Source organism: Onychostoma macrolepis, chromosome 14 (assembly GCF_012432095.1).
Source record: "Onychostoma macrolepis isolate SWU-2019 chromosome 14, ASM1243209v1, whole genome shotgun sequence".
NCBI classification, from domain to species: Eukaryota; Metazoa; Chordata; class Actinopteri; order Cypriniformes; family Cyprinidae; genus Onychostoma; species Onychostoma macrolepis.
Genome location: NC_081168.1, coordinates 31,345,597 through 31,489,775, shown reverse-complemented (window position 1 = coordinate 31,489,775; position 144,179 = coordinate 31,345,597). Strand labels below are relative to the sequence as shown.

Here is a 144,179-nt window from a genome sequence, read left to right as displayed (position 1 = left end):
GCTGTTGTTTCCTCAAAATGTATGCCTACATGACTTAAGACCCGTTCACACCAAGAGCGTTAAATATAACTATATTATCATCCACACTGATGTATGATATCGTTCTGTTACTGCAGTTTTGTCGTCTGCTCTGTTCTCATAAAATTTAAACAGTTATTTAAATATATATACTGTACATATATATATATACTGTATATGGGTTGTTGATGTGACATGGCATTTTCACTCTCCCTCCACTGTAAAAAGTGATAAGTTGACTTAACTTAAAAAAAATTGAGGAAACCCGTTGCCTTAAAATTAAGTAAATAATATATATATATATATTTTTTTTTTAAGTTAAGTGAACTTGACAATTCACTTAACTTATTTTTTTAATTACCATTTACTTAAAAATTTTAAGGCAACGGGTTTCCTCAATTTTTTTTAAGTTAAGTCAACTTATCACTTTTTACAGTATCAAGATAAAAATTTATATAATTAATATTGTCGTTATTTAAAATGCAGTAAAAGGTTAAATATTTATTTGTCCTACGTGGACCTTTTGTTACAAAAGCTCCAGTGTTATTCGATTTTTTTAATTTTTGAACCAAATGTCAAAATTGTCCTATGGTGTGACTGTCTCAAGCATGGTTCAATAAATTACGACTTTTATAAATGAAAAAGGAAAGCATAACAATGTTTAATAAACACCTGCGGCATAATTGTACAAGCGTCTATTTTAGTAAATGGCAATCTTTTTTTTTTTATCCATATATTTCTGAAAGTGTAGGAACTCGATACATTTTGTCTCTGAAAACCATGTCCTCTGGTGTGACACCATATCCTGATTTTAAATGGTTTCCTGATTTCCAGAGAAAACTGTATTTAGTTTAAGGACCCCATTCACGGTCGTGTTACTAAAGCCCCTGTGAAGCCCATGACATGAGCAGATGGTACATTTTTGACTCAGAATTGTTCAAATATTTAACTTAACTATTATTTAAGCGTGACACTCCTAAATTATATTTTTAATTAAAAACTGCATGTTAAATGTATAATATTACTTGAGTAAAAGTCTTAAAGTATGTGATATAAATTGTACTTAAGTATGAAAAGTATTTTTTAAAAATTAAACTTACTTAAAGGGATAGTTCACCCAAAAATGAAAATTCTGTCATCGTTTACTCAGCCTCAAGCAGCTCCAAACCTGTATGAATGTCTTTGTTCTGCTGAACACAAAGGAAGATATTCTGAAGATTGTGGGAAACAGAGCAGTTCTGGGGCACCATTGACTTCCATAGTATTTTTTTTTTCCTACTATGGAAGTCAATGGTGCCCCAGAACAGCCTGGTTACAAACTTTCTTCAAAATATCTTCCTTTGTGTTCGGCAGAACAAACATGTTCATACAGGTTTGGAGCTGCTTGAGGCTGAGTAAACGATGACAGAATTTTCATTTTTGGGTGAACTATCCCTTTAAGTATTGAAAGTAAAAGTACAAGTAAATGCAAAATGGAAAAGAAGCAAGTAAATACTTAAGAAAATGTTTATACACAGTTTGAGTAGCAAGATTGCGTTCAGTTTTAACTCTTTCTTCCGTTTTGTGTGTTTGGGTAAGAATAAGCTCTTCATCTGGTTCTTGGTGTCTTTCATTCCAGTGTAAGAAACCATTTCTAGAATCAGCATCTAAAATAGCACTTAGACATATTTACACAGTTTAATGCATCTCAGAGGGAACATGGATGCATTTAAACTGCAGTTACAAATGCATAAATAATGCTTTGTTTTAAACATAAAACGTTGAATACTGATATTTGAAATGATTTAAAATATGAAAAAAGTCGAAATGTAAAATTAAAACCGCCAGTAGGTGGCATCAGGTGACTGTTAATGAGTGAGTCATTGAGATTCAACCGATTCATTCAGAAACAAAGGATTTGACTGTGTTAATGAGTGAATCACTGAATCATTTATTCAACCGATTCGTTCAAAAAGCTGATTCATTCAATTAGTAAACACCGTCCATTGCTCAGAGACGCAAAACAGTGCTGTGATCTTTGTTTGGAACTGCTAAGTCTGCTAACTTTATTAAACTTGTATAAAATGATTATTACATGTTATCATGCTGATATATGGATTAAAAACGGCATTCTATGTGTGATATAGATTAACTTCTATATTAAATTCTATAAACATAAAAACATACGCATTTTTGCCATCTACAATTTAGAATGCCTTGAATTTTAATAGACTAATAAATCACGTGCACGAGCTCTCTGTGTGTGATTTTGAGTGGGAAATGAATCATCCGCGGTTGAGCGCGCACTTGTTTGCACACCAGCAAAGGTGTTTTCAGGAGTCTAACTTGCAAACGCTATACCACTGATTCATCAAACCTGCTTTCCTGCAGTCTGTGTTCTGACTTTATTTTGTAGTAAGTAACGAATATGCTTCGGGGAAATGTATCAGAGTAAAAGTATTCACTTTATTAGGAAATGTAGTGGAGTAAAAGTGAAAGTTGACAGAAATATAAATATAAAGACTCGAGTAAAGTACAGATACTCCCAAAAAATACTCAAGTACTGTAACGAAGTATTATTACTTCGTTACATTACACCACTGTCTATATGATAACAAGCATAACAGAAACAAGGAAAACAGGGGAAACAGGGCTAATTATCCAGGCATGATCTGAATGACTCTCTTTAATGATAGCTGCAGAGGTTACTATCTCACCATATAAATGTCTGGCTGGATAAATTGAGAGGTCATTGTGCTAAAAACAGTGGAAGTTTCAGAGCTCAACTTGGACTATTAGTCCAAAAACAGCTTTTATTGAAACCAAGCTGGCAAAAGGACTTGTTATCTACCTCTAGGTTTTTATTACATAATAGAGATGAAACATCAAGAGTATCTGCAGACGCAGATCAACAGCTCTTCATCTCTCTGACCCTTTAGTGAGAGCAGATAGTGCAACATAACGTGATTGAGATGCCTGCTGAGATTTCCAAGCGTTGTGCAGTTCTTATAGTTGTGGAAGAACGTCATCTCTGTATATCTTCAGATGGATCCTAACATTTTGGAAGTGTCTGTTAATTTTCAGCAAAAAGTGCATAATTGTGTCAGTAGGACTGTCATGGCAATAATTAGGAGGAAGCAGAGATGCAAGTGAAACTCAGAATTTAATATATATGTAGTCAGAAACAGTCATAAAGCCGGTAGACGAAGATGATGCTGATGATGATGAAGATGATGACACGACACGGGTGACACAGGGACTTCGATGGTCGTGAAGGGCTCGGTGAAGTGCTCGGTGAGATCCAGTGAGGTGACGTAATCCATACAAAGTGAAGACAAGACGATCAGGAACTCGAAGACAGGAACAAACTTGTATGGGACATCACAGGGAACCGGAGATACTCACAACAAACACCAAACAACGCTCTGACAAAGGAAAGGACAAAACAGTGAGTATTTATGGGAGTGAGAATGAGCTGCAGCTGGTGTCAGTGAGTGTGATCAGCTGAGCGCTAATTAGTGATGATACCTCGGTCACGCCCTACACACACACATGTAAACAACAGAGCCACGAGACCCGAAGGAAACAGTGAATTCATGAACCGTGACAGTACCCCCTCTCCTAGGAACGCCTCCTGGCGTTCCCAGACTCCCCTACCTGTCGATTGTAATCATCGATAAGGGAGTGATCCAGGATGTTTCTCGCAGGTACCCAACTTCTCTCCTCCGGACCGTAACCTTCCCAGTCCACCAAGTACTGAACTCCGCGTCCCCTCCGTCTTGAATCCAGAATACGGTTGACCGAATAGGATGGTTCCCCATCTACGAGACGCGGCGGTGGGGGAACCGGAGCTGGCGGATTAATACGAGAGTAAAACACGGGCTTAATTTTGGAGACATGGAACACGGGATAAATTCTCCTGTACGCAGGAGGGAGGTTAAGGCGGACTGCCACCGGACTAACAATCTTGGTGACAGCGAACGGGCCAATGAATTTGGGAGCAAGTTTATTCGAGACGGACCGGAGAGGAATGTTCTTAGTTGAAAGCCACACTTTGGAGCCGACGACGTATACGGGAGGCCTAGACCGGTGGCGATCGGCTTTGGCCTTGGTGCGCGCCCCCACCTGGAGTAGAGTCTCACGGGCTCTAGTCCAAGTGCGGTGACACCTCTGGACAAATGCGTGAGCGGAGGGACCGCGACTTCGGACTCCAGACTGGGAAAAATTGGTGGCTGGTACCCTACACTACACTCAAACGGAGATAGGCCCGTGGATGACACTGGTAACGTGTTGTGGGCGTACTCCACCATAGAGAGTTGTTGACTCCAAGAGGAAGGATTCTTGGAGACTAAACATCGCAGCGTTCTTTCCAGATCTTGGTTGGCTCTTTCAGTTTGGCCATTGCTCTGGGGGTGAAACCCAGAAGATAGACTGACAGTCGCCCCCAGTAATTTACAAAACTCTTTCCAAAATCTGGATATAAACTGGGGTCCTCTGTCGGAAACCACGTCTATCGGGAGGCCATGTAACCGAAAGACGTGGTTAACGACAGCCAGCGCTGTCTCCTTGGCTGAGGGTAATTTGGGCAAGGGAATGAAATGAGCTGACTTCGAGAACCGGTCCACCACGGTTAAAACTACCGTGTTGCCCTGGGAGGCGGGAGGCGGTAACAAAATCTAGAGCGATATGGGACCAGGGTCTCGAAGGAACTGGCAGTGGCTGAAGTAACCCAGCAGGAGGTCGATTGGAAGTCTTACCAGTGGCACAAACTGAACAAGCCAAAACAAAACTGTGAACGTCACGAGCCATAAGTGGCCACCAGAATCGTTGCTTGACCAAAAACTTGGTACGACTGACTCCCGGATGACAAGCCACATTGGAGCAATGTCCCCATCGAATAACGTCTGACCGTAGTCCCTCCGGTACAAATAAGCGGTTAGGTGGACACCGAGTCGGAGGCGTTACCCCTTCTAAGGCCGTCTTGACCTTCGATTCGAGCTCCCATGTGAGTGTAGAGACAAATAGGGTCTCGGGTAAAATGCACTCGGGAGTAGACGGACGTACGGAGCGATCAAAAATACGCGATAAAGAGTCGGGTTTGATGTTTTTGGAACCCGGGCGGTACGAGAGAGAAAAGTCAAAACGACCGAAAAAAAGTGCCCACCGAGCCTGCCTGGAGTTCAATCTTTTGGCAGTTCTAATGTATTCAAGGTTCTTATGATCGGTCCAGACTATAAAAGGTACCCCCGACCCTTCTAACCAATGACGCCATTCCTCCAATGCTAATTTGACTGCCAACAATTCTCGGTTACCAATGTCATAATTACGCTCAGCAGGAGATAAACGATGGGACAAAAACGCGCACGGATGCATTCTGTCGTCTGTGGGAGAACGTTGTGATAACACTGCGCCTACCCCCACCTCTGACGCGTCGACCTCCACCACGAACTGCCGTGAAGGATCAGGGGTAATAAGGATTGGGGCTGAAACAAAACGGCCCTTGAGTTTGGCAAACGCAGCCTCGGCTGCGTCTGACCACCTGAACGGAGTTCTGGGGGAGGTCAAGGCAGTCAGAGGAGCGGCTAGTTGACTGAAATTGCGAATAAAACGCCGGTAGAAATTGGCGAAACCCAGAAACCTCTGTAGGGCCTTACGGGAATCTGGGTTTGGCCACTCCACCACAGCCTTAACCTTGACAGGATCCATGCGAAGACCCTCAGACGACACAATGTATCCCAAAAAAGGAACCGACTGTGCATGAAAAGCGCATTTCTCCGCCTTGACAAAAAGCCCATTCTCCAACAGCCTCTGAAGCACTCGCCGGACGTGCTGCACATGTTCCTGGAGAGAAGAAGAAAAAATCAATATGTCATCCAGGTAGACATATATGAACTGATCGACCATATCTCGCAGCACGCCGTTGACGAGTGCCTGGAAAACCGCCGGGAGTTCGATAACCCAAACGGCATTACCGAATATTCAAAGTGACCCCTGGGGGTATTGAAGGCGGTCTTCCACTCATCCCCCTTCCTGATGCGGACCAAATGATAAGCATTACGTAAGTCCAGTTTTGTGAAAATAGATGCTCCCTGCAACCTCTCGAAAGCTGAAGACATCAACGGCAAAGGATAGGTATTCTTTACCGTGATGTTGTTCAACCCTCGGTAATCAATACAAGGTCGCAGGGATCCATCCTTTTCCCCACAAAAGAACCCCGCCCCGCTGGAGAAGAGGAAGGCGGATGAACCCGCTGCTAAAGAATCAGAAATGTATTTCTCCATAGCCTCTCTCTCAGGAGTAGAGAGCGAATATAACTTGCCCTTAGGCGGAGACTTACCTGGCAATAACTCTATAGCACAGTCATAGGGACGATGCGGAGGGAGAGAAGCAGCTCGAGACTTACTGAACACTTCCTTCAGGTCCCGGTACTCAGCGGGCACGTTTGATAAATCCACTGTCTCCTCCTGAAACAAAGGAACAGAGACAGACTGACAAGCAGACACAAGACAGGACTCATGACAATGATTGCTCCATGAAACTACAGCACAACTCTGCCAGTCCACACAGGGGTTGTGCTGAAGGAGCCAGGGGTGACCGAGGACGACAGGGGCAAGGGGGGAGTCCATGATGAGAAATGACAGTCTCTCGCTGTGGTTGCCGGATGTAATGAGGGTGATAGTCTCTGTGGTGGAATTGATGGTGGGAAGATTCTGGCCATTGAGTGCGTGCACTGAAATCCTCTGGGTGAGAGGTTTGATGGGGATGTTAAATTTGTGTGCAAATGTTCTGTCCATAAAATTACCTTCGGCCCCGGAGTCCAACAGTGCACGGCAGTCGTGGTTGAGTGTTGACCATCTCAGTCTTACCGGGAGGAAAGTTGATGTAGGTGAGGTCTTCTCAACGGAGATCCCGCCCGATAGTAGCCTCAACGTTACTATCGGGCTCTGTCTTTTACTGGGCAATTAAATGCTTGGTGTCCAGTCCCACCACAGTACAAACATAGTCCTTGGGATCTCCGCCTCCTTCTCCTCCCGGAAAGCCGAGCTCGCCCTACCTGCATGGGTTCGGGATCGTGGGAGGGCTGACCGCATCCGCTCCGCCGAATCGCTGGATACCAGTCTCTCCGGAAGCACGAGTGGGTAATACCCACCGCTCGACACGACTCAGTCTGGCATCGACTCTCAGAGCCAACTCGATCAATCCGTTAAGAGATACGGGAAGGTCCATCGCGTAAATCTCTCTCTGGATGCGGTCAGCCAGCCCATGCAGGAACATATCCCACTGCGCCTCCTCGTTCCACTGGCACTCCGCCGCCAGAGTCCGAAACTCAATGGAGAAGTCAGAAACAGAACGATCTCCCTGACGAAGGTCAGCCAATAGTCGGGCAGCTTCTCTTCCGCCACGGCGCGATCGAACACTCTCCTGAGTTCGCGGCGAGTGCCTGGAACGAGGCGCAGCAGGGATCTTGATTCTCCCACACCGCCGTACCCCAGAGTGCCGCCTTCCGGACAGAAGGGTTAACACGAACGCCACTTTGGATCGTTCCGTACTGAAAGTTCTGGGTTGAAGAGCAAAATGCATCGAGCAACGTGTTATGAAGGCTCTACAATAACTGGGCTCACCTGAGTACGCTTCCGGTACTGGTAATCTGGGCTCGATTGGGCAGCACTCGCTGGTGGTGGAATGGGCACGGCTGGTGTGGGTGGCGCAGTGGGAGCTCGCAAGAGTTGAATCTGCTGGGTGAGCTCGGACACCTGTGTCACGAGGGCTTGAACAGCCCTGCCCGTGTCGCTGATGTTTCTCTCACAACTGTCCATACGTTGAATGCTGCTGGTGACGAATGCTTGAAGAGTAGCCGGTGATTCACTCGCTGCTTCCATGCTCAGGTGGTCAGAGCGTTCTGTCATGGCAATAATTAGGAGGAAGCAGAGATGCAAGTGAAACTCAGAATTTAATATATATGTAGTCAGAAACAGTCATAAAGCCGGTAGACGAAGATGATGCTGATGATGATGAAGATGATGACACGACACGGGTGACACAGGGACTTCGATGGTCGTGAAGGGCTCGGTGAAGTGCTCGGTGAGATCCAGTGAGGTGACGTAATCCATACAAAGTGAAGACAAGACGATCAGGAACTCGAAGACAGGAACAAACTTGTATGGGACATCACAGGGAACCGGAGATACTCACAACAAACACCAAACAACGCTCTGACAAAGGAAAGGACAAAACAGTGAGTATTTATGGGAGTGAGAATGAGCTGCAGCTGGTGTCAGTGAGTGTGATCAGCTGAGCGCTAATTAGTGATGATACCTCGGTCACGCCCTACACACACACATGTAAACAACAGAGCCACGAGACCCGAAGGAAACAGTGAATTCATGAACCGTGACAAGGACATAATTGTCATAATTGGACTTCAGGTGTGCAAAAACCTTTTTAGTAAAAGACTGACATGATCACAATGATTCCTTTTAGTAGAATAAAAAAAAAAAACCCTGATATTTAAAGAGGGGATTAAATTATTTACAGAAAGCAATCAATGTTTCTCACCAAAACCACCTACAATGAAAAATGAATCTCAAACTTGCATTAGCTACACTTTGCTGGCTATGATAAGAGAAATTGAGAGAAGACTCTGAATAAAACTCTGTCCATTGCATTCATGTGTTCACCGCTGGCTTCAATGCTCAGTGCTGCAAAAAAAAAAAAAAAAAGCATGCTGTTAAAAGAAACCTTTGATGGAGCACTGTAAGCATAATACTGCAATCCACACTTTCCACAACTAATAACTGCACTTCAACGGTTGCTTGTGTATAATACATTCATTCATAAGATACTACCCAGTCATAGCATTGTGCATTTACACTAAAAAAATCTTACGCACCGCTTTAAATGTGTACAGCAATACACGATAAAGCGCTATATAAATGCATCATTCATTCATTCATTCATTTAAATGAGTTTTAAACCAGAGGGTCAAAAACAGGGGAGAAAATGGTCAAATATGTCCAAATTATGACTCATTTTGATGTAAAAAATCATACGTATAATGCGCTGCAGCAAGAGAAGGCAGGCAGAGGAGAGGATGTAACTGCAGGACTTTTAGTGGAAGTTACAAAATAAACAAACAACCAGGAACACGAGAGCAAGGAAACCGAAACATCAGCAAACAGGCGACCATTACATACGACACCTGACAAACAAGGGAAACACATGGGCTTGTAACAAATGAGTCAATAGGGCAAGTAGTCTGGACCCATGCGCAGCTTTATTAATCAAACATAAACACAAAATAAAGACGTGACAATAAACCGTGAAACAAAGACTCACCAACAGCAGGTTACATCTAACAACGGCAGACACGAGACACGAGTAATTAGAAAGCAATCCTGCCCCTCGTCAGTGGAAATTAATATTAGCTGCTTCAGTCCCAACAGCTACAGAACCAGGATGATGAAGATGAAACGGGTGACAATGATCCCAAACACAGTATTTAATACTTAGTACTTTTCAGCAATTCAATACTTTTTCCCTGTGTCATTCTATTTTATTACACATAACATAATTTCTGAACTTATTTGTTTTGTTTTCTTTGCATGTATGGATTACTTGGGTTGTTATTGACATCTGGTGAAAATATCATGTCACCAGCACCTTTAGAAATATATTTACTCAGAATAATGGTGACGTGTTCAATACTTATTTTACTCGCTGTACACACATGGACTAATGACTAACAAGAAACACCTGAAAGCAATGGAACAATAAACCAATCAGAACGTGTGCAACAAAGAACCAATGAAAACAAGACACAAGGCGTGTTCTACTTCATGCAGCACTGCACAGACCAATCAGAGAGAGTCGGGGGCGGGACTGAAAGTGAACATGTCGAGTCAGACACGTTCTGCTCCCGGTGGATGATCGAAACAAGACTGCAAAATAGCACAGGGGACAGGAAGTAATATAAAAGTCCCAACAAGACAAGAGGAACATGTAACACCAGCATTATATGTGGACCTCAAAGAACGTTATAAAATAACACAAAAATGCAGTTCATGACCCCTTTAAGGCACGTTTTGCCGTATGGCAACCACCATAGAAGCTACAGAAGAAGAATACGATTCCTTGCTTGCAGTGGCGCTGTGACTGAACTACACTGTGAATACTCTGGTTATTTATGTGCTTCATTACATTTTTTTAATGAACAGTAACGTCTCCAAGTATTGGCCAACAGAGCAAAGACCAACTGTATCATAGAAAATATTATATGATGCATTCTTAAATGACTTGATTTGAATTTCTTTACAAAATTAACTATTTTCATTCAAAATATTGTACGGCACTACATATGTATTTCAGTGGTATGCCCAAACAGTGATTGATTGTGGTAAACCTGTGTTCCCAAGCTTACATTATACGTAAATGATAAAGTAGGAGACACATCATTCCCTCCCCAAAACCAAACAATTAATGCTGAGATCTTCAGTTTGACTGATATTTTGGCAATATTTCGTTAAATTGCCAGTAGAGACACTGCGTCTGTGTAGAATAATATGTGTAGCTCCTTAAATCATACATAATTCTGACAAACTTTGGCTTTGTATTCATGAAACTATTTGTGTCTGTTTGAATTTCAGATGTGACCTTTGTTGTGTAAATGTCAGGATGGGTGGAATCGAGCCGTATGGGAATCAGTGTCAGCGTTATGTAACTGTCTGTTCTGCATCACAAGAGAAAAGCTCTTTCAATACATTATACTTCAGACATTTCATAAGAATAATCTCAAGACACAAAAAAATGTTTGCCTTCTGCTATACTGTGAGAAAAAAAAAAATGTGAACATTCAAGTAGTCGACATTTATTGTTTTGTGTAAAGACGTACTGTGGCTACTGTACTGTAGATGTGTGAATAGTTTATTAACCCCCAGCATTAAAAAGAGGAAGGGCTTGGAATCTGTTGTGCATCTTGATTGTTACTTGGATATAGACAATTACATGCATTTGAAGTTCTAGAAAATGTATTACTCAAACTCAGCTGTGTGCCATGGAAGGGATCATTTTCTGCGCATTAAGTTATTTTCATGATGTCAAAGCGTATATTTAACCGATGGCAAATTAATATGATTTTTCTGTCTTTAATTTAAGCCTTGTACTATGCAAAGGACATTTGTTTAAGTACGAGTTGATTTGGACTCAAAACATGGTCTGTGCAGAGCCTAATGTGTGTAAATGTCAAACACGAACTTTCCCGCAGTGAGTGAAAGCAGATTTAAATTCATCAGCATGATCACATCACACACTGAATGTAAACGAGTTTGCATTTTAGCGCTTCCAGCTCCATCGTCGCAAAGTCAGTGGGTTTTTTGACTGGATTTTTGGTCAAATGCCTGAAATAAGGTCTGTGGTGAAGACAAGCTTAAGATATTTTCATGAAAGATTCTACATTAAAAATAGTTATATATACCACGTAACCAGAGTTGTCCGCACACTGAAAAAAAAATCAAAAATAGACCATTAATTTCCTTTTTGCATGTGAAAAACATGCATGTTTTTTACATCATAAATGTACTTCAGTAAATCCGCTGTGTGATGTTTCAAAGCTGGAGGGAATAACCCTGGTGAAAAAAACAATAGACACCATCCTAACATTTGTAATAGTTTCACAGGTTATAATGGGACTTGTATTGGTTGTAATGGAGACTGTATTGGTCCCGGTGGGCCTCTACTGGTAATTTGTCACCTTTTATTGGTGGCTTTTGTTAAAAGCACTAAATCCTAATGAAATATGTCCCAAAACACACTACAGGAAATATTTTTTTAATGGTTTCAATGGTTAAAAGTTGATGGTTTGTAATGTTTGTAATGGTATTTGTAGTGGAACCCATTATAATTTATGTGATGGTTTCTATTGTTTTTTCATCAGGGCAGGATGATGCGAACTTCCAGGTTGTCCTACAAAAATAGGTATATTATACCATTCCCAATTGAGTGGATTACTAGGCCTACTGAATTTCACCTGCAAAAATTCACCCAACAATGTGATCGCACCTTCATTCTGGTGACCATGCATACAATAAGTCATAAATACAATAATATTATGAGATACTAAGTTAAGCAGTTTTATGATAAAACGCTGTATCTTGATTATGAGATACTAAGTACAGGAAATTAACTGAAATAAAATAAAATAAAAACTTGTAAAACTTGCCAGATTTCTGGCCTGGCCTCATGCTGTTGAGTTCATATGTTTATCTTCTTGTTAAGCTGTTTTGCACCTGGATGATTTTGAGCGGCTTGGCTTTATCGTTCATCGGTGTAAAGATGATCGAAATATGAATGACAGGGCATTACTGTAAAGATGACACAGTTCATGCACATTGACTAACGGTGTGTCGTTGGCTCTTATATAACAGTGTGAATGGTTGTTAATGTTAATGACAGTGTTTCCATGGTGAGGGATGAACATCTCGCAGGCCGGCTCTGATTGGCGGAGCGCAGCTGCGCGTCATTGCGCTGTAGAACAAGCGCTCTGAATAGCGATTGTCCTCGCGCTCTTCTGATGAAGATGATGGTGATGGTGAGGATGAGGCATATTTATGCGTGTCTTGTCTTACAAGTCTCGGAGCTGTATCTCAAAACCCAGCGCGCTGCCTAGCAACACAGCCTCACCGGGCATCACAGGTGCGCGCGGCGGCTCAGCGCTAGGTAGGCAGCTCGCTAGGGTTTGAGACGCAGCACGGTGACGTGTTTTTTATACATATCTGCGCGGCTGGTTGCATTCATAACTGTGCCGATCGCAGGTTTGACAGCAGCACCGCGCAGCTCGCAGCACTGCAGCATGACCTTGGACGTACAAACGGTGGCGGTGTTCACTGTTATAGCCATTCTGCTGCTGGTCAACGTGATCCTCATCTTCTTCATGGGCTCCAGCTGAAGGGTCCTCAGCATGACTGACACACAGGCGAACACGCGCAAACATCTGTGATTGTTGCTCGTCCCGGAAACATCTGAGGCTGTTCGTATCTGTGATTCTGCTCTTTACTGCGGCCAATATGGTAAAATATATCCTACGCTTACATTCATAAGTGTTTGTGTGCGCGTGTCATCTTTCAGTCCAGCTGCATTATATAAGCTGATTTGTAGAATTATTCCAAGGCATTCTGAATGCATATCATGACATGTTTGTGTGTATTGTGCGGATGATTTATGAACGTCCATTTAAAAATGCTGCTGAATTAATATGCATGACCAATGCTCTGAAACCATAAAATATCAAATGTCATGTAATAAGGCTTGTGCTAGAATCACAATAATTGCAATCAAAACAATCTGTTAAGATATTTATGAACAGTTTATGAATGTAAAATGATAAAATACCATACAGTTTTGCATCTTGTGTGTCTATGCAATGCTTATTTAGATCTGAGTCCTTCCAGAATGTAAGATTAGAATTGAAAGGTTATGCATCTATGGTCAGATGTCATTCTGTGTTTAGAGAAAGGCAAATTCACAGCATCTGTTCATATCATGTGTTGGATCACATGCCGGCACACGTGGCGTGGCAAGTTGAGAATTGTCAAATTCCACATCGTTACTGTGAAAATCTTGACATCACAGTCATAGGAGCTGATTTCCAAACTGTGCTCGGGTTTATTTAGAGTCTGGATGTTTGATTCTCAGCCTTATGCTTCTGAAGGCACATCATATGTTTCAGATGTTGAGGAGGATGTGTTTGTATGTGTAAACCTGTCTTTGATTGGCCCCCGCTCTCAGGACTCGAGTCTGTTATGTAATATCTTTCTTCAGTGAGGATGCTGGTATTCGGGCTAATTTAATTCTCAAAGCAAATTTCTACCCGTTACATGTTGCCCCTACAGATATAATACGTTCCTTATTTTCATTCTAATTTGATGTTAAAGCAGTGTTTCCCTTTAGAAGTCCACTTTAGTCAGCTTTAGTATTATTAACAAGGCATATCTCTTCTGAAAAGATAAGAAAGTCCCATGAATCTGACAGTAAGAAGAGCACATTGATGTGAAATGACAAATAGAGGACATGTGTTTCTCGTTCTTCTTTTGAGTTTTGACATCTTTGTGTTTTCATACGCACTTGCTGCCAAGTCGAATGCATTCATCTCAAGGCATGCGGTATGCAGAAACATGAGGGGAACAGCGGTCGATTACGTAACGATAATTCCATTACATTCACAGAACCCTGGGACTCCGTAATGAGACACGACTTCAAGGTGTCTTAATATTATGATCTGTGCACAGAGTTGTTATGCGTTTTTAACGATTTACATTAACAGAAGAGTGCTCGAGAGGATATTTCTTGGCACTAATCATCCAGAAAATGATGGTAGGCTTCTCAAAATATGAAGCAAAGGAATCGTGGAAATGAAGTGTGTGTGTTTCTGATCTTATTGTAGTTATGCATGAATTTAATATAATTTTACACATCAGATTTTCTCCAACCATTAACTAAACATTCATGTAAGACATAACAGATTATGTTTGTGTGAATCTCGCCAAGACTTTATTGGGAGATCATGCACTTTTGGAGAGGCGTGTCTTATGCACACGCTTTGCAAATGTCAGTCAGCAACCCTCGACAAGCGCACTGCCAGCTCTCATTAACGCATGCTGAAGACGACGCTCTCAGAGGAGCATACACTGCACAAACAGCCAATCAGGATGCCTCTTGCTTAGTGTTTCGCTGTTTGTATCACACGAGTGCCTCGATTTAGGAAAGAAATCCGAGCAATCTGTGTTAAAGAGATCTTGACAGACTCAAGATGGAGGTCTAGTTCCCATGCCAGTTTTTTTTTCTGATGCCACGGATATCTTTCATTTTCTGAAAAACAGAAGCACTACGATATATCAGTTGGATATAACTGAACACACTTGGGAATGGTTTGACGAGGTAGTGAAAATAGTAAGTGAGTCTTAAGGGCTGGTCACACTACATTTCATTCAGAGACAGGACCTCAAGCTCAGGTGAAGTTCCAGGAATCAAATGTGGTAAACTCTGACCTGCACATTCGTATAATGTGAAGACTTTATAGAAGATTGCCGTGGCCTCTTAGCTGAATTAAAGGAGCACAAACATTAAATCTGCAGGACTGCATCGTTGCAGTAAAGTGAGGTAGATTACATCCAATCCTGTCAGTCATTTAATAGGAGTTCATAAACACATCAGGCACATACTCTATTCTGTGACAAACTCCTCCAGCATCCTCCTCCTCCTCCAACCGTAATCCAGTTTCTGTTTCTCTAATCCCCGCCAAGACGACCAAAGACAGCAGTTCTCAGTTCACCTTCTGGATCCCACAATGCAACAGCATGACTTTAGCTGTATTTTTATTTTCTTCTTTTGTATATAGCCCTATTTATTGCAGCAGCATTGCTCGCCCTTATCTGAGGCTGATTTCACGCTCGTCATTAACATGCGACTTACACTCAAAGCTGCAAAAACATGTTGTAAATAGAAACCTCTGACACAGCAGAAGTGGATGGAAATATAATGCTGTGGAATCAACACCTTTATAAGGGAGACAGTGCTGTGGATCCTCACAAAGTCTATCTTTAGCTTTTCGCGTTTCTGTGCTGTGTTGTTGTGTCTCCATACAAAGACTATTTGCTAATGTTGCTGCTGTTTCTTCATATAAGCAAAAAAGGCCATTTATGTATAAACACAATATAAAAAAAAAAGATTTGCTTTCTCCACATCACTCATCTTCCAGCAGGTAGTTCGCTCTTGAGTTGCTGTCTCATGTGATGCTTTGCTGTTTGTGTTCTGACATCTAATATCGGGTCATGACCAGGGGGCGCGGCTTCTGGCAGTGTTGAGCCCGCCCACAAGGAGGGGCTAATTTTGACCTCTGTGTTAAAAACAGCAACTGAAAATCCTGCATTTTAAGGTAATGTGGGACTATAAGAGTCTCTGTAGGGTAGATAAGGCACAGAGGTGTACCTTGAGGGTGAAAAACTTGTAGCCCTAGAGTACTGAATTCTTTTCTTTCAGTGCAAGGCCAGAATTGAGATTAAAGGGCTTATTAAAGGTGTTCAACGGTATAGGAAATTCTTTCTCATATTACAGCTTTATGTGCAGACTGCAGATACATTTACAGATGAACACTGACTCTCTTTCAAAGACTGAGCTGTGTGAGCATCTTGAACAGTGCCTGTGTTGAGCCAGTATATGCCAGTCATTTGTGAGCCGTGCTGGCAAAATGAGTGTGAATGCGCACGGTCTAATTTTGAGCTACAGGAAAAAGAAGTGAAAAATGTCAGTTTTGTTTGAATTTGAGATTTTCACAAGAATGAGTTCATTAATCCCTCTTCTAGCGATCCCAATGCTCCAAATAGTAATTACACATCTAAAATTATCTTTATTTGTGTGTTTTCCGAGAGGAGTATCTCTTTCTCTGCTGCTGCTTCTGCTTCTCAAGTTGTAGGTTTATTGTTGCAGCATTCCAGCTTTGTGAATATTCATATCAAATTCTCGATGACATGAATCCAAACCAGTGAAATATGATTTTCAAACCCATGCTGATGAAAACAAAACGATCGTGCTCACCGACATTTGCAAAGCGTTTGTATAAAACGCAGGATCTACCTATAAAGTACATTATTACGAAATATGTCTTGGCAAGATTCACACAAACATAATTTGTTATGTCTTACATGAACATTTAGTTAATGGTTGGGGGGAAATCTGATGTGCAACGTTATATTTGATCCATGCATTTGTCAGTCCTCTGTCATGTGTCGTGTGTTTCCCGCCCTCTTGTGTCCTTATTTGTTGTTTCCTGTCCTCGTCTAGCGTGATTATCAGTTAATTATGTCCCAGCTGTGTTCGATTATGTTAGTATTATCCTGCGTATTTAAGTCCTGTCTGTTTAGTTAGTGTCGTCTGGTCTACTCGTTACTCCCGGTGTTCCTGTGTGTCTGCCCTGCCTTGTCTTGCCCTGTTTGAGTTTATTAAAGACTGTTAATTTGAAGTTACTCCTCGTTCCTCGTTCCTCGTTCCTGTGTGCACCGTGACAGAAGACCAGACCAGAAACCGAAAGTAAGCGGCGCCCCTTTTCATGGGTTTTGTTTTTCGTTTTTTGAAAATATTTTGTTTTGTTCCTGTTTGTTTTCCCCCACATGGAAGTCGCCGCTCGTCCTTCCGCCATAGTCCGCGGATAATGCATGGGAGTTCGGCGGGATCACCGCGAGTGCTGCGAGTCCTCCGGCCTCTCGTCGGTCAAGTTCGCCGGCCGCGGCTCACTCAAGCCTGCCGGTTGATCATCAGTCAAGTTTTCCGGCCATTCATCTGTCAAGTCCGCCAGCTGTGGCTACCCCAAGCCCGCCGACCGCTCATCATCAGTAAAGTTTGCCGGCCGCTTCGAAGTCAAGTACATCGGCTGTGGCTACCTCAAGCCCACCAGCCGTTCCGTAGTGACGGCCAGGAGTGCCCTTCCCAGTGTCCTGACCAGAGTCCAGTGCAGACTCCACCCCTGACCAGAGTCATTTTAAAGTTATGTTGTGTCCACAGGAGCAGTTTTAATCCAGTCTTGTCGGTCATGTCCATGGAGACTCGTCGGGGGCAGGTGGCTCCTCTAGTCATTCCCAGCCGCCTGCCTCTCCTGTCGCGGAAGTGGAAGCGGTGCCTGAGGCAACCCTGTGAGGGCCCCTGACTCCACGGCATGCCCAGAATGGACCTCAGCTTCCGAGCCTAGCCCACGGAGGACTTCCTGCTCCAGTGGATTGTCATGTTCCTGTGTGTTTGGCCCCGGAGGGCTTCTGATACCCCGCAGCTGCCCCATGGATTTTTTTTGGGGGGGTAGAAGTGTTGACGACCTGCCATGGCCTCCTGAGCTCCCCTGATCCGCCATGGTGCCCCGTCCTGTCGTCTTGTCCGTGTCTGTCCTGAAGGGCCTCCAGAGCACCCACCCCTCCTCCCCGGTGGTACTGTTACGGCACGGGAGTCATGTCAGTCCTCTGTCGTTTGTCGTGTGTTTCCCGCCCTCTTATGTCCTTATTTGTTGTTTCCTGTCCTCGTCTAGTGTGATTATCAGTTAATAATGTCCCAGCTGTGTTCGATTATGTTAGTATTATTCTGCGTATAAGTCCTGTCTGTTCAGTTCGTTTTCGTCTGGTCTACTCGTTACTCCCGGTGTTCCTGTGTGTCTGCCCTGCCTTGTCTTGCCCTGTTTGTGTTTATTAAAGACTGTTATTAAAGACTGTTTCTCGTTCCTCCCCGCTGTGTGCACCGTGACAGCATTACAGCTGGTCTCAATATAGATCTGTCTCAATGTTAATCAAACATTAAAAGAGAAGACAGAATCACTCGCTGCTCTTGATTAAACTGCTGTTTATTTGCATCTTTGTTCTTATTTTTAATAACAGAGATTAAATAAAAAATAGCTATATTGTGATTAATAATATAGTAATTATTAGGCTATTAAGAAAAGAATTGGAGGAAAATATGCATATTTGCTAGGTAGGGATGTAATGATTTACTCAACTCACGAATCGATTCATGATTTTGATTTCACGATTCGATTTTCTCACGTTTATTTTAACAAAATGAGATTGAAGACATTATACAGTAAATGAGAAGGTCTCATTTTTATTAGGCTATTGCTGCACGTTTCTTTGTGAAATTGAAATAAAACTAAACTAAATTGAAATTTTAAAACAAACTCCAAATCAAATAAGCAAGTTGCACAAATAAAATAATTTTCTTCATATAAACAAACTAAGGCTTTGCCTGTGCTCTTTCCATTTAAAATGAGAGGCAACCGCTGCATTTTAATCACAATCCAAACACTGATGCAGCATGAACAGTTTTTAATATAAATTACACTGAATAATTTCGAAATTTGAAGCAAAAACAGATTTGTCTGACTTTAGTTTTGTGAAACTATACTACATAAAACACATCTGAAGGAAGCAGCAGACGAGTTGAATGAGACGCAGATTCACTCTCTGCCAGCAGGTGGCACTTATGAACAGCAATAATACAGTGTTTCCTGGGTTACCGCTGTAAACAAAGCAGCTGTGCTGATAAACACTACTTTAATATGCATCCTTCAGAGGCAAGATGAAAAGAAAATACCACGTAAACTTTTCTAACAACAGTCGGTTCCCCTCAGAGATGCATTCATATAAACTCCTACTTTTTGATTTGTTTGGCATCTCAACTGATTTGAATCATCACACGTTTCTTCAGAAAACTTTAACTCGATTTTTCTCTTTAACTCTGTCACTTTCAAACGTCTGTAGCTCAGTCATTTTTGTCCGATTCCAACAAGTCATGCGATATAATAATAAAAAGAACTCATTTTTGAAAATTTGCTCATTCTGACTCATTTTGCCAGCATGAGTCACAAATGTTTTCTGACCAATAGCAGACGGGGTAAGTGTGTGTGAAAGAATGATGTTTCTCCATCAGACTCACTGTATTGTTCTGCAGTTGATCAGCGGCGGTTCAGTGGTCAGCGCCGAGGCGGTATGGGATCATGTGACGATGGCCGAGAGGGAGCTGGCCTTCAAGGCTGGAGACGTCATCAAGGTCTTGGACGCCTCCAATAAAGACTGGTGGTGGGGTCAAATGGATGACGAGGAGGGCTGGTTCCCCGCCAGCTTCGTGAGGGTACGTCTTTGATCATCTCTCTCATCTCATTGGATAAGCTCCTAGATCAGTGGTCTCAAACTCAATTCCTGGAGGGCCACAGCTCTGCAAGAGTTTAGCTCCAACCAGCTCCAAATCACACCTGCTTGGAAGTTTCTAGTGATACTGAAGACCTTGATTAGCTGGATCAGGTGTGTTTGATTAGGGTTGGAGCTAAACTGTGCATGAGTTTGAGACCAGTGTTCTAGATTATTATTAAATTGTGATGCGGCTCAAGGTCTGAAGTGAAGAAATGGACTCCGTGTTAGATGCGTCCGTCTGGAAAAGAGCGCAGTCAGTGTTGAATCAGTGTTGCCAAGCCTCTTCCATCTCACTGTTCCATTTCTATTCTTCCACAGCAAGAGAAAATTAAAACCAAGTGTATTTCTGTCATTCTTTCCAAAGGTTGATCCGCACCCTCCTCAACCTTACACAAAACCAGTTTTCTATATCAACCCTATAGCAACTCCAAGGTTCCATAACACAACAGCAAAGGTGCGTCCCCAGCTCCTCAAATCTCATCAAGTGCTGCTGATTTTGTCAACACAGCCGTGTCACAAAGCATTTAAAGCATCCAATTGAAATCACGCTCCTAGTGCGCTTCATAGCTTTTCAAATAGATGAGCATCCGACATGTTTCTTCATTACATGCGCTGCTTTGGATGCGTTTTGTAGCAGCCTCCGAATGTTGAAATAGATGTTAGTAGTACTGTAGTATCTGCTTTGCATTCAGAACCATCTTCTCGTTTTCGTCGGGCAGCATCCCATTTTATGTTTGCATCTCTGTAGATGCCTAGATTTGAATTCGCAATGAGTGTGTGTAATAGGGCTGGGCGATATATCGAACACGATATTCATGATTTAGCGCTAATCACAGAACCGGCTTTACTGATGAGATGCGCATGAATATCGTGTTCGATATATCGCCCAGCCCTAGTGTGTAATAATACTAGATGGAATTTCTAAGCTGTTGGTCTGTGTTAAGTTGTCTTTTGATCAAGGAACGTGGTTTTTGACGCTCAAGCAAATGTTCCTGACGGGAAAGAGTTGAAATGCATTGGTGACTTATGAATGGAGAATTACTGAGTGTGAACTTTTATGCCCTCACTTGACCTGATGAGTTAAGACCAGACCCTCCAAACCCAGGCCAAGACTAGACCCCTCAAGACCCAAACACACATCAGAATTCAATAAAATGACTTTTTATTTCTCCACCATACATTTAAAACAATGAAGTTGTCTTTTTATTCCAGTGTTTCCAATTGTTTTCCAAAAACAGAAATCTTTTTCTTTTATCATTTTTTGTACTTTTTTTATTTTACACCAAAAACATGTTTTCCTAACGAACATAAATGAAAGCACAATGCTATCATATGAGTTTCATACATGTTTTTCTACTCTGTTTCACAGGGTTTTTTTTTTTTACTTCTTTGAACTAACAAAGTACCACAGTACTTTTTGAATTTATTCTATAATAATATCAATGTTACATGAAAAAGTGCATGTTGTTTCTATTTCCTCAGTGTATTTAAAAACAAAATTGAAAACCTCACCCTTTTTTTCCATAACGTAGACCTACAGAGAGCATGCGATGTACAAAACTGCAAAATATACTGCTACTGACCCACCATGGAAGCAGCCCAGAAGACATTATCTCATAATGTAACATTCAAGATTGTGATGATTCATAGTTTCCCAAGATTGAGATTCCTATGTAAATAGATTTATGCCACCATTAGATTTCTGTTCCCCATTTAAAACATGAAAAGTCTCCATATATGCCACTTCAGAAGCATCTTCGGCCCTGCTTTATATTAGGTGGCCTAATATAAATAAAAATGAATAAATAAGTACAATGTATTGTGTTCATATTGTATTTAAAACACTTTTGCTGCAATTGATGTGGGATACGGGTAGGTTAGAGACAGGTTTGGTAGGTTTAATGGTCGGTTAAGGTGTAAGGGATGGGTCAACAGTGTAATTATAAATGTAAGTACAGAAATTAATTACATGCAGGTATTTTTAAAATATAAGTACAATGTACCAAGCATGTATGCACACAATAAGTGCATTGTATCAAATTAATAACTTAAATGCAAGTACATAGTAGTTAAACCCACCTAATATAAATATATTCTGTGCCATCTTGCAGCACAATGCATTCTTGTCTGAAACCATAAACTGAAACCCACACAAAGGCAGATTTGTTGTCTTATTACCAATGCCATGAGAGCAAGACTGCAGCTCGTCGTTCGTTTGGAATAAGAAATGTCCAGACAAAAATGGTTAAAGAACAACTGATGGTGGAAGTCTGTAGAGAAATGAACTAGTATTTTTGTGACTATGGAATCTTTAAATGCATGGACTTCTCAGTAAAAACAAACAACAACCTTTTGTCAGTCAGCAAAAATCTTCACCCCAGTGAGACTTAGGGCTCAAACCTGTTCCCCTTTGCAAATCTCACAGCTTGGAGATGTAATGTGTCTCTCTGCCTTTGTTTCTTTGCTGTTAGCTGTGGGTTAACCAGGAACATGCGGGCACAGAATCGGCCGAGAGTGCCGGCGAGGTGCAGAACGGACACACCGACCCCAGCAACGGCTGTCTGTGCATCGGCCAACCGCTGCAGAACCGAGACCAGATGAGGGCCAACGTCATCAACGAGATCATGAGCACTGAGCGCCACTACATCAAGCACCTGAAGGACATCTGTGAGGTACTGCTGACAGCATCAGATGAGTGCGATTGCTTGGTAGAGATTACAGAAAAAAAAATCTAAATTCATGTCGTTCCAAACCCATAGGACTTGCGTATTCAGTACACAAATGAGAATATTTTTAATCAAACCTGAGAGATTTCTGTCCCTCCACTGAAAGACCTTTCACGTAAAATGTTGACATTTCAAAAAGTACATCAAGAAATCCCTATGAATCTAGCTGTTTTGTCTACACGATGGCTTTATATTATTTCACATATGAAAATTGATTAACGCATCAGATATGGTTAACAAACTGTTAAAATGAACCTCGTTTGCTCTCACGTTAAGCAAGCATGGTTGAGCTTCTGTTTGCCATGTTTGATGAGCTCTATGTGTGTGCGTTGATCAGTGTTTATGTGAAAAGCCTAAATGAAATCAGTGCATCATTTAAAGTGACCGTGTCTCTTCAGAAGACTTGGATTAAATCATCACTCAAGGAATTCTTTTGCAATGTCTTCGTGAACTCTGTGAAGGTTGAATGGTTAGTGGAAACAAAGTGCTTCATGCAGATTGCGTACATGTCTGAACCGAAGGTGTTTCTGTCTGTAGGGATACTTGAGGCAGTGTCGAAAGAGGATTGACATGTTCAGTGACGACCAATTGAAAGTGATTTTTGGAAACATCGAGGATATCTACAGATTTCAAATGGGATTTGTGCGGGACTTGGAGAAACAGTACAACATCGAGGAGCCCCATCTTAGTGAAATTGGACCGTGTTTTCTGGAACATGTGAGTACATTGCCTTATGGCTAGGTAAAAACTTCTTATTTCATATTACAGCCAATTATAGCTACACCTACAAGCTCCTTCATAATAAATCTAGAAAGTGTCAAGACAGTCTATAATGGTTGTGTATTGATGAGTATCAGCTATTCAAACGTTTGAACTGAAAACGCATGTGTTTGATTAAGTTCTGACCGTCTGCCGTACAGCAAGACGGTTTCTGGATCTATTCAGAGTACTGCAACAACCACCTGGATGCGTGCATGGAGCTCTCCAAGCTGATGAAGGACGGCCGCTATCAGCACTTCTTCGAAGCCTGTCGCCTGCTCCAGCAGATGATCGACATCGCCATCGACGGCTTCCTCCTCACCCCGGTGCAGAAGATCTGCAAGTATCCACTGCAGCTGGCCGAGCTGCTCAAGTACACAGCACAGGACCACAGGTAACACACAGAAAACACTGTCTGGAGATCTGAAGCTGATGTACAGGCCGAAGCAGACCGTTACAGAGATATCTGTAGCCAGGGAGACTATATACACTATATATATACGATATATTTAAACAACGGTGATACTAAGTTTGTGAGCCCTTTGAAAATAATTCGATTTCAGCATTGATTGCTCATAAAATGTGTCTTCACAATTAAAGGCAATCTGACTACACTAATGACACAGTCATGGTTGTATTTTATTATTATATATATATAGAAGTAAGTATAAGTAAGTGAACCCTTGAATGTAAATAACTTTACACAAAAAATTGTGCATTTTTGGCAAAAAAAAAAAACTTTGCCAATAAATAAGTAAATTTCTTGTCTCATGTCCTAATAGTGAAAATATGGTAACACTTTATTTCAAGGTGTCCTTGTTACACGTTACATGTACTTACTATTATAATAACAATAAATGATGCATAATTACATGCAAGTAACCCTAATCCTAACCCTAACCATATAGTATTAATATTACTCAGTACTTAAATGTATAATTACACTGTAACAAGGACACTAAAATAAAGTGTAACCGTAAAGGTAACACTTTACAATACTGTGACACTATATGCATTAATGCATGCTTAACTAATGCACAGATAATCACGAGTTAATATATAACTCATGAAGAACTAAACCATTTATTAATGATTGCTACATCAGGAACTAATATGATTCATAGATTAAGTAATAAAGCCCTAATAACATATATTAACTAATAATGTAAATTCATATGTTAATTATCACAGTGGGTCAAAGCTATGTACTCTAGTTAATAGTCATGTGCCTCAACAAGTAAAGTCATAACATCATGATATCTTTGCAAATCATTAGCTAATGATTAATTAAAGCAGACAACTGGAAGTTGAAATGCATGGCTTTGACCCACTGTGGTAATTAACACATGAATTAACACTATTAGTTCATATAATTTGTTATTAGGGAATTAATACATTATGACACATTTCACCACTAACAATTTATTGATTAATTAATCTGTTGCTGATGCAGTAATTATTAATAAATGGTTATTTCTTCATGAGTTATACATTAACTCATGATCATCTGTGCATTAGTTAAGCATGAATTAATGCATATTAGTGCCACCTTATTGTGAAGTGTTACCACTGCAATCAAACTGTGAAAAGTATGTGTCATATTAGTTGAGTCAGATTGTTTTTGTCTGCAAGTGTGTTATATATGTATGTATTTATAGTCTGTGGGTGTGTTTTCTGGCAGTGATTACCGTTATGTGGCAGCAGCGCTCGCTGTCATGAGGAACGTGACCCAGCAAATCAACGAGCGCAAAAGAAGACTGGAGAACATCGACAAGATCGCTCAGTGGCAGGCCTCAGTGCTGGACTGGGAGGTGCGTTTCAACAACATCTGTGCATTTACATACAGTTATTGCCTCACATTCATTCAGATGCATTTAATTACATTGAACTCTGATGTCACACTCAAAAAATTTGATGATACTGTTCACTTCATTTAAACAATTCATTTTAATTTAACATCATTGTTGTCCACTGCTAGTCCCAGTTTGTGTGCCAGACTCCCGAGTGTTTTTGTTCTGGTTAGGGTGATGATATTCTGGACAGAAGCTCAGAGCTGATCTACACGGGCGAGATGTCGTGGATCTATCAGCCGTATGGACGGAGTCAGCAGAGAGTCTTCTTCCTGTTCGATCATCAGCTGGTCCTGTGCAAAAAGGTACATGATCTTTACAAAATAGCCTATATTGTTTTCCTCAAAAAGGGGTTTGAGATGGTCAGCTGAAGAATAAAAGTGTGAGCTCTGATCATAAAAATGTTCCTAGACCATATTAAATTCATTAGCATTCCTTACTTTACATTGCCGTATTTACTCTCCAAATCTGACCATAAATTAGAAAAGCATCCTTAAGTTAGAACCATCTCACAAGATGCAGGGCTGTAGGTTTTATTGTAACGGTACAGACATGACGCTTCAGGATGGTTTTGGAGGAAAAAAACCAAACATAAATGAATTTTTATTTTATTTGAATTTTAATTAAACAGTGTTTTACTGAACAAATTGCTCTTTCTTTAAATAAATTCAATTATAATTAAATTTTTCTTAGGGATAAAAATCTACCTCAGCTTCTGCTCTAAACTATAGTGAGTCCTTGTACTTTACTATAAGGTCATAGTTAACAACAGAGCCCAAACTTAAATTACTCAATTGCTCATAAACTATTCAATTACTATTTATTTTTAACTATAATAATCAACGCTCAAATTTAAAAAACAAAATGTATGCAAACATGTAAATTGCACATTATGCAGTTTTTAAATTAGCTTCTAAATTATACAATTTCAATTTGTTGTTTAAATTTAATTATTTACAGAGTGGCTGTCACAACTTGTTTCCGAAAAGATTTATTTAAACATACATTAAATAATTAACACATCACTAACAGGTAAAGTGAAATATATATATATATATATATATATATGTGTGACCCTGGAGCACAAAAGCAGTCATAAGCAGCACAGGTATATTTATAGCAATAGCCAACAATACATTGTATGGGTCAAAATTATTAATTTTTCTTTTATGCCAAAAATCATTAGGATATTAAGTAAAGATCATGTTCCATGAAGATATTTTGTAAATTTCCTACCGTAAACATATCAAAACTTCATTTTTGATTAGTAATATGCATTGCTAAGAACTTCATTTGAACAACTTTAAAGGTGATTTTCTCAATATTTAGATTTTTTTGCACCCTCAGATTCCAGATTTTCAAATAGTTGTATCTCAGACAAATATTGTCCAACAAACCATACATCAATGGAAAGCTTATATTTATATAAAATCTAATATCTAATATTTTGCAAAATGCGCTTCACTAGACTTAATTTCTCTAGCAAATAACGAGCTGTGGACACTGCTGACTTGCCTGAGGTAAATTAAATGCTACGTGACATTTTGTTTACAAGCTGTTTTAATAATGTCTTTAAACAGTTGAAACACTAATTGAGTGATTACGTGAGGGGTGAGATGTTCATTCATGTTTACTTTGCGTTAAAACTAGTGATAAAGAGGAAGGGGTGATCGTGCTGCCGTTAGTATATGGCGACTCGTCACAAAAATTTTCAGTACGAATACATGTACCATTACACCCCTAGTTTATGTATTGCTTTAACTTCTTAAACTTGATTAAATTTTAAAAAAAATTAACATTTTCATTTAAAAACAACTTTTTAAATGCTTAGGTAGGACCAAGTGTCTAGCAAACCTTTCCCAAAAAGCCTCATGAAGTTGGTTGTCAGAATGACCAGACTGTGCAGAGTTGTATTCTTGGGTACAAGATGTATCTTCCTTACAATAATTATGAAATAGCACAGAATAGACATCTGGAAATGAGTGGTGAACGTAGCTGCTGGCCGAGGCCAAACCAGATCTTTAACAAGTAAATTCAGTTGCACACCTCTCACACACGTTTCTGTCTCGCTCGCTATTAAATCTCCCAAATAACAAGACTACATAAAATATGTCACTACAAATCTGCTCAGAGGATCCTTTTCTTTTTTTCCTTTTTTTTTTTTGTCTACAACAGATAAAGTATTTAGCAATCTTTTGCATTTTTGCAATAAGAGAGATATATAATTTATCACCATCTGTACTTTTTTGTGCTTGTTTTTCCTGTATTATACTTTCCAATATAGAGTTGCTGCACCAGCATTCTTTCACAACATAATTAGATGTGTATCTTTTTCCTTTTGCATCTTATTTTTTATGAAATAAAAACTAAGTAAAAAATAATAATAATAATTCCAAATCCCATATGACTTTGTACTTTCACGAATGAGCCACCTGTTTTTATCCATGCAAGTCCTAAACAACAATGGGCTTCACAAACTTTCATTGTATTGACAAAAACAATAGGACCGTATGGATAGGTGTGTGTAAGAAAAATAGTAATATTTAACTATAAAGCATTGCTTTTTTCCATCCAGCTTCCATAAGCTCATTCACAAGAGTTTACGGTTGATGTGTATTGTGAAGCTCAGGCAACATAGAAGTTGTGGTGCTTACATCAGCGTGAGACATCGCACCAGCAGACAACTTAAAGAGAACATTACTTACTGCCGTTGTTAAAATGTGGCACTTACAGGTGCATAAAGATATATAATTGCAGGAGAGGTGGGATTGATGAACCGCAGAGAGCAGAGTACAGCGAGTGTTTTCGGTGAGGAATTGTGGGATTGATCAGAGAAAAGCAGTCGAGAGCGTCCAAAAGTTGAGAAAAGCTCAGCTTCACTGAAGCGTGGTGTGGGTGGCAGCCAGTCGCTGTGAGGCACAGACAGAGTCGTCTGTTTCATTATCTGCCAAATGTGCTGGAGTTTACATATTACTATATTTCATTCAGATCACAAATGCAGTTTGGAGGCTTTCACTGTGTCAAGTCTGTACATGAAGTACATACACGTAGTACATGAAACACCCGGCTAAATGTAGAAGAAGCAGTACTCTGCCTCTCAAGTCTCTCTGCAACCATGTAATAATATAATAAGAATCAAGATGGCGGCACTCCGTGGCGTGCAGCTACTTCTGAAAAGGAAAAAGTGTTAATAATAATAAACTAAGTTTAATTAATATTGTAAATACACGAGACAAAGACGAACAAACCAAAATGCCACCGAAGAAAATCAGCAGCGTGGTTGAGGAGGAGTTGGAGGAGATCAGAAAATCCCTAAACTTCATGTCGGACGAGTTGAGCAAAGTTGCTAAACAACAAACTATGCTACTTGATCTGATGGACGAATTAAACAACTGAAGAACCTGGTGAAAGAGAAGGATAAGAAAATTGAAGGACTGGAGAGATGGATTGACGAGCTGGAGCAATACACAAGAATGGAGGATTTAATCATAAGCGGGCTGGAAACAAAGCACCGGATGTACGTCAGTACAGAGTCCAGAGACACAGACGGTGAAGACGCCCCGCCAGAGGAACTACAAACCCTGGAAAAGCTAGTAATCAAGTTTCTTGAAAGCCAGAATATGATCATTCAGAGCGATAATGTTGAGGCCTGTCATACCCTTCCAAGGAAGGAATGGTGGAGCGAAGCCTGCAATAGTTGTTCGGTTTGTGAATCGGAAACATAAAGCCGAGTTACTGAGGCAGGCAAAGAAGTTGAGGGGTACGGGAGTGTACCTGAATGAACATCTTACATAAAAGAATGCTGACATCGCTAGACGTGCACGCATTTTGAGGAAACAGAACAAGATACAAGCTACATGGACAAGAAATTGCAAAGTGATGATACGGCTAAATGGAACTCCTGAAGTACACGCAATAAGAGAACTCAAAGAACCGGATCAGTATGGATAAGTGAAGACTGAAGGAATATTCATGTGGACTTAAAATGATTATCGATATGATGGACCATGATAAGGAATTCTTGTTCCCATTTAGAGATGTTGATGATGGGGAGTTGGTCGATATTCAAATGGACTGTGTGTCTGACCTCTTACAATGTCACTGTAAGTACGAGAATTTGAATTTGAAATCCTTCAATCACGCAGATCATAAAATATACGAGATTGAAAATGATATTGACCCGGATAATCACTTTTTTAATGATGTAAATAACAATTGTTGTGAGTATTATACAGAAGATAAATTTAATAGAAATGTAAATATGGAGGGGGCATTATCAATAATACATTTAAATAATAGAAGTCTTTATAAAAATTTAATACACATTAAAGAGTATTTGCGTCAGTTTAATAAATTTAATGTGATTGCTGTGTCAGAGACTTGGCTTGATAATGAGAAAATACATGAAGTAGAATTGGAAGGGTATAATTTGTTCACGGTAAACAGAGTTAATAAGAAAGGAGGAGGGGTTGCTTTGTATGTTGGCACAGCATTAAGATGTAATTTGATTAAAAGTATGTCAGCGACTATAGAAAATCTTTTGGAATGTGTAACTATAGAAATAGATATTGAAAGATCTAAAAATATAATTATCAGTTGTGTGTATAGATCACCAGGAACTTGTACGGATACCTTTATGAACAATGTATTTGGTATGCTCGATAAATGGAAAGAGAACAAGGTACAAATTATATTTGTTGAATCCAAATGGAAATAAGAGAATAACAGATTTTACTGACACACTATATAGTAAAGGTCTATTTCCTGTGATTACAAAACCTAGTAGAATAACTAAAGATACTGCTACATTAATAGACAATATATATACAAACAAAATTGAAGGAAAATAGTAGGAGGATTATTTATAAATGATATGACTGATCATATTCCAGTTTTTGCAATCTTTCAAAGATTTGATAAAACAAAAGGAAGTAGGATAAATAGTTTTAAATGAATTCGATATAGAACACCAAAAATCATTGCTGCTCTCAGTGAGGACCTAAAGAATCAAAATTGGAGCGAGGTTTATGTAAGTAAAGATCCTAATAGCGCTTATGATGCTTTTTTGTCCTTATTAATCAAAAAATACGATAAACATTGGTTGTTTAAGAGGACTGTATCTTTACAGCAAAAAAATGAGGATAAATAGAGAAAGCATGTAAAAAGAAAAATGCGTTATACAGGAAATTTATAGCAACTAGAACTATACAAGCGGAAAATAAATATAAGATATATAAAAATAAATTAATAAGTATTATAAGATTTAGTAAAAAGGACTATTATAATAAGTTATTGGACAAGCATAATAATAACATACAAACAACATGGAAAGTACTTAATAGTATAATTAAAAAGAATACTGGAAAAGTAGATTACCCAAATTATTTTGTTAATGATGATAAATTAAGTATAAATAAAATGAACGACATTGTCAATGAATTTAATGAGTATTTTGTAAACATTGGGAGCAATTTAGCAAAAGCATTCGCAGAGCAAAGAACTGGGGATAGGAAAGATGAAATGAATATTTCCATTAATGATTATTCAATGTTTATAAGGGGAGATGACGAAAAGGATATACTTGACATTGTTAACAACTGTAAGAATAAATATTCCACTGATTGTAATGATATTGACATGTCGTTAATAAAAATATTATAGAATATATAGTAAAACCATTTACACACATTTGTAATCAGTCCTTTTTAACAGGATTAAAAAGGTCCCAAGTAATATAAAAACAGCTAAAGTTATTTCTATTTTTAAAAATGGAGATCGGTACTGTTTTTCCAACTACAGACCAATTTCTCTTCTTTCCCAGTTCTCGAAAATTTTACAGAAAATACTTGTGCGCAGGCTTGATAATTTTATAGATAAACACAAATTATTGAGTGATCATCAGTATGGTTTTAGAGCAAACAGGTCGACCTCAACGGCTGTGATGGAACTGGTAGAAGAGATTTTTTCTTCAGTGGATAATAATGAATATACTGTGGGGATGTTCCTAGACTTAAAAAAAAGCTTTTGACACTATTGATTATGGATTATTAATGATGAAACTGGAGAGATATGGTATAAGAGGAAAAGCTTTTGCTTGGATAACAAGTTGACAGATATCAATTTGTACAAATAAATAATGTTAAATCAGATTTAATGAAAGTTGCTTGTGGTGTTCCGCAAGGTTCGGTGCTAGACCCTAAGTTGTTTGTCTTGTATATAAATGGTATTTGTAAAGTGTCTAAAGTATTAGAAATGGTTCTGTTTGCTGATGATACAAATTTATATTGTTCCGGGAAAAATGTGGAACAGCTTCTGAATACAGTGGAAATCGAACTGATGGTTTTCAAAAAATGGTTTGATGATAACAGACTTTCACTGAATTTAAGTAAAACAAAGTTTATAATATTTATTTATCGACAAAATAACAATAAAGTGAAATAAAATAATTAACAATGAGGAAATAGAAAGAGTGTATGAAAACTAATTTTTGGGTATTATACTTGATCGAAAATTATGTCCAAATCCATTGCAATATTAAATAGAATAAAACATATTTTGAATGAAAAAACTTTATATATATATATATATATATTGTATTGTGCGCTCACAGTTCCATACATTACGTATTGTGTGGAGGTGTGGGGTCATACATATAAATCCAATTTATATTCAATATATATGTTACAAAAGAAAGCTATTAGGATTGTTAAAAGGGTTGATTATTACGAACCAACAAATAAATTGTTTATTAATTTCCATGCATTAAAATTTGAAGAGTTAGTTGATTTATATACATCACAGTCAATGTACAAAGTTCATAATAATTTACTTCCAAATTGTATTCAGAGGCTGTTCAAAATAAGAGAAAGTCAGTATAATCTAAGAGGATTGTACATGTGTAAAAAAGTTAGGGCAAGAACTAATGTAAAAAGTAGGTGTTTATCTGTCAAAGGGGTAAATCTATGGAATAAATGTGATAAGGAATTAAAAGTATGTAATTCACTTTGCAAATTTAAGAAAATGTATAAAAATAGGGTGATAAATAATTATATGACTCAGTATCAATAAATTGTGAATGGATTGTTAAAATATTGAAGTAATAGCTGGAATGTGTATTTTTGTTATGTACGTTTGGAATTATGTATGCACATTTTGGGAAATGTTTTTGTAATATTGTTTATTTTGTATTATTTAACTTAGTGAAAAGTGTCGCCAATTCAGTTAACCGTGTACAAAGGGTAGGCATAATAAGCAAGACTTCAGCCTACACCTTTTTCAGTAACTATGTATTTTTTATTTATTTTGTGAGAAGTTGTTGTGAGGACCGGAATAAATGATTATGAATAAAATTATAAAAAATCTGTGTTTGTTTTCAGTACAGTTACAATATAATCATACACACAATTACTGTCGGAGAGATCAAAGAAAAGATAAATTTTTAACCTAGTGACAATAAAATTATCCAACCATTGTGTATATATATATATATATATATATATATATATATATATATATATATAAATCCAGATTTTTAAACCCATTTCTCAGCTTTTGGACTCTCTTGACAGCCTTCTGCAATCCACTGCCACTCTGACAATCTGTAGCTCGGCTCCCATTGAAAATGTAAAAATGAAAATGTCTGCTCTGCTCCTGTTAGTCTGTATTTATTCCATTCACACACAGTCGTGTCGCAAGCACAGATGGTCGTTAATGAGCCTCTGCATCTCTTCTCAGGACCTGATACGCCGGGACATTCTTTACTACAAAGGGCGCATTGACATGGATCGCTACACGGTGAGAGATGCCGTTGATGGACGGGACGACGACTTTATTGTCAGCGTGAAGAATGCGTTCAAGCTGCACAACAAAGACAGCGAGGAGATCCACGTCTTCCTGGCCAAGAAGCCGGAGGAGAAGATCCGCTGGCTGAGGGCTTTTCACGAGGAGCGCAAGATGGTCCAGGAGGACGAAAAAATCGGTAAACTGCCTTCAATTCTCATCCATTAACTGTATTTATCATTGCTGCTTTAAAAGAGTTTCCGTATGTCCTCAGTGCCACCGAAGTACAGTGCTTTTTCTATCACCCTTCCTCACACTGTAACAAATAAGTGTAATTTTTAACTGTAAAATTTTGCAAAAATGCTACAGAAAAAAAACAAAAAAACTGATAATAGGTTAACAGTAAGTTCCCGTACTATATACAGGGAAAAACTGTAAAAGATCTAACCAGATATTTCATGTAATTTCACAGTCATTTTCACAGTTTTTAGAAGTAAAAATAACAAATCAATGTATAATTTACAGTCAAAAACTGTAAACTGATATTCCCAGAATTCCCTGCGTGACACTCCACATTTGAAAATATTTTGTTTAAATAATCATGTTTTGTTATCAGTTATGTACAGTTGGGCTTTATGTTACATCTTCTGTTGTTTAATGAAAGTTTATTGCATTATTTAAGTATCACCGTGAAGGTGTTTTGTGTTTGCGTGAATGACTCTGTGCACCTTCTATATATCAGTATATACTTCTGCTTGTGATGATCTTTGATTCTTCATGTGGCTTTCTCTTTTACCGCCTGCATTATTATGCTGGTTGTCAGTGTGTTCAAGTTACAAAACAGATTTTAATAGCAATGTGCGTTGTTGAATTTACTGGTTTACATTCAAATATTCTTGTTTGTAAATTACGGTTTTATACTGTAAAATTGACAGTTTTTGGCCGTAAATGTGTTGACAGTTTTTCTTTGATCTTGTGCTTCTGTTGTTGGTTTTGTTTAGGCTTTGAGATCTCTGAATATCAGAAACGACAGGCTGCCATGACGGTGCGTAAAGTGGCCAAACAGAAAGGTGAGGCAACAAAGCGATACCAGGTGAATTCAACATTTTTCTATTTTAACTCCTGTCTTCTCATTGTTGCTTTACTCTAGTAAACCGGTGTAGACAGAGTAAACGTGTTCTCTTTGGGCAGTAACTAACTGAGCTGCATTCAGTATTACGACGATAAGATGCTTTCAGTTATAATGAGCTAAGTTTTTAAAAGTTTCTCAGTCCTTTCTCAATCCTGTTCACCTTTAAAATAAAGGTGAAAATACCTCAAATAATACTTAAATGTTTAAAGGGGTCATGGAATTTATTTTTTTTTTTTTAAAGGTTAATTTATGATTGTTGTCGTTGCTGTTGAGTGCATCAGTGTGCTCTCTTTCCGTCTGCGCTCATGTGAACGCTCTCATCATAAGCAGAGAAGCTTATTTAAAATATTCTCTTATTTAAGTATATTCTCATGATACTAAAAGGAAAGAATGCTCCTTTTGTGTGATTTGGACGCTTTAAGTTGTGAAATTTATAGTATGTTTTTATAATGCTGTACAATGTCATCATAATATGAAGGAAAAGTTGTTTCCACACTTCATGACTCCTTTAAATACTGCTGCTCATCATGTATAATTCAGTTGTTTAAAAAGGCGCTTGATCTTTACAAGTCACGATTCTTCTTTAATCAGAGCGAAACCACAGAATAATTCTGCCATTACAGTAAATGATATAGAAATATATTCAAGCAACAATGAAAAGATGTACATTTACATGCTGATTAATATTGATGTCTAAATTTAAGTTTTGTAAAAATATGTAAACAGTGTACAGATTTTCTATTCAGATGATTGCAGTGTATTTTTAGGGGCCAAGCACTGACGGTGCACGCTGCACAGACACTGCTGTATAGTGTCTAGGGTAAAACAGATCAAAGGGCCAAGTTTGAGCTTTGCCACCACATTTCTTTGGCTTTTGATAACTTTGATAACCTTTGATCCGTGTGGACTGGACACATGATGTGATTGTTTTGCTAATGACAAGTCATTCATAATATATAGGCAAACCATTCAGTGGTGAATAGCAAACTGTTATTAATAATTCATCTATAAGCATAGCTGATTGTATATGGACGACACTTAAAAATTGAATCATCTGCACTTTTTTCCTTTTTTGTGCACATATTCACTTCTGTCTGTGCACCTCTCTCAGGTGTTGACATCTCGTAACAGCACCACCTATTGGTCAAAGGATATAAGTTATTCTACTCATGTCTGTTAAACCAATTTTTCCTAATATTCTCTGCATCACATTAAATTTTCATGTAATGGACCTGCTTGTGTTTGTGCTTGGCCCCTTAATATCTGCTTTCAGCTATTTATATTTCTTTTTTTCGTGAAAATATAATGGTTTATAGTGAATATTTTAAACATCATCGGTTAATATTTTTGTGTTGTGTTGTGAATCCTCAATGCTTCACTGACAAACGGTGAAGTATGTTCTTGAATTTGCAGATTCATTGATAGATATCATCTTGAGAAAGAGGGCCATTTTATATGGACATGGTATGAAAATGATAAAGGTATTCTCATGAGCGCATAAAGTAGAGTTAGTTTTTCTACAAAATGCCATGGCAGTGAATTTGAAATGCAACTATAATAAAGCAATTATTCCACTATAAAAATCCAAACCTAAGACTACTGTTAAAATCAGTAAAATCAGACTCTATTATCCATAGATATTTAATGAGGTTGTTGATCTGAAAATTAGAATTCATTATTTACTCACACTTCTACAGCCGTATGAATTTCTATCTTTTTCAGAAGATAAAAGGAGAAATGAAAAATGTCCTGCTCGTGTATGTGCTGTAGAAACAAGAGAGCAACTCTTCAATCCTGACCCTAATTATTTATTACTTAATTAACTTGTCACATTTCTTGTCATTGTATTATAGATAATAATATTTGTTAAAGCAACAGCTGTTCCAAAAATGACTGATGTGTGAATACCTGAGAGAACAATAATTTCACATTTACGAAGCGTGAAAAATAATGATCTGCAGCATATTTGTGTGCATTATTATTATTTTTATTCATATTATATTTGATTTCTAATATATTTTCAATCACAGTGTGAAACATGCCATCAGAGACTATCAGAGAATGATGTTAATTCTATGTTTGTGTTCATGCTGCTGTAGAACAGGGTGAGTAAATATTGACTGAATTATTATCGCTTTAAGATGCTCAGAATACTCCACACAACCAAACTGAAGCAATAATAGAGATTGTGTTTCAAAATGCCATGGAACCTTTTTTTTTTTTTTTTTGCTAGAAATCCAACTGCCTAATTATATCTGTATATATATATATTTCTATTTCTATTGGCTTCGCTTATATCATGCAGTTGGAAAAACTAAATATATTTTGTATTGCTTAGAATCATGGTATGTATGACTATAGTTCATACTTAATTTTGTCATGACTATGGTAAATTCTGCCAAAATATCATAGTTACTACAGTTCTACACAGTTATATATGCTATATAGTGGCCCTGAAATGTATTTGGACACTTAATGACAATTGAATGAAAATCACTTGTTTGTAGGTTTGATATTTGGTATCTAAATCCATTCAGACTGATTCAGATTTGAGTATGACTTTTTGGGGCCACTGTATATACAGTATATGTCTGTAAAAAATGATCACTGGGTATTATCCAATTTGTCATGGACGCAGAAGTACAGGTTTTTGAAACAGTGACTGTATTAACTCTGGTATTTATGTGGAAACTGTGGCTGGTTATCATGGTGCGTTTTAAGGGATGTGCTGCATGATTCATCATAGCTGTGCACCGATTCTGTTGCTTTGAGCATCGCCCCTCTCTGCCGGCGGCTGTGTGTTCGTCCTGTCTCAAACGTCTCCTGTCTCTGTCTTCTGCGTGGAGCAGGTGTGAGCCAGAGCAGGTGCGTCTCCCCGGCGGACCCCTCGCCTCACGGACCCCTCATGCCCTCCGATGACCCTCTACACTCAGACCTAGTCGAATTCCACCTCTCCAAATCAGGACAATCTCCATTCTGGCAAAACTTCAATAAGCTGGCGTCGTTAAAAAATGGGAAGAAATAGTTCACTCTGTGTTTGAGGGCTCCCAGCAATGAAGTTCAAGCTCAAGTGTATTTATTACGGACCTTATGAACCTCCATCTGGATATCACTGACAATCCCGAGGCTGATGCGATCGCACCCAGACGCTCACGTGTGTCATGCACTACTACTGTATCTCCACTTTGAAGGCCAAATTCAGTCGAACTGATACTGGTGCTCTTTGGCCTGCTGTGACAATGACAGAGATGCGTCTCAAAGCTTCAAAGACATTTGCTCCACAGGTTAAGCATGAAGAGCATCCAAACACGTGTCACTACAAATTAAGACGCGGGGTGTCAGATTGTAAGCTTTACACACAGTTAACAATCAAATCGTCTAAACAGGGTATCGCTTTCTAATTCACAGAGGTGATTTTGTCAACCTGAGGAACACAGACTTTGACAATATGATTATTCCTAGTGTTAGTGAACAAGATTTGTGTCACAATCTCGTACCGTGCTCTCCTCAATCAATCACACAGGTTGTATACTGACTGAACTCATTTCATATGATAAATATAGATGTTTTTGTATGTCTATAAAAGGTAAAGTAGATTTTTGAATTTGCCTCCAAAGGGGGTTATTTTTGATTGTATTATATGATTACATAAGTACTCTGTAGTAAGCACACTGAAACCATTCATATGCTTTGTATTTGAGGTTTTATTTTGTTGTTGTTGTTCCTTTGTAATAGCCACACTAAATACTATTTATTATTGTAGTTTATGGCAAATAATGAGCAGGTGTAATGTACAGAACTCCTGGGCCATGAAAATATATATATATATATATATATATACAGCGGGTAAAATAAGCATTGAACATGTCACTATTTTTCCCAGTAAATATATTTCTAAAGGTGCTGGTGACATGATATTTTCACCAGATGTCGGTAACCCCAAGCAAACCATACATACAAAGAAAACGAAACGAATAAATTCAGAAATGAAGTTCTGTGTAATGAAATGGAATGACAGGGGAAAAGTAATGTATTGAACACTAAGTACGGAAGGCTTTGTTGGTAACGAGCGCTTCAGGACGCTCCTGCAGCAGAAACTAGCAGCATGCGTTGCTCAGCTGTGAGTCTGTCTTCAGATCTTGAAGGATCTGTGGGTCTCTTCTCTGAACTCTGACCTTTAGTTCTTATTTTCTATTGGATTGAAGTCAGATGATTGTCTGGCCGTTCTAGCAGCTTTATTGTCTTTCTCTGAAAGCCGTCGAGAGTTTGCTTCTGTGTTTGGGATCATCTTCATCATCCTGGTTCTGTAGCTGCTGGGACTGAAGCTAATATTCATTTCCACTGACGAGGGGCAGGATTGCTTTAATTACTGATAGATTTCTGATGGTGTCTTGGCTTTCCATGCCTTCTTGCACCTGCCTTTCTTCATGTGTTCAATACTTTTCCTCTGTGTCTTTCCACTTTATCACACAGAACTTCATTTCTGAACTTATTTTTGTTTTCCTTGTATGTATGGATTGCTTGGGTTGTTATTGACATCTGGTGAAAATTTCATGTCAACAGCACCTTTAGAAATATATTTACTGAGAAAAATGGTGACGTGTTCAATACTTATTTTACCCGCTGTATATATATATATATATATAAAATAATCATGGCCTAAGACTTGTGTGCAATGCTGTGCATAGAGAGTGCACTACACATGTATTTATATATGCTCATGAGAAGAAACCTTCAGTCCTTCTGCTAAACGAATGTGAATAATGAGACAGAATTTAGCAAATAGTTGTCTTTGTAGTGTAGTAGTGGGAAGGTGGGACTGAGTACACTGGGCACAGTACAAACCAGAGATGCTCTGTCCTGCTCTCTTATGGACAACCAGTACACGCAGACCTTCAGCACTGAGACGACACAGCAGACAGCAGAAGACCAGGATAGTGTTCACCTTTATTTCTGATGACATCCCATGCAATGGAATCCACAGCCTTTACAGAGCAGTGTTCCTGCTTTAAATTACAAGTGCTTTTCAATAGTGATCTGATCGATGACGATGACCCATTTAATGTTGTTTGCTGAGAATGTGTCCAACAACCTTTTATGTGATTGATTGCAAAGCCGATTCATAGCATTTCTATTGCTGTAAACGAAGACAACTGACATCCTGAAATGAATGATCATATTTGTTCAGCATCTTTTCTGAATTTTCATCAGGTTTAAAGCCCCCCATGAATGAAATTTAAAAATAGCCTACAGCTGCATTCATTTATTGGTGATTGATGAATTAACAGGTTACATTTGACACAGTGCGAAGCAGACAATGTAAGAAAACATGGGATGTGAAAATTGGCTTGTAGGATATGAGCTCATGTCTATAGATACACCTAAGCAGTTATGTGATTAACTCATAATTATATAATCTAATCTATTGATGTTCAGTAATAATGCACTTCCTTAGTTACTTTCTTATGAATGTTTAGTATGAATTTACATTTTGTCAGCTGTAATGATGTGCTATGTTTTAAAGTAAAGAGTGAAAATGAACTTGTACTTTCTGTTCTGTTTTAATTTAAATGACTAAGCCACTGTAAATGACTACATACAGGTTTCACGAGACAAGTTCAGGTATAGCTTAGAAATGTATAAAATAAAATTTGAATGGCCTATTCTCACACACACGACACAAAAAAGCCAAACGAATCACTGATGAAATGACCTTTGAACATTCTCATATCAATAAAAGTTTTAAAAAAAGAATTAGCCACAGTTATGATGTTCAACTAAAGTAAAATTATTTGCAGTTATTTGTATGTTTGAATTTGATCGAGGTCAACAGCAAAAACACTGGTAAATAAAGTGATATTAAACACATAAAAGTATATTTGCATTATTTAACATTCTTTATTGGTTTACATGAAATGCAGTGTTTGCATTGTACTGTGTGTTTTTATGTATTTACAGAAATGCATTTGTTTATGTGCAAGTGAGATGAGTAAAGGGCATCTGGTGCTTAATTTAAGCAGCACAAGCAGCAGCGTATAGAGCTTACAGTTTACTACGAGTGCAATTTAACAAATGGTTTAACAGATTTTTTTCTTGACATTTTCGATGTGCATGGTGGAATTTATTAGTATAGTAGTTTATGCACATTGTTTCTTATTGGATAAAAATAATTTTAGAATTTATGCGCATCTTGACGTTTTTTTTTGTTATGCGATATTCCAAAATGTGCATAAAAATAGGTGGATGGAAACATGGCCAGTGACATCCTGTGGATGAAAACTCACCGGGAACAAGCTTGACTTACTACCAAGAATGCGGACACAGCTCTCACACTTGTTGTATAGGGATCAAGTGGCATGCACAACCGGCAGCGGTACACCATACTCCCATAATGCCCTTCACAAGACACTCTGGAGAAAGCAGTTGTAATTCAGGAAAGAGATGGCCGCCTGGTGCACAATAGAGATGATACTGAAGTCTGTGGCTGTGTTGTCTGTCAGATGGTGACAGATGGAGTCAGCTTGCATAGAGTCAGTCTCTGGTGATGGAGGGTGAAGGCTGTGGATGGCTGGCAGAGGCTGGAGTGCAGGATAATGGTTCGAGCATGAAGACGTGTTTAGCTACTCGAACGGACAGCTGGATGAAGTTCTCTAGTCCTACAGCATCATCATACGCTGTGAGCTGCGGTCGCAAAGATGGTTCAAGGCCCTACGAGATGAGAAGGGCCGGCTCATTCCAGCCACTCGCGACTGACGGGGTACACAACTGCAGGTTGAACAATGACTTCTGTAAATGGGTGAGAAAAGGTTTTAGGGACTGTGTGACTGGGCCTGACCCACTGTAGGGTGGCAAGCTGATCGAGGCTATTTTTGCTCTTTCAGCGTGGAAACACAATGCGGAAGAAATCCACTGTAATCCTCATCTGAGCCAGAGAAGAGTGCTGGGTTGACCGTGGGGCTGATGAAGGACTGTTGTGAATTGTGCGTGATTCAGTTGTCGTGGAATAAGCGCTCGACGGAGCTGTTGGACTGACTCCTCGATGGGATCCAGTTGTGGTGGTGCAGAATGGATGAAGGGTCAGACACAGAAGATGGACTTCACAATGGCTTTAGTGGCAGGGAACTGAAGCAACAGAGCAAGCAGGTAAGTGTGTAGCAATGTGGATAAGTGACAGGAACTTTTTTTTTGTTTGTTTCATTATGAAAGTAGTGACACCCAACATTTAAATTGAAATAATATGATGTACCCAAATAAAAATTTTCAATAAAGCCACATGAGGGCGCAAGACATGAAAATGAACATGCTTTCCTCTGCCGGCCTGTGTTTCAGAATGTACAGTATATGTGATACTTTGGACCAAAACATACTGGACTTGATTTTTCCCCTAAGCTTAAAATAATAGTACAAAATATCATTGGAATAGTTCACCCAAAATGAAAATTTGCTGAAAATTCAACACAATAATCCACACGACTCCAGTAGATGTAGTTGTCATATTCTAATAATCATGTAATACAACACACAGATATGTTCTGATTTTCATACACAGATGACAGCAAAAATGTCTATATAATGTTATATTTGATTATTGATTGTAGGTAGCATAGGTCAGTGGTTCTCAGTCCTGCTGCAGATCATCAGCTGGTCAGTCAGATAAGAGACAGGTTACACTTTATTTTAGTGTCCTTGTTTCAGTGTAATTATACGTTTAAGTACTGAGTAATATTAATTAACTACATTTACTTAATATATTAGGGTTTGTTTTAGGGTTACTTGCATGTAATTATGCATAATTTATTGTTAATATATAGTAAGTACATGTGATGTAATAAGTACACCTTAAAATGAAGTGTTACCATATTTGTGACCCTGGAGCACAAAAGCAGTCTTAAGTCGCTGGGGTATATTTGCAGCAATAGCCAACAATACACTGTATGGGTCAAAATTATCGATTTTTCTTTTATGCCAAAAATCATTAGGATATTAAGTAAAGATCATGTTCCATGAAGATATTTTGTAAATTGCTTAACGTAAATATATCAAAACTTCATTTTTGATTAGTAATATGCATTGCTAAGAACTTCATTTGAACAACTTTAAAGGTGATTTTCTCAATATTTAGATTTTTTTGCACCCTCAGATTCCAGATTTTCAAATAGTTGTATCTCAGACAAATATTGTTTGATCCTAACAAACCATACATCAATGGAAAGATTATTTATTCAGCTTTCAGATGATGCATAAATCTCAATTTCGAAAAATTGACACTTAGTCTTAAGTTTTGTTGTCCAGGGTCACATTTTCACTATTAGGACATGACACTGAACTAAATTTACTTATTTATAGAAGGGTTTTTTTGGCATAAATGTAACGTGTTTAAAAAGGAAGTACAAGAAACAAGTAAAATAAAGTGTTACCAAGAGACAACATGTAATAGATGCCCACAAGAGGGCAACATTGAAGTGTTGCTGAATTTGAAGTCATGCCACAATCATGCAAACACAGAGTTTAGAGAACATATGGCCAATATTAACGACTGTGTCGGAGGCATCTACAGCAGTACTGAACTCTGCAAGCTTAAATTAATTCAAGCAATTCTAAGAGTTTTCTCATTCTTGTCTTAATTGTGATGCTTTTAACAAAACTGAAGGACTGAATACACTGAAGGGATTTTCTGTGTTGGTTTTTCACAGGTGTTTTATCCATATTTTGAATTATGCATTGCATTGTTTTAGGGTTTAAGAAAATGTCTGTAAACTTAATGCAAAAAGTAGCGGTAATTTGTTGCCAGGATATTATCTTTTTAGGGGTGATAAAGAGCATGCTTACTGAATACGTAGTTAGCACACACACACACACACAAAAAAAGTAATTATAATAACAGCTGCCATAACTTAAAACATTACACTGATTCAAAATGATGCATTATGTACCTACGTCATCTTATAATATTAACAGCTTTATTAAATTTAAAGAGTTGACACAGACATTTAGGAAAAGACCAAAAAACAATATTGTCTACAAACACACAATAGAAGCAGCAGCACAGCGATAAGATCAGTACATCGATCTGAGCAACACTGACTGTGCAGCTTCAGACTAAATACTGTAGCGTCATCCAGAGATTCACACACAGTCTCACTACCAGTAAAACAACGGGGAAAAGATCTCCATCACACACACAGGTTTCTAGAAAATAGTCTGCAAAAGCACTTTCGGTTTGAGTCAAATCAAAAACATATAACAAAATCATACACAGAACAAACCAAGCAAATGCTTAGACTGGGACTTCAACACAGCACACTTTGATCCATCTGCCTGTCCTGACTCAGTGCTATCAGATCCTATAGATACGGCGTTCCTTCCCTGCCGTCATGCATCTTATGTAATATTTATCAATTAAGCCCTCTCTTTGACATTATATTGTAGCTCCCCTCGTTTTTCTCAAACTATCCCCAAAACTCTTGATTAATTGGGAGAAATAAATACTTCTTTAATGCACGTGTGCATGCAATTGTCTGAGTGTGATTTCAACTTTTCACAGTTGCACTTTTCATTAGTTTTAGCATCAGACGTTGTGTTAAAGGCAAACCGGCACATTCTGTTGTCACGCACTCACCCTCATCTTTCTTCTGCAGATCTCTCAGGCGATGCATTAGTAATATGGGATCTTGTTGGATGTGCCTGACCGATGGCAGCGGCATGAGCCAGCTGTGAAGTAAACCATCTCTGAAAAACGTCTCTTTCTCAAAAAACCTTTAGTCTGAACCCCCCTGTGCTAATAAATACAATTCAATAACATCTCCACTGTGTGTTTCATCTCTACATTTCCAGCTAGTTCAACGAAACAAAAATGTCTTCAGCTAAATTGGTCTAACAGGAGGGTCTGGAGGTAAAGATGGGAAACGAGAGGGAAATGCAGATCTGTTTCTGTGTTTATATCTATGTCAACAGCACACACACACACAGAGAGAGAGAGAGAGAGAGAGAGAGACAGGATGTCTGTGGTGACAGGGATCTATCACAGGATACAAAAACCATTTTCCCACCTTGTTCACATTCAATACTCTCAAACATACACCCTAAAACAAATGGTGCTATATAGCACTAAAAGTGCTTCTTTGGCTTGTAATCATAGGGGAACCACTTTCGGTGCTGTATAGCATCAAATCTTGGTGCTTCAGTGGTTCTTCAGTGGTTCTTCACCGGTTCTTTGGCATGACTGAGGTGCTATATAGCACCGCTACCATATACAGAACCTGTTAAGCTCCTGTATGGTTCTTCAGTGGTTCTTTGGGGTGATTAAGGTGCTATATAGCACCACTGCCGTTCAAAGAACCTGTTAAGCCCTTTTAAAGGTTCTTTACGAGCCAAAGAACCACTGTTGGTGCTGTTTAGCACCATTTTTGTTGAAGAAATACAATGCGATATGGCTACATAACACCATTTGACAAAGGTGCTGGATAGCACCAGAAGTGGTTCCCCTATGATTACGAGCCAAGAACCACTTTTAGTGCTATATAGCATTCATCACAGAGCTGATGTGCTCCTCATGCATCTCATCTGAAGGCTTTAATTTTTATCCCAAACCAAAAACAAATGACATTTTGTTTGCAGAGCCCAAGTTGTGGCCTATTATATTATCAAAAACAGTTCGACTAGTTTAAACCGTTGTGCAGAATCTAAGGTAAGATCTGTGAAAGCAACTAGAAAAATCAATAGTTGAACTAATGTGTAAAACAGAAAGAGTTTTTCAGAGGAATTGACTGAAATAAAATGTTAGAAATGAGCAGTTTGTACAGCTTCAGTCTGTAAACTCAAACATCAGCGGCGTGGCCTGATATCTTAAACTACATTCTCTAATGTTCACCTCACATTTTGCATGCTTTTGCTATTGTTGCAGAAATTGTGCCTGATTTTTTGAAGTGCTTATTTCCTGCCTGGTTTCATCATTTCCTGCTCAAGGGACAAATATCACATGCGTGTCGTGATTGCCTGAGAAACAATGCATGCAGCACAATGGAATCGCTGTCTGTGTATCACGGGGCCATCAGCCGAGAGACCTGCGAGATGCGTCTGTGTGAAGCGGGCAAAGACGGCAGCTATTTAATTCGAGACAGTGAGAGCGTTCCCGGCGCATACTGCCTCTGCGTTCTGTAAGTCCTCCAGAAATCTCTGCTTTTTCTCATTTAGGCTCAAATGTGTCACTCGAGTTAATGAACTATACGCTGAGAACAAAGGTGAAGGAACTCTTTTCTCTCAGAAATTGCTAGTAAATGTCACAAACAATGGCAAAGAACGCATTAAATTAAATATGACATTTTGAAGGAGAAAACTAAAAACATATTTTCCTGTACAACATACTCAAGTAATCTTAGTTTTATTTATAGCATGTGAATGTAACATTTTTTTCCAGTGAAGCGTGATGTTTAGTCTGTGTTTTTAACCTGATCTGATTTGCACTGCAGGAGTAATGGTTTCGTCTTCACATACCGGCTCCAGAGAGACGCGGCGGGCTCCTGGGCGGCCGAGGTGAGCGACAAACATCAAACGCATACAGACGCTAACCTCAAACACAACAGCAGATACTTTCTTTAATGAAATATACTCACCGTTTTTAATTATCACCTTAATTATTTTAATGAAATTGACAAGGCCCATGATTCATTTTTTTTACAGTGATGTGCTTCCTCATTTGTAAGTTATAATTGTCTTTTGTAAGTTGAATAAAAGCATCTGTGAGTCATCCTCAGGAAACCATCTGTGCCTGACATTTTCAGGGAAATCTCAAATATGTGGTATAACCTTAAAAAGATACTTCGAGCCTGTCACATTAAGGCTGGAATTGTACTTGATGCCTTACAAAAACATCACACATTAATATAACTGGAAAAAGAAAAGAAAAGAAAAGAAAAGAAACAGTAATAGCCCGTGATATTTCTCTTTTGAAACATGCTTTTTGCCTACATTCAACATTGTAGAACAAATAAGTAAACTGTGAGTCTATATATATATATATATATATACAGACACATAAATTGCCTGATATTCTAATGACATGCAAACATTTATTTACATTTATATATATATATATATTAGGTTCTTTTGCATGTGTAATGGAAACTGATATTGTGTTTATCTATCAGTAATAAGTATAACACAACTGTGTATTTTCTGAGAATGAGTCAAACGTATAGAGTTATGGAAAGGTATTTTCTGAATGAGGTGAGATTGAAAAGAGCGATTATACAGAGAGAACTCTCTCAGCAGACCATCTGTCTCAGAGATGAGCTGTTTTATAAAGCTAACATCTCATCTTGAAACTACATGACATTATAGCTACAGATCTGATATAGATGAAACAAAGAAAACAATACGGGCAACATTATGTTCATGCTCTTAACATACAAATTTAAAACAATCTTCTAGTTAGTTTAATTAAGTTAGTTTAAAGAAATTCTACTGATGTTTTTGTTGTTTATTTTTTGCAGACAGCACCAGGCCAAACTAAACGCTTGTTCCGAAAGGTCAAGAATTTGATAAGCGCCTTTGAGAAACCGGACCAGGGCATCGCCGTTCCTCTCCTGTACCCCGTGACTGTCCAGAAGTCCTGCTAACGTTCCTCATGACCATCAGCTGTGCACCTACAGAACAAACTACATGCATGTGGACAATCTCACTGTATGATCACACTTTTTTACACATGTGGATTTCTGTACATATAAAAGGATTTGTATAAAAGGAAAAACAAAAACCTAATTATGTAAAGGGTTTTTTTTTTGTTTTTTTTGGGGAACTGAGAAAGCCTCATCTAAATTGTTTTAAATACTGAGATCAATGGTCAACAAATATGAGTTTTAATCCTATTCTTGAACTATTAACCCTGTGACATGCGTTTATTTAGGTGTATTATCATTACAAAACTGACCAATAAAGTGCTGCATTATTTAATTCTAATCTCAGCAAGCATCATTTTTATTTGAAACTGATTAGATAAATCAATCAAATCTTTTTTTTTTTTTTGTGGTGCATTTTAATAAGTCAACCATCAGTTATTATAGGTTAATGACATGAATTATCTTTGTTTGTGTTGTATAAGTAGTCTGCTCATATAACTGTAAATATGAACTTTTTAGCTCTGACTGATTTTAAATCATAATTTTGATTACCCCTGACCACAATACATCAACATGAATTTTTGCATGGACAGAGCAAGAACATAAAGTGCTAAGTGTTTCAAATGCATGCTTTTCCTCTTTAACACTGTTAAACTAAATGCACACAGTAAACATTTACCACTCTGAAATAAGTGTAAGCGGTTTATCTGGCATTCATTTATGTGTGAAAATTCTGTTCATTACTGTAGGTGCCTAATAATAGAATACTATAAAATTATTTCAAAAGAAAATAATATAAAGATCCTTATGTTCATAGACATATTTGAACAAATCTTAGTAAAATAATTTATTGAGCATACAATAAATATGAAAAGTACAAATAAATTGAAATGTGAAATTTAAAACAGTAGTTATTGACCGACAGTAAATAGTTGTGCACAGAATTTGCTTTTCGTGGTTAATAATCACTTTAACATTAACAGTTAGCTTGTACTGAGAGTGGCTGAAAATCTCAGTGTTAAAGTTCAGATATATATACATCTTCATAAGTGCAAGGTTATATTTTTAAATGCTGCAACCGTTTGGGCATTTTTTTAAAGTACAGAACAAATATTCCATGCAGGCTCTAAATTGATATGAATTTATGAACTGCTTGCTGAAATATATAATTATAATACAACATCCCAGAAAAATTCTTAAGGCTTATAGATAATTTTTTTTAAATTTATTTTACTCATGGATGCATGACGTGGACTTAAAGATGCTATGCTGAACTTCTGAGAAAATGAATCCGAGGTGTACAAATGACCCTTTGCTGCTGTTTTAGTGTTCACCTTTCGTGTCTTGGAAACCATTTAAACCGTAGAAGATGTGTAAAGGTCCACTGAGGCACAGACAAACTCACACAGTCAGCCACATCAGAGTGAAACGAAACAGAGCAAACCACCTTTTTCCTGCTCCTTCCATTGTGTTTAGACTTTTCTGCTGTGGTTGCTTATTTCAAGCCTTAATGAGCATATTTTCCTTTTCAAAAAATATATTTAATCAAACTTTACTAATCCAAAGACGAATTCACCGCAACACCACCTTCAAGCCACCTACACGCTGTCCTTTCATCTCAAACCAGCACTTTCCCCATTCCGTGCTATCACCAGCGTGTGTGAGAAGAAACGCTTGAATGGAAACTGAAGCATCAAACATTAACATGAAACCTCTGGGATGAGTGCTTCAATAAATGTTCAAACATGTCCTAATGCTCTTAAATAATGTATGCATGACAATCTCCTGGATAACTAAACTGATTTAGAGAAGCACTGGTTTGATGGGGACTTTCCCTGCGATCGTTTACTTTGAAACGACTGGCATTTAAATGTCAAGCAATGAACTAGGTTTTAAATAAGCAAAGCAATTCCTAATGACTAAATGCATTTATGAATTATAAAATCAAAACAAGCTTGTGCATTTATACAAAACAACAATAAACTGCCAAAGAACGACAACACAAATTATAACAGTCATTACTTGCTTGCAATTGGGTCATTCTGAGGAAGCAATGCCATTTATGAGCAATGTGTCCCCAGCTTTACTGATTGAATTTACAGCATACTGCACTAAATCACATTATTTCACAGATTTGACACTGTATACATGTATATAATGTCAATATATGCATGTCATTATAACATTATAGTAATTAATGATGAGATAATGATGACAAGAGAACAGGATGGTGAGAGTGGAGTGCCAGGTGAGTTCCTCTGTGAATGGGGCAGTGCATGGTGGGATTGAGACGCTGGACCACAGAGAAGGAGAGGAGTACCAGGAACTTCGGAGCAGGAATCGTCTGGAATAAGTCTCACATAGAAATAGATTGCAGGTAAGCAGTCGTGTTTCCACCTTGGAAACCAGACAAAGACTGAGGCTGAGGAGTTTGCTTAAATTGTGAGTTCATTAGTGTGATGATGAATGGTGGGTGCTGGTTATTAGTTTTTAGGTGACATGGATCGTAGCATACTTGGCCCAGGCAAGGAACCGGTTCCAGGAGTTTGCCTGCTGGTAAGTGTCAAGGGGTCAAAGAGTTGGCACACTCTTGGCAATGTATGGGAAAAAGTGTCTGCTTTTGTGGTCTTTGAGCCAGGTCGATAAGATATTGAGAAGTTGAACCTTGTGAAGAAAAGGGACGCAGCAAGCTTGGTCGGGGTAAGGCGTGTCGTGGAGGAGTTCTGGATTTTTTTGTGGTCAGTAAGGACTGTGAATAGATACCAGGTTCCCTCTAACCAATGCCTCCATTCCTCTAAAGCAATCTCGATGGCCAAAAGCTGTCAATTGCCAATGTCATTATTTATTTTCTCTTGGATGAGTTTCTTTGAAAATAAGGCACATGGATGAAGTTTTGATGGTGTCGCCTGCTGCTGAGAAAGCACTACTCCTACCCCTGTGTGGTCCACTTTGACAATAAAGGGTTTCTTGGGGTCAGGATAAGGAGCAGTGTGCTGGACTAAACCAACTTGAGCTCTTGTATGGGTTTGGTGGTGGCTGGGGTCCAGGACTTTGCTTTCAGGAGGTCGGTCAGTGGAGTGGTGATGGACCTGAAGCTATGGATAAAGTGGCAACAGAAGTTGGCAAATCCAAGGAAGCATTGTAACTCTTTAACTGTTGTGGGCGTGGGCCAGGACAGGATAGCAGATACCTTCCCCTCATCCATCTGAATACTATCTTTACTGATGTTTTAAACATTAACCATTTTTTGGATTTGAGGAACAGATAAAATTGAAGCCAGCATTGGAAGACCTCCGAGAGGTGCTGGCGATGTTTGGCCAAGCTCTGGGAGTAGATGTCATCAATGTAAACTGGTGTTAGTACATCCAGAGCACCTCATGCATAAAAATCCTGGAATACGGAGGGAGCGTTCACCAGGCCAAACGGCATCACCAAGTATTCATAGTGACCCATGGGGGCTCATGAAGGTGGTCTTCCATTTGTCTCACTCACATATCTGGATGAGGGTATGTGCACTCTGGAGGTCCAACTTAGTAAAGATGTAGCGCCTCTTAGATGAAGAGGTATCATATCGATCACAAGTGCAGTATGGAGTACCTCAAGGCTCAGTACTAGGGCCGTTATTTTTCACGCTTTACATGTTACCCTTGGGAGATATCATCAGGAAACACGGTGTTAGCTTTCACTGTTATGCTGATGATACTCAGCTCTATATTTCTTCGCAGCCCGGTGAAACACACCAAATTTAGAAACTAACGGAATGCATAGTCGATATAAAAAACTGGATGACAAGTAATTTCTTACTGCTAAATTCTGAAAAACAGAGGTGTTAATTATCGGACCTAAAACCCCACATGTAACCTAGAACACTATCTAACACTTGACGGCTGCTCTGTCAATTCTTCTTCATCAGTCAGGAACCTAGGTGTGCTGTTTGATAGCAATCTGTCATTTGAAAGCCATGTTTCTAGCATCTGTAAAACTGCATTTTTCCAGTTTTTCATTGATCTAAATTGCGACCTATGCTCTCAAAGTCAAATGCAGAAATGTTAATTCATGCGTTTATGACCTCAAGGTTAGACTATTGTAATGCTTTATTGGGTGGTTGTTCTGCACGCTTGATCAACAAACTACAGATGGTCCAAAATGCAGCAGCTAGAGTCCTTACTAGAACCAGGAAATATGACCATATTAGCCCGGTTCTGTCAACACTGCACTGGCTCCCTATCAAACATCGGATAGATTTTAAAATCTTGTTAATTACTTATAAAGCCCTGAATGGTTTAGCTCCTCAGTACTTGAGCGAGCTCTTATCGCATTATAGTCCTCCACGTCTGCTGCGTTCTCAAAACTCTGGCCGTTTGATAATACCTAGAATATCAAAATCAACTGCGGGCGGCAGATCCTTTTCCTATTTAGCGCCCAAACTCTGGAACAGTCTACCTAACGCTGTTCAGGAGGCAGACACACTCTGTCAGTTTAAATCTAGATTAAGACTTCCCATAACACCCGTTATGAGGGATGTTTTTTCTCCATTTCTGTCACCGATGGAGTTTTGGTTCCTTGCCGCGGTCGCCTTTGGCTTGCTTAGTTGGGGACGCTTAATTTCTGGCAATACTGTCAACTCGATTGCACAGATACTATTTGTACTGAACTGAGCTGGACGATAACATCACTGAATCAATGATGAACTGACTTTAACTGGAAAATTGAGTGTTTACTATCATCCCCTTGCGTTATCAACACACGATTTTACTGTTTAACACAGTAAAGCTGCTTTGACACAATCTGTATTGTATAAAGCGCTATACAAATAAAAGTGACTTGACATGTCTACAGTGAATGAAAAGGGTATTCAAATTGCTTTACCAAGTTATTATTATCATTATTAGGTAGCACTGAATTTGACTCTGTTTGCTCTGGAAAATAATGAAGGAAAGTTTGAAGCATCACTGTATAACATTGCACCTAACCGGCAAATCTATGTTTCCAAAGCACCCGATGTGATAAAAGGCACATCATGCACGCTTAATGTGCCATTTCATCTGTCACAACCACACTTACTTCTCACTTTTAATAAGAAAATGTACTAAATTAGACCACAGATATTGAAAAAGGACCACACAACACTGCATCTGATTACACAAAACATGCATTTTCTGAACACATCCAACTGAAAGTAAAGACTAGAGACACGTGTAGTCGTGTCAATAGTGTGTGGTGGTCTGTGGTTCAGGTGTTGGTGATGCAACACTTCAGAGGGCTGAGGGTGTTTAGTGTTGTGTGTGTCACACACTTACTCTACGCTGGCTCCCGCCTCTCTGTCTGTCTCTCTCCACTCATGAGGTTTGGACTGTTAACACCATGCAGCGCAATCTAGCACTTGTGCACTGCAGGGCTGATCACTCCACTTGACACATATGATCTGCGGGCAGCAGCACATCCATGCTAGCACAGGTCATGTAGAAAGAGCTGTCGACGTGAACACGGTACGTGTTTTGTGTGTCTTCTGCAAAAAATGTGGTTAACTGTAAACATCTGTGGCTGCAGCTCCCTGTCTCTATCTGGTGCGTGCAAAAGCTAACCGTTATGGTGTTTTCTCACCATCTTTTGTACCATCTTTTATTGTTTTTTTCAATTCATAGTCACTCTCCTTCATCTTCCTGTGTACGATTCGGTTGCAAATCTCAAAAGAACGGCTGGAAATATTGGGGTGCGTGCCAAATGAAAAACGGTTTCCTGTTTGTGCACTCTCACTTTGAGAAGCTGAGCTCTTCGCACCTTTGCAAAATCTTCCCACAGTTTGGGGCGTTGCATTTTTCTCAGTATGAAATCTAACACCATTTTAGTATCATAAACTGAAACACATTGTTTTCACCTCACAAGTTAGATTGAAATGATATTTTGACCTCTGAACTAAGAAACGTCCCCAGTTTCCATTTCAGAAATCTGGTCGATCTGGTTTCTGAGATGAAGGTGTTCTTTTGCAAATTAATCGCATAATGCTGAACTGTCCATAAAATAAACCACTGGGTCTGCGGTGGTGGAAACCTTTGTGACTTTAGTTCAGCTCCAACTCTAATCAAACACACCTGAACCAGGTAATCCCCCTCATGTCATCCGAGATCAGGATGAGTTTGTGTCTTCATCAGGTTTGTAGAAATGTGTCTCTGCATCAGTGTCTCAGCAATGGATGCTCTGCAGTGAATGGGTGCCGTCAGAATGAGAGTCCAAACAGCTGATAAAAACATCACAATAATCCACACCACTCCAGTCCATCAGTTAACATCTGGAGAAGACAAAAGCTGAAACACATCCAGCATTAACCATAATTTTTAACATTAAACTCTCGCTTTCGGCTAAAATACAAATCCAGTATATTGCTTTCTTACAAACACGCCGATGTTCGCTTCACAAGATTTCACCGATAATGTCAACTGGAAAGCTAAAAGGAAATTTGAACAAAATATTATTATGGAACAAAAAGCCAGCTGTTATTGTGCCAGTCCTTTCCCCATGTTAGTGTTGTTCATTCTGGTTAAATTAGTTTGTATTATTTTAGTGCCATCTTGTGGCTAGAGCTCACTATTGTTTTCTATTTCTTTTCAACTGGTTTTCTGTAAGGATCCAGACTTCACACAGAGCATCTACCCTGATAGCACACATACATCACAGAGACGTTTGATGAGTGTGTTTTCATCGAAGCGTGTATTTTTTAGTGTTTGCTCTTCTGCAATATGTTTCTAAAACATTCACACTTAGATAATTAATTTAGACGATGTAAAACTGCTTTTTAAATCCTCTTTATCAGAAGTTTGTACTAAACAGATGCTTTCCAAAATATGCTTTAACAGACATCTTGGAGATGTATCTGTAAATCACACAATTTTGTAAAGAAAAATGACATACATTAAATAGATGTCTATTTTTACACGTGCACCTTTTTTCCAATAATCAGAGTAAGGACTTAATCGCAGCAAGATGTTCATATGTCTGTTTATTGTGATTAAAACAGGCATATGCCACATATTTTACTGTGATTGGTTGCTACGATTGTGAGTTTAATTGCATCAATTTGATTGAAGTATTGTGTTTACATGAGGTAAAGATTAATTGCAATCTCATTATAATCCTCATTTGTAAATTGTTTTGGATAAAAGCGTCTGCTAAATGACTAAATAAATAATAATCACATTATGAGGTGCATGTAAACATATATTAATATTACCATGAATTAAACAAACCATGTGCAAACCTAGAATTTTAGGTTTCTAAATATATCTTGAATTTCTAAGGGTCCGTGCTCTCAGCAGCTACGTATATCACACACAGTGTTGGGTTAGTTACTCAAAGAATGTAATATATTACTCACTACTAGTTACTCCTTTCAAAGGTAATATTGTTACTTTACTTATTACTTTCTGGCAACAGTAATTAGTTACACTACTAGTTACACTACTTGTTACACTACTTTTTTTCACGCCCCACAGAAGTTGTATCTTCCAGATCAAAATCTTCTAGAATGTTACTAACAACATATTTCTGCCTCATCATTTGACCAAAATCCACATTGGATCGCAGTCAGAAGTTATTACAAACACTCAATAGTGATTGATATTGACATTCAAGTAGAAGTGTTGTATTCATCTCATTAATTGTCATGTGTAGCTTGAAGTAATTTTTCTGTTACCCATATGCGATTAAATTTCGTTATGTATTTTATCAAATCACATGAGTTTGTAAGAAACGGTTTAATTTTCCAAAAATATTTTAAATTATATTATATTAATATAATGTACCACATGCCGATAATGCAATATTTCTATCTGCTTTTCCATATTCCACGCTTGCCTGCTGCACTGGGGACATCACATGCATGTGCGAGTCATGAAAAATATGAAAATAAATCTAGGAATTATTTGATTGTTGGATTTTAAATCAGCGGGGTTGAGGCGTCAAAAGTAACTAAGTAACTAAGCTGTTTTATGGAAAGTAACTGTAATATTATTACTGAAATCTTATTAGTAATTAGTTACACTACTAGTTACTGCAAAAAGTAATATTATTACAGTAACTAATTACTAGTAACTAGTTACTGCCCAACACTGATCACACAAAGATTAAATCATTGTTTGGCACGAACCGTGTTAATTATGGTAATTTATTATTATTATTTACATTGTTTCCCTGCTGTCTTTGACACTGTCAGAAACAGATCTGCAACCCAAAGCTGACACAGTTTACAGCCGTTAATATTCTGAAGGGTTTGAACCACTTCAAGGAATGAAAACTTAACAAGAAAATAATGACAAACAGAAGATTCAATTAAAGTGTGAACACATGATTATTAGAGATGTCCTTTTGACTGGTGCATGTTTAAATCACTATCTATAAATCATTCAGCATCTGTATATGACGACAGAGGAATTGCCATGAAATACGGCTCTGAGCTGAAGCAGACCATCTGTGACTGAAACAGCAGAGCCACGTGCCTTCATTCGTTTTCAGTGAAAGTGCCAGCGTAGCAAACAGTTAGGTCCCATGGTCAGTCGATATGCTTTATGTCACTACTACAGTACAACAAATGTTTAATTTCACAAGAATCATATAAATTAGAAGACAATAATGTTCAATATAACAGTTAAAACACACAGACATGGGGGGCGAGCTCGAGTGAAAAGGCATGCATCTTATAATTCTTCATAAAAAAGCTACACTGTAAAACTTTACTGTAAATTTACAGGCATTTTCTAACAGTATTATACTGTATTTTTATAAAACAGTAAAATGCTGTATATTTTACAGAATGTCTGTAAATATACAGCAGTTTTCTGTTTTCAGCCCGCTAAATTTGTAATACAGTATCATACTGTAAATGCATTGCATTGTGGGATAGATTTATTTTGCGCGCTCAATTCAAATGTGATGTGATGTGAACAGTGTACTACAGGAAAACTAGGTTCGTCAGCGGGATTTAATTGAACAGAATAATTATTAGAAGAGGAGAAGAAGAGAGAAGGGAAGAATTGATGGTGTCCTGAGGTTTTAAACTCGGCTTTTTGGACACATCCCATCTGGTGTCTTGACCAGTTAGATAGGCTATTATCTTAGCTAGGGTTGTTCCTTCCATCATAAATCAGCATGTTATCAGTCACATGGTCTGAATTTTACACACTCTTGCAAAGTATACTTTTGGATGTGATTTCTATAACCAGAATATGATACATTTGACAAAGAATCAATTGGAAGAAACGTTTCAAGCTAGAATTGTCAAGCTCATACATACCAAACACAAATAACCCTTAAAATTGTTCAATAGTTATTAAAAAGACATACATAATATGTGCTTAAAACATGATAATCTAATGTGTGGATTACATACATAATATAGTGTTATGCCTAGCAATGTCCTTTTAGGATGATTTTATGTGCATATGAAAAAGAAAGTCTCTGTGTAGGACATAGGGATATGTTCGGTGAAGACCAGAGACATGTTCTTTGGACAGAGGGATTTCAGTCTCAGTCTTTGTCTTCTATGTGTGGGGGAAAAGTCAATCTAAAGAAGCTCGTGATTTCTCTTGTGGAACATATGTGATGGCCATCTCTTTGACCATTAATCTTGATTATTTACCACAAATTTGATGATCTCCTTCCTGCGTTGGACTTATCAATAAGTGTTCTTTTGTCTTAATGTTGCGAGCTGTTCTGTAAGAGAGGCTTGTTGGTAAGGCTTGCTCCAGACTCATGGCACCAGAGTACCATGGACAGATATACGACGTCCTGTTGGGCTTTCTGGAATTTCGGCTCCTCATGTTTCAATGTTCTGATCGAATCTTAGTTTTGTCTGACTCGTTCTGATCCTACAAGTACCGCACCCTACAGATGAACACTACCCAGAAAATGCTGCTTTGGCTAAAATAAATGAAATGGTGAACCCTGTAAATGGGATTTCCCTGCACAAATTTCAGAGTTAGTTTAATAGTTATGTTGAACTATGTATAGACAACTAAACAGAACCACAATGGAACCCACAATAGTTTATTTGAAGTATTATTTTTTTTTTCAGGTCCATCTCTAAGCAACCCGCGGTAGATGTTGAGCAGCCCAACTTTGTCTCTGGCCTTGCAGTGCTGTTTGTATTATTGTATGATTTCAACCTCCAGTATCAGGAAGAGGTGGCATGCACCCCTGCGATTGAGGTTAGACATTAGCATGTTTGCCATTGATATATATGATAGTGAATTGTCACTAACTTGTCTTGACAGTATTTGTAAAGTACTTAAGTATTTTTTCACAAACATTTGCTTTCTCGACATCAATGTGCATCAAAAACCAAGAAAGGAAAAGTGACTTAAAAGAAGGCTGGACGTGTGTACAAGAAGAACAGTACTGCAAACCCACAGGTTTCCTCTCTTCTGAAAAACTTTTAAAAATATATTTCTGAAAAACCTTTCCATTCTTTAAAAGTAAATAAGATTACTGCATTTTGAATTACTTGCTAATTGTTAATTGCATTTTATATGTTTTATTTAATATATATATATATATATATATATATATATATATATATATATATATATGTAAAAAAAAAAAAAACTAAAGCTGGCATTTCATCCAATATGTTCATATAAGGCAATGTTCTGGTCTTTTCTTATAAATAAATAAATGTTTTAAAACTCAGAGAATGTTGTTTTCTCTTTTTTGTTGTGACTACTGTTATGAAAAAGTATAATATTTTTAATTTTGTAAATCTAAGAGTACTGAAAGAAAAGCAGGAATTACAGTATTCCCTGTAAAAAGACACAGTCCAATACTGTAAAAAATAAGTTATATAACAGAATAATACTGTATTTGGTAAATACAGTACAGAACTGTAAATGATGTATACAGTAGTAGTCCTGTAAAAATACAGTAAGTGGCTGGCAACCCAGCTGCCAGTATTTTACTGTAAATTTACAACGAAAAGTTTTACAGTGTACATACTGTAGAATATCTTTAAACTATTTATTTATTTATTTCAACTCCTATACATGTTTAATATAGATGTTTAATACTCAAAGGTTTTCTAGAAAATAACCAATTCACAATGGTAACTAAAAGACAATGGTCTTTAACATTCACTGTATATAAAAAAAAAACAAAAAAACAACTATATATACAGTATATATATATTGCGCTGTCAAACAATTAATCGTGATTAATCGCATCCAAAATAAAAGTTTTTGTTTACATACAGTGCCTTGCGAAAGTATTCGTACCCCTTCATTTTTTTTTCACGTTTTGTTGTTTCTGCCTTATGTTAAACTGCTTTAAATTACTTATTTTCCACATCAATCTACACTCCATACACCATAATAGTAAAGCAAAAAACAGGTTTTTAACATCTTTGCAAATTTATTAAAAATAAAAAACGTAAATGATTCCATTGCATAAGTATTCATACCCTTATCTGGGACAGTTGAAATTTTGTTCAGGAGCATTCATATTGTTTGTAGATGTTAATAAAAGATCTAACTGCTGAAAATGCATATTAGAGCAAAGACCAAGCCCTGAGGTAAAAAAAAAAACTTCCTGTAGAGCTCAGAAACAGGTTTGCGTCAAACCACACATCTGGGGAAGAGTTTAAAAAAAAGTTTAAAAAAATTCTGCTTCACTGAAGGTTCACAGAAGCATGCAGTCTCTGTTACCCTTAATGGAAGAAGTTTAAAACAACTAGGACTCTTCCTAGAGCTGACCTCCTGGACAGCTGAGCAATTGATGGAGAAGGGCTTTGGTTTGAGTGGTGAACAAGAAGCTGATGGTCACTCTAGTTGAGCTCCATGATCATATATGCAGATGGCAGAAACCTACAGAAGGACAAACATCACTGGCCAAACTCAATCCTCTCCTCAGTGCACTGTAAAAAATGACCGTGATTTTAACGGTAAAAAACTGTGAAAAAGCTACGGTAAAAACCTGTTAAATGGTTAACGGTAAGTTCCCCTAATATATACGGTGAAAAACTAATAGACATTTCAGACAATTTTACGGTGAAATACCGCTTTTGGAAGTGAAAAAGAATGTAAAATTTACAGGGAAAAAACGTAAATTGATGTTCCCAGAATTCCCTGCGTTGCATTTCACATTTTGTTTGAATTTGATGTTTTTTCTTTGAAATAACTAGGTTTCTTCTTACTTTCTTCTTATCAGTTATGGGTTGTATGTTACATCTAATGTTGTTAAATTAATGTTTATTGCATATTTCAGTTTAATGAGTCTCACTGATGGTGTTTAGTGTTTGTGTGAATGACACTGTGCACCTTCTATATATGTTAGTATTTAAAAGCTGCTTGTGATGGGCGTTGGTTCATCATGTGACTCTCATCACCTGCATTTGGTGGTTATCAGTGTATTTCAAAGGTACAAAACAGATTTCAGTACTTCAATAGGTTGGTATATTAATATTATATCAGTTAATGAAATTGCGGTATTTAACTGTAAATTTAAGTTAAAACCGTAAAGCCTAAAATGTTGCTACCATATATTTTACGATAGAATTCCGGCAACCACAGCTGCCGTTTTTTTACCGTAAATTTTACAGATTTTTTTTTTTACAGTGTGAAGACATGAAACCACGCTTGGAATTTACAAAAAAGCAACTAAAGGACCCTGAGACTGTGAGAAACAGATTCTCTGGTCTGATGACCCTCAATACCAAGCATCATGTTTGAAGGGAACCCGCTCTGATCATCACCTGCAGAGTACCATGCCAAAAGTAAAGTGTGCTGGTATCAGCCTCATGCTGTGGGGCTGTTTTTCAGTGGCAGGGACTGAGGGACTCATCAGAGAAGAAGAAAAGCTCAATGCACCAAAATATAGAGATAGCCTTAATGAAAACCCAGTCCAGAGCATTCAGAACCACAGAAGGTTCACCTTCCAACAGGACAATGACCCTAAACACTCAGCAAGAGTGGCTTATAGACGACTCTGTGAATCTCCTTGAGTGGCCCGGCCAGAGCCTGGGATTGAACCCAATCAAATATTTCTGGAGAAACCTGAAGATGTGCGTCTGCCCCATCCAACCTGACAGAGCTCGAGACGTGAAGAGGAGAGGAGAAGAATGGCAGACAATTGCCAAATGCTGATGAACAAAGCTTGTCGCATCAAACAAAAAATACTTGAGGCTGTAAAGGTGCTTCAGGTAAATTTTTAGTTAAGGGTATGAATACTTATGCAATGTACTTATTTCAGGTTAATTTTTATTGTTAATAAATTTGCAAAGATGTTAAAAACCTGTTTTTTGCTTTACTGTTATGGTGTATGTGTAGATTGATGTGGAAAAAAAGTAATTTAAAGCAGTTTAACATAAGGTAGCAACATAACAAAATGTGAAAAAAATTACAATACTTTTGTAAGGCACTGTAATATATGTGTGTGTACTGTGTATATTTATTATGAATATATACACACATACACACACACACACACACACACATGCATGTATATATTTAAGAAAATATGTTATGTAAATACATTTAAAATATTTATATATATATATTATCAATTACATTAATATAAATATATGCATGGAAATACAGGGACATATTTTCAAAATATATACTGTATGTGTGTGTATTTATATATACATAATAAATATACACAGTATACATACATATATTATGTAAACAAAAATGTTTTGGATGTAATTAATTGTGATTAATTGTTTGACAGCACTAATATATATATATATATATATATATATATATATATATATATTATAGCAGCACTTACATTTAAGGCAGATTCATTCCTAATCATAATGAATGTATGTATTATCTTGTCAAATTCTTAAATTCTGATAAATATACATGCAAGTATGCATGACATATGCACCATTTGTTTTGAGAGAGAGGTGTCATAAATGTATTTACAATGCAATTACAATTTCATAAATGTTAATCACAATGCAATACAAGATTACTTGTCAAACAAATACAAAACACTTGAAATCATAGGCTATAGATTGCAGAGTGTGCACATGATATAGTAAAATTACTTCCAATGATACTGAAAATAAATTAGTAGCCTATTAATAATAATAGATTAAATAAATATTACTCGTTTATGTTATAAACAAAAAAACATACAGGTTATACAGGGCAATTCATATCTTGAATTTGGGGACATTTTTATTGTTTTTTGTGGCATTTCCAACCTTTCACACCAACACCAGACTAACTAGGAAAGTGTTAAATCTTGCACATTGTATTGGTGCAGAGATGGCACAACCTGATATTGCCAAGTGCAACGTGTTCCTGTGTCAACATATTTTGTTGACCCTGGAACAACATTTTAATCCAAAAATATAATCTTAACCATATTCCTACACCTAAACCTAACCTTACCCATGAGTAATCCCTAAAATCTGAGGAACTGATAGATGAATTACACTGATGTACAAGCACCAAACACTGATTATAATCCTAAACTTCACAAAAATTATAAACTGGTTCTTGAAATCTGATTGGTTAATCACAATGTTGTTCCAGGGTCAACAAAGATGTTGACCCAGGAACACGTTGCACTTGGCAATATCAGGTTTGGCGCAGAGATGAGTATGTGTACGTATGTGTAGTATGTTTTTACCACATTAACCTCTGTCCCATCATCACACCTGTGGTCTTCATGTGCTCTGGAACACAAATACAGGACGAACGTCATGTAAACAGAGCACAGACCGCAGCTTTCAGTGTGGGGTAAAGGTGATCTGACTGCTTCTTAAACATTAAGTAATTATTTCAGCACTGGATTCTGCTTGTTTTCACAATTCTTAAACAAAATAAAAAAATAAGCCAATTTTTTGCTAAAAAAAATAAAAAATAATAATAAAATAATAATAAAAAAATACACAAACCCTGCTGTATGTAGTTGAAACTTTCTATAGCCTACACTTTAATTATTGCTTTTAAAAAGGCGAAAGGGATCCACACTATGTCATTTCTTAAACGTTTGGGTAAAAAAAAGGAAGAGTACAAACAGCAAACTGTAGTAGGCATAGACATATATGTGTGTGTGTGTGTGTGTGTGTGTCTATGGTAGTTAGGCCTATGGATTGCGATAATCCAAAAGCCTATGGGAAAATCCTATTGCTTTTTTGTCGAAGGAACCAGTTTCATGCTAACCGCCGATCCGCCTACAAAGTGACGTCATAGTTCCCCCACTCTATTGGCTCTATCGGCGGAGTCGGACAGAGTCAGTCAGACCCGCGCATGCGCAGTAGGACGGAGTCGCAGTCAGACCCGCGCATGCGCATTAGGACGGAGTCGCAGTCAGACCCGCGCATGCGCAGTAGGAAGCGCAGCGGCAGCATGGCGGAGCCCGCACGGAAGCACGCGCTGGAGATGGTAAATCAAACTTCATTATTCACGCATTCTGTTTTTATGAGTTTATTACATGTAAATATGGAAGAATTTGGGTCAAATGCTGCAGTTCTGAGTGTTGTTATAGTAGACTGTATCGCTACAGTGCAGGATTTCCTCGTGTTTCCGAAGCAGATAAACATAATATTAACACAAAACAAATCTAGATATAGATAGTATTTTAATAGTAGTAAATTTAGCTTTAAGAGAATATAAATGCTGTATAACCCGGATGAGCGAACTAAAGGCAACAGAGGCGAACACAAAAAACACAAAACAAATACTATTTGTGGATAACGTTAAATATTACGCCCGTTTCACACCGCAAGCGTGAGCTTCGCGGCAGCATCACGTCAGCGTAACTACAGCGTCACTGCAGCGTCAGACTCGCAGAGTATTCACACTGGAAGCGTTTGTTCAGCGTCACAGCAGCGGCTCCAAAGCGACATATTTCTTTACAAAGACAACTATAAATTTGTTTTTAGAAGTTGGTCAGTTATAAACTTGAAAGTTTTGAAGTCTTGGGGATTAGCGTGTAAATGGTCAACAACAAAAACATCTCCTATCATGTTGTTTCAGTCATACTCAAATATAGAAAGTGCTGTTTATACTGTTTTTTAAAAAAATTATTATTATTTTTTAATAATATATACTTTTACCCATATCTCCATTTCTTATAGAAGCTGTCAATAATGAATGAATAATGAATTTATTATGTAGGCCTACTGTATATACTCCATTGTAACTTAAGATCCTGAGCAAGATGAATTGTTCGTTGTGAGTTTGATAAAATGCTTTAAGTTATAATTTGCTTATGGCAATTAAAAATTAAAAACAAGTTAAAATGGGTAAATATTCTACACATTTTTAATTGTTCATTTTCTTTCCTGACATACTCCAATTCGTCTTAAAACACACTAGACATGCTTATTCTGTGCATTTTTAGCACGTTTTGTGTGAAATATTTATTTTGTCCATCAAAAGTGTGCTGTCACTTTAATTGAGCGTGAGCGGCGCAGCAAAAATAGACTCGGCGCCGAAACCATCGCTGCAGCGCTGCTCACGCGCCGCTCCTGCTCGACGCTCACGCGCTGCTCCTGCTCGACGCTCACGCGCTGCTCCTGCTCCCGGTGTGAATGCACTCATTTGTTAACATGGGCGCCGAAAAAAATACGCGCTGCTCACGCGCCGCTCACGCTTGCGGTGTGAAACGGGCGTTAGGCCTACTTTTAAAAAATGTGTCTGTCAGTAAAATAAAAGAAGACCGATTAATATAATAATTTACCTGCTTCTAGACAGCAGTGTGATTAATATCATTAATATGTTAAGCTGTAACTAGAATGAGAGATTCCATGTAGTCGTACAATTCTTCATATGACACAAGTTATTGTATTTTTCTGAGAGCAGTAACTGTAAATGACTATCATATGCAAAAATGCAAATGTGATATTACTATTCATTTATAGTAATGATATTCATTTATTTACATTTTTAATTTAGCAATTTTAACTTTTACAATTTAAATTGTTGCCTGACTTTTTAATTGTAAAAATCAAGTGTTTTTGTCTTATAACATAATATTTATATTTTAATCCTTATTTTGCCAAGCAGAAGTGATTCATTAGCAGCCAGTTATGGATAAATAACTAGAAAAATAACTCACTGTAAAACTATTTGTGCTACAAACCAGTGAGTTCATAATTACAACAATACATTCAAAGAATATAAGAAATACAAGTTTGCAATATCAAGCAGAATATTTTGTACAGTCAAAATAATAGTTAAGGTGGATAGCAGAGATACTGTACATTCATGTTTGTTTTCATAGCATTTTTTAAAATATATATATATATATATTTTTTATTTATTTTTATTTTTTATTCCAATTGATCAATTGATACAACTAAATGAGTTCAGTTATGTGAAGATTATTCAGATTTAAAAGCTCAGTTGAGCACAAAACAGTTTAATCTGTAGAGAATGACACTTTTTTGCGTCCAAGAGCTTCATTTTGCTGCTGCAAACCCAGCCGTGGAAACGTCTCAAACTGAAACGCTGCTTCTGCCCTGAAACAAAGCGCTTGGCTTCAGTTTGCCCACGGAGGGCCTTATGAGACATTTAACCCACTTCATAGAAAACACAGAGATGTGTATCGCTGGTCGGTGATGAGCAGCAGATGCAGCGGCTGAGGACGCTCTTCAGCGTAATGTTCCAGATCTGATGTAAAAACTATACTGAATATGTACATTAATATTACATGGTGTCTGGTTTGGAATAAATGCATATACAACAAACTCTATGAGGTGAATCCAGCAGTAAATGAAAGAAGTAATCGCTGTTTGTAAATTAGATAAGACGGGTTATTTATACAAGATGTGGAACTGGACGTCCGAGACTCACTCATTCATATTAACTGAAAGGAGAAGAGAAACCAGTTTGTGACTTTTTTGAGTGTAAAAAACTATTTTAATAGAATGTCCAATTATAAATGATATTAGACGATGTGTTTACTCAGAAAATATACTAAAATACTTTTTTTAAAGTCTTTCCTGGAAGAATTTTAGAGCTTGATTGATTAAATTGAAAGATTCTATCTGATTTTTATCAGTTCCTTTGTTGCGTGTGTTTTTGTAGTGATTGCTTCTTAAGAAAATGTTATATTATTGTAAATGATGTATTATGATGTGTTGCCATGCTGTAGCTATTGTTGCTGATATGATGTTAAAACATACATACAGTCCAACCAAAAAATATTCAGACGCAGATATAATTTTTGATATTTTTTTACTAGTGTGTGCAGGACTCTATAGTTCATTTGTGCAACTGAGGACAGCAAAATAAAGTAAACTGAGACATATTATACCCAAAAATGCTTCATACAGTGGACTTGGGATTAAAAAATGAGTTCTTCTCATATTTTATTACCATTTTCTAAACTATAGCCAATAAGCTGTGATATAATGTGAGAAGTATGTGTAATACACCCGTGTTGGCTGTGTGGAGGGCAGATGAGTGATGTCTGTGTCTGTATGACTGCGCAGGTGCGGGCGGACGGCGCAGACGAGGGCTGCGTGACGTTTGTGCTTCATGAAGAGGATCACACGCTGGGGAACTCGCTCAGATACATGATCATGAAGAGGTCAGAATAACTCACTGCTGCAGCTGCCCTCCTTTAGCATTGCCTCTGTGACATTAATGAGACGAGACGAGCGCTAATGCTAATTACAGAGGAGTGTTTGTACATGTCGTACTGATCAAAAACTATGTATAGCCTGAATGCACTGTACGTCGCTTCGGATAAAAGCGTCTGCTCAGTGCGTGAATGTAAACATGGTGTGGTTGTGTTTCTGCAGTCAGGACGTGGAGTTCTGTGGATACAGCATCACACACCCGTCAGAAAGCAAGATCAACTTCCGCATACAGACGCGAGGTGAGAGTGTGTGTGATATCTGACCGAGAGCACTCGACTAATACAATGAGACCGAGGTAAAACCCAGCAGCTCTCATTTGTTCGTTTTTTTAAAGAAAATAACTAAGTAAACCAACTGAAAGATGTTTTTAGAAGTAGCTTAGCTCTTATCAGTTCCATTAGTGCAGTGCTGGAGTAATAAAACTAAAACACTCAAAATGAGTATAGTCTTGTAGTATCTATGATTGGTCCCCGTCTCGGCATTTTTGTGTCATGCAACGCACTGATTATCAAGCGTCAGAATGAAGATGTTTCTCATAAACACTAGGAAAATTGTGTCTTTTCATGGTTTTAAGACTAAAAATTAATTTTAGGTGAGATGTTAAAAATCAGTGTAAGCTTAAAACAAATTACAATAATGATATTGAATATTGAAATTCAGCAGATGCTACATTTCATCACTCTTTAAAAGAAATAAAAAGTAGATTTAAAGCTATTATTAAGCTCTTCCCCTCCTTTAAAATCATCGTGGACCTGAATCCAGATGTGCTGCATGTTTATTTCAGTGAACAGATCGCTTAACACATCTGCGGATCTCATTAAACTATCCGGATTAAGTTGCGTGTTCTCGTGTTCCTCTAAAAGGGCAGATGTGTGGAAGACAGCAACGTAATGACGTCATATCATTAAAAAAGACACCTGACGAAAAAAAAAACTTGAGGAATTTCTGGACCTTTATAGAGAAACAGCCAAGCGAACAAAACTACATTAATGTTATAATAGATAAATTATATGTTTTTATTTTATTTAAACTTTTTTTTTTTTTTTTTTTTTACATGATTCCCAATTATTTATATTCACAGTTTTTTACAGGCTTTACATTTTTATTTCAATGTTGCAATTAGCAATTCATTTAATTGTGTCTTTGAAACAGCTGATAACATCCGTCACCGCTCAGATTAACTGCATGTGTGTAAGACTCCAATACAGTTATAAAGTTATTATTTCATCACTAATAAATCTTTCAATGAGTAAAACTGGCTGTATCTATTAGCCTATAGACTACACAACATTGTTATATTATTTTCAATTCATTTCTAAGTTATTATTATTTTAAATTACTGTCCCTGGGTTAATGATGGGAGAAACGAACCTTTTTGAAGCACCTGTTGCTATGACAACAACTCCAGGATGCGCTTCGAAGAACCAAGCAATCCGAGATCAAGTCAGACCCAGCTAACTGAGTACGAAGAGCGTTGCGATGACTGTTGATTATCTCTGTGGTGTTGTGCAGACGGGATCCCGGCGTCTGAACCCCTGCGCAGCGGCCTGAACAGCCTGACTGAAGTGTGCAAACATGTGCTGCACACCTTTGAGGTGAGGCGATGGATGTGTCCTGTTGATCGTCATTTCAAATACAGTTACTAAAATAATGATTCATTCTTATTGTGAAGTTCTCATATGGTGAAATATGTCGTGTCCACTGTTCTCAGACACTGATTCTGCAAATGCATTAATGTCGTTAGACTCAAAGCTGTGTTTGTGTCGGATCTTGATTGAAACAGGCACGGATGCAAGCTTTCAGGGATAAAGAAGAGCCGATGTCATGAAGATCAGGACTCTCTCAGGATGAGTGCATGGTCTGCTCTTCACTACACGAGGAACAGTGTATATGTATGATTTTGTATATCTTATATTATGTACATTAACTGGTAAATGGTTTGTGCCAGTGTCGGTTTGTTTGTCTATATGAAAATATATGTTTGAACTGTTCTAAGATCATACAAGGAATACGTTTTCAGATATAAAAATCACAGATATGTTTTGGATTGATATTTATTCGCAGTGTTTAACATGAGAAGATGCATCATAAATCATACGAGACACGAGTGCTGTGATCTCCGATGATTCATTTAGATATTGAGCATTCCTGAACAATAAAAGCAGATTGTAATAATGTCTTGTGCAAGTCTTCATTCCTGTTTGTTTCTCAGGTCCATATTTTGACAAAATAACGTCCTTCATGTCAGATGTGCAGGTGAAGGGCGCTCAACGTGAACAGTGTTGAACTGAATGATTGACATGTTTTAGAGGCACGTGTGTGTGTGTGTGTGTGTGTGTGTTTTGCATTTGTCAAATGTGGGCTAAACATCACTTTATTTTGAGCTGGACTGATAAAGGCAGAAGACTTCATCCTCTGGAAAACACACAGTGCTTTAAAGCCTCTGTCCACACGTTTTGAGGCGAATCAAGGCAAGTTTATTAATAAAGCACATTTCATACACGGTGGTAATTCAAAGTTCTCTTTGCATATAAAAGGAATTAAAATAATCATACAAATATATAATCGCAACAATAAAACAACAAATGTAATTTTTTTTTTAAATGATTACAAAATTGATTTAAAACAGTTAAAGAGTATAAAATGATTGTACATAAAATACAGTGCAATCAGTTGGGACGTAGCACAGTGCTCGTTCAGTAACTGCACAGCTAAACATGAGTTTTGAGTCTGGGTTTAAATGTGGCTAATGTTTCAGCACATCTGATCTCTTCTGGATAGTAGCTAAAAGCAGACTCCCGTGTTTTGTGTGAACCCTTGGTGTTTCTGACTCGATCCTAATGATCTGAGTGGTCTGTTAGGTTTATATTCAGCATGGAACATGACATGAGGATATAAAACACCAGAAACTGACGTAGAATCCAAACAGACAACATTATAAAGGACATATATTTGTCAGTAGTATATAAATGAACAGTGTGTGCTGTTTCTCCATGTTTTCTGCATGCATATCTCTTTAACACATCGTTCATTGGACAGATTCAAGGCTTTTGTTGAAATTACAGATCATATTTTCACACTGTTGTATTCCCGCTGACAGACAAGGCCCTGTTTCTATATTATTATCTGTGCTATTTATACACCAGAATCATGGTGTTTTTTCCAGCTCTATCTTTACTCAAATAACACTTTGCATATTTCTCTTTAAATATCACCCTTCAAGCCATTGCTCAGTTATGGATGTTGATGCTGTGTGAAAATATGAAATCAACTCATCAACAGCACAGTGAGGTGTGGGCTGATCTTAATTTAACTCTAATTACAGACAAACACAATCTGGCTAAACTAGTATGACACACAAACAGTTGTACTTTCAACATTTTTACTGAAGACAAAAATGATAATTGACAGGACATAAATAAAGTGGCACAGGTGTCCTGTCCTTTAAATACAGGCACACGAGGCCTGATTACTGACACATGTGGATGGTCCAAAATGAGTCGAAGTCTTAAGCTACAGAAAATGTTTAGGAAACTCAAGGGTTCACTTACTTTTGCCACGCTGCACTTTAATGATTACGGACTGTATGCAGTAAAAGTACATACAGTACTAATGTTATTAGTGTAGTCAGACTGTGTTTGTCTATTACTGTGAGTTCAGTTCAGATCAGAGCTCATTCTGTGTCTAATCCAAGTATTTTCAAGGGTTCACAAACTTATTCCTGCCATATTATACATTGCATTATAATACCAACAACGAAACCACAAAGCTAATGTGAGGGTAGGAACAGTATAAATACAATAAAAGGTTATTCTAATTTTATCAATATTTCTATATTAAGTTTTTAAAGTTATTATTAACATTTGTATAGTTATATGAAGCTCTGACCGTTTGTTAAAGTCATAATTTATTTTATTATTTCATTTTATTGTTTCAAACACACATAGGCCTAACAGAAAGATGCATAAAACAAGTCCATGAAGAAAATGTGCAAAAAATACATCCACCGTGATCCCCGCCTGCTGTGCGCGCGCGCGTGACGCAAAGCGGAAGTCTCGTGGTCGCACGTATGTGACGTAACGCGGAACACTGACGTTTGTTGATTTTTCGGTTTACACGGACCGCTGTTATTTTTAACTGGAGTATTTATTTATGATTTCAGCCATGTTTGTCAGGCAATGAAAGTGCCGTTTATGCCACTGCGCTTTAAAGACATCGAAGAGCGGAGCTCGAGCGGCGCTTCATCAGGATCTCAGGTAATGATCGAGAGATTAATCTCCCACAGTCCTCTGATATATCACCAGATTAATCTGTTTCTGATCGTGTCGATGTCCTCAGCTCGGTTATTAACTTCAGCAGAGCAAAATAAAGCACATATAACATCTGTAATCTACTCATGAACACTGTCACAATAATAATAACACCCATGATTACTGTCGCAGTCTGTAATGCTCGCTAATATTACATTAGTACACGCGAATACAGAGTGAACCGTTATTATTTATTAGAAAAATAAACGTTTGTCCTGTAAATCTCAGTCATGTTGTCCAACCAATGTGCAGAAAACCTAACAATACAGTAGATGATGTGTGATCTGGACACAGGTGGACAGCTCGGGCAATAGAGTTCAGTAGAGTTGTGTGGCTTCATGTTTTAGAGTCTAGTCTATGTGTCCCGATGCACTGAGCCGAGTGTCAGATCTGCACAGCATCAGATGCTCAGAGAGGGCAGTTACAGACTCCTGGATGCTGTCTGTGTGTGATGGTGACACGGCTGTAGTCTGTGACCACATTCTCATGTAATCCTTTGGTTTTGTAATATTGTTTCTTGTGAATAAAAGCCTCAGGAAATATAAAACCGTTGACCGCACACAGTCAGTGTGACCCAATACACTGCATTCTCAAACAGAACTGACAAATTGCAGATGATAAAACTATTCAAAATTTCTACTTGTTTATCTATTCTGTGTCTTATATGAAGTCTTTCCACGCCACCAATTGATCTCTGCTGTCCTCAAGTGAGAGATTTTCACATAAAGCTGACCTTTAATGGATGTATAACAAGTAACTCCCAAAATGATAGACTTGTGCTGACGCCCCACGCTTTCAAAATTAGGATTTTCACCAAAAGCGGTGTTGAGCTCGTTACTCAAATTTGTGGCAAGTTACTCCTTTCAAAAGTAGTATTATTACTTTCTGGCGACAGTAATCAGTTACTTTACTTCTCCTTCACGCCCCACATATGTTTTAATTGTGTATATTACCCACAAAATGTTACTAACAATGTATTTCTGCCTCATCATTTGACCAAAATCCACACTAGATCGCAGTCAGAAGTGATTACAAACACTGAGTGAAGATTCATAGTGACGTTTAAGTAAAAGTGTTGTATTAACCTCATTAAATGTGTAGCTTGAAGCTAATTGTAGCTATAATTTCTCTGTTATACTCATATAAGATTATATTCCATGATGCATTTTATCAAAAGAAATCATACAAGTTCACAAGAATATAGTAACTAAGTAACAAGCTGTTTTATGGATGGTAACTGTAATATTATTACTGAAATCTTATTAGTAATCACTACTAGTAGTTAGGTACAAAACAAGTAATATTATTACTGTAACTAGTTACTGACCAAAAGGCCACGAGTCAGAAAATCCTCTTGCCTTCTTTGTTTTGGGTCCTTTGATGTTGGCTCTTTCTACCATTGCAATTCCTTGATTTTATCCCGTATTATAAGATATGAGTTATGCTGAACGTTGCTGTGTGTGTGAGTCAGTGTGTGGTCAGCTGTGTCTGCGGCGATGGCTATCCTGTTTGCGGTGGTGGCTCGAGGGTCCACGGTCCTGGCTAAACACGCCTGCTTCTCCGGAAACTTCCTGGAGGTGACGGAACAGATCCTGGCCAAAATCCCCTCGGAGAACAACAAGCTGACGTATTCCCACGGCAGGTACGGCCGAGGTCGAGCGCTCGGGCTGAGGGTGTCCACTGACATCGACCCGCTCTGATGCTTCTGTGCTGTTGTTTTCCAGCTATCTGTTCCACTACATCTGCCACGAGAGGATCGTGTACCTGTGCATCACCGATGACGTGAGTGTCTGCGTCTGCTGCTGAGCTGCTGATGTCGCTCACTTTGAGCTCATCTTTAATATGACTCGGGAACGGCGAGGGATTCGTTCTCATCCCATTGAAATGATTAGTTCACCTCTCGAGTCTTCGGGTCGGAGTAGTATTGGATACAGATATAAGTTAATAATTCCCAACCTTCCTTACAAACACGTTTACAGTTATGTGATGCATTTCTGGTCTCAAATTGTAGCTTAGTGTTTCTCACAGTTCATTTGTAAATTTCTGGTAACATAATGTGGTAAAAAGAGGCTTTAAGCTGTTTCAGTATGATGAGGAAAATCTCTCTGATAAAGCACAGATACCTACATATAATAACAGCATACAGTTATTACAAATATTTAATCGAAGTGAAGAAAAGAACGAACGACTCGAGAGATGCGCTGATCGTTTCTGTTTCCGGTGCAGACTGCGTAGCTTAGTTTATGGGGATACAGATCGGGAGCTGAGGGAAGATAACAGACTGCATGATCTGAAACTATCAATTAATCGATTCTGTTTCTCATAATCTGGTTGCATTATAGTTTTATTGCGTAAACAGTCTTATTCAAAACATTGCGTAAGTAGATGTGTTGTGGAATTTGAATATAAACATGCATTTTAATTATATTCTGCTGAAAGACTGGTTGATTTTGATGATTCGGAGTGAGTGAAATGATGGTGTCTCTTGCAGGAGTTTGAGCGCTCGCGTGCGTTCGGGTTCCTGAACGAGGTGAAGAAGCGCTTCCAGACCACCTACGGCTCGCGAGCTCAGACCGCGCTGCCCTACGCCATGAACAGCGAGTTCTCCAGCACGCTGGCTGCGCAGATGGTACTGCTTCACCGATAAACACCATCAAATCAAATCTCTTTATTGTCACACATCATGTACACAAGTGTACCAATGGTGAAATTCTTAGGTGCAGACTCTGTGCCATGGCAGTACAAGCAACAAGATATAAAAAATTTACAATATACACCTGTTTATTCTGCGCTGGGTCTGTCTGTGTGCTTGGACACAGGGCTCTCTTGATTGCCTAAGACACATGTGACCCTGGACCACAAAACCAGTCTTAAGTGTCAATTTTTCGAAATTGAGATTTATACATCATCTGAAAGCTGAATAAATAATCTTTCCATTGATGTATGGTTTGTTAGGATCGGACAATATTTGTCTGAGATGCAACTATTTGTAAATCTGGAATCTGAGGGTGCAAAAAAATCTAAATATTGAGAAAATCACCTTTAAAGTTGTTCAAATTAAGTTCTTAGCAATGCATATTACTAATCAAAAATTACGTTTTGATACATTTACGGTAAGAAATTTACAAAATATCTGCATGATGCATGAACTACAACTACATCTTGTACAAACTTATACATATTATATGTTCAGAAATAATATGAGGAAAATGCTTTAAAAAATCTCAAAAGTCAAGGCAATTCAAATTCAAAATGACTGAAGGTATAACACCAGTAGACTATTATTAGACTATTATTAACTAAATGTTCTGTCAAAACAACGAACAGCAGCTTTCAGTCTGTCACCATGATGCAAACATGAAATATCAGACACACAGTAGTAGTTCTTTACAGGTATTTTATTTGATTGCGCTGCTTTTCCATTATTTTTTATTTTTTTTGTAAACATGGACGTGTTTGACTGCTTCGTTCACGTCTCTTGCAGTGTGTCGTGCATGAAACCGCTTTCTGAAACACTGCTCTCAGGTTAAAGAAGTTCATTTTTCCTCTTCCACTGCCGCGTCGCATCTTTATCTACACAAAAGCTCATTCTGTGATATGAGCGTGTCACTCGTGAGCAGTTAATCAGCCGGATCATTATTCTTTTCTCTTTACTGTTATCACTGGCATATTGTCAAAGGATCTAATTCTAAAGTTTAGTAATATTTCTATTCAAAATCGAGATTCCTCGATTTCTAAAAAATAAAATCGTGGCAAAACATTAAATTCGAATGAATCGATAAAATAGGAAAGATCGCCCAGCCCTAGTTTGCACACACAGCAGCTCCAGAACCTGTGGGTTTTAACACAGATTGCACAATTCGATTTAATTCTGATTTGATTCATTATTTTGGATATATATCAGGCACAGTACATGCTAAATTTTCTCAAGGAAAAAAATCTCTCAACTAATGCTGTAAAATACACTTGAGTCAGTTGGTACTACGTTACTGCAATCTTGAGCTGAGCACTGCGGTCCGTCACTCCTCATTAAACAGTGCCAAAACAGCATTTATTGTCTGGATACTGTAATACAGTGGACAGAATTTGAAATCTGAGACTTTGTTCTCTGAGACTCACAAAGCTTATTGCGATTTATTGGATGGGAGGTGTGCTACAATGTTCTGTGTTTTGACTGAAAACAGAGGAGAATAATTGATTCTTGGGATTTAAGAATTGATATCTTTAAGTAAAAATGATTTTAATCACCAGAAAGCAAGTAAAATCAGTTGAATTCATAATTTCATCAGCTCTAATAATTTTTAGAACTTTAATAGTAATAAGGCTCTATGAAATGTTTTATTTTTCTACATTCTATATTCAAAAAATGCAGTAATCAAATTATAAAACTTTAACAAAGACGTTTAAGTTTCTGAGTTTGTTTGATGATGCAAAACATAACTGATCACAGCAATGTGATAACACTGCTCATTACTGCAATAATTATTATTTGCACCTTTGTCACAGCACATCAGACTTTGTTTCAGTGCTGCTTTCTGAATACAGATAAAGAAAAAGCCCAGGAGTTCTCGACAGTGAACTGAAAGTGTGTAGGTGTGGGTCATGTGTCAGGATTAAGAGGCCTGTGATGGTTGTTGAGCTTTAGCTGAGACTTTATTGAATGCTTTCACATGACTGTGTTAATCTGTGACTCTCCACTTAGAGAAATATGTAGCCTATGAAGTCTTCGTTTAGCAGACGCTTCTGAACTTCCCACAGTCCAACAGTGATTTACAGTAAACGTACAACATTAATAGTCTCCTAGGAGCAGCTTCATGGGATATATGCTCTGCATTGATGTAGATCCAAAATAAGCAGAGTGACGCTTCATCACTGCCAAAATGTAAAAACAGCTTTTGCTGCACCATGTTGTAAGCATCTATTGACCGATTAAACGTTGTATTTTCATGATATTAGCAGAAGGTCGGGATGTCATTATATACATGTGCTTTGCTGTTATTGCTAGAAACATCACTCGGATCCCAAAGGCTCAGACAGACTGACAGAAACACAGATGCACGTAGACGACCTGAAAGGCATTATGGTCCGGAACATCGGTGAGGCTCAGTCACTTTGTTCAGTTTTATAGATGTCAGCGGGGACTTTTGAGTGAACGTGTGCTGCGTTGTGTTGCTGTAGATCTCGTCGCTCAGAGAGGAGAGAGACTCGAGCTGCTCATCGATAAAACAGAGAACCTGATGGATTCTGTGAGTTCTGTTTGAAACATTAGTTTAAGACACTTTATGGGATTATGTATGCTGATGATTATTCCTCTTGTATGTGCAGTCCGTCACCTTTAAAACAACGAGCCGTAATCTGGCCCACGCCATGTGTATGAAGAACCTGAAGTTAACCATCATTGTCGTAGTAATCGTGCTGGTAAGTTCTGGAGCTCACAGCAGGTAAAACATCACAGTCCAGTAGCAGACAAACCCCAGAGAAACACAGCAATAACAGCTATATCTCAATGTGTTTATCCTCTGATATTGTGTAGAAGAGTGACTCTCCTCATTTCAACCAAACGGCAGTTGTTGCAAAATATTTCCAAAATGTTTCACGTCAAGTCACTTTTATTAATAAGGAACTTTATACTGTACAGATTGCTTCAAAGCAGCTTCACAGTGATGAACAGGAAATAACGATTCAGTAATGCAAACCGTTCTGCTGGAAAACAGCGCAAAAAAAGACTATAAATGCTGTAAAACAGAATAAAAATCAAGCTCAAAATAATCAAGTCATGTTCTCTACACTGTGTTTCACTAAATAAAACCCAAGGAAGAAGGAGATGTTATAATCTTCTGCTGTTGTCCGATCTCATGTTTTGTCTCACTGTGTGTACTGCAATGAGCATGAATAAATAAGGATGTAATGATATCAAATCCCGCGATACACTATTATTGCGATTATTTAAAAAGAAAAAACACGACAAATGAAAAATTGGGGGAAAAAATGTAAATTGTTCATTTTGAAGTTAAATTATTCTAATGCGCTTTGAGAGTTCAAAATTAAGAGCTCCAACCCATGTTCTTAACTACGAAACTTAAGTCAGAAAACACCGGATCACGAGCTGAACGCATGAACAAAGTGCAGCTTCGCTTTGAAACACAGCAAAAACAGACTTGATGAAAGGATTAAGCATATTGTGCTTTCAGTTTGAGTTCATTTGACAGACACTGTGCCAAAGCATAGTGGCCCAAAACTAATTTTGATTTTAAAAACTACACTTTTTGCCCAGAAGACCTATCATTTCATATCGTCATGTGACCATGATAACATCGAGACAGTATTGCTATCGCGATATTGATAATATCATTACATCCCTATCCCTATACTAACCAACCAACCTAACCAACAACAGACAACCTCAAGACTACAAACCACATCTCTAGAGACCTTGACCTTCCTGTTTGCACTGTATGTAATGTTGTCAAGAAGTTTAAGTGACCCCCGAGACACTTCAGAAAGCACCCAGGGATGTTTGAAACGGATCTCTGGACTGTTCTGAGGTGGTCAGGAATATAAGAGAACTGATGCAGTTTGCACAAGAGGAGCCTCCTCAGAGAATCACCCTGGGACAATTATCCCGCTTTTACCATCCCACTTTCTTTGGTGATCAGACCAACATTGGTGATGTCTTCATCAAACTTAAACAGTCATGTGTCAGTAAGCAGTACAGCACTGGGCTCAGAGCGTTGGCTGTGGAGGGTCTGTGAGGAGGACATGCTCCTGAGGTCTGGTGAGGAAGTCCAGGATCCAAACGTGTGGCATTCGGTCCCAGATCTGGATCAGCTTGGTTGGATTGACTCACATGGCAGTTGTTATTGTCCAGCTGGGTATGAAGAGTGTGTGATATGGCATTGTCAGTAGATCTGTTGAAGTGGTGGGCTATTGGTGGAAGTTCTCGCTTTTTGGCGTGTTTGCACCGCAGGAACTAGGAATGGTTTTCGTTCTAGGAACTCTGTTTTGAGGAACTAAGTTAGCTCCTACTTCAGAGTAGAGTCTAAAACAGTTCTAGAGGAACCATCAGTGACGTGTACGCTGACACGAAACACCGGCTACACGGCATTTTTAAAAAGCCATGTGAAAATATTTACTCCACGAGCTTGGAGAACAGCGATGACGGCATTTACCTGTTGTCTGCAGCCTTGTGTTCTTTTCTCAGCCTCGATCATATGGAACACTGCAAGTTGTCATAAGAGATTGAGATCGTTTTTGTGCTCTTTTAATCGTGTAAATTGTGCGTTTACATTCCATGTCCGTGCATGGCGTGCTCCATTCACTGGTTGTTGATGTTTGTAAATGCCGCGACTAAAGACGTCGCTGTCGGTGCGAATGCAACCAGGAAAACGACCCGAGGGAGAAACTGGTCCTCGACCCTGCTGGCTAGTTCCTAGAACTACACGGTGCGTAAACTCCTAACGTATTTCATTGTAATAGGGGTTAGTGGCACTGGGTGATAGTGATCGAGACAGCTCACCACTTCAGCACAAGAGAAGATGGTGATGAAAGCAGGCAGGTACTAGTTCGGTTTTTAGTTCAGTAAAAATTCACATAAAGACGGCAGTCAGTGAGTTCTGGATTTCTGTCTGGACCAGCAGACTTGCTAATGTTGACTTGATTAAAAGTGTTTTTCACGTCTGCTACAGAGACAGTGAGACTGGTGTCTGCAGGGGTTTGCACTGGAGGATCATTATTTGTATTAAAGATTCCCGTCCCCTTTATTCCCGTTTCGTTCCATGTCTCCAGATTGAAGCGCACTGGTTCATGTACCTTGTTGCAGATTTCAGGAGCAGTCGATGGTTTCTGGTTATCAAATGAGAAAACTGTTTTTGCTCTTGTGTAGTACTGAATGAATTCTGTGACCACTGTGGCATATCATTAGCTATGTTCCCATCCAAAGTTAGGAATTAAACTTATGCGTGTTAAACACTTGCGAATAAAGCACCGTTTACATCCAGTGAGTTGAAGAGAACAAAATCGTGACTTCCTGATTAACTTTCGCTAAATATCACGAAGAAATATTAAATTTGCTGCAGTAGGAGAGGGCACTGTATATAATAATTTTTGTATACTATAAATTACGAGCTTCAGAGCGTGCAGATGAAACACGGTCATGCTATCTTATTTTTGGAGCCTGCAGTTCTGGGAGTTAATTATAACGACGCACTTTGACGAGACTTTGCTCAAGCGTTTCAGATGCTGTGCGATGAGATTGGTCCGTTGGTTGGTCCAGTTTTATGCTGTCCCATTGCAAAGTCACATGTCTCTTTTGATGCGGATTAAGGAATTTATTCAGTAAAAGTGTTTCTTCCATAGTTTATACATTTTTTCTTACCGGAAAAAAAATTTGTCTGACTTCGTTGAGCGCATAAGCTTTTTTTATGCACATTTTTTAGAATTTATGCGTATCTTGGTGTTTCCATGCAATGTAATATCCCAAAATGTGCATAAAAATAGGTGGATGGAAACATAGCTATTGATCGTCTCTAAGCATATCCCAATCCAGAGTCTCAAAGCAGTGCTGACGCCCCTGTGGTGCTTCTGGTGTCCAGCACAGCAGCAAACACATCACGGTCTCCTCTCACGCTCCTTTATGTGAGGTGTAAGAGTGGTCGAGGACACGGTGGTAATATTTTGGGTAAATATTCATGAAATTGGATCATCTTCAGCCAGGTATGAACACATCATGCCAGAACCAGCTGGGACTGAAACAGATTTATCAAGATAGTGTTGTCTTTATTGTCTTTTAGAGCTGCTTTACAGCAGAATCTGAACGGTCTCTGTTGTTGAGTTTCCATCATTGATTCTGTTATGTCTCTGTATTGTACAAAGTATATATAAAATAAAGGTGACTTGATTTATAATATTATTTTTGATCCACATGCTCACTTCACATGCTCACTTTTTTCACAAGCGCCTAAATGGTATAGTTCTCCAAATGTTTTGGAGATGGTGATATTGCAGTTTGGTTTTTATGATGCGTGCCATGTAAAAATGTCATGATGGGTTTTCCTTGTTCCCTCCTGTTTTTGCACTGAAGTATTGTAATGAATGCTGTTAAATGTCCGCTGGCTCTTAGTGGCTATGCATGTCAGCAGGCCAGATGAACTTTAGCCAGTCATTGCTGTTAAATAACACCTTTGTCTTGTGGTCTCAGGTGGTGCTGTATTTTATCGTGACGGCCGCGTGTGGAGGACTCAGCTGGCCGAACTGTCGGAAGCAGTAGAAATCCCCTGATTGTCCCTCAGTATGTGAGAGCACTCGTTCTGCCCAGCTCCGCTCCGCTGACTAGAGACTCACAGCACAGCACTGAACTCCCGCTGTGTTACTGTGCTGCTCCAAACAGTACTTCAGCATCATCGCCTTTCCATGTTGATCGTTATCGTATATGTTTGATTCTTTGGGTTCTTTTCACAATGTTGTAATGCAGTTCAACTACATGAAGCATTTAAAGGAGTAGTTCACCAAGAAATGAAAATTCTGTCATTGTTTTTTCTGTAGTACACCAGATGTTAATTCATACTGCTCAGTTCCATTCCATGAAAATAAAAGGGGATTCATTCTGTTCAGTTTTAGAAAGTGCCATAAAAGTATCATAAAAGTTGTCCGTATGACTTGTGCTGTATTCAGTGTTTTCTTAAGTTGCGTAATAGCTTTATGCGAGGAACGAAATTGAAGCCATTATTGACAGAAAATCTTCCCCTTCATTATTGTAGAGCTTAATTCTCATTTGCTGTTGCATTTTGCAGATGCTGCACATTACATGCGGGACACCTCCAAATGCAATTTTTAATGCATATTATTATTAAAGTACAAATATATAGTTATTTGAGAAATTTAAGCACTTGAATAGTGAATTTCAGCTGGGTTTGTTTCTTCCATAAAGCTATTGTACGACTTGGCGAGTGTGTGTGTGTGTGTGTGTGTGATGGACTACTTTTATGATACACCGGTTTTATGACCTATTTTATTGCATGGCAAAAGCAGTGTAAATCATCCACTAACCGCATCTTTTTAGTGTGTTTCATGGAGGAAAGTAAAGCAGGACTGGAACGACATGACTTTTCTAGGTTTGGGTGAACTACTCAAGCCAGCGGTTACTAATCTTCATTACTTACAGCAGAAGAGCTTAAAGAGCAATGATGAAATAGAAATTGATGAGTTTTAAGAGTAATGACCTGACACTTGTGTTTGCTCTGTTTTAATTAGGTTTGCTTACAACAGTCATGATATGTATGTAATCATTTACATTTATAGTTAGCGTACAGAGGGGAACTCTATAGTTCCTTGATCTTACTAAATGTATTTTCTACAGTATGAACTAATTTCAGTCACCAAGATTGTTTGTGATTGATTGATTGATTGATTATTGCGTAGCATATTGAAGTAGTTTGCGCTGTGTGAACAATAGAGTTAATTGAATTCAAAAACTGCATGTTTTTGGGTGAATCTAGTCAATGTTTCAGCCCAAATTGTGCGTAAAGAAAATGAAGCTGGATCATTATGAGGCCTGTTATTTTACATTGACATATTCAGCACATTTTCCTAAAATTATCACATGAAAAAGAAAGAATGAATCATGTGTAAGCTTCTAATTCTCACACGAAATACAACAGATACACAGAATAGTAAACAACCATGTATAGAAAACAGAATATAGAGCTACATCCAAGTATAGAGTGTGATGTGCAGGAGTGGAGCGAGTATGTACAGGCAGTGTGAATACATTTGAATTTACATATTGTATTTAAGATTAAAGTGCTGTGAAAAAGTTTGTACACACCATAAAAAGTGGGTTTGTTCCCCAGCATATTGAGACATACAAAAGACACTTGGAATGTACATTTTGTAATGATGTGTACAGCTTAAATAAACAAAAATGCCTATATCACGTGTTGAAAAAGTTGTTACATCCTACATTGATTAGTCCAGTTATTTTTATTAATGTAGCACTTCACAAATTCATGTGACAAATATGCACAATACGTGCACTAATTATCATTCTGCAGCAGTAAATGAAGCAGTATCATATTGATCACAATTGAGGTACCGCAAGGCTCAGCACTAGGACCATTGTTTTTACACTTCACATGCTACACTTGAGAGATATTGCTAGAAATATTGCACACCGTTATCACATTCTCATTCAGAACACACAAGAACAGTATAATTACTTCAAGCATCCCAAATATGAACTCGGCACACATTTATCCACGTGTAAACACTAAGATGGCACACTGATGATGTGCTTTGGTAAAGGAATCCTAGTGGTGCGCGACAAAGAGGAAGAGGAGAGGATGAGGAGGGGAAAAGAACAATGAAGGGGACGGGATCAAAGTCATTTGTTCCTGATGAGATACAAGTTGACCATGTCCTTGTGAATGGAATGAGCATGAAGGCCTACAGGCACATGTACAGGGTTATTATACTACTTACAGAATAATTACAGTACACAGTAGCAGTACCTTAGATGAGAGAACTTCCATATTCTATGTACGGTAATACTGTTGTACACCTTCAAACTCATAACCATTAAATTGATTTGTAGCCAGGTACAGTAATTAACAGTATACTGTATTGCAAAAATGTTCACCTACTGAAGATCTCTTTAGAGTAGTGAAAGTAAACCTTTCTTGAAGTTTATTGCTGAATTGCACTGTATCTGCACCCCTCTATTTATGCTTTATACTGTAATAGACACTGACTTGCAAATTGTTTCCTGTTTCCGAAAAGGAGGTTTTTGTAAGAGTGTTTTGAATCGATCTTTCTAGTGTTGTCTAGGTAGTGAAGTAGTGTATGTGTCAGGATTGTGTGTCATCTGAAGCCAAAGCTTCATTCTGACATGAGAATGCGTTTTTGACTAAAATATTTGATTGCGACCTGGACGTTTATAGTTGTGAGAAAATGGTGTATTGTTTCATGAATTGTGTGTTAGCAATCGAGAAAAACTTTTATGTAATGCATAGTTAGCTGGTATTAAAATCTGGATGAGCAGAATTGACTTATTGCTTAACTCTTTCCCCACCAAACACTGAATTTTCCGGGTTTCCATGTCTTCACTGTTATAAGCTAATGGGCGCTATTACACATCTCCTCAACGAGTCCAGAACGTCCCGATCAAAAACACAGACCAGGAAGACTGTGTCGAGCGATCTCATATGTAAACATGCATATGAAAAATAATGTGATCATCAACAATAAACCCGCATATGAATGAAAACTGCCTAATGTTACAGAGTGAAATGTCAATCCAGAAAGTGTGCAAGCTTTGGGACGGAAGTCTAATGGAAGCCATCTACTGCATCTTTGCTTTGATAATATTACTGAATATGATCCAGATGTAGTCTTTGATAAAAATGCATTTTTCTCAGCTTTTTGCTCAAAATGTTGCTTTTTTTTTTGTGAAACTTGCCTACATTCAAGTGTTGATAAAAAAGAATGATTGAAGCTAGAATAAAACAGATTTTGTTGTTGTTGTTTTAAAAGTAGAGGCTCTGTTCTTTATTTTGATGTATTGCATGTTCATATATTCATACAACAAAATATTCTGGGGGCCATGAAATTTGAGTGAAAATAGTCAAAAATGCTGGCGGACTAAATTATAATTATTGGACTAAAAGTCTCCACATGTAATAAACTATAATACTAACTCTTGATGTCTGCTCAGCTTAGGAACCTGCTACTTGACAGATATTTGTCATTTGAAAGCCACATTTCTAGCATTTGTAAAACTGTTTTTTCTATCTTAACTCTTTCCCCTCCAGCGTTGCCAGTCACCGCCAGAATGTTTTCATTTTTCACCAAGTTTTCATGGCACCCAGAATATTTGTTGTATGAATATCTGAACATGCAGTAAATCAAAAGAGCAGAGCCTCCGCTTTTAAACAAAACCCATTTTATTCAAGCGTCATGCATTGTTTTTTCTTGAAAAGTGTTTCACCAATGCCTTTCTTTCATAATTGTATCATTCTTGTACATCTTTATTTTAAAAATATATTTTTTTAAAAGTTCATCTTCAGAGGCCCCCAAAATGTTCTTGTTTTTAGAAATTAGTATAAAGCACAAGTGCATGAAGTGATTAAAGCTATGCTGAGAATTATAATGTCACATAAATGTATTGTTATATAACAACGAGAAACATTCCGCAATTATGCAGTTTTTCATTAAAAATGCTATTTCTATTCACACTTGTGCATGACACTGCTTACACAAGCTGCAGCTGTGAATATGCTTCGTTAGCTTTATTTGTGATATGTTTGCCGTTTCAGAAGCGATGACTGTAAACCCGCTCAGATACGAGCAGCTCACACTGTTCAGGATGAGAACCGCTCACTGCTGGAGGTGCGACTGACTCTGAGACCTGACAAAATGAAAGAATAATGAAATACAAGTTCAGAAACATCATGGATCAATCCCACAAAATCATGTCTGGGTCATATTTCATCCCCAAATCAGAAGAAAAAAGAAATCATCAACATCACAACATGACAAGTAAACATATTTTCCTCTAAATTCACATTACTGTAATGACCAGTTGACCAGAAAGATGCAGTCACTAAACATCAAACATATCAAAAATTATTTTAGACCATATGCAATTAGGATGTCTGAATATATTAAGGAAATATATAAATGTACAGCATTTGAAAATTAGGCTACTTAAATCACTTGACGTGACACATTTTGCACTGAATGTTAAAATAAAAAAATATATAGCACAGGTGCATGCCAGGGAACTTTCAAATATACCTGTCGGTTTTGGTTATTTTGATAACTGCGTGTATATTAGAGTAAGATTTAAAAAAATTATAATAAAGTAAGCAACAAAAATAACAGCATGTAGAAAATTCAAATCAGCTGCTTTGTTGAACAATAAAAATAGTTTTATAAACAATAAAATACCACAGAAATGGTATTTAAGACTTTGTAATACAATTTAAGATATTTAAGACATTAAATTTAAAAAAAAAAGAATAATTTAAGACAACAAATTCTACCATAATATATAAATATTTATTAGTTAAATTGAGCTTTTTGTTCACATTACAGTAGCGAGAACGGGATTGTTTTTAGGTCGATGTTTAATTGTCATGAAAATGTCCGAATGTAAAACATGTTAATGATCCTGATCCGTGCTTCTTTACGCAAACTAGAGTTTGGTTTGATGTGATGTGTGCATCTGCTGCTCACAGTTCTCCCGTCACGTGTCTCCTGACGGCTCTGCGTTCAGCCTCCGCCGCTGCTGGAGTGACCCCTGAAACACAAACACAGACGTGAGGTCAGGACCAGCGCTCAGTGCAGAGCAGCAGCGTCTCACCTTCATCACGAGCGGCGTCTTCCTCACGGCCCTGACGCGCGTCCGCCTGAGCCTCGTCTGTCTTCTTATAGTAATAATCCTGATCCGGGGGACCGAACCGCTGAAACACACACACATTAAAACTAATCTTATATACACTATCACTAGAGTTACACTAGTATTCTCAGCAGCTAAAAACGGTTTGAAGTCAGTTATTTCTATCTTTTGCTGTAGTGTGTCAGGAGGAAATATCAGTTTACATTAATTGTAATAATCCAGTGAGATGCTTGAGATCTGATCATCATCAGTGCGTCTGGAGTCACATGAAGAAACAGAACAAGCAGAGAATACTAGTGTTTTAATCATTTTGACCAGCACTCTATATATTTACCTTATCAGGCCACATGAGGCTAATAAAGAGGATGATGGGAAGGCCCACGGTGACGACATAAACCCCCCAGAGCCACGGCCTCTTCACCGTCGCCATCAGCAGCTTTTCAATCACTCCAGGCTACAAGAGGACGGTGTGAAATACAGATGTGCTCAGTGTGCTGCTATCTATTTAAAAACACATTTCAGAGTCAAATTTTCTTGACTATATAAGTGTCTTTTGTCCTGGACCTGGTCACCATTTCTTCACAGTCTGCCCTCACTAGATGGCTTTATTAGGATGTCAGTGAATGCTGTTTCAGAGACGCTGTGTTAGTTTGTTCCAGCTAAAGCGGACGGACGGTGCTGATCTTACGGTCTTTCTCTGACCCCACGAGTCTTCTGTCCAGCGCCGGGCTTCTTCCAGACTGTCAGAGAGAAAGATGTTGTCGAACATCACATCTGCGGTGACGGACCACAGCTCAAAACCCACGGCAGACACAGGGCTCATGATGAACGGCCCATCTGAACTAAAACCAGGAAACAAACACAGATAAACACAAGAGAATAGAGATTACACTAGAGTTCACAGATCGTACAAAGAACATCAAAATCCCCAAAAGGACCTCCTTTAGCTGGCTCCTATTTTCTGGAAATAGGTTATTGTTAGTATTATTGATACTAGATTTGATTGGGAATTGAACTGTTCTGAATTTTCACAAATTAAATGAATTATTGATTTCAAACTGAATTAAAAACTTATGAATCAAATAATAGATAATAAAGCCTTCATGATCAGTATTTTTAGGTTAGTTTCACAATGACATACTCATGTAAAATTTGTTAAAGAGGTAGTTCAGTCACAGATGAAAATACCTCATATTTTACTCACTCTCAAGCCATCCTGAGTGTATATGACTTTCTTCTTTCAGAAAAATACAATCAGAGGCATATTTAAAAACATCCTGGCTCTTCCCAGCTTTATAATGGCAGTGAATGGCTGCTGAGATTTTGAAGCCCATAAAAGTGCCTCACACAGCTCTGGGGATTAATTAAGGCCTTCTGAAGCGAATTGACACGTTTGTGGAAGAATAATACCCATATTTAAAACATTATAAATCTTAATCTCTAGCTTCCGCTAACTGTCGTACGAGAGAGTGGCGTTCAGCGGATGAAGACGTCGTTGTGGCGTAAACTCTGGTCTCACGAGAACCAAGTTTTGTTAACACAGTTAGCGGAAGCTAGAGATTATGGATTATATCATTTTAAAACATCGATTTGCTACAGGAGGCCTTTATTCACCCCCCGGAGCCGTGTGGATAGATGCGCTTTATTGGACTTCTTTTGGACTATTGAAAAATAACACCCATTCACTGCCATTATAAAGCTGGGAAGAGCCAGGATATATTTAAATATAACTCCGATTGTATTTTTCTGAAAGAAGAAAGTTATATACACTCAGGACGGCTTGATGTGAGTAAATCATGCGGTAGTTTTCTTCTTTCTTTTTTTTTTTTTATAATTTAAGTTATTGTCCACTCAAAATGTCACATCAACAGTTCTAAATTAGAAATATTATAACCAAAATATTCCAAAAAGAAAGTCCAAGTTAGGGGTGTGCAATATTGACAAAATAATATTTTGGGAGATTTTTCGATAAGAATAACGAAACAGTATTTTGCTGAGTGTGTTTTGTGCTGGTATCTTGGCTGTTGTAGGACTGTCCTGGATAAATAAACATGACAGTAGGTGGCAGCAGGTGCCGTAAGTGATTTATTGAATCAGTCATTTAAATAATTCATTCAGAACGGCTGATTCGATTTTAAACAGAGCAAGTGGCTGTCTTTATGAATGGAACATTGAATCATTGACTCAAATGATTCGTTCAAAAACAGATTCATTCTTGGGGCTGGGCGATACTGAAAATTCATATCTCTGTATTTTCTACAAAGTCTAATAAATGTTTACTTGCAAGTCAAAGCCTCATGTAAGATGCTACAATCACCTTTATTAAAACAGCTTGTAATTTTTTTTTTTAAATACTTTATTTAAATATTTGAAAATATACAGCTGCACGACATATGTAAATTGTACAAAAAAATAAAATAAATAAATAAATAAAATAGATCTGTCTCTGACGATGTGCAAAAACAACTGATTCAGTTAAATAGAGTACAATTCCTCCTGCTTGCCTAAATACACAGCTCTGATGTGCAAAGAACAACAGAACAGTAGAAAACTATACTTTTTCAGAACAAGCAGGTTATTTTTGAGGTAGAAGGTTCTTTACCAAACAAAGTAGTTTATAGTATCTCTTACAGCTTTTGTGCAAGAAAAACTAGGCTATCAGCAGCTTCAGGCTTCAGGGATGCCATGATGGAGGTTATAATGTTACCACTGGAACTGGAAACGAATCTTCTGGCTCCAGAAAGAGTGTTTCATGTTGCTCCCAGCATTTGAGAGGAACGGTGTCACTCTCTATTAACTGACTGCAAGCAGTTTCAGTTTCGGCTGCCTCCTCTCCTTATCAGTGCTGATTGATGACTACTGCTTTGCTGTTGGTGGCTTTATTGCTACTTGGTCTTGTGGTGTAGGCACACTGGGTAATGCTGTGTTTGTCCCTGAACCGTGGATCCACAAGTCAGGCCATGTCCAGCGGGTCACTAGTTGCTGGGTCAGTGTTCTTGGCATTAAGGTAACCAACAATGCAGCTCTTGACTGATTTGCACAGCTCGCTGTCGCCCTCTTCATGTGTCAGGAGACTTGCGTTGAAAAGGTGCAGTACAGGTCTGACATACGAGATCAGTGAAGTCCTGAAGGGGTTTCAGAGCCTTCCAGATCGACTCCGGGACCTTTGTCTCCTGCTCCATCATGTGCTCTGAATCTGGAGCTCAGCAAGCTCTTCTCTTCCTTACACAGAGAACTCTGCCCTGTCAGTCAGAATCAACTTTATTATAAATAAAAAATGCACGAGTTTGACTCTAATATAGTAGCTTCTAATACTGCATATATCAAAAACAAAAAAGAAATGCAACAAAAAAGACAAAATAAATGAATAAAAAAAAAACAAAAACAAAAAACATTGGAGATAAATATGAAATGTACAGCAATCTGTCACAACTATAGTGTTGTTATGGCCAAATAATTTAAAACCAAGTATCAAGTATACATCAGTTATTTAATGAATAAACCTTTTTTTTTTTTTTTTTTTTTTAATTTATAAACAATTACAGTAGTTGTATTTGCATTAATAGTTGGACATTTACATTTATTATTACACATCTGATTTAACAAAGAAGTGCACAAGTGAGATATTACAGTCCCACTCTTTGAAAAAGATGTCTATAATTTTAAGTGTTTAATATGGATGTGTGTGATGAAACGACTACACACTTAAATGTTGCTTTAACATTTTCAATACACTTTCTTATGCTCGTTCAACTCTAGGCGGTTATTACTGCAAACAATCATTTTACTGAGCATAATATGCATCACAATTTCAGAACTATTTTTTCCAAATCCAATACAAACATGGCACTCACAGAGGCCAGATGAAGTCGGTGACCAAAGCACTGCATCCTCAGCCACTTATAATAACGTTGCTGTCATTGTTGGTCATTTTAGCCACCTGCCCCTTCTGATCGAGCTTCCGGTTCATAAGTGCATCATGTAGGGCTTCAGCTGTATGCTCCCAGGTTTCCATAATGACCAGCACAATCTACCAGGAGCGGTGCAAATTTTTGCCTGCTTTAAGACTTGCTTTTTTTGGGCGTTAAATAATGGCGCAAATACCAGTAATTTGACAAGAGCAAACGTTAGTAAATCGCATTGTGTGATTCATTCCATAAATATTGTGTCTGAAAGGGAAACTCCTACAAATGCATATTCAATAAAGTCAGTCGCAAAAAACTGTGTCCACACCTTTTCAGCGCTAATTCTTCACTGCGAGTCTTTAGTAAATCCTGACAGTACTATTTTAACGCCAAAAGATGGTTTGCGTTGACGCAAGCTGTTAGTACATCTGTGCTTCCACTTTTTGTCATAATCATTTTATGATGGCTTGTTTTTGCTGTTAATCAGATCGTGGAGTGAGCCTGTGGGAGGGTCGCGTCAAACTAGAAGCGTGCTCAACTTGAAGCGTTCAAGTCAAACACACCCCATATCGATATTAACGCTATTGTCTCATCCCGTATCACGTTGAAAAAAGATATCCATATGCCGCCAGACCTCAATATACCACCCAGCCCTAACTCATTCAGGAACGAAACACTGCAGCGTTGCTCTGAGACACACAATTGTTCTGCTTCGGCTTTGTTTGGAACTATTTTCATGGCAAAACAGAAAAAACCTTGGAAAATATTGTGTCTGAAGTCACTCAATATTAACTTGTTTTTTAACTGTTGTATAAAACTATCCCATTTGCCATTGCACTAATATTCAGGAAAACAGCACTCTTGGTTGTGTGATATTACTTAACTATATCATCCCTCAGGGCCGTCACTAACGGGGTGAAAGGTGGTGATGATTATAGGGGCCCATGGCTGTGGGGGCCCGGTGATTTCAACCGACTGCACGAGAACAGCGTAAAAGACGCTCAGGACAGTTGGCGGGCCACAGCTGCGTGTCGTCACGAAAGCTTATCATTTGCACGTGTTTATAAGCCTTGCCAGTTTAAACACACAAGAGATTTTAAAGCATTCAAGAACCAGATGCGAAACAACTGAGTTCTCGAATTGCGTTTTGCATCTTCTTGCGCTTGAATGATAACAAATACATACAAAATTATGTCGAAATGCCCGTCTTGGTGAGTATCCTCGAAAAACTGTTGGTTATTGCGAACATAAACAGTTGAGAAAGAAATGTGTATCATTATATTGGCTGCATTGTCTCTTAAAGGGGCCGCGCCATATTTACTAGCTGCTGTCAGAGTCCTTGTTAATCCAGGAAAACAAAGAGAGAAAATCACTCACTGCTCTTGACTGAATTACTTCTGTAGTTTTAACAAGAATTAAACTATATTTGATTTATACAGTGAAGACTATGCAATGCTATTTTACATTTGATTATTCGGTTTCTGTACCTGAACACCTTCAATTATTGTTTAATTTGTATCTTTGTTCTATTTATTTATTTGTACTATTTGCACAACTTCAGACAACCTGCACCGGGGCCCACAAACCCCAGCTACGGCCCTGTCATACTGTATATATACAGTATAAATTCATCATGCAGTGAATGCATTTGGACTCTCAAGATGGTTTTTGTTTTGTTTATTTATATATATATATATATATATATATATTTTTTGTATCCCTAGTCCAAGGTTTGTCTTACCTGTACATCCTTCAAATTATTCTCTAAATCCATTTTTTTTTCAGAAAAAGTTGAGTGTTCAAATTGTTGTAAATATTGGTTTACTAAAGAAATTTAAATTTAAAAAGTGTAATTAGAGACTTTTTATGTGGCTTCATCTGTATCTGAAGATTGAAGATTATAAAAGCCACTCATTCAACCAATTCATTAAGTCATACACCAATTCAGAAAAGACCAACACAGTTTTCAAAATGATCCAGGACTAAATATTTAAACACTGCATACTGTACAGCTATCACAACTCATCTTTCAGATTAATGATGTATAAATAACTCATATTGATGTAATGCAAACATCATAACAAAGATCAGCACACCTTCCATGTTGTTCAGACTTTGGGTCAGAAGACTGCACCCCGTCCCCCGAGGCAGGATTTGCTGAATACTCCTGCTCCTGTGTTTCGTGAGCAGATGAGGCCATGTCCTCCAACAGACTGCCTTTATTAATCAGTGTCCGGTCAACGAGGATCTCAAACCTGTTGTCAGGATATAAGTCTGAAAAGAACATATTTACTAAAACAAAACTGCAGCCAGAATGTCATTATGCAAGATCAGACACTTTCAATACAGTACACAGGATCTGCTATTAAAACATTAGCGGTCTAGTTTATTGAAATCTAAACTTACTTCAGATGCAGATATCACTGAACATGTGAAATAAGACGGAGTACTCACTCAAAGTGTAGAGATGTGGTCGCTGGTCAATGAAGTAGTCGCTGAGATCCATCTCCGACTGTCGAGCGTGTTTCTCCTCATATGTCCCTGTGACTGGATTACGATGACGAAAGATGAAATGTATTTTGTGTGTGCTGCCGCACTTATCTGGACCGAACATAATGGTGTACGGGGTGGCGTCGCTGAACTGGCTCTAAAATCACAATCACAACACTGTTGAGGCATGAATACATCATTAACCCTCTACGGCACGGAGTTGCCATATGGCAACAATTAATTTCTACTCATCTGAAAAAAAATACAATATATTGCACTATGGGAATTAAAAGGGCGGGCCTTAAGGTAGCCAGTGATGTGCTGTTTTTAAGTCACATGACTCTTTTTTTCCACTGACCCTCACAATGAAGACACCTGCTGAAGTGCTCCTGTTAACCTCATCTCTACACATCTCTTCTCAAGGCTGCATTTTTTTGCAGCATCTTTGTTACGTAAATTAGATATTTTTATTCACAATTTTTCTTTATTTAACATAGTTTAACTGTAAATTGAGAAAATATCAATTTTTCCATATGGTGACGCTGTACCACAGTGGAATTGCAGTCATGTATTTCCCCATTGGGATTTTTTACAGATAGTACCATAAATAATATGATTGCAGTTATTTATTTATTTGAAGTGTTTATTGTAGTGTAGTTGGATTTATGTATAAATAACAAAAATATTTCTTCTTTTCAGAAAATGAATACAGCAGTATTTTACAGAAAGGCCAATAGGAAGAGTGCAGAGTTGGCTCTTCCATGTGATGAGAGTGAGGATGAGTTAGCCTTCAGTGAAGGTTAAATGATAGGGATCTACTTATTTTTGGTTTGCATGAGTTCTGACTATTTAAATCTATCAGTTTAAAATGTGCATTTAAATAGACAAGAAAATCATAATTTTAGAGAAAAACTACCTTTTGAACATTTTCTATTGTGGTACAGTGCTGCCATACAGCAATGTTTTCCTAAGTACCCCCCATATATACCCCACATATATATATATATATATATATTATTTTAATCTGTTTTGATTTGTATGATTGAAGCTATTTAATGCAATAAAAAACTTATTTGAAATTAAAAAAAAAAAAATATCATGGTTAGAGCACAATGCATACCATAGAGGGTTAATTGTTTCTGTTGCTTTATTGTTTGCTTCATTTAATAAACTCTGATTTAAAACACTAAGCTAAACCTGTTCAAGTGCATAACAGTATTATGTGCCATGAAATGTCAGACATTACCAAACGGAGATCGTCTGAATGAGACAGTAACTTGATGTAGGCTCCACCACAATCAACCCCCTTTTGGAAGAAAACTTCATACCTAAAAGAAGGTTTAGTCAAGCAGTTGTATTTGTGTTTAAGGAAAGTGGCGAACTGATCCAGATGTCTTACTGTAAGCACAGAGGTTTGTCTGTGAAGTGATAGCTCTTCCGCAGGTACGCAGATATGGCGTGGTGTTTTCCAGGAGACTTGAGGACCAGGCCTCTGTTTCCCAGTAATCTCGCTTCTCTGGACTCCTCTATAACCCACTCCCCTGGAAAACAAAGGACTTTCATATAACAGCTGATTTGATGAGTAACCACGTAACAAGCAGGATAATATACAGTACAGTCATGCATGTAATTAATGCATAATTAACCCCTTCAGACCTGATAATGTGTGATCACCCTTTTACACCCCTCACAAAAAACCTCACATTTCAACACTGCCACACTGTTTTTTGTTATAAGATCCAGTATTCAAATTTATTTTCACTAAATGCATACCATTGTATTTGAGAAGTTCCTCATCTTTCACTGCTTTAGACAGAACCCAGTTTCTTCAGTGCAAACAAGGAACAACCATGTTAGTGATCAAACACTTCATATCTGGACATAACAGGGATCAACATATCTAATATAAAGTAAAATATGATTTATACTTATATATTGTATACTTATATATATTGTATTTTTTTTTTCAGTGATAAACTGAAGGGTATGGAGTCAATTTAATGCCACATATAAATGCAAAAGAATAAAGTTTCACAAAAGAAAGTAAAGTTTTGCAAAATAAAAATAAACTATTGCAAAATAAATTCGTTTTCTTTTTTTAAGTTTCTTGACTCCACCTCCCACGACAAAACAGTGCCATGAAGTGAAACGCACAGAAAGTGAAGCGCAAAGGGAAAACGGTATCGCAAGCTCAGCTTGACTGAATCGCAAAATAAATGGAGGTTGCAAATGAATTAGTAGGTGTGAGCATGGAAAATATCTGTTGCAGAGATAAAATAGAATCAAAGTTCATAAGCTTCTTTTACAACTGCCATTGATTTTTGCAATGAATTATATCTTAATTTTTGCAATTATTTCAGTTTGTAAAACAAACTTTTTTAATCTCAATACTTTTTGCGATCTTTCTTTTTGTTTGCAAAACATTTTTTTTTTTCTTTTGCACAACTTTATTCTTTTGCATATGTGGCATTAAATTGACTCCATAGAAAGGACTCACCTGTCCAGCGCTCCGTCAAACGCCTCCGCGAAATAAGCCTGCTCCGGTGTCGCGACGCGTCTGTACGTGTTCTGACGCGCGATTTGAATATGTTTGAAAGAAAAAAAGCAGCTGTAACAATACGTTTTACGTGCATTCTTCCCAGTGCAGTATAAGCGTTATATTTACCTGTGCTCCGCTTATGTGAGCCACACACAAACAGAAGATGAAGCGCATCATGTCTGTTTCTGTCTGTCTGCAGGAACGCTCTTCGCCGAAGGTTAGCTCGATCAGACAACGCTACAGCTGTAGTTTTACCGATTTAGCTCAAATATTTAGAGTGCGTTACAGCATGCTGGTTTGGTATCGTGCGCGCTCAGCTTCCTGTATTTTAAGGTTATTAACGTGGACTTTGATCTCTGTCTTTTGAAACCTTTTGCCTACAGCTGTGAGATGGCTAAGAAGTGAAGTATTAAATAAGAAATCATTAACGAAGGCCTTTGATTTATTCATTGCTCAGCTGCGGACCACGACACCAAATTCAACAATTATTCCGTTTACACCACTGTTACCACCGGTGTTGGGCTTGTTACTCAAAGAATGTAATGTATTACTCATTACTAGTTACTCCTTTCAAAAGTAATATTGTTACTTATTGCTTTCTGGCAACAGTAATTAGTTACATTACTTTTTCTTCACGCCCCACAAAAGTTGTAACTGTGTATCTTCCAGAAAAAAATCTTCTAGAATGTTACTAACAGAAAAATCCACACTGGATCGCAGTCAGAAGTTATTACAAACACTCAGTGATTAACAGTGACATTCAAGTAGAAGTGTTGTATTCATCTCATTAATTGTCATGTGTAGCTTGAAGCTAATTGTAATTTCTCCATTACCCATACACGATTATATTTCATTATGTATTTTATCAAATCATATTAAGTTTGTAAGAAACTGTTTAATTTTCCAAAAATGATTTTTAATTCATATAATGTACCACATGCTGATCAGAGGGATGTAATGCCAGAGTAAAGCCACAACTTACACAAGTGCTCAGATCATATTTTTTCCTGACAAAATCAATATAATGCAGTATTTCTATCTGCTGAATGCAAGCTTTTCCATATTCCAAGCTGCACTGGTGACTTCATGTGTTCCTGAGTCATGAAAATTAATCTAGGAAATCTGGGGGCATCAAAAGTAACAGCTGTTTTACGGATGATAACTAATATTATAAAAAAAAAAAAAAAAAAAAAAAAAAGGCTACTACGCTTTTACTATAATAATAAAACCATGGATAATTTTGTAAGGGTTTTTATGCACCTGTAAAAAGACTTAGAAAACAATTTTTGCATGCATGCATGTATAGATATGTTCTGGTTTTCACTGTGCACAGATGTGTTGTCATAAAACAGGACTTTCACAAATACTGCTGCAGAAGTTGACAGCATTCATTCTCTAAAACAGATGAACAACTCAAATCACTGCAGGGCCGATGCTCGATGGGTGCACACTATAATCCTGTAAAAATAAGAGATGGAGGATACTAACAGACTCCATGGTGAAGATATGAACTTGTGTAATGTTTAGATGTTTGACAGGACAAATGCTTACACTTCTACAACCGCTGCTCATTGTGACTGGTGATAAAACCCTTTGCTTTCATCTTGTTTGCTGATTTTGCACTCAATCTTGACTGAATGAAACCACAGAAGAAATGCATCATGTCAATAATGCTCTTTAATGTCAATATGTACATCACCTGAAAGAAAAATAAAATTTTAAAAATAAGTGAAATAAATACAATATGATACAATTTCCACAATGTCTTTAAAAAGTTTCATGGAATCATTTTTTCCCTCCATCTGGAGCAGAGAGATGCGATTTTGTGGATCCAATCTCATCTACATTCATTCACCTCATTCGATTTTATAAATATAGATTTATTTCTCCACCTTTTGCTCATGTACTTCCCATTCAACAAAAGGCAAAGAGCGGTCCGAGACGGGGACAGACGGAGGGAGAGGAGACGACCTGCCGAGCCTCAGTGCAAATGTGCTCAAGGATCCACACAACACGACGAACGAGTCTATATACATCGAGCCGAAGAGACGCTAACACTGAGTGCTTCTGAGGTAATGCCATGTGGTTCGCAACACTAACGGGACAGGAAGTGGCTTACAGATGGAGAACGGCGAGAAATGTGCAGGTCATAACCGCATCGTGCCTGTTTTTAGGACCGTTAAGATGCTTTTGCACAGTAACACTTTTGACAATTAGCCACATTTTAGACGTATTCATCCAATTCTCATCTCATCAGCTTCTCGTGCACTAAAAGGATAAAACCACTTCCAGAATAAAAATTTCCTGATAATTTACTCACCCCCATGTCATCCAAGATGATCATGTCTTTCTTCAGTCGCAAAGAAATGAAGGTTTTTGAGGAAAACACACCAGGATTTCTCTCCATATAGTGGACTTCAGTGGTGCTCAACAGCTTCAATGCAGCTTCAAAGAGCTCTACATGATCCCAGCCGAGGAATAAGGGTCTCATCGAGCAAAACGATTGGTTATTTTGTAGGTTATGACTTTTTTGTAAAAGGCAATGACTCTCTTTGCATGTTTGCTTCTTTTTTTTTTCCAGAAAATGACCGATCGTTTGGCTAGATAAGACCCTTATTCCTCGGCTGGGATCGTGTAGAGCTCTTTGAAGCTGCATTGAACTGCAATTTTGACATTAGCTATTGAAGTCCACTATATGGAGAAAAATCCTGGAATGTTTTCCACAAAAAACCTAATTTCTTTGCAACTGAAGAAAGAAATACATGAACATCTTGGATGACATGGGGGTGAGTAAATTAAGAAATGTTTATTCTGGAAATGGACTTATTCTTTAATGTGGGAAAACTAGACATCATTTCACCTGTAAAGTATTCAGAAGGTGGTTGTACTTCCTGTAACACATACTGGAGAATTCAGCCAAAACAAATCCTGATATTCATAGGAAGTGTGAGAGAAAAAGGGCTTGATTGTCACGAAATGTTCTTAATGGTCCTACAAACAGGCTTCCTGCACAATCTGTATGAGCTGGACATTTCTCCAGGAGATCTGTGAAGGGCAGAGCATCTGAGCGGCTCGCTGACACGGGATGGAGAGATGGAGCTGGTGTTCTTCCCTCTACCAGAGAGAAACAGAAGGGCTTTTCCTTCAGACGCGGCGCTCCTGAAGAGTACGGGAACTGGAGAGGAACTGCCGAGCTCCTCAGGACATGTCTGTAGACGTCAGCTTCTTCATGCTCCTGCGCTGGGCCAGACTGGAGGCGGCCACCGGCTCTAGAACCGGCTTACACGTCTTGTGGTTCAGAGCCGAGTACGTGGCAGCCATCGCTCCCTACGAGACACACACCACACACTCAGGTAGGGCTGGGCGATGGGGCAAAAGATTTTGAATCCCAATTTTTTCAGAACATTTATTCTCAATTTTTAAATTTTAAAATGTTAAACAAATCACTTGTTAAATGTCTTTGCAGAAAAGATGCATGAACTACAACTACATCTTGTACAAACTTGTCATACATATATGTTCAGAAATACAAAGAAAATGCTTTTAAAAAAATCTCAAAAGTCAAGGCAATTCAAATTCAAAGTGACTGAAGGTATAACACCAGTAGACTATTATTAACTTTAAATGTTCTGTAAAAACAATGAACAGCAGCTTTCAGCCTGTCTCCATGATGCAAAAGGTTGAGGGGGCGGCTCAGTGACTGTTTTAAAACAGACTTTTTTCTCTCGCTGTCAGAGAATTGTTGTAAAAGTTTTTTCCAGTTTTGAAGCTCAGTTATTAAGTTTTCAGTGGAACGGCCCCATTCTGTTAGCTGTGTTGTATAGTTAATGGGGTATATCACTACAAATTATGACCGTTTTATATTAGTTGGTGATTTTAATGTTCATGTTTGTTGCCCATCAAACTCCCATTCAAAGGGAGTTTAAGTCTTACAGAATCCTTTAACCTAACACAGTGGATAAATGAGCCCACCCATCTACAGGGGCACACTTTGGACCTAGTTCTCACTTATGGGCTTTCTCTGACCACAAGCCAATTTTATTCTCATTGTCACTGCCAAATCACCCTCTCCATTTGGTGATGTTGTCTCGGTCTTATTCCTCTCAGTTCCACCTAAATTTTAACGTGCTTTTTAATGAACTGAGTTCACAGTTGTCTTTGGACTCATCATTTTCTGATCTGAATGTCAACCAACATCTTGAGCTGCTAAATAATGTGTGACCCTGGACCACAAAACCAGTCTTAGGTGCCAATTTTGTGAAATTGAGAATGATAGATCTTCTGAAAGCTGAATAAATAAGCTTTCCATTGATGTATGGTTTGTTAGGATCGGACAATATTTGGCTGAGATACAACTATTTGAAAATCTGGAATCTGAGGGTGCAAAAAAATCTAAATATTGAGAAAATCGTCTTTAAAATTGTCCAAATGAATTCTTAGCAATGCATATTACTAATCAAAAATGACGTTTTGATATATTTAAAGGAGTAAATTTACAAAATATCTTCATGGAACATGATCTTTACTTAATATCCTAATGATTTTTGGCATAAAAGAAAAATCTATAATTTTGACCCATACAATGTATTTTTGGCTATTGCTACAAATATACCCCAGCGACTTAAGACTGGTTTTGTACTCCAGGGTCACATATATGGATGGACATTTTAAATGTGACAGCTCCTCCTAAAGTTTTTAAACCGAAATCTAAATCTGAACAGTGGTTAACTCCCGAAATTTGCTCTTTAAGACAAGCTTGCAGAAAAGCGGAGCGAAAATGGAAAAAGGATAGACTTCAGTCTTCATATGAGGTGTATGTGTCTTCTCTTCTGACCTACCAGACTGCTGCCAAGTCTGCAAAGGCAGAATATTTCTCTAGTCTGATTTTAAACAATCAAAATAAACCAAGAGTTTTGTTTTCTGTCATAAATGATGTCTTAAATTCATCTGTCAATTATATACCAAATCCCTCAAATGAACTATGTGAAAGCTTCTTGAGCCTCTTTTCTAATAAATTGCAAATTTAAGGTCTCAGGTGGTAACCACTTATAATGACCATATATTTGTTGATGTTTCCCAGTCATCATCTACTGTATATGGAGACCTTTGATCCCATTTCTCTGCAATTGCTCACTGAAATTATCACCCCCCTCAAAACTTCGTTCCGTCCTCATGATGTAATATACCCTCGGTATTTTAAATTGTTAATTGAGTCTATTGGCCCTGCTTTGCCTTCCCTATTGAACAAATGTTTATCAACTGGTTCTGTTCCTGCATGCTTGAAATTGGGCTCTGTTACTCCTTTGCTCAAGAAGCCTTCCTTAGACATGTCTGTTTTGAACAACTACCGACCAATTTCTATGGTCCCTTTTAAGGTACTAGAAAAGATTGTGTTGTGTCATATCTCAGAAATATGCCTTTCCATAGCACTGAGTCAGCTCTGCTGAGAGTGTCAATCGATATCTTAGTTGCTACTGATTCAGATGACTCTGTGATTTTAAGGCCGTTTCTCAAACGGAAGGCTGCATCCTCCGGAGGTCGCATTTGTAGGCTGCATTCGTCATAAAGATGATCTTATTTTAGAACATTAAGAGTTATAAATTTGACCATAATTCTTAGTTAAGTGTAAATTGTTGTAATATGCTTTTGACTCGCTAATGTAATGCTCAGTTAACCGAAATAAACCAGGCTTGATGACGTATGCAGCCTGCAAATGTGACCTCCGGAGGATGCAGCCTTCCGTTTGATAAACGGCCTAATTCTCTAATTCTCTTAGACCTGACTGCAGCCTTTGACACTATAGGTCATCAGTTGCTCCTGTATAGATTAGAATATTGTGTGGGGCTAAAAGCCTCAGTCTTAAACAGGTTTAAATCTTATTTAACAGCGCAATATTTTTCAGTCAGAATTGGCAACTTTACCTCCTCTGCTGCCCATCTCAGATTTGGACATCCCCAGGGTTCTATCCTAGCACCTCTGCTCTTCTCTCTCTACATGCTTCCCTTAGGTTCGATTCTGAGAAGGAATGGTGTATCTTTCCATTTCTATGCTGATGATACCCAGATCTATCTGCCTATAAAAAGAAACGAACCTTCAGCTATTGAATCCCTATTTAAATGTCTTGATGAGGTAAAGCATTGGTTGGCTAGTAACTTTTTAACCTTTAATGACTCAAAGACTGAGGCTATTGTCTTTGGCCCATCAGACAATTTCAAATTTAACTCAACCTTGGATAGCCTGTCAGTTTTTGAAATCAAAGTGTGTTAGAAATCTTTGGTGTTCTTTCTTAAGAAAGGCGGCAAATATGATCCTGCCACCCCCTTTTTGAGAGCTCTTCATTGGCTCTATGTTCATTTTAGGATAAATTTTAAAATCCTCCTATTTGTTTATAAATGTTTACACAACCTTACCCCGCGTTACTTATCGGAATTGCTGCATCCTTACAATTCTACCAGAGATTTAGGATCTGGTAATCAAAACCTACTTATGGTTCCTTCCACAAGCCTGAAACGTAGAGGAGATGGAGCTTTTTCGGTGATGGGCCCCAGATTGTGGAACAGCCTGCCAGCACACCTCAGAGCTGCTCCATGGAGATGCCATGATGCATGCATCTTTATCGGGTTTAAAATCTCTTTTGAAAACTCACCTGTTTTCTTAAGCTTTTGCAAATTGATGTTGTTTGAATGTGTTTTATCTTTGATCTTTTTGTTGTACAGCACTTTGGTCAGACTTGTAACTGTTTAAATGTGCTTTATAAATAAAAGAACTAGAACTAGTTCTTTACAGGTTTTTTATTTGATTGCGCTGCTTTTCCACTGTTTTTTTTATGTAAACATGGACGTGTTTGACTCTTGTATAAAACGGCAGTCTAAAAACACGGCGATCTTCTTGCATCTTTATCTACACAAAAGCTCATTCTGTGTGATATGAGCGTGTCACTCGTGAGCAGTTAATCACGTGCACCGACATGCGGCCGGATCATTATTCTTTTCTCTTTACCGTTATCACAGGCATGTTGTCAAAGTGTCTAATTCTTACGTTTGGTAATATTTCTATTCAAAATCATGATTCCTCGATTTCTAACAAAAATAAATAAAATCGTGGCGAAACATTGAATTAGTGGCGTACCTTGACCAGATGAGGCGCCTCGTGGCGTGTGAGCTGGAAGTGTGGGTTCTGGTCGCGGCAGGCGATCCACGAGTGTTTGAGTACCTGTTCAGCCGAGTATCGCTGGTGAGGGTCCACATGCAGCATATGAGACAGCAGATCCTGCAAACAACACCAGCTCTCAATATCTGCACCCTTCTGGGCTCCTCTGAATCAATCACAATCACCAATAAACCCCACATGTAGTAACCTAGAACATTATCTAACACTTGATGGCTGCTCTGTCAGTTCTTCTTCATCAGTCAGGAACCTAGGTGTGCTGTTCGATAGCAATCTTTCATTTGAAAGCCATGTTTCTAGCATCTGTAAAACTGCATTTTTTCATCTCAAAAGCATATGTAAATTGAGACCTATGCTCTCAATGTCAAATGCAGAAATGTTAATTCATGCGTTTATGACCTCAAGGTTAGACTATTGTAATGCTTTATTGGGTGGTTGTTCTGCACGCTTGATCAACAAACTACAGTTAGTCCAAAATGCAGCAGCTAGAGTCCTTACTAGAACCAGGAAATATGACCATATTAGCCCGGTTCTGTCAACACTGCACTGGCTCCCTATCAAGCATCGGATAGATTTTAAAATCTTGTTAACTACTTATAAAGCCCTGAATGGTTTAGCTCCTCAGTACTTGAGCGAGCTCTTATCGCATTATAGTCCTCCACGTCCGCTGCGTTCTCAAAACTCTGGCCGCTTGATAATACCTAGAATATCAAAATCGACTGCGGGTGGCAGATCCTATTCCTATTTAGCACCCAAACTCTGGAACAGTCTACCTAACACTGTTCGGGAGGCAGACACACTCTGTCAGTTTAAATCTAGATTAAAGACCCATCTCTTTAGCCTGGCTTACACATAACACACTAATACGCTTCTATTATTCAAATCCGTTAAAGGATTGTTAGGCTGCATTAATTAGATCAACCGAACCGGGAACACTCCCCATAACACACGATGTACTCGTTACATCGTGAAGAAGAATGGCATCTACGCTAATATTTGTCTGTTTCTTTCCTAGTCTGTTTCTCAGTCCGTATCCGATCAGATGGTGGATCAGCACCAAGAGATGATGTCTACAGCCCTGATCGTCAGCGGAGACCAGGACACCCAGATGACCCCCAGAGACATATCCCCAGTGAAGACCTCGATTAAATACAATAAAACTAAAAACTATAACAAATGAACTAAAATATAATAAAATACCTAATTACATAATACTATTATTGTTAGAAATTGCAACAAAATAAAAAAATAAATTAAAATAGAAATATAAACTTTTGAACTGCGGGTTTCGTCTGGTCAGAGGAGAACTGACCCCCGACTGAGCCTGGTTTCTCCCAAGGTTTTTTCTCCATTCTGTCTCGGAGGGAGTTTTGGTTCCTTGCCGCTGTCGCCTCTGGCTTGCTCAGTTGGGGACACTTAATTTCTAGCGATTATCGTCGATTTGATTGCACAGATACTATTTAAACTAAACTGAGCTAGACAATGACATCTCTGAATTCAATAATGAAATGCCTTTAACTGAAAATTGAGTGTTTAATCTTATCATTATACATTACTGACACTCTATCCTCCAATTTGATACTGTTAAGTGCTTTGACACAATCTGTATTGTTAAAAGCGCTATATAAATAAAGGTGACCTGACTTGACTTGACCAATAAGGATTTATATAACATGCATCATAAAGGTCAAGCCAACCACTAACACTAGATATGTTAAACCAAGAATAATGTTGAATTGTGACACGACATGAGCGCATGATAACTCCTCTGCTACCTTTGAGGAGTCGGACACCGAGTCCCAGTTTCCTCCGCTCAGGGAGAACTTCCCACTGCCGATGCGCAACAGGATCTCCTCCGGCGTGTCGTTGGGGCCGTTGGCAAAGGGTGTGTACCTACACAGAGAAACACAGGATTCACATGCATTCAACCAAATACAAAACCTTATCTGGCTAGTTCAGAACTCTGTTTCCATGCAATGGACAATTGTAATGCATCCAATTGTTTACCAATATAGAAACAATTTTTTTGAAGAATGTAGTTGATTTCATTTCATTTTTTTTTTTTTATGAAATCAGACTGAAGAAATCCACAGATTGTTCAGCTTACTGCTGCAATGTGTCAGACTGTATATTAATACTACGAAAACACGCTTAGAAACACTATTTCTTAAAATTAATTTATTTAGTATTTATTTTTACAAAATGCAATACATGCAAAAAAATCTAAAAATCATCAATTTAGCTTTTAACTGCATCTAAGAAAAAATAAAAAACTATGCATGTTAACATGTATTAACACAATGTTCTCATGATAAAAAGAATGTTCTTAATATCTCTTCTATTTTGTTTCAACGGGTAACATTTTGGAAAGGAGACCTCTGAACTCTGAAACAATGATTTTTTTTTTCTTTAAATCAACACGAACTGAAATTAAAAACTACTTATTTGGAATAGCTTGGCTTTCTCTGTCACATCAAACCACAGCTGGCATGACTGCATTCTCATTACTCATCTCCATTACTCTCCATTTCACAGCAACAGTTCCTTCTTTTTTTTTAAAGAATGACACCATCCTTTACGCACACCATTTGTCAGTAAAATGCATCTTAGTCAGTAACAGAACAGAAGCACTGCAGACGTCACACTGACCCGGCCAGCATGGTGTAGAGCAGGACTCCCAGACTCCAGATGTCACAGGCGGCGTCGTAGCCCTGCCTCATCAGCACCTGCAGCAGATCAGAGACACATGAGCGAGGGTCTGTCAGCGCAGTGCATGCGCAGCCGCAGCCACAGAGCCTCACCTCAGGAGCCACGAAGTTAGCCGTGTAGCAGGGAGTGAGCAGCAGCCCGTTGTCTCCTCGCAGCTGCTTGGCGAAGCCGAAGTCACAGATGCGAATGGAGTCGGGGTTTCCTGAATCGTCCATGTAGAGGATGTTGCTGGGCTTCAGGTCCCTGTGCACCACCTGCAGGAGGAGCAGATCCGTCCCAACATCAGCATCTGAAACGCTCTGCTGCTCAGCGGCTTCTAACCGTTCAAACTAAACTCCATAATATGGATCAACTAGACTGTCAAGACTAAGAATCAGCTGAGACTTTGGTGACATCTGATAGCTCAGGATCCATTTATCTACGTGCTCTGAATCTGCTTAAATAGAGTGACTTTCCCCCCCAATCAGTTTCACACTAGGATAAAGTATTCAAACCTGTCATTTACATGCACCAATACACAGTACCGTATCGACCCTGATTATAAGACGACCCCCCCTTTTTCAAGATGTACCTTTTGGAAAAGGCTTTTTGAAAACCTTGTGTTTTATTAAGAAAACTTTTTCTCTTAAATTATTTTCATATTGCATATTTTTTCCTATTTTAATTAGTTTTGAATGTATGGTAAATACTGGTAGAATGTACCAATCATCACATTTAAAAATATAGACTTTTTGATCTATCTATCTCATAGTAGCCTACCAAAATGTCATTATCAGTAGAAGTGAAATCTTATTGTAGTCTTCAAATCTGGGTACTGTCTAATGTTTTATAATCACTTACAGAGGAAGTCTGCTCCCATCAGGATAACATGACAGTCACGACTCGTGCTGCTGTAAGCTTTTCTTTTTTTGTTTTCACTTGCGATCTTTACAACACACACACACACACACACACACACTACATTACATATTTCTTTGCACACTCGTTTTATGCGTTTTTGGCTCCAACTATTGTTGTGGGTGTATTATTGACATGTCAAACCCCAAATATAAGACGGCCGCGTTTTTACAGATGTATTTCCAAGAAAAAAAAACATTGTCTTATATTCGGATCAATACGGTATATAATAAAAATAAAAATAAATTTTTTTTAAACATTCATAAATTAAAATTTTTTTTTTTATAAAATTCACATTCATAAAACAAATTAAGCATTTTAAAACATTCATAAAACATTTTAAAGCATGCAAAATGTCATGTAGAGACTTCTGTGGACTTGTCAGGCATGGGAGCTCTGAACATGAAACGCTTCACGAAGGCCATTAGCGTATGCTTTCATGTGTTCAGACTGACACATCAAGTCAAAGTTGTAGAGAGGCGCATCATTTTAAAATGCAAATGCAGTTAGCAAAATAAAAGCAAGCAACTAAATGCAACTGTCCTTGTTAAACATCAAATACTTGAATAATTCATTGAATTCCAATATATAGTTCAAGTAATGATCTTTTTATGTATAGTATGTTTAACTGGATTACTGTACTTCATTAAGGTGCCCCCTATTATGCCATTTTTAAGGCTCCTGATATTGTTTTGGGAGTCTCCTACAATAGGTTTACAAGCACGCAAGGTGAAAAAACACTTTTGTTTTCTCAAACGATTTGTTCGAAGCAGTTCTAAGATTCAGTCTCTCTAAAACCCTTCTTTCTGTGAGCCTACTCTGCTCTGATTGGTCAGATGGCCCAGTCTGTTGTGATTGGTCTACCGTGTACAGCGCGAAGGAAACGACAGGCCCACTGCCATAGTTCTGTATTTTGAACGCTCGATGGAACTGAGATTACACACTGCATGAAAGGCACTATTACAAGAATATATGTGACCCTCTCTGTGAAAACCCAGCTAAAGTCATTTTTTTGTAATTTACTGTTTTCAACAAAATCATCTTTCATAAGGTAAAGAATATTCTGTGAAAATGTATCTTTAATATCGACTGAGTAAGGCCATGTCAAAGACTGAAATTAGTTGAAATCAAACTTTGATGCTTATCTCATAATTAAATTGAGACTTTAGCCTGGATTTCACAGAGAGGGTCACATATGTGTGTGATAATTACTTCACTAAACTATCATGTCCTACAGTAATGGGAAGAAGTGCCAGAATGGTCACAAACATTTATGATTACGATGATAAACTAAAACAATATGTTTACAGATATCACTTTGCAATTCTGTTTTTGTACAGCTGGAATAACCAGAAGCAGCAGACAGTTCATTTGTTCATGGTGAAACTGTCCGTGCTCCGTCTCCTGTTAACGGTGAAGTGTATAGAGGTAATAGAGTGAAGGCAAGCGTCTCTCACCCCCTGGCAGTGCAGGTAGTCCACAGTTTTGGTGATGGTGTAGAGCACAGCGCTGGCCTCTCGCTCCGAGAAGAACTTCTGCCTGAGGATCTTATCCAGCAGCTCCCCGCCCTTCATCAGCTCCGTCACCAGATACACGAAGCGGCCCTCGTCGTACACCTGACACACACACACACACACACACACACACACACACACACACAACATGAGTGAGCTGCACACACAGCTGGATCAGCTGGAGACCAGAGCCGCGTTACTCACGTCCTTCAGCGTGATGATGTTGGGATGCTGGCCGTACCGCATCAGGATCTCGATCTCCTCTGACGGGTCGCGCTTGCTTTTGTCAATGATCTGTTTAACACCAGAACAAAAGCATTACACCAGGGGCCGGTTGCACCAGCTCAGTATAAATAAAAGTTGCGTGTAAGCCTTACGCTGGGTTTTGCAAGGTCCAGCTTTACCATAAATATTTACACCTGTTGCACCAACTAAAACTACGAGCAGGCGCAACGATGCTCATCCAACACATTCTCCTGCAGTGATAACTGAGACGACATCCACGCTGCTAATAATAAAGAACTGAACTGCTGAATAACAAGAGAAGCCACCACACCATGATTCCATTCAGTAAACATTTCCTAACAAGTCCGTGTTTTTACATCTGGAGTCTCCCTGCACATGACAGATTTCTTCAAACAAACATCACAAATGAAGGTAACAGTTTAAATAAAATATAATGAATGTAATACAATGCTTCTCTCTAGAGTTTTTTCTTCTTTTTTTTCTAGCTGACTATAGTTTATTTACAATGAATATCTTTCCTGAGGTAAATCTGGCTTTGTGAGACATTGTTTGTGTTTTACTGATGTCTTTCTGTGACGAAAAAAAAAAAAAATTGAGTTGAATTTCTTTCAACACTTCTCTGATGTTCATTCGTGTTTATTTTTTGCTATAATTAGTAGTAAAGAGGAACAGATGATCGGAACTGAGGTAATAATAATAATGCATTACATTTATATAGTTTGAATTTTTGATAAAATTGACAATTTGAAAGCTGATACTTTATTTCTGATTAAAAGTAACAAAGCACAAAACATATTGTGATTATCGGATATAACAAGATGAATGAATGGACTTGAAAACGTGAAATATTTCCAAGCACTGTCCTCCAAAGCAAGATGATGACTGGTACAGTTTCTTCTAATAATCCCAGATCATATGTAATATTTTACAGCATAATTACAAACAGAAATATATTTTGTTAGGTCAATTACTGTCGCGGTGTGGTATTAGCCTACACAGAGCTTTTCCTGCCAGAAAAGACCATAAACATTACAGTTCACGTCTGCAGTAATAATTAGGCTAATTAACAAACACGAATCCTAAAAGCTAAAAATGTCTGAGCAAATAGAGATTTTCACTTTACAACTACCTTTGACTAGGCGTAAGATTCAGTCGCAGACGTAGAACTACACATAGACGGTGCAACAGGTATGAATTCTACACAGGATTAAAGCGCAAATAACATCCAGCCTGTCTCACCTTCACAGCAAACTCCATGGCGGTGACCCTGTGTATGCAGCGCTTGCATATGGAGTATGAACCCACGCCGATGTCCTCCTTCAGCTCGTACACATCTGCAAACTGAGCCGAGCCTCCGTGCATCTGACACCGCACACACACGCACATATAAACAATACATACACAACTCACTGAAATACAAACAGATATATTAGTGATTTACCTGCACTATGGGGAGAATGTTGACTAGCGGGGCACTTTTGCCTTCCTCCAAAGAGACTGGAGCTACAAAACTAAAGCCTTTGAAGAGCTGGTGAGCGTTTGCACTGGGCGGAATGCCTGGAGAATCTGTCCAACACACACAAAACACAACTCAAGCATCACAGCGTCTCTGGCAGGAATATCTGAATGCATTCATCAGCACATTCATCCAGAACATGCTCTCCATTGCACCTTTGGGAGTTTTGGCTGTGAACTCTGGGTCGAAGCAGAAGGTGTCATCTGGTCTCCCTGCAGCAGGTTTGAATGGAGGCTGAAGTTCTCTTCGGTACAGTTTCTACAAATCACAAACAAACACATGATAATCATATAAAATAGATTAAACTGACACACACAAACAGGCAAAGGCTGACCATCAGCCAGACTGAATTAAACAAGAAACAGCATTAACAACCCATGGTGCTTGTGACAGATTTCTGAGCGTAGCAGGACAATCTGGCCTGGATTTTATTTCTAATGACAATGAAATCAGAGCTGAACATGAGTTTGCAGGGGACAGTGGGGTCTCATGGTGCACTGAACATCAAAGCATCTCTTACATTTGCTTTTCAAGTCTTTCCTTATTTGGCATTACTTTTCATCATGTCACGCAATCTTCACTGCATTCATGGTAACTAGCAGAAATTACAATTTCAGAAAGGCTGCATTACCTACAACAGTAACCTAAAAGAAAGATCGACAGCCTGCATGGCCCAGACCATGTCAGCTTAACAGAAAAGTAAGTTACATTTTAATTGAAGATTCCGAAGATATTTTTTTTCCCCCCTTAATAAAATAAGATGCTTTTACATGTACAGACTATGCAAATTTAAACACATTTTTTGTTTTAGAGCTTGCATGTGATAGACCATAGGATTAATGGGTTAGGACGCCCTGATGTACCACGGCTGCTGTGAAGCAGTGCATCAGAATGAAATCACTTTGATTGCAATTTTGTTCTCACTGAAATTGCCTGCAGCTGTCGTGATGTGCCTTCAGTTGATAGACATCAAACTGGACAAAAACACGCAAGTCCATCTGAACAAGTAAGTACAGTAAAATGACACAAAGCCATTGTCGGTGTAAACAGCAAATGTGGTATGTTTTACCGGAAAAGACAATTGACAATTTTGCTGCAATATAACAGGTTTCACGTGTGAAAGTAAGAGCAGGAACATGAATGGGCTCATTCTCATCTGATGATGACTAACTGTGATCCTGACGCTCCTGACGGTGATCATTAGTCAAGCACAGCAGGATCTGGCTCAGTGATGGAGGACAGGACACTACGCTGGGATAACACTCACATTCCAGTCGATGGTGGAGAAGAACGCGTGTCGTTTGATCTCCTCCACTCCGTCAGGACCTGCTCCTGAAACAGAGCGGTTATGATGAGTACGCCACAGTCTGTTTCCATTACAATTCAACAAGCCCCGGCCTAGTGCTTTCATTCACACAACAGGTGACTTACCTAAACGGTTTGATGGATTTCTTTTGAAGAGCATTCGTAAAAGACTTTGTGCTTCCAGACTTAGAAACTGCGGCATTCCCAGCTTTGCTCTGAGGTGCAGGAACAGGAAAAAAATCACAACATTAGCAGCATTTTATGAGCACAGTCATCATGATGCTTGGGTGATGATGTTGGTTCTTCAGTTTGCCAGTCAATCTAATTTCTATCTGGCAGCCCTGATAAAAGATTCAACCAATCAAGCGTCACACAGACTGCCTTGTTTTAACAGCCACACTTACTTAAGAATCATGTTCATAGTCTCGTTCCTGTCTTTTCCTTGGAACGGTAACGTGCCGGTCAGCATTTCAAACTAGAGGGGAAAAAAAACAAACAAACAAAAAAACACATAAATAAATGACTGTCAAACAAGGCAAATCAACCAGACATTTACTCAAAGCACTACTGTATGGGAATCCAATGTGTGACTTCAATGCAAATGTTCTCTTTCAGTCAATTCACTCAGTACAACACCAATATCATGTGTCGCACTAAAGACGCTTTTTTTCTGTCCATATAGTGGAGGTCAATGGTGTTCACAGCAACATTCTTCAAAATATCTTCATTAGTGTTCCACAGGATTAGTAATTGTGCAGGTTTGGAACGTCATGAGGGAGAGGAAATCATGCCAGAACTGTCATTTATGGGTGCACCGTCTCTTCAGTTCATTAACAGCCAGACCAGACCATGACTGAGTGCAAAACAACAGCACAGACGACAAAACCATTACACCTGCACATTCTGAAAGAGAAATTCAAACTTTCTGAAACTACAGGATACACGCCAAATTGAGTCCATTTCTGCCACCAGGCATATCGCTGTAATATGCATGTAGAAATTGTCCAGGTGAAGCAGTGTACGGAATTTAAGAAGCTCATTTACATGTTTACGAACACTCCTTCAGTTCCCTGCATGCATTACCAAATGACAGAAAAATTTCCTGGCACTTTGATTTTTAAAATTTTTATTGCTTTTGAAACCGGTCCGAGATTGTTTGCTCCATATCAAGTGTGCCATATTCACTCTTCAGCAGCAGAGCAGCGGCGCCATCCAGAGGACTTCAGGTGAGAGAACGGATCCATACGACAGAGACAACACACACATTACACTCAGTTACACATAAAAATTGACCGATATTCTATGTTTTAGAACCGATACCGATGATTTTTGCATGTTAGTGTGAACGGTAACCGATATAATTAACCAATATTTATTTATTGTTTACAATGATAAAAACAGTATTGAGCTGAACATGTATTTTAGTTATAATGCTGTCAGTACTGTAATTTCCCTCCTTGCAAACACAACAAAACAACTCTTATTTCTACATACGGTAGCTTAAAGGGATAGTTCTATAATAATTAAAATTCTGTAATTAATTACGCACCATCATGTTGTTCCAAACCCGTAAGACAAATTCGTTACACAAATTAAGATATTTTTGATGTATTCTGAAAGCTCTCTGACCCTCTCATAGACAGCAATAGAATTAGCACGATTAACACGCAGAAATGCAGCAAGGAGATCAGTAAAATAATCCAGCCGCATCACACTGATTTGAATGAAAACAGCGTATCCGTGTGGTGCGGCTGACACAGAGCAGCATACGCCGTTTACGTTCAGTGGATACTCTCCAAAATGGCGCTACGGTGACGCGGAGGAGACAAATTGTTGAATAAAGTCATTATTTTTGTTTTCTTTGCGCACAAAAAGTATTCTCGTAGCTTTGTAAAATTACGATTGAACCCCTGATGTCACATGGATTATTTTACTGATCCCCTTGCTACGTTTCTGGATGTTGATCATGTTAATTGCATTGCTGTCTATGGGAGGGTCAGAGAGCTGTCAGAATACATCAAAAATATCTTAATTTGTGCTCCAAAGAAGAACGAAGGTCTTACGGGTTTAGAACGACATGAGGGTGAGTAATTAATGACAGAATTTTCATTTTTGGTTGAACTATCCCCTTAAATATCAGGAAAAGTATCGGTTTAACCGATTATCGGTTGATCTCTAGTTGCACTCGCTGACAGACTACAGCTGCGCTTCAGCTGAGAGTGGATCCCATGCGGTCCATGTGCACCTTGTTCCTTGTCTTCAGAGAACAGTGTTGCATATATATAGCATCACATTTTCCGGTCATGCTCATTACAGGGGAGATAAAGTCATTAAGAACCTACCATTAAGACGCCGAGAGACCACCAGTCAGCGCTCTGCGTGTGACCTCGCCGGTTGACCACCTCAGGGGACATATACTCCACAGTGCCACAGAACGAGTACGCTTTTCTGTCGTGATCTACCGATTCTTTACTGAGCCCAAAGTCTGGAAAAGGCACAGCAGCACATGTGTCACATCTGCATCACGAAGCTAAACCAGGGGTGTCCAACTCTGCTCCTGGAGTCACTGTCCTGCAGAGTTTATCAAGGATTACGTGAAAACTACAGGCAGGAGCCGACGGCCCTCCAGCAGCAGAGCTTGACAAACAACCCCATCATGACACAAGCACATCACACATGACGCAATCATTTTAGAGAATTCAGGGTGAGGTGCTAACAAACATTACAGAATTGCCTGATATCGACATGCACAAGTTCAACAGGCAGGGAAGTGATGTGTAATAAGGGGACAACGGTACGTACCTGTTAACTTGATATGTCCAGCTTCATCAAGCAAAATGCTGAAAATTAAGACCACATTTCTCCAATACAGATACAAAAATACATGAACTAAACAAGAGTCAACAAAATTCAACACCTCTCGATTACAATCTTGAACATTGGTTCTGTCAGATAAATCCATCCTTATTTAATAAAAGATCAAATAGAGAGGGCAGGTGAAAGCCAGAGAGAGAGAGAGAGTGTGGTTTCTAACTCTACGCACAGAGAGAGAGAAGCGGAGAGGTGAAGGGGGATACTTTACTTTTCAGGCTTCAGGTCTCTGTAAACAATGCCTAGGTTGTGTAGATGATCCAATGCAAGGGCCAGCTCTGCAAGGTAGAATTTCACATCCTCCTCTGTAAACATAACCTAGTAAGAACTGGACAGATTTACTCTCGCATCAAAGATCACACGCAACAACAATGCACATCATCATAATGACAGAGATGGAAAGGAGCCAAATGAATATTAATTTGTGACGGGGGGGGGGGGACAATTAATGCACACTAAATAATCTGATAACACACAAATATAGTTTTACTTTAGGAACTAATTAACACATCACTTTTTATACAATGCATTTACAGGCAAATGCAACTGAAAACGGTGCACGTGAGTTTTTACACAGCCTCCACATTATTAGGTGTTTACATGCACCAATTCTTAATCCAACTGAATCCAATCTGATTTCAGAATCTGAAAGTTCTGTTTATATGAATTCATATGATTCACACGTACATTCGTTTGCATGTTGCCACATTCAGAAACAGAGAATACAAATGGGATGTCACTTTTTGCCTTAATGAAATGTCTAAGAATAAAGCTGATATGCATATCAGAGGAGCTTTTTTTTTTTTAGCAAATATTTAGTATTTTTTAGTAAATATTTAGTCTGCTCCACTGACCGGTTCATAAGATGTAAATAAACATACACATACTTGTAAAACATAAAATGCAATTAAATGTGCATGAGGTATTTTGAATCTGAAGCCTCGCTCTCTAATGTAAGAGTTGATTCAATTAAATGCCACATCAGAGCCATAGTAAACATCACATGCAGCCTTTTGTGCCTGGTGGCAACAGAAATCAACGTTTTCCAAAAAAAAAAAAAAAACCCAATAGTACAAATGTACAAATAAATAAGAGAAACCAATAAATAGAAAGAAAAAAAAAAAAACTCGAAACAAATGGCTGGCAATGTACACAGACTAAAGGCCTGCTAACAATCACTGCATCTAAACATGAATCAGTTCTCATCAGTGGATCCCAACACACTGACTGCAAAACAATCATTTTCTGCCAACTTTTTCCAAAAGGTAGACAAAAAAACCCTTACTGAGCAATACGAAATAAGCTTTTGGGTTTTATATCACGATACAGGAGATATCATTACAGATTAACAACAGGGGCGTATTTTGCATTAAAGAATAAATCTGTATAGTCAAATGAGTCCTGCATTAAAGCATGCAAATGAATGTAAGAAAACTGCGCTCTGGGTGAAATTCTGGGTGATTTGTGCATATAATTTTTGCAGCAAAATGTGGGATGCGTGTAAATCACTTTGGGTGTGAACAGGCCTTACAATTATAGTCTAGCTTAGCTTTTTAAACCTGCAAACGAACAAGTGAAAATTTGGCAGAGGACGTTACACTTTATCAGACATTTGGACATTACAAACAATCAACTGCTGGAAAATAGCACTACAAGATATAAGAGGAGCTGTTAGTCTGTTTACAACATCACAGAAACTGTTAGAGAAGAACAAGAGATGCTTACCTCTTTGGATAAACGAGTAAATACATCCCCACCCCTGAGAAAATCCAAAATTAAATAGAGTTTCCCTTCTGTCTGAAAGGCTGTAAGTGGAAAAAAAACACAATATCAGAGCTGGGGAAGTCTACGGAAATGTCAAACATACCACGAAAAATAAATAAATAAAGCAAGCAAAGGAACAAAATCACTTTTAAACTGTTCCTTTAAGTCTACAGGTGCTGGTCATATAATTAGAATATCATCAAAAAGTTGATTTATTTCACTAATTCCATTCAAAAAGTGAAACTTGTATATTATATTCATTCATTACACACAGACTGATATATTTCAAATGTTTATTTCTTTTAATTTTGATGATTAGAGCTTACAGCTCATGAAAGTCAAAAATCAGTATCTCAAAATATTAGAATATTTACATTTGAGTTTGAATAAATGACCATCCCTATAGTATAAATTCTGGGTATCTCTTGTTCTTTGAAACCACAATAATGGGGAAGACTGCTGACTTGGCAATGATCCAGAAGATGAACATTGACACCCTCCACAAAGAGGGTAAGTCACAGAAGGTCATTACTGAAAGGTGTGGCTGTTTACAGAGTGCTGTATCAAAGCATATTAAATGCAAAGTTGACTGGAAGGAAGAATTTGGGTAGGAAAAGGTGCACAAGCAACAGGGATGACCGCAAGCTTGAGAATACAGTCAAGCAAAGCCGATTCAAACACTTGGGAGAGCTTCACAAGGAGAGAACTGAAGCTGGAGTCAGTGCATCAAGAGTCACCACGCTCAGGCGTCTTCAGGAAAAGGGCTACCAAGCCACTTCTGAACCAGAGACAACGTCAGAAGCATCTTAACTGGGCTGTGGAGAAAAAGAACTGGACTGTTGCTCAGTGGTCCAAAGTCCTCTTTTCAGATGAAAGTAAATTTTACATTTCATTTGGAAATCAAGGTCCCAGAGTCTGAAGGAAGAGTGGAGGCACAGAATCCATGTTGCTTGAAGTCCAGTGTGAAGTTTCCACAGTCAGTGATGATTTGGGCTGCCATGTCATCTGCTGGTGTTGGTCCACTGTGTTTTCTGATGTCCACAGTCAACGCAGCCATCTACCAGGAAATTTTAGAGCACTTCATGCTTCCTTCTGTTGACAAGCTTTATGGAGATGCTGATTTCATTTTCCAGCAGGACTTGGCACCTGCCCACACTGCCAAAGGTACCAAAAGCTGGTTCAATGACCATAGTGTTACTGTGCTTGATTGGCCAGCAAACTCGCCTGACCTGAACCCCAGAGAGAATCTATGGGGTATTGTCAAGAGGAAGATGAGAGACACCAGACCCAACAATGCAGATGAGCTGAAGGCCACTATCAGAGCAACCTGGGCTCTCATAACACCTGAGCAGTGCCACAGACTGATCGACTCCATGCCACGCCGCATTGCTGCAGTAATTCAGGCAAAAGGAGCCCCAACTAAGTATTGAGTGCTGTACATGCTCATACTTTTCATTTTCATACTTTTCAGTTGGCCAAGATTTCTAAAAATCCTTTCTTTGTATTGGTCTTAAGTAATATTCTAATATTTTGAGATACTGATTTTTGACTTTCATGAGCTGTAAGCTCTAATCATCAAAATTAAAAGAAATAAACATTTGAAATATATCAGTCTGTGTGTAATGAATGAATATAATATACAAGTTTCACTTTTTGAATGGAATTAGTGAAATAAATCAACTTTTTGATGATATTCTAATTATATGACCAGCACCTGTATATTGGATTTTTTTCTTTCTTTTTTTTTCCACATCACTCAGAAGGTTTCTCCAGAAGTCTTACCATAGTGCAACTTCACAATGAAAGGATGATTGACCTCCACCAGAATATCTCTCTCCATCTTGGTGCGAACTCTGTCCCTCACTGCAACACAACACAACACACAAACGAGGAATAAACACGAGTATAGCATCACAGAAGTGTGCTGGCACTAATGCAGACATTCACTGACCTTTTAAAGATGCCTTTTTGAGCACCTTCATTGCATAAAGCTGTCCGGCATCCGGACCCATCAACTTCCGCACCAAAAACACCTGAGGACAGACAGATCACAGATCACCTTCCAGCTTACAGACACGATGCTCTCATATCAGCATACATGAAAACACAACCTGACTGCTTGCAACAGGGACAAACGCTCAAACCTGTCTTGTTTCACAATGAAACACATCTACACAAACTGAAACCCATTACAGCTCGGTAAAGGTTTGGAACAGCGGTCTCTCCGCAGCAGATCTTGGTCTGCCTGAGCATCTGAGGAACTACTGGTGCTGTTTTGACTCCATAACATACTTTATAAGTTCTCAGCTTGTGAAATATCACCATATGCACATATACAAAAAGTGCATTTAGCCCAGCATTTTATGGATGTTAGACGTTTAGATGCACAAATGAAAAATAATCACCACACTCCTGAATACCCCAAACACAAAAAGAGGTTCAATGGCATGAGGCACTTCGCCAACGTATGATTCAATCGTCTCAGAACCAAGATGCACCACTTTTCTTTGGAAGAAGAAAGTATTGACTTTAATACCTCTTTTGACTGGTGCATGTCGTGGGGAAACATTAGAGGACAGAACACAGCTAAACCACACTGGCTGCTGCGCAAACTGAACTGTATTACAGTACTACAGCGGACTGCATCAGTAACGCGTCAGGAATTCTGGCTCAGGCGTCGCATCAGAGCCGAGGTAGTGCTTGATGTAATATCACTATGTAATATTAATAATCCTGCACATGATCAGTCACTCTAGCTAATGCTGATATCATTCTGAAGTCGAATCTTCTGATGTTCTGAAGAGTAGGTTTTTTTGCACAATTTGCAGAACTGCAAAAACAGACAGAAACACCAGCTGCACTGTTTATCAAGAAATGTTGTTTCCCATGTTAATACTCTAACCTGTTAACATGAGCAGCAAAAAAAAAAAAAAAACGTGCTGCTCACTCTTTCGATGTAAAAACTAGTAATTAAAATGCACTGCAGCAGTCTAAGACTTCTGTGAAAAATAGGGTTGGGTATTTGAATTTTATCGATTCTGATTTTGCTTACTTATTCTTATCGATTCCAATAACTAAAAAAAAAAAAAATCCAGTAAAAAAAAAATTAAGTAAAACATTTAGATGTCAAACATATTTATTCAGTCATTTTACAAAGTGTTCTGTTGCGGCTGAATAACACGAGCAGCTTACAGAACACGGACGCCGTTTACACTTGCGCCTATGGTTTTAACAAAAACTACCACAGCAAAAACAACTAGACTAATATAAATTTCAAACATTATATTGTTAAAGACAAGTAAACAGCCAGTAATAAAATGGGAACAAACAAATCAATTTGCAATTGCATAAATAAATACAACTGAACAAATTTCAGGTACAGGCTGCTGTCTCTTTAAAACCGAACCTAAAAATACTGTTCCACATGCATTTTCTTTCAAAATTGTTTACATTCATTTAAGAGAACAACAACTGTGTTTATGATGATATACTGACGTATTTTTGTGCATATTGGTTGGTAAATGTGAAAGAGAAGTCCGCTCCAGCTCGGAACAATCTTTTCTGCAATGGAAACGCACAGAACGGTTGGAGAACGAACACAAGCTGGAAACCCGCACCTCGCTGTTCTCACGCTTCAGATGTGCGCGGCACGCAAACAGTGCACAAGTTATTTCCCTTCATGCGCTTAAACGGTTTAAAATCACATTAAAATATGAATGCAGGAATCGTTAGGCGGAACCGAAATGCACGTGTCTTATCAAATCACCATTTTTGGGAAATTTGAAAAATTGAACCGGTTCTCGATACCCAACCCTAGTGAAGAATGCAGTTAAAAAGATCATTAACAAAACTTCTTTTAACACAGCGTCGCATCTTAAAACAGGACTCGCGACACAAGACACCAAGGAAAAACGCCAGCGGTCAGACACGCATCGAGTGTGTTAATGCTCTGTGTTTTAGCTGCGGGTCTGTGTGAACGATAGGAACAGCGGCTGTCCGCCGGAGAGTGCTTTCAGTCTCGCAGCTGACGCTCTGAAGCAGCGCTGCAGGCAGAAACAGGCCAGAATCCCTTCGAGTCAAAGTGCAGGACTGATCCACAGATACCAGGAGCGTTCGGTTACTGTTATCGCACCAGATCCTGAAGGAGCAACGCTTCTAATCCTACTGTACTCATGTATAGTAATAATGTAAGTTGCTAAAGGCACAGACTAAGACTGAAAAGACAGATTTATGACATGACTGGTAATTAGGCCTGCAGCGGAAACCAAACAGATACTGTACAGGGCTTTCAGTACAGAACACATAATAAAACAAATTATTCATTATCTTTGGGTGCATCAAACAAAAAATTAAAGCACACTTAAGACACGAACCCAAGCGTATGATTATTCTAATAAGCACAGATCAAGCATCTGCCACAGCACAACTGAGACCAGTTTTAATCTGAATAATTGACAAGCTGACAACTGATTCTTGCTTATTGAAAATAAGACGTAATATTTAAAACTTGAGATCTGAGATTGAGAAAAAGTATTTGAAACTTGAATCAAACCTGGAACTGAAAATACCACTTTCATTTCTACACTGTTAATGTCTAAGATTCACTGCCGTTATTATGCTGCTGTTTGTAATAGTTTTCCAGTCAATTTCATCTTCAGTCATCTTCACAATAAGAACTGCTGCAGCCACAGTCACTTGCAAAATAAATCATTATAAGACTGATGCTTCGTTCTCCCTGTTGTACAAAAATCCCACCGAACCATGAGTTTTGTGCTCAGCGTGACGGTTAACACGTGAGAAGTGAAAGAATCACAGACCTTCCCAAAGGAGCCTTGTCCCAAAACCTTGAGCAGCTCAAACTGGCTGGGATCGGCCTTCTCACAGCCCTCCTTCACATGATGAGTGATGGGAATCTCTTGATAAGCGCCCTCGTCCTGCGCACACAACACACACACAACACGAACACAGACATATATCATGACAAGTCTCTGGAGGACAGTTTTCAAAATGCTAAACACATCTAGATTACTTCCAGAATTTCAGTTGAACTGCACAATGCTGCATGATTCAGCTGATGGACACCAGCTTGTGTTTATTTTCATCAGAAATAAAATGGTTTTATTAGTTACTGTTAACTTAATTCAGTATATTATTCAAAAAACTCTTGTGGTAAGTGGACGTGGGTTTGTAACGGCCGATGCAGTCTTCGAGAGCAGAGCAGCCAATTTACATGCAGTCTTAATATTATGTTAAATAACGCAAATACATTTTTAACTGTGGCTTAAGTTTCCAAATACTTTGGGGCCTTTGTATATGATATAAATCACAATTCAACTTAAAGACAGTAAATAAAATGCACACCATTGCTGCAATAAAATCAAAATTATTTTGAAATGTCGACTAAGACTTTTCCCTGATTATCTTCTATACACACATAACTACTGTTATATTTTTAACTGTTTTAACATAACATTCTAATATATGTGACCCTGCAGCACTAAACCAGTCTTAAGTCTCTGGGGTATATTTGTAGAATAACAGAAAGGCATTTTCACATAATTCTGTGAGAAGACGTGACAGAGAACTGTGCATTAGCGTATCCGAGAGGAGATTTTAACAGTGCATGAGTACTGAACTGAGCTCTCTGTGCATCCTCTTGCACTTACATGACTGCAAATTATAAACATTTATGACGAGGATGGGCATTAATAAAGCCTGATGTTGAAACCCTGATCTCCAGTCAGAGGAATCATGGAGCGATTCAGAGAGAGACAGATACTCACACAGTGTGTGTAGGACTCCTCCTCCATCGGCTCATCCATCATCTGATGCCCATTCACCTGAAAGACACACAGCACATCAGGCTTCTCACGGTACAGCGGCACCAGACGTCATTCACTCCTATTAGCAATTACTTTTTCAATGGATTTTTTTTTTCCTCGATTAGTCAATTTTTCCCAATAAATCCATCAATTTATCTTTATGATTAGCTGATTAGCTTAATTCACTGGTTAAACTACCAATAAATGATAACTGTAACTTCTGCCATTACATTATCAGATTTTTATTCAAATATTTCCCAACACACACAGTTTCATAACATCATTTATGCATTTGCAGTGTAAACATCTGAACTGTCTGTGCTACTTTTGCAGTGCATTTTAGTACCATTTAGTTTGATTGGTAACAGCCTATTATTCTAATGCATTAAATATAAAAAAAAATTAAAAAATAGTACATCTAATAATGTAATGTTAAAAAATAAAATACCAGAAATCAAGGGAGCAAATGTCATTCCTTAATGAAAAAGTTTATTTTAGTCTCTGAACTGAGCGAATGTGTGACCTGTGCTGGCAAAACAAGCTGCAATGAGCAATTATTATTATTTTTTTTTTTTTTATTTATTTATAAAAAAAATATTTTTTTTTATTATCACAATCTCCATTAGAAAAAACCTTCAATGATGTATGATTTGTTGGAATCGGACAAAAAAAAAAAAAAGGCGATATAGTCAGAAAAGTCAATTTTGAGAAAAATTGAGTTAGAGTTTTCTGAAGGTCCCAAAGCAAAGTCACATTATAGATCATTTTTAAACTTTGCTATTAAACATTAGAACAAAGATGTAAATAAACAGTAGAACGAACATAAGAAACAAACAAATTAAATAGTGCATTCCTTTTTTAATCTTACACCTAAACATAAGCATTCAAGCAAGAAAAACAAATAGGCTAATTAAATGTAAAAATCACTTTAGTGTATTCATCACAAATAAACTGATTATTAAAACTACAAAAGCAGTTCAATCAAGAGCAGCGAGCGATTCCCTCTTTTCTTTTATTGGTAGATGAACATTAATGAGACAGATGGCTTTATAATAAGATTTAGCCTACTGTAAAGCACGGATCGAATATAATGTCACACATCAGATGTTTTTCCCCAAGAGTTAACCAAACGTTCACTTTAGACATAACAGATTATGTTTGAGTGAATACTCGACCGAGACAGAATTACAGTATTTCAGAATATCTGTGTATATGGGGATTGCGCGCCGTCTGAGACGTGTCTTTGTGGACGCTTCAGATGTGTCCGTGAGTGCGATCGTTTCTTTTACATCAGCATGGGGTGAACTAGGGGTGGCCGATATAGCCTCAAAATTATATCACGATGTTTCAAGAATATTTGTGATAATGATATTTATGACGATATAGAAAAAAATATGGAACAACATTTCATTGGTGTTTGCAGCTGGCAGGCAGCAGCATTTATTAGTGCAAACACCTTTTCCAATGAGCTGCTGTCATTTGTACCTAATTCGAAGCAGCATTATAGTGCAACAGTAGTGACCAGTGTTGGACAAGTTACTTTAAAAAAATAAAAATAAAAAAAAATAAAAAGTAATTATAGTTACTTCTCACAAATAGTAACTGAGTTACATCATTATAAAAGTAACCAATTAACAGGGAAAGTAACTATCGCGTTACTTTAAAAAAAAAGAAATTCAAATGTGTCAAATATAACTTGGATGCCTCAACAGTAATATTACAATACTAACATTTATGAATGTTGATGGAGCTTTTATTTTGACGGAAACCCGCAGGAAGTCCTCAGTGATTCTTTTTGCTGACAGCAGCAGATTTATAAATTAATCTCATTACTAATTTGGGAAGATGCACGTATCACGTTGTCACATGACTTGTAAAACTTCATAAAAGTGTTACTGAGCAACTGACGAGTAACAGTTTCAGCGCAGATTTTCTTCGCGGTTTGGACTTGGAACCCCGGCGTCGCGAGCTCCTGCAGCGCTGTTTGAACACATGCAATGCGTAATTGTTTAAGGCCATTTTGTGATTTTAAGCATCATACAGTAACCTCTTCTCATCGGAGACATGAGCTGTAGTACTAAACGGTCTCTCGCTGTCGGTGCTTGTAATGATTTTTGCGTCTTTCTCGGACAGTTTTAAATGCTTCCACACTGCCTCATATGCTGCATTAGTGCACGCCTCTATTTGATCGCGTCACGTTCATTGTTCAGTACAATTTATTCGGTCGAACACATCCCTAGTACATACGTCATTGCGTCACTATATCATTGATATCGCGATGACACTTTTTTATCATCATGTAAACATGTATACCGGTGTTATCGTGGACGGTATGATATGGCACACCCCTAAGTTGAACATCACATTTAGACTCATGCCATCAAGAATGCACCATGAATATTCACAGAACTGGAATGCTGCGCTTTACAACTACACCAAACTTGAGCTGAAGTCATCAAGAACTGAGCAGGGAAGGCACACCTCTCAGAAAACATACAAATAAAGGTTTAATTACTATTTGGAGCATTGGGAACACTAGATGAGGGCTTAATGAACTAATTTTTGTAAAAAAAAACCTCTAAATACTGACATTTTTCAAAAAAATTTGCCTGTAGTCTGAATTAGACAGTGCGCAGTCACACTCATTTTGCCAGCACAGGTCACATATGAAGAATATGAACAGCTTTTAGAGTCACAAGTCCCCGACAGGCCTAAACCTCGCTCAGGTTTGATAAGCTGCTGGGCTCATGAACATCATTCAGATTGCCTGCATTCATTCAACCTCATTTGCTGAAATCAAAACATAGTTTCATGCTAACCAATGGGATTTCCATTTGTGCATTAGCTCCGGCCACTGCTGAAGAAATCAGCTCAAGCATAGCTCTCTGCAGGACAGTAACGGGAGTCACCAGCTGCATAAAAGGTTTAGACTAGTCAAAAATGTTTTTCTTTAAAACTGGTTTTTTTTATTTTAATTCAGTTACAAAAAACATAGATTAGTCTAAGTTGAATCCAAATGCTAGTTTGTCAGACTAATTCTTAACACACTGTCCTAACATAGAGGTTAAGTTTATGCTACTGGCCCCGGACCTGTGTGTGTGTGTGTCTGTGTGTGTGTGTGTGTGTGTGTGTGTGTATGTGTGTGTGTGGGTGTGTGGGTGTGTGGGTGTGTGTGTGTGGGTGTGTGGGTGTGTGGGTGTGTGGGTGTGTGGGTGTGTGGGTGTGTGTGGGTGTGGGGGCCGTTTACCTGATCTAGGAGTTCAGGAGTAAGGGTCAAGTAAAAGGCATGATTTTGTTTGAAAATGCAGAGACATTCAGAAATGGCCACGTTTGTTCTGCAGAGACTCAATCAGCTGACAGAGGCTTCTGCTTGTTTTTAAGCCTGAATAACTCTAAAAGAACTCCATTAGAAAAAAAAAAAAGTCACAATATTGCTTAGCGTAATTATCAAATTGCAAATACTGCAAAATAATTAACCCTATGCAATGCATGTTTCACAGTGAAGCGTGTCACTGTGTTCATTTACACGCGTACAGCTCAGGATAACAGTGTGTTCAGGGTCTCACAGCGACTCGGTTCTCTGCATCTGCTCTCAGTCTGAGTGGCTTCGGAGAGTAACGTGTGCCACCTTTTAACCATAGATTTGAGAAGTGTTCATAAAGGGGTCAATATCACCATAGAGCGCCTTTCAACCCTCACAATACTCAAAGAATTCAGTTTTAATTTCCCATTCGCTTTGTCATATTATAAATAGTAGACACTCAAGTACTACAGAAACATATTAGCTGAGCTCCCACACATTTTTTTTTTAGATAATTATGGGTAGGGGTGCAACGGATCAATTTCAAGCAATTTCAGACCATTCAGAATCGAATCAGGACTCGCGCAGAGAGAGAAACTGCGTTTCAGACAACGCCTCAACGGATGGATACGTACACACAAATGTGTGAAAATACCCGTTTTGGCAAGTATTCTGGTAAACACAGTAGGTTATGTCCATGTCTTAAGTTAACGTATACAGCTGACTAAGAAAAAACCGAATGCGTGTCAGTATTTAGGTCCGTGCATTTAGTCTTAAAGAGACAGCAGCCTAGAAATACCTACTTCTGTCTTGTCTGCTAATCAAACAACACCACAGCTTTAACAAAGATTAATCTGTATTTAACTTATGCAGTAAGCATTATTGTATTGTTTTACACTTAATTATTACATTTCTGCACCTGAATACTAGTGTTACGGCCTTTATAGCCTGTAGGCTGTACATCTATGCTTGGAATTTGTGCAATTGTTCTTGTATTACTGACTTCAGTAGTTAAGCTAGTAGTTTCTGCTGCAGAAGTACTTAAAGTAAGCTTTTAGTAATAAATGAAAAGCAAACTTGTTTTTTTTTTTGCTGATCAGAAAAATGGTCCGATCCGTGACTCAAAATCCGTGAGTTTTGTGATCCGTTGCACCACTAATTATGGGCCATTATTCAAAGCATAAACCATAAGATGTGTCCACCCTGTCATGGACATATATATTACTGTTAAATACGTTTTCATTGCAAAATTAGGATGTAAATGATATTTTCTGAAAGGTATGATGTCCCTTTCCTAAACAGGGTTATTTGTTTGCTTTCAAATCATAAAAACATAAAAGATTTTATGTAAACCATGTTTTTTTTTAAAGAAACTCATACAATTCACACATGTATTTTTTATTATTTGGAGAAAACTGATATTTGGATGCAGTTTTTCGTTTGCATGTTATTGCCCCCACACCTAGCTATTGAACACACTGGATTATATAGATATGATTGAATTATTTAAAATATTATTGTAAAATATCAAGATGACAGGGTGGACCAGCACATGACGGTGTGGATACATAATGCAGAACACACAAATCATGACAAAATATGAAAATTAAACATTTATTCAACTTCTAAAAAAAATATATATATAAAATTATAATGAATAATATAATTACATCCTCAATCACATTGATATACTGCCCCCTCCCCATTCATTTTCATTCAGTCCACCCTGTCATGTTAATGTCCACTCTATCGAGTCTAAACGGCCGACAGGGTGGACATTTTGAGCTTCAATTAGTGTATTAGCTTACAACAAACTGTGACTAGCTAAATATTTAGTCTGGATGTAGAATATAATTTGTTATATTTAAACTTACATATTTTGAAAATACTGTATTCTAATCACTTCTGGCATATTTTGTGCCGACAGGGTGGACATGTTAAGCTTGGGAAAAGCAAGCAAGCAAACTCAAACTAAGAAAATTTGTTAATTGAAAAGTCACCAATTTTTTCACCTCAGCGGTTGAAATTCCCGCCACTGAAGAGACAAAACATCTGTTGTCCTGATGTTACTAAAAGGAACAGCCTTTTCTTAAAGGGGCGGATCCCCAACACGACAGGGTGGACAACCATTCAAGGGACATGGGCAAACTCTTCTTGTTTTATTAAATAAAAATATTGTGTTTATTACCAAATGATCAATACACTCAAATTTAGTTTAACAAAATTTTTTTACAAAATATTAATAGAGATATTAATCATATTAATTTTATGATTTGACTGTATTCTACTCATTCAAATTTAATGAGCAGTGCATGGGACAAAGCAAAATAGCACGCATCCTCTTACACAAAACTAATAAAAACCTAGAAAATGTATCTGAAGAGCCAAGTAATGCTTTTGTTATGAACATAAAAACTTAATATAACACACTCTTTCATAGTCATTTTTATGTTAAGTTATAATGGCAAATGAGTTATGTACGTACAGGACACCAAAAGGCACCCTACAGTGCTATTGACCCAAACCTGAAGAGCTCCCCGTGTGTTCGGACAAAACAAGAACTTGATGGTTTAACATTTAAAAATGAATAAACTGAGAGAAATATCAGTATTGTCATTTTATATTGAAAAATCTGATTTTTTTTGTGTTACAATACAATAATATTGCAAGGGTAACCTTTATTATTCCGTTTAATATTTTAATAATAATAAAGAAGGCCACAATAATTATTATAAATCGCAATAATTTGAGGCCAAATTTCACATCCTTATTTTGCCTAACTTTTTCCCAATTTGTATTACTTTAATCTAAATTTTTCCCCAAATGCAGCTCTTCCACAATCTCAACAATACAGACTGACATTTTATATCATAACCATGACTATATTTTACATCCCAACCCTAAACTGTTATCGTACCATGCTGAACAGTGAATTTGAAATGCAACTGGAAAAGCACTTTAAGATATCGGCATCAGTCATTAATAACATACTGGTGGAGCAGCAGACACTGACGGATATTAACAGAACTAACACAGTAAAGCACAGTGCCACATAACTGCTATGAATAATAAAATAGAAATCGTACGTATGGATAATTCATCCTGATAGCATCCTTCAGTGAGGAGCCGCACTAAACCACGGCACAACACTGAGAGCAAACACTTACACCTCCAGCAGAGTCTACAGCGGATTAATAAAAGCAGTTCTACATTTTAACCATTCGTAAAAATAGAAACATGCACTGATCTGGGTTACAGGAACACTCATCTGCACAAAAACAACTTCTGAATTTCTATTGTAAATAAAGCCCAGCAGTTTTGTCAGGATCTTATGTCTGTTATTATTTATTTTAGAGGTGTTTAGTGGATTAATTGTGGTTTGGTTGCTGTGAGTGTTTTTTGTACTGTTTATATGTGAGCCCTTTACCTAAGACACATTTCTCTCACTGGTTGATAGATAATAAAGTTTTTTTGAATCTATGAACACAAACAGACGGATATTTAGTTAGCTGGAGGCAGAAAGCGAGATCTACAGACAGATGGACAGACGGATAACCAGCAGATCAAACTGAATCTGACATCTTTTGTCTGAAAGCGAGCACAGATTGATGTTGTCAGCTCAGTCGGCGTGTGACTAGCAGATATAAAGCAGTGAAGGAGTTATATAGCTACAGCTAGCGTTAGTTTACACTGACATTCGCGTGCGCGCGCTTTAGTCATGACTCATAAGGTGAATCCGATCAACAAGCGCAGGCTAATCATCTTCACCATCATCTTCATCTTCGTCGTGCTAGTGTTTTACACACCTCAGAAACACGGCGTCACTGACTGGAGCACCGTTTGCTTTAGTGTTGTGAAGGATTGACTAGAAGCATCATTATCAGATGCTAGCGGCTAATGCTAACGCTGTCGTCACGCGAGTCTCCACACTGCGTGCGCGCACCCGCGCCGCTCGCATCACCGAAAACACACACAAAGCCGCCGTTAACGGCACCGAGAATCCGCCGCGGCCGGTGGACGCGCTCATATGTGCGACATACCTCGCTGCTGACGCTCTGCACCTCCATTTCGCGCGAGGCCTCCTGCGCGGGGCCGAAGGACATCATGCGGTCGAACTAGACGCGTGTTCCGCGAGGCATCTCCGCGTCGTGTGTGTCCGTTAAACGCGCGTGTGATCAGCTGACGCGAGCGATAGAACGCGCGGGCCGCTGCTGCGCTCCCGATCCGCTCAAATATGGCCGTCTCTGCGCGCGCCAGCTGAAGACGCCAGCACGCACGTCACTGTGACGCAACCAGCGGAGGATTTCCCCGCCGAGGAGCGCAATCCCTTTAAACAGCATCCCAGCACCGCGCGCTCAGCTCGTGTGATTACAGCCTTAGTTCACATGCAATGGGGGGGAAATACTGTGGAATCAATGGGGACCAAAACTGTTTGGTCACCCACATTCTTCAAACTCATTGGAACTCATAAGGGTGAGCAAATGATGACATATAAAATAAATGCTATTCCACACATGACACAAAATTGTGCTTTCCCATGTAATACTCCAAATGTAGTTGCTTTTTATGTCATCTGCATTCAGGTGGCCTGAGACGATGGGATAGGCTCCAGCAGTCCTGTAACCAGAGATCAGAGGTTAATGAGAAGGATGGATGCTGTGTCCATGAACATGCAAAGTGTCAAGTGTGACCGGTCATTTAGGCCAGTTTTCTCATTTGATTGTTATTCTGGGTTCATACAGGCGGCCACCAGTTTGTGAAACACCCAGAGGTGTAAAATACTTATAAAATGCAGCTTGTATAGCAGTAAAGATTTACTGTCCTCTGAAAATAACTCAATATACAGCCATTATTGTCAAAAAAGCTGGCAACAAAAGTGAGTACACCCTACGTGATAACAGCTATACGTCGTTTAACCATGCAAAGCCACGTCCTATTCATCATGTTCATGTTTTTGTCTGCTTGACAGGACTATACACATCTTGTTTTAGAGCAGTTCAAATCTGGTGCTTTGAGTACAGTTCTCTCATACGGACCACTGGATGTTCAACATGTTCAACGAAAGAAAAACCCTTCACAGCATCCAGCCGAGAGAAGAGCACTCTCCAGGAGACAGACGCGTCTACAATCAAGAGAAGACTTCACCAGACGCTTCACCACAAGATAGATTAGACTTTACCAAAAACATCTAAAAAGCCAGAGCACTTCTGGAAAAGCATTCGTTGGACGCTGAAGTTAAGACGAACCTGCAGCAGACTGAGAGGAAGAAGAAAGTGTGGAGAAGGCTTGGAGCAGCTGATGATCAAAGCACAGCATCATCTGTGAATCACGGAGCAGTGATCATGAGCTGCATGGCTTCAGTGGCTCTGTGTTACTGCTGATGAGGAGACCGAAGCAGCGGATCAGATCTGAAGTGTGTAGAGATGTACTCTCTGCTCAGATTCAGTCAAATACAGCAGTTGATTGTGCGGCGCTTCAGAGTACAACTGAACGATGACCCAAACATACAGCAAAAGCAACCCAGGAGTTTTGAAGGTAAAAAGTGGATTATTCTGCAACGGCCTGATCTCGACCCGATCGAGCAGCATTTCACTCGCTGAAGACAAAACTAAACACAGAAAGACAACAACTGAAGTCTGCTGCAGTAAAGACCTGGCAAAGCGTCACAAAGAAGAAACCCAGTCTCTGCTGATGTCCATGAGTTCAGACTTAAGGCAGTCATCGCCTGCAAAGGACCTAACTGTATGTTTTAGAAATTACTGTGTGGTGAATTCCTCATCATTTGAATTGTGTGTGTGTGTGTGTGTGTGTGCGCGCGTTTTTGTGAAAAGTCAGGACATAGATGTGTATAATGACGAGGGTATGGCAGGTATTACAAGGTGAAGGTGGCATCTCAGGACATTGACCCATGTCCCCACTTTTCAAAACGCTTATAAATCACTCAGAATGAGGTTTTTTGGGGGAAAGTTGAAATGCACAGTCTCCTGTAAGGGGTAGGTTTAGGTGTAGGGTTGGTGTAGGACAATAGCACATACAGTAAGTACAGTATAACAACCATTACGCCTATGGAGAGTCCCCACAAGGATAGCAAACCAGACGTGTGTGTGTGTGTTTAAGCTGTTGTCTATGTCTCTAAATAGAATGTGATAAACTTTTCACTGAAAAATATATTTGGGACATTTTCTGAGATTCAATTTTTGTTTTTTTTTTGCAGTGGTGCTATTATGTTGTACACATTATGCCAGGTATATGGATCCACCAGGACACCAGAGGGGGCCAAAACACCACTGTGGAATTGTTTTTTTAGTTTATTTTAGCTTGTATACACAAACATGTTTTGCCCATTAATAATGTAGTGAAATAAAATCTGCAAATTATAGAAAGTTTAACATGGGTCTCCTGTCACTTCAAAATACAGAGCGCCTGATGTTAACAAAGCAAAGAACATGTTGGATGGAAAGAGGGACTCGTCAGGTGGCCCAGAGCGAAAATGTAAAAACATAGTGAAGGAGAGGTGAAAAGGATGAAAAATGACCTTACAAACTCTGTATTTTAATAAACAGAATATTGGTTGTGATGATTTCAGAGTACAGATAATGAGGACTGATGCTATTTTGCCCTCCCAGACATGTAGAGAATGAGGTTTATCTAGATAGTGGTGTACAGTGCTGGGAAAAAGTTGTTGCCCCTTCCTGATTTTTTTTAAATTTGCATATTTGTCACTCTTGAATAATTCAGATCATCAAACAAAATTTAATATTACACAAAGATAACCCGAGTAAATACAAAATGCAGTTTTGAACTGATGATTTCCTTTATTAAGGGAAAAAAGCTGTCCAAACCTGCCTGGCACTACATGAAAAAGTAATTGCTTTTAATAATTAATCCTCATATAATTATTTTACAGTGAAATTTTACAGTGATTTGCTGGTTGATATACATTTACAATATCGATCTCATCAGGTGTCAGACTCTTGATTTCTCAAACTAAAACTTGGAAAAACTTTTAAAGAAAACATTATATTCAGGGTTAACAAAGATTATATTGATAAATGAATGTCATTCTCCCATTATAATCAAAGCTGTCTGTATTACACAATAAATCTCTTATTTACACCATATGTTGATTAAAATGGGAGGGTTTGGTTTGATCACTCAGCAATACTTGTTTGCAGTGTGTATTATTGAGTGTTACAGCATCTACATTGTAGTCAATATCTACTGAATCCACAGCGATTCCAAACTGCTCATTTTCTGCACTCAGTTTCATGAACCATTACCCATAAAACCAGAGAATGAAACACAACACATGACAGTGTGATGCTGTGTGTCTCTGTGTCTTCAGTCTCTGTTGATTGTGTGACTGTGACGTCTCTGTAGCGGCTCCTTATTCACCATCAGCTGATCCTGAGGAAACTGGACTGACGTCTCAATACTGAGAGTCCTACAATAAAACACACAGACAGTCAGATATCACATCACATCAGCAGATCCAGCTCAGAAACATACAGTATATTCATATTACAGACAGAGATATGAATGAACAACTGATCATAGATTAATAACAGTAAATGATCAACTCTCTCTTACACACAGAGACACTGGAAGAGATGAAAATATTCATGTATTCATAGATCAGTCACATCACAGAATTAAACTCTTATTAAACACGGTTTGAAATACAAAGATTAAAGAGGAGCTGAAATATTATCTTATATTCTCCAATTACACACATATGAGGCCTGTTACTGAACTTTAAAGATTCAAGTAAAAATACACTCACAATAGAATAATGTCTCCAGTTTATAATGTGGATCATTCTTCAGATCAGAGAGTAACTTCACTCCTGAATCTCCAAGTTTATTCAGTGACAGATCCAGGTGTCTCAGGTGTGAGGGGTTTGATCTCAGAGCTGAAGCCAGAGCAGCACAACCTTCATCTGTGACGCGACACTTCATCAACCTGTAGAGAACAATAACACACTCTTCACTCTCTCAGATCAGATCAGATCAGTTTAACAGGTTAAAACAGAGACTAAATTTGATTCACAAGTCACAATTCTATACAGACTAGTGTTGTCACGGTACCAAAATTTCAGTATTCGGTACCGATACCAGTCAAAATCCACGGTTCTCGGTACCAATTTCGGTACCACATGCTAATTAAAAAAAACACACTATTTTTAATAAAGTCAAACAAAAATAAAAATGTACAAAAATCAATGCCATTCTTTATACTTTATTTAAATTGTGTTTCAAGTTTTTCCATAGTAATAAAAGTATGAAAAACAGTAAACAAGTTTCACCCAAATTTAATTTGTCTTTTAATTAATTAAATTGAAACACATTGTATTGTTTTGGTAAATAAAGGGGATTTACTATTAAAATAAAAATATGGAATAAATATTGTGACTTCTTTAAAAAATAAAAATAAAAATAAATAATTATATATATATATATATATATATATATATATATATATATATTTATATTTCTGGCACAATGTCTTTAAGATGAACTTTTATTTTGACGGGTTGCCGTGAATACCTTTACATTTGTGTGTAGCTATATGATATGACGCTGGTTTTACTCAATGAACGGTAAAATGCTCGCGAGGACTCTCAGAGCAGTTCTGGAGATGTTGTTTATGTATTTATGTCCTCATTGAGACGGCAGATGATGAATCACCGCGAGCGTCAGGTGCGCTTCAGTGTATGTAGTAAAAACGCGCTGCCTCTGCCATTCATTCACTCACACAGAGACTCGCAGAACATGCGGGATTCATATTTGAATCGATTTTGCAGCTTAATATTTACAGATACTAGTCCACGTCGCGATTTGATTTAAGTGCAATGACCTACTTTTGATTAATTCATCCAAACTTTGACCAATTCCGTGACATTCCGTGCTAAACTGTAAATTCCGTTTTTATAACTGGATTCCGAGATTCCGTCCGCGTTTTCTGCATCGCGGAAATCATAGGGCCGTACGCGTCAAGAACCGGGTTGACCGGGTACTCGGTACCACCGGTACTTAAAAAAACCTGGTACCGTTACGTTTTCACTTTTTTAGTACCGACTTGGTACCGAAGTACCGGGTCTTTTGACAACACTAATACAGACTATTAAATATTTCTCACAGGACATAAAATAATAATAGGAAATTCAAAGAGCTTTCAACACATTTGCTTAAAAAATCCCAATTTACAGTAGATCTTTAATAATAAGAGAAAAGACCCAGATAGCAAATAGTAATTGAAACGATGTTAAATCAACATCCCACTGTCAACGATAAAATCATTGAATCAACATCGAACTCTGATGTTGATTCTTCATCATGTTGCACCCTCTATTATCATTGAAACAACGTTTAAATCATACCTAGAGATCAACAGAATTTCAATGGTATTTCGATTACAATGGATATTGAAACAATGTTGAAATCCCAGCATATCAACAAAACTTCAATGGTGTTTTAGTATACCACAGGTTTAATCTGAAGGTCTGTAATTTTAATATAATATTAAAAACATTATTATTAGGCTATAATCCTGCTTTATCGACAGCCAGGATGGGCTAGCAAAATATAGAAAATAGAAACTATACCTTTAGGCTATAGCCTAGACTAGCACAAATGACACCCCACGCATTCTTTAAAAATTAAACAATCATTTTTATTGTATTATTTCTTTTTTTTTTGTCTTTTAAAGTGCTAACTCCTGCTGCGTCTGTCTGCTGCAGCCACTTCAGATGAGGCTTATTATACTAAAGACTTGCTTACTTGAAAAACGATGTGGATTAATGATCTGAAAAAAAGGACAAAAAGTAAATCACAGTGTCAGTAAACAGCAATTCAATTCAGAATCATCCACTGAAAGGTTTTTCTAAAGACTGAACAATTTTTATTCATGAATAATGGACTCCGTTCACTATATTTAAGTACAAGATACCTATATCACGTCACATCACGTAATTTTCTGTCACATGTGCTATAATGTCTGAATGGAACATATATCCATGACTGGTCGAGTGGCAGCTCCACCTGCCACGCAAAGATTTTACCCCCTCTCTCATCTTGCCATCTCATAGTTAGGTAAATCATTTTATATTTCTGGGTAGAAACGCATTTTTGTCGAGGCTGTATAAGACGGACTACATTCAAAGCACTTTTCAAAACTGCCCAATATGTTCATGGATGTATTCGAATTAAAGGGAGGCAAAGGATTAGTTTGCAGTGACATCTTTCATAAGGACAATTTATGAGGCCAAGTGACTCTAAAAAAAAAATCATGTTTATTATTTTATTAAATCAGAACTAATTGTTAACTCAACAAATTAAATATAAATAACTGGATACTTATAACTAATTAAATAGTAAATGTATTGATTAGAGTTACCATAGACAAAAGATTTTTCTGGTTGGCTAAATTGCACATTAATTTCTGCTTAAATACTGGGTGCATGGAGGAATATGCATAAATCTCACCGCAAAAACAGGCTAATAAATTAACGAGGCATTTTAATTGTTTCTAAATGAAGTATGTGGGGCTAAGGCATGAGCCGGTTGTCAGGCGCTGTATAACAGCGCTTCCCGCTCAGAAAAGGTGCAGAAGATCATCAAAAATCGTGATATCGCATAAGCACTAGTATGAAACGACTGTTATCATTTCTGAAAACAAACACAATGGAGTTACAAAACTGTATCGCACATCGCAGCCCTGCTCGAGGATTATTCATATTTTGGATTTGTAGGCTATTACGAGATGGTCTAATCGGCATTTCCAGTTAACGTTACAACTCGAGACAGTTCTGCATTGAATAAAGTAAAGGTAAACCATGTCTTTTGTGTAATTCTGGCCCGCTGCTGTGGGTAGAGCACTATGCTAGCGTTGGTTCCGCGGTGTTCTCCGGCAGTCAGAAGAAATAAGCGGTGCTGTGTTAATAGATTTCACGACACTAGCAATGGGTACAGACATGTATTTTGAGCTAGCTGTCACAAAAATAGACTGGACCAATGAGGTTTTGCTAACTTTATAACCTAAAAGAGATCAAGTACTTTTGGCAGATTTTGACACATTGGTAGGCTAAAACAAAAATCTATTTCAGTGACTACATTAACCATCATGTTAACGATCAACCTAACAGTATTTGATTTGGTACAATTCATTCATATCGAACATTAAGCAAGCTTACCTGTACGCTTGTGCCAAGGTCCAGAAATGAGCTGTGTCCGGTGCAGTACGTTGGTGTTGATCTCCCGGTCAACCAAAAATTGATGGATTTTCAATCATATTTCCCGGTCAACTATATATCGATGCATTTTCAATCATATTTCCCGGTCAACTATATATCGATGCATTTTCAATCATATTTCCCCGGTCAACTATATGCCGATGACTCTTCAACAACAGCGTCGTTTCCCGGTCAACTATAAATCAATGACTTTTCAACACATTCAGCGATCGCCCGGTAAACCAAATATCAATGCTTAATCAATCATAAAGATAACTATAGATCAATGTTGTTCCAATATTGTTGCCATCAACATTAATAACATCAGGTTTTCATCGATATGGTAATGGTGATTCAACATTTATTTTGCATTGAAATTTCAACATCAACCATAATGATGATTCAGATGGAAAAACAATGTTTATTCAATGTTGGCTTGCTGTCTGGGGATGATCTTCATGTATGTGTCTATCAGCAGATATAAGCAGTTCTTTAACCCTTTCACTGCTGAGTTTAAGATATTCTAGCACTGAGCTTATGATGAGCTGTGTTTAAGAGCTGAATGTCTCAATCTGTCTCAATCAAAAATTAATATTAATACCTAATCTTTCCTAAATCTCCATATATTATCCTGAACTTCATTCACAGATGGTTGAATAAAATGTCCACTGATGCACTAAAACACTCTTATGACTGAAATATTGATTGCTGGTTCGTAATGTAAGCGTGGGAGTGTTTCATTCCAGGATGTCATTTATTCTTGTTTTTGACTTTGTGAAGTTGTTGTCAAGGCTGATCTTTTCTTGCTTTCTTTGTGAATATTGTATATAGTATAATTGGGAGTTTTAGGGAGTGTGTGTGTGTGTGTGTGTGTGTGTGTGTGTGTGCGTTTTTGTGACAAATGAGGACATGAATTTGTATAATGACATGGGTATGACAGGTATTACAAGCAGAAGGTGATTTATGAGGACATTTCCTCGTGTCCCCATATTTCAAAAGGCTCATCGATCATACAGAGTGAGTTTTTTTGATAAAGTAAAATTGCTGAAAGTTTCCTGTAAGGGTCGGGTTAAGTGTAGGGTTAGGTGTAGGGTTGGTGTAGTGTTGGTGTAGGGTTGGTGTAGTGTTGGTGTAGTGTTGGTGTAGGGTTGGTGTAGGGTTGGTGTAGTGTTGGTGTAGGGTTGGTGTAGTGTTGGTGTAGGGTTGGTGTAGTGTTGGTGTAGGGTTGGTGTAGTGTTGGTGTAGGGTTAGGTGTAGTGTTGGTGTAGTGTTGGTGTAGGGTTAGGTGTAGGGTTGGTGTAGGGTTAGGTGTAGGGTTGGTGTAGTGTTGGTGTAGGGTTGGTGTAGTGTTGGTGTAGGGTTAGGTGTAGGGTTGGTGTAGGGCAGGGGTACTGTCTGCATTAATTTTGTGGCCCGCATCATGCTGAAGATTAATGTATTTTTATTACAGTTTGCGCTCAAAATATTAGGCAGTTTGATTTTTTTTAATTGAATGTCACCTATACAATCGCAGTAGTAAAAGCTGCTCGATCTCTAAGCGCTGTAACTAACCACCAAACAACTTAAAACAGAAGCGCTGTCCAACAAAAGAGGACATGATTTTACTCCACAACATCAGTCGAGTGTTTGAAATAACTTCATTTTGTGAGCTGATGTGCAGTTTTTGTCACAGAACGAGGCAGATAATATATTCTATACGGTAAAGGCAATGTCGATTATCATTATAAATATACTTTATTATTATAAAAAATACCAGAGATGGCTTGAAGAACACAGTTAAATCATATATTGTCGCGTCGTATGTTTATTGTCGTATACTGTTGGATATTTAAATAAATGGTCAGATCGCGAACAGATTCAATCACCCATGCAATCTTGTTCATAAATGACAGGATTCATATGTTTATTAAAGTCTTAAATCATAACGTAACGTTCAAATCTGCACTCGCGCTGCCGCTGATCCAGAGACAGCAGTTTATATGAAACATCTTTACAAAGTCTTTTGTCTCATTATTTCTATGTCACAAACATTCAAATAATCACAGAAGTACTGGAATAAAAGTTTATAGTTTGGATATAAACACTGCTGTCTAGCGATCAAAACAGAATAAATCACCTTTTTGAAAGTGATGATGCTTCAAATAAAGATTGTATCAATTACAACGTTACGTAACGCCAGCAGGTGGAGACAAGTGACTTAAACTGAGATTCGTTCAAAAAACAGTGATTCATTCAGGAATGAAACAAGTGAAGTCTTTATGAGCAAGTCATGAAGTTATGAGTTATGAATCATTTGTTTACCTTTTTTATCAATTCATTGAATACTGTATTCTATAATTAGACAGCAGCAATTTTTTTCTAGAAACTCTAGTAAATTACATGTTATTTTGTTTAGTTGTCTGTTTTTATTTCAGAATCATGGTGGGAGAATAGTGATATCTACCGTATTGTCCGGAATATAAGACGACCCCCTTTTTTCCAGATGTACCTTTTGGAAAAAGGCTTTTTGAAAACCAAATCTTTTTATTATTATTTTTTTTTCTCTGTCTCTCATAAAACACATTTTTTCTTAAATTATTTTCAAATTGCATATTTTTCCTATTTTAATTTTTGTTTTGAAAGTATGGTAAATACTGGTCAAATGTACCAACAACGTCATTGAAAAATATACACTTTTTGATATACTATTGAAATAACAGGTAGCCCATCTGAATTATTAACATTTAGGCTATCCATCTCATAGTAGCCTACCAACATTGTATTATCAGTAGAAGTGAAATCTTATTGTAGTCTTCAAATCTGGGCACTGTCTTATGTTTTAAAATCACTTACAGAGGACGTTTGGTCCCATCAGGCTAACATGACAGCCACAACTCATGCCACTGTAAGCTTTTCTTTTTCTTTTGTTTTCACTCGCGATCTTTACAACACACATTACATTACATATTTCATGGCACACTCGTTTTATGCGTTTTTGGCTCCAACTATTGTTGTGGGTGTATTACTGACATGTCAAAGTCTAGACCCTGAATATTAGACGAACGCTTTTTTCAGATGTATTTCCAAGAAAAAAAACATTGTCTTATATTCGGGTCAATACGGTATTTTAAAAATAAAATATTGATACAATATAGTTAATATAAATATGAAAAATAATACTTCTTTCTAAAGTACTTTGTGAACTATGTTTGCTCAAGAATGGTTTTAGTTTTAGCATTTTGAGTTTGTTCAATAGGCTACTCTGTTCAATATAGCAAAACAAACTTTTAATCCAATTTTTTGTTCCAAATTTCTACTCTTTAAAAGAAAAATTATATATATATATATATATATATATATATATATATATATATATATATATATTTTTTTTTTTTTTCTTCTTTTTTTTTTTTCATGCTCAGTGTTATTTTAAATAGGACAAGGACAAGCAAGACTTAGATAAGTAATAAACTGTATTTCTAAATCAGTAAATCTGCAAATATTGCAAATTGTAATTTGTGGCCCTTCGCATCGTATGTAGTTTAAATGCGGGCAGCTTGGCCTCTGAACTTGAGTAGCCCTGCTGTAGAGCAATAGCACATACTTACAAACGTGTGTGTGTTTGTGTGTGTGTGTGTGTACCTACTTAACCACATTTTGGAGATATTTTTTTCAACCTAGAAGGGAGATAAACCTGACAAAACCTGATATCAAAATAAGGAAACTGAAGCTTTTTTTAGTAAAAACAAATAAATGTAAAAAAGAAGAAGAAAATTAAAAATGCAATACGTTTTCTTTGGGGGTTTAGGGTTGGTTATAGTATTTATAACTTGCTGTATATAAGAATAAACATCTATAGAATGTCCCAATTTAAATAGAGGTCACTACAGAAAGATGAATGTGATGAACAGTAAGAATGAATCCAGCATCTTCATTTCTCAGTTCTGATCGTGTTGAGCTGGAGTCTGAGATTGAGATGTTGATTGTGTGTGAAAGTGTGTATTTCAATGTGACTCTCAGTCCTGCAATATCATGTTACTGAGAATCAGCTCGTGTTCAATCATTTACAGCACAATCAGCTGAACTCACAGCAGCAGAAAGAGACTCAACACTTCAAATATACTTTACATTGTGTTTCATGTGTGAGTCAAATATGATCTTACCACAGTGTCTCCAGTTTACAGTGAGGATCCTCCAGTCCAGCAGACAGCAGCGTGACTCCAGAATCTCCTAATTTATTCACAGACAGATTCAGGTGTCTCAGGTGTGAGGGGTTTGATCTCAGAGCTGAAGCCAGAGCAGCACAACCTTCATCTGTGACGCCACAATCACTCAACCTGTAGAGAACAATAACACAATGTGAATTGTAGTTGAAGTGTGTGTAGTTTATTGACTCTGGTCTCAGAGGAGAGGAGATATAATGACAAGCATTGCCACATACTGCTGCTGACAGAATGAGATTTCTGCATGTTGTTCTGATTTTGTTTCATAGTGATATAAGGACGGATCTGTCTGGAGAAACAGTCCCTTGCTCCTCTAATAAACACCTACAGGAGGACATTTGCTTCACAGGAGCCAACGCGTTCCCCATTAAATCTCATTTATTAACTCCTGAGATCAAACACATCGTGTCATGTTTGGTCTCATCTGGCAGCTTATACACTGAATAGAAATGTGATGAAATAAATAGAGATAGTGTTTTCTGTTTGTATTTAATCTTGATCAATTTTCCTGGCTTAAAGCTTTTCTCAGGATATCAGAGGAAAAATAAACTGCTGATGGAGGAGAAACACTGAAACTCTGCTGCTCCTGCAAACCAGTGTTGATTCTATACAGTATGTAGCTTCATTTTATTATATTTAAGAGCCCAGATGGATTCTAACTTCCGTTTGGGTGCTCTCGTGTTCCATAGTGGCTCCATAGAAATCCGTTAAAACGGGGTTAAAAAGATAGACTGAATTGAAACTTTTTCAATATAACTACATATAAAAATGTGCAGAGGGTTGCTGTGCTGTTGTTGGCTGCCACAGTAACGGCAGTAAGTGAAGGAATTCCTTTAAAGTACTTGTTTTGCGTATCAGAAAACCTGTCTTGTCAGGCACTGTATATATGGTTTGCAGCACTTAAGTTAAAATACTGAGTGTGAAATAATAATATATGTTAAAATAATGTTTGCTCTTATCATTCTGTGTACAAAATCCCATGAACTTCACCGCGATCGGGAGCTGTATCGCTCATCTGTTTTCAATGCAGTTAACCTCGCGTCGCTTCATGTCATCTTCCCACTCACTGAAATATGACTGGTCCTTTACTGCAAAAAGATGGTCATTGCATCGCTGTAAAGTGATGAAACAATGGCGCCACACGATTTTTTTGAATGACTTTCATAGGTTTCACATTATATTATCGACTCTGAAAATATGTAAATGTGACTAGAAAGCGGAAATGTAAAGCACCGTTCTAATCGGGGAGACTTCCGTGTTCAGAAAAAGGTCAATAGGGGATGGGGGCGTGAGTGACGTCACGCGTGGCTGATGGGAAAAAATCGCCATTTTGTGAGGCCACTTGTTGCGACGCGCCAAGGAAGTTGTAATATGAACGTGTTTTAAATAGGATACAGAAATTGAATAAAGTGTAAATCAACATATTAAAGTTATTCAACAAAACATTATTTAGTCAAAAGCAGTGAGGGATTGCTTCTGTCTTTTGTTGTTTGATTAACATTAATGACAGATGGCACAGCTTTATTAGGCTGCTGTCACAAGACCTGTTTCACGGATCCAATACTTATACATATGTGTTTTCTTTCGCAACTTAAGACAAAACCGACAATGCTTATGAGGATACTCGTCAGGACGACCATTTTGACATTATTTTGTGTGTATTTGGCCACTTAAGCGCTACCAGCTGTGTTTGTTTGTTCGCAGCGCGCGCTTTGGATGTGACTGCAGCGCACAGAAAAGCGCCTCTCGAGTGCACGAGTACCGAAAGACTTAAAAAGTCGTGCAAATAATACATTTCTGTGACGATGCAACAATGACCGATTAGGCAATTGACAATTCTGTCAACTGTACCGAAGCGTGCAGCAGATGTGAAGAGGTCAAAGAGAGAAGACGCGGTGCAGCTGAATCACTCACGCTGTTTTCAAATGACTGGTTGTGTGAATTTATTTACTCATCTAACCTACACGCTATATTGAATAAATGTTTTGCAGGAATTTCCCTCATTTTAAAGTCGAAAGCTGTGGGAATATATGCGCAATCCCACACCGAAATTCAGGACCTGATTAAGCATAATTCTACTCTACATAGAATTGTGAAACATGACACTTCCAAAACTTTCTGGGTTTATTTATTTTTCCAAAACTTTACAGGCCTGGAAATTGCTGTTTTAAAATTACATGACTTTTCCAGGTTTTTCATGACCGTATATGAACCCTGAATGTGACGATCGGGTGCGGTTATCTAAATCAAAATCAGGCAAAAATATAGGTGCGGGTGGTTGGCCATCTTTTCCAGGTACCGTTTTCTTGCGTCCGTTAGAAGTCTGTCTCTGTATAGTACTTTTTGTTCTTTTAATCGACTTTTCAACATTGTTTTTCATGTGGTTGTTTTAAGTCTCGCCCGATGTGGCCTCACAATATGGCGGCGCCCTCTTGTTTACATCCCAGAATGCACTGCGCAGTGACGTCTGTTGCCAAGCTCTATACATGACAGCCTGAAGGACAGACACAGGTAATGGCACGCGATCAGTTGATCTCTCTCTCATTCGCATGCAGTCTGTTTAGGCTTGTTAAGTGCAAATTTTCTGAGCCTCTGTACAAATCAGCATGGTACACATTGTTATCATTACTAATATTCAGTACACATGCACGAAGTGTAAAGCAAGAAGGGCGTAACCTTCCGAAAAAGAAAACACTGAAATATCGCGGTTGCTGCGGTTGTTGCGTTCCTCTGCGGTTATGCTCATCAATAGCGTGGTATTGCGATATTGCGGTTATCGCGACAGCCCTAGTTAAAACTAAACACATTCAGACTCTTGTCTGTTGAACTCTAAACCTCTGTGATATTCATCCTCTGCAGTAAATCACAGAGTCTTCGACTCACTATTTTATAAATTAATGTTCATCTGAAACTAGCAGAAGCAACTGAAGCTCCAGTAAATGTTTGGTGGGTCAAAACAGGAGCAGCAGGTCATGTGATGTGATGAATGAAATGAACTCCATCTTCAGACATCAGAGTCATTTTGACCTGAGATTTAATGTGTTTACTGAACATTTATTTTACAAGCTGATTTCAGTCTTAAATTCATATTAAAGGACAAAGACATGTGACTATCAGACGGATGATCTTACCGCAGTATCTCCAGTTTACAGTGAGGATCCTCCAGAACAGCAGACAGCAGCGTGACTCCAGAATCTCCAAGTTTATTCCCAGACAGATCCAGATCTCTCAGGTGTGAGGGGTTTGATCTCAGAGCTGAAGCCAGAGCAGCACAACCTTCATCTATGACGCCACAATCACCCAACCTGTAGAGAACAATAACACACTCTTCACTCTCTCAGATCAGTTTAACAGGTTAAAACAGAGACTAACTTTGATTCACAATTCTATACAGACTATTAAATATTTCTCACAGGACATAAAAATAATAATAGGAAATTCAAAGGGCTTTCAACACATTTGCTACAAAAATCCCAATTTACAGTGGATCTTTAACCCTTTAAAACCGGCTGTGTCGGCGCCGACACATCAGACCAAGCTGTATTCATGTTACCATAACTCTTCTACTGTTTGCACTATCAAAATAATTCAAATTGCTCCTGATAGCAGACCACATGCGCTTTTCGGCAATATATGGCTTATTACGGTAATTTCTTGCGCTCCATCAACAAATGACGGCAGATTTCCGGGAGAGCGGGAAGGGAGAATTTGAATGGAGAGATAGGGAGCGCGGAGTTTTACTGCATAAAATAATAAACAAAATGAACAAAAACATGGTCAAGGAGGAGTAAACAGCATAAGAGTCGATTAGGATGATTTTTGATGAGACTTTGGGAGCAGGCTGAGTGAGACTTTTTCACATGTGGTGTGTGCGTCGCTATAATGAGTCCGCGCATGTAAATGAATGGGTGCACGCATGTACATGCATGTGTACATGTGTGCGTGTATGAACAAAAAAGCCTCCTGAATGAAAACTGTGCAACCCAGTGTCCCAAAAATACTTGTATATATGTATTATAGTTGAATTTTGAAGTAAGAAGTGTTGGATTATTTCGATCATGATTTTTCTCTTTTTTTTCTAAATAATAAAAAAAAATATTCCGGTTTTTTTATTTTTGTCTATTTAAATTCTGTTCACAAACTCAAAACACAAGATTAATGGTCAAAAACTGTACTTTTTGGAAAGCCATTTGTTTTCTGAAAAAAAAGACACCTTGCACTTGAAAATAGCACATTCTGTTAGAATTTTACAGTCAAATAAACAAAATGTGTGAAAATGAACTATTTTACCCTTAGGTTTTAAAGGGTTAATAATAAGAGAAAAGATGATCTTCATGTATGTGTCTATCAGCAGTTATAAGCAGTTCTTTAACCCTTTCACTGCTGAGTTTAAGATATTCTAGCTGACCCCCAGAGTGAGGGTTTTTGGCGACTGTTATTTAGAACGTTTCCCTTTGTTTCCATGGCGACACATCATGCTTGTCACGTGACACACCCAGTGTTTCAACTTTGCTGCGCAGAATGACAAATGCTGTGTCACAATTCACCTACTTATACTATGCCCTAAAAGTATGTACTCTTTTTGTGAAGAAAAAGTACATACTTTTGAGTATGTATCAGAATAGTAGGCAAGCTTTGGGACATACTACTTCCTCATAGCTGCTTCTTTAACGGACGCTTTGCTTAGTTACGTGCATCCTGTAACTGTTTAAACTGCCCTGTTAATCATCTTGTCACAGTTAAAATTATCCACATTTCGTTTAATTTGATTTTCTGTTTAACTTGTTTTGAAGACATTGTGACAGAAATATATTACTATTGTTCAGTAGAATGTATGTAATACTACTACTACTAAAATTATTAAAACCTTATTTTTAAGGAATAATCATACAATATTTCTTAAGTGTTTTAATTATAATATTAAATCCCCTTTATTTGCCAAAAAATAATGTGTTTAATTTTCATTAATTGAAAGATAATGTTTTATGCCTTCATTTGATAAACAGAAAAATGTAAATACACAACACAGAATTTCTGAGGGGAAAAAATCATAAGGCTATTGTAAGAATAAATGAAACTTGTTTTTATGCTTATAATAAATAATTAGACATGCTAAAACAGAATTTGGTAACAATAAAACATAAGGTTGGAAAAAATAAAACATTTCATAGGGCCCTAAACATGTGATTTTTGTTAAACCTTTAATAAATTGTTGTTAAATTGTTTAAGTTTCATGATTTTAATTAAAAATATAATTGACAGTTGTTATATTGACTGCTGTCATTAAAATAAACACATGAACAGCATGATTTTTTAAGTGTGTGTGTCGGTGTCCGTCTGGCCCCGACTGATCATGTTTGTTCACGCCGCAGCGGGTCGATGCACGGTTACTGCTGCCTTTTTCCTCAGGACCCTTACTTACATCCGCTGCTGCGCCGAAAGCCATTGTTCTTAACGAAGAGCTTTCAAAATAACCGAGGAGATGACCTTTCAGTTTACAAGAACTTCCCTGATTATTGTAAATGCTGTCCATCGCACTGCGAGTCTGTCAGCTGTCACACCAAACGGAGAAAGCCATTTTAAAGAGTTTCAAGTTACATCGACAACATCAGGTGAGTATTGTGCTATCGTCTTCTAGCAAATCTAGCTAATAACTAATAACGCTGCATGACTTTTGCGCTGATTTGATAAGCACTTAAATAGAGTTTAGCTTTAAACGCCATTCACTTTAAGTTTCATGACCCCTAAGAGCAGAGGTGGAAAGTAACGAATTACATTTACTCGCGTTACTGTAATAGAGTAGCTTTTTTGTGTAAATCTTCTACTTTTTGAAGTAATTTTTAAAATCTGTAATTTTACTTTTACTTAAGTATATTTTGTTTGAAGTATTGTACTTCGCTACATTTTAAAACACATTAATGTTTAAGAAACTACTGCAGTAAATAATGTGCAGGAGAATAAACTGGCGCTAAAATCAGAAGAAAGATGCAGACGGACAAGACAGGTGTTAATGGTGCAGACCCAGCTGAAAACCAAACCCGGTCGTATTCTGCTGAAGTTGAACTCGAAGGAAATGAAGTGAACCCCTGGCCATGTTTATGCTCTATTACGGAAAATGTATATTTATATCATTTCATATAGTAAATCAACATCACACAAAGAGTGCCGTTTTTCTCCAAAACTCAGCATGATTACATATAGATTTTTTTTTTCAACAGTTCAATAAACAAGAATTTAATTAACAGACTTGCATTTTAGACACCATATAGCCTGTTTTTGCTCTATTTCGACAACAAAAATGATTCTAAACACAGCCACAGCACTGTTTTGCGTCTCTGAGCATCATGACAGTGTTTAGTTCCTGAATGAATCAACCGTTTAAATGATTCGGTTCAGTTGCAATGACTCACTTATTAACAGTGATTTGGTGACACCTACTGGCGGTTTTAATTTCACATTTAAAGTATCTTTTGATGTATTATTATTATTATTATTTTTTTATTATTATTTCAAATGAGTATTCAACATTTTATGTCTTATATATCGAAACATTATTTCTGCATTTGTAACTGCAGGTACATCTAAATGCCACTTCAGATGAAGACATGATTTCAGAATATACTCACCATAAAATGTAATAACAATGCAAGTGTCTACACTGAACCTAAAGGTTACTTTAAAAATATATGGCTGTAATGTATTGACATGTAAGTACTTATTTTTTGTATTTTTAGGAGAATCATCTAATAACTAGTTCACATGTATTGCCCAGACCCACAAAACAGGTTTTAAAGGGATCCCTGGGTATTAAGACTTGTATGGCTTAATATAACATAAATTA

The 144,179-nt window shown here is 38.0% G+C and overlaps 6 protein-coding genes and 1 long non-coding RNA gene across 15 annotated transcripts in view; 5 read left to right on the top strand and 2 right to left on the bottom strand.

Annotated features, from left to right (window-relative positions):
* The window catches only part of arhgef9b (Cdc42 guanine nucleotide exchange factor (GEF) 9b), a 47,023-nt gene extending 9,215 nt beyond the window's left edge, over positions 1 to 37,808 (top strand). The window contains exons 5-15 of one of the 7 annotated variants that reach the window (XM_058797214.1): positions 19,468 to 19,647; positions 20,071 to 20,160; positions 22,178 to 22,378; positions 22,970 to 23,149; positions 23,353 to 23,585; positions 24,873 to 25,002; positions 25,215 to 25,346; positions 32,776 to 33,019; positions 33,822 to 33,890; positions 35,366 to 35,416; positions 36,802 to 37,808. In XM_058797214.1, the coding sequence (XP_058653197.1) occupies positions 19,468 to 19,647; positions 20,071 to 20,160; positions 22,178 to 22,378; positions 22,970 to 23,149; positions 23,353 to 23,585; positions 24,873 to 25,002; positions 25,215 to 25,346; positions 32,776 to 33,019; positions 33,822 to 33,890; positions 35,366 to 35,416; positions 36,802 to 36,977 (1,686 nt within the window). In that variant the 3' untranslated portion in view covers positions 36,978 to 37,808. Of the gene's footprint in view, positions 1 to 19,467; positions 19,648 to 20,070; positions 20,161 to 22,177; positions 22,379 to 22,969; positions 23,150 to 23,352; positions 23,586 to 24,872; positions 25,003 to 25,214; positions 25,347 to 32,775; positions 33,020 to 33,821; positions 33,914 to 35,365; positions 35,434 to 36,801 lie in introns of those variants that run through there. The other 6 variants (XM_058797219.1, XM_058797217.1, XM_058797215.1 and 3 more) reach the window with 6 other exon arrangements.
* Positions 37,809 to 44,936: 7,128 nt separating this feature from the next.
* Positions 44,937 to 46,909, top strand: sh2d1ab (SH2 domain containing 1A duplicate b). Its single transcript, XM_058797237.1, has 3 exons — positions 44,937 to 45,108; positions 45,421 to 45,484; positions 46,444 to 46,909. Exons 1-3 carry the CDS (start codon positions 44,972 to 44,974, stop codon positions 46,567 to 46,569), a joined length of 327 nt encoding a protein of 108 aa, XP_058653220.1. The 5' UTR covers positions 44,937 to 44,971; the 3' UTR covers positions 46,570 to 46,909.
* A 4,946-nt stretch (positions 46,910 to 51,855) lies between these two features.
* On the top strand, positions 51,856 to 57,044 carry LOC131552978 (uncharacterized). The gene is made up of 3 exons (XR_009274090.1): positions 51,856 to 52,058; positions 56,636 to 56,768; positions 56,907 to 57,044. It is a non-coding gene; the product is annotated as an uncharacterized LOC131552978 (long non-coding RNA).
* Positions 57,045 to 61,789: 4,745 nt separating this feature from the next.
* Positions 61,790 to 67,333, top strand: polr1d (RNA polymerase I and III subunit D). Its single transcript, XM_058797235.1, has 5 exons — positions 61,790 to 61,952; positions 65,009 to 65,106; positions 65,321 to 65,397; positions 66,671 to 66,753; positions 66,942 to 67,333. Exons 1-5 carry the CDS (start codon positions 61,818 to 61,820, stop codon positions 66,984 to 66,986), a joined length of 438 nt encoding a protein of 145 aa, XP_058653218.1. The 5' UTR covers positions 61,790 to 61,817; the 3' UTR covers positions 66,987 to 67,333.
* A 1,872-nt stretch (positions 67,334 to 69,205) lies between these two features.
* On the top strand, positions 69,206 to 80,395 carry sybl1 (synaptobrevin-like 1). 2 transcript variants are annotated; one of them, XM_058797234.1, is made up of 9 exons: positions 69,206 to 69,225; positions 69,321 to 69,414; positions 70,940 to 71,110; positions 71,193 to 71,250; positions 71,960 to 72,097; positions 74,474 to 74,564; positions 74,647 to 74,714; positions 74,794 to 74,886; positions 78,665 to 80,395. In XM_058797234.1, the coding sequence occupies exons 3-9, from the start codon at positions 70,965 to 70,967 to the stop codon at positions 78,731 to 78,733; spliced, it is 663 nt and encodes a 220-aa protein (XP_058653217.1). In that variant the 5' UTR covers positions 69,206 to 69,225; positions 69,321 to 69,414; positions 70,940 to 70,964; the 3' UTR covers positions 78,734 to 80,395. The 2 variants fall into 2 exon arrangements, with proteins under 2 accessions (XP_058653217.1, XP_058653216.1); XM_058797233.1 differs by lacking the exon at positions 69,206 to 69,225 and having other exon boundaries at positions 69,234 to 69,414.
* Positions 80,396 to 80,426: 31 nt separating this feature from the next.
* Positions 80,427 to 93,846, bottom strand: si:ch211-274f20.2 (calnexin). The gene is made up of 12 exons (XM_058797229.1): positions 92,921 to 93,846; positions 92,753 to 92,823; positions 92,029 to 92,081; positions 91,655 to 91,796; positions 91,502 to 91,583; positions 90,220 to 90,412; positions 89,862 to 90,039; positions 84,549 to 84,702; positions 84,195 to 84,314; positions 83,825 to 83,924; positions 83,698 to 83,761; positions 80,427 to 82,867 (listed from the first exon to the last, which is right to left on the bottom strand). Exons 1-12 carry the CDS (start codon positions 92,969 to 92,971, stop codon positions 82,837 to 82,839), a joined length of 1,239 nt encoding a protein of 412 aa, XP_058653212.1. The 5' UTR covers positions 92,972 to 93,846; the 3' UTR covers positions 80,427 to 82,836.
* Positions 93,847 to 95,552: 1,706 nt separating this feature from the next.
* On the bottom strand, positions 95,553 to 126,306 carry rps6kal (ribosomal protein S6 kinase a, like). 2 transcript variants are annotated; one of them, XM_058797224.1, is made up of 23 exons: positions 125,947 to 126,306; positions 118,567 to 118,623; positions 117,601 to 117,717; positions 114,735 to 114,816; positions 114,566 to 114,646; positions 112,745 to 112,824; positions 111,231 to 111,337; positions 110,951 to 110,988; positions 110,491 to 110,633; positions 108,553 to 108,623; positions 108,275 to 108,363; positions 108,111 to 108,175; positions 106,999 to 107,101; positions 106,769 to 106,893; positions 106,567 to 106,689; positions 105,286 to 105,375; positions 105,025 to 105,183; positions 102,763 to 102,924; positions 102,611 to 102,687; positions 101,737 to 101,854; positions 99,923 to 100,063; positions 98,716 to 98,867; positions 95,986 to 96,121 (listed from the first exon to the last, which is right to left on the bottom strand). In XM_058797224.1, exons 1-22 carry the CDS (start codon positions 126,010 to 126,012, stop codon positions 98,757 to 98,759), a joined length of 2,205 nt encoding a protein of 734 aa, XP_058653207.1. In that variant the 5' UTR covers positions 126,013 to 126,306; the 3' UTR covers positions 95,986 to 96,121; positions 98,716 to 98,756. The 2 variants fall into 2 exon arrangements, with proteins under 2 accessions (XP_058653206.1, XP_058653207.1); XM_058797223.1 differs by lacking the exon at positions 98,716 to 98,867 and having other exon boundaries at positions 95,553 to 96,121; positions 125,947 to 126,299.
* Positions 126,307 to 144,179: the final 17,873 nt, after the last annotated feature.

Coding starts and splice junctions, on each gene's coding strand:
- sh2d1ab (XM_058797237.1), top strand. CDS start 44,972: ATGGAATCGCTGTCTGTGTATCACGGGGCCATCAGCCGAGAGACCTGC. Junction 45,109..45,420: donor GCATACTGCCTCTGCGTTCT/GTAAGTCCTCCA, acceptor TTTGCACTGCAG/GAGTAATGGTTTCGTCTTCA. Junction 45,485..46,443: donor CGGGCTCCTGGGCGGCCGAG/GTGAGCGACAAA, acceptor TATTTTTTGCAG/ACAGCACCAGGCCAAACTAA.
- polr1d (XM_058797235.1), top strand. CDS start 61,818: ATGCGCAGTAGGACGGAGTCGCAGTCAGACCCGCGCATGCGCATTAGG. Junction 61,953..65,008: donor GGAAGCACGCGCTGGAGATG/GTAAATCAAACT, acceptor ATGACTGCGCAG/GTGCGGGCGGACGGCGCAGA. Junction 66,754..66,941: donor ATGTGCTGCACACCTTTGAG/GTGAGGCGATGG, acceptor TGATTGAAACAG/GCACGGATGCAAGCTTTCAG.
- sybl1 (XM_058797234.1), top strand. CDS start 70,965: ATGGCTATCCTGTTTGCGGTGGTGGCTCGAGGGTCCACGGTCCTGGCT. Junction 71,251..71,959: donor ACCTGTGCATCACCGATGAC/GTGAGTGTCTGC, acceptor TGTCTCTTGCAG/GAGTTTGAGCGCTCGCGTGC. Junction 74,715..74,793: donor CAGAGAACCTGATGGATTCT/GTGAGTTCTGTT, acceptor TTGTATGTGCAG/TCCGTCACCTTTAAAACAAC.
- si:ch211-274f20.2 (XM_058797229.1), bottom strand. CDS start 92,971: ATGATGCGCTTCATCTTCTGTTTGTGTGTGGCTCACATAAGCGGAGCA. Junction 91,584..91,654: donor GACAAACCTCTGTGCTTACA/GTAAGACATCTG, acceptor ACCTTCTTTTAG/GTATGAAGTTTTCTTCCAAA. Junction 83,925..84,194: donor GCCTCATGTGGCCTGATAAG/GTAAATATATAG, acceptor TGTGTGTTTCAG/CGGTTCGGTCCCCCGGATCA.
- rps6kal (XM_058797223.1), bottom strand. CDS start 126,012: ATGATGTCCTTCGGCCCCGCGCAGGAGGCCTCGCGCGAAATGGAGGTG. Junction 106,894..106,998: donor CACAGCCAAAACTCCCAAAG/GTGCAATGGAGA, acceptor TGTGTTGGACAG/ATTCTCCAGGCATTCCGCCC. Junction 96,122..99,922: donor AGGCGCCTCATCTGGTCAAG/GTACGCCACTAA, acceptor TGTGTCTCGTAG/GGAGCGATGGCTGCCACGTA.